Raw genomic sequence first — 137,776 nt, forward strand, 5'->3', positions numbered from 1 at the left:
AAATAACAGATGAGTTTGCATTCATTTTATGGTTTTTGGTAGTATTTTTCAATATTTTTGTCAAAAAGTCTGAAAACACACCCTGTGGACGTTTCACCTTTGTCACCAGCACAATGCTCTCTTACTAACCTGAGCACGGATAGTTTAGTCCTGGAAAATCCCAGAGGAAATTTTGTTGGTTTTCTTCTGAATATCATACACAGTTGTGGCACATTAATTCTGGATTAGACCAATAGTGACCATTTGCTGTGCTGACTTTACTTAAAATATTTCCAGCCATCTTCTGGAAGAATAAGACCACACTACTATGATGATCCAGAGGGCCAGGAGTCAAGCCATACATATTAGCACACTGTGGAAACACTGTTATTTATCCACACAAACGTAGTCATTGTGGGACTCCTCTACAGCAGAATTTCATTTTTACTTTAAATAGCTTCACAAACTTTGACAGTAATTTCTTCTTCTCATGAGATGTGCAGAGGCACACCTTTGCTCATGTTTCATATTACCTACTCAGTGTGAGAACATACAATTTTCCTGTCAGTGCAACCATTAGAAATGGTTAGTGGGGCTGTGAATGCAGTTACAGAAGAGGTTTCTGTTCTACAATCTCTCTAGAAATCCCACTCCTTATTTCCTGCTCTTGGTTCTTTGCACACATTATTTTAAAAGCAATTGTGCAAATCTTTGTTGTCTCACAAGACCTTCTTGCATGAGCTTTCTGAGCAGTAAGTGTAGCTCACAATAGCCCATGTTTGTCATAAATCTGTGCCTACTACCAGGTGTTGTGTAAACCCATGTCCTGTTTTACAGCATGCTCTGATTTCATATAGTGTGTCTTAAGCCTACACTGGAGCCCAAAATCTGATTATTAATTTAATTCATTAATAATTTACTAGATTTATAAAATTGGTAAAGAGGTGACAGCAGCAACAGACTCTACATAACTGCTGTGTGAAACCCCAAAATTAAAATATATCTGTTCAAATCTGCACAAAATAAGTCAAACTAATCCTACAACAATGGACAAACAGCCAAAAGAAAAATCCTTGTATTGGCATGTCAGAAACTTGATTTATTGTAGTTTCTCTTAAATTTATGTTCAGGCTATTGAGTGTGGAGAGAGAGAGAGAAATCTTTTCAGTGGTAACAGGGACTCTTCAGTGACACGACACCAAATATAGTAACTGTTTCTTCAAACAGTTTCTTGTAGGTTTGAAAAGTCATCACATTTTTCCATATAACCCCCAATGAAGATCAGTCATCATTAAATTCTCACGATATGAGTGGCTATTTGCAATAGAAAACCAAATTCAGTTATGAGTGTATTACAATCATTAATAGAGAGCTACCCTTTCTTCTTAACTGGGGTGACAGTATATTCATTCAAATTTCAGAAATTCCAATATTTTATAAAAGGTCCACATAGCTAAGTGTGTTCAGTGGCATATTTATAAATGTCACAGGGCTTGACAGTTGAAATTAAAGACAGTGACATTTACACCTCGTAATGAAAAGTAGCTGTTCATAAATACCCTTGATTGCTGTAGTTCTACCACCAGCCTTCAGGAGTGTCAGTGAAACACTGAACTCTGCCAAATAAGCATCTTAAATACTTGAAATCTTATTTGTTATAGATTTTAATGTTTGTGATGACTATATTAGAGCAGAGTGGCTGAAAAGCTGACTCGGTGCTCAGGGCATTTCTGGCCTCTCTTCCTGATCAGTTTTGCTGCCCTGCTTTGGCCTGAAAGAGCAGTTGCACCATAGAGCATAATTGCTCAAATTCCTGGAGCTAGCAACACATGTTATATGCTGTTGGAAAGTGTGAAATCCACACTTTCCAGTGCTAATAGCTATTTGTTTATTTTTAATTTCCTGGTTCATGAAGTGCAACTCCCCCTCAGACTGTACTGCTGCCTGCTTGCTGTGGCCCACGGTTGTCCAGATTTCTAATTGTCTTCTCTTACTTTGAGGAAAAACTCAAGGGGAAATGTTTCAAAAGTACTGATTTTGATGCCGCCATTTCCATTTTTGAATTTTTCCTTTCATTTTATTTGTAAGTTGCTAGTTAGAAACATAAGAGGATGTCACATTATTGAAAAAAAGGAAAATTAGGTGGATTCCCTTTGAGAGTCTTTCATTCTTAGTTAATGCCCAGGTAAAGACTCATCTTGTTTTCATACAGAATATGATCTAACCATTTTTTTTTCCTTCAGTTAATCTGCCTTTCCATTAGCTCCTTAGAGTAAAACAGTAACACACTAATATTCTTTTGGCCTCATGGCCAAATATGGGTATTTCTCCAGGCTCATTCATTACCATTCATCTAATAGCTGCTTTAAGGTTTATGAGGAAAAGTAAAACCTACCATAGGGATAATCTCAAATATGGCAAGCAGCTTTTGCCAAATGGCTCACAGCAGCCGTGCAATTATCTCATTGCTTTATTTCTCAGAAGGGAAACACTCTTTCCTCAAGCTCTTGCTGTAAAAACTGCGGAACTCTAAAAAAAATGACTTCTATTTTAAAGGTCTGATTTCACATGAAAATTATATGCATTGCAAATGTTTTCTTGGCAATTTACTTGTCATAAATGCCTATTGTACTGAAAAACTCTACAGGGAATTGGATGTATTTATTCTGCATGTGCTTAGGAATTTGTAAAAAAGACACAATGACAATAAAAATAGAAATATTATGACTCTGAAAACCCCAGATACAGAGATTGTTTTCAGCTCAAATATAGCTTTCTGAGGTCTGAGTGTAAAGCAGGTTTCCTAGCAGGGATTAGGTGCATGCTATTATACTTTCATAATGAGGAGAGCTTTGAACCAAACAAAAATATGGTGCAGTATTGACAGAAGACATTCAGAGCTGATGCACATAAAATAATGCAGCAAATAACACATAAGGCTCAAAAAACCGCTGTGTTTGGGCCATTATTACTCTGAAAGCAAAGCTTAGTTTTGTTGCTTAAAAAGTATTCCAAAAAGAGTTGCAATGGCCCAAGCTCTGCTCCAGTTCAAAGCTTGCACCCAGAGAGAGGTCCTTGGAAAGTCCTTCCTAGCTTTTGTAGGGAAATGTGCCCAAGGGGCAGTGGCTCTAGCATAAAATCTGAAATAACTTGATTTTCACATTTTTGCTGAAGTGAGCCTGAATCCAGCCCTCAGCTGTGCTAATCAGTCAGTATTTCCATTTGCCTGGGGGAAGCATAGCAGGCTTTGAAGTGGATGAGAGTCCTTCCAAGCACTAGCAGGACAGAGATACAAATATTTTCACCCAGGTTGGTGAAGACTCTTCCAATGGATTTCTTTTGCAGCTGTCTGTCATTGAAAGATTCTTAGTTTTTTAATTGTAAAATTATTAGCTGGGTGGAATGGGCTGCCTGGGAAGGTGGTGAGGTCAACATCCCTGGCAGTATTTAAATGACATGTAGATGTGATCCTTACTGGCAGGGTTCACTGGTGGACTTGGCAGTGCTGGGTTAATGGTTGGATTTGATGATCTTAAAGGTTTTTCAACCTAAATGAGTCTGTGATTTCACTTTGATGCAGTTGCTCATAACAGACTGCATTGCTGTGGGGGGGATGCAGTGTGGGGGTGGTTGCATGTGCAGTCACAGGAGCACACTGGTTTCTGGTGTGTTTCCTTTTCCAAATGCTAAAAATTGGGGGTTTGTCCTCCCTATAATCTTGGGAGCATTCAATTTACTTGGGAGCCAGCAAAGGCGCACAAATGGAGTTCAGAAGTAGTATTACTATTATTTGGTTAAAATTGCTTGGGAATTTTTAAGAAAAAAATGCTAGAAGCTGTTTTTTCACTGAAACTAATAATGTTTCTTCAGAAAACCATCCTCTGGGAAATATATTGTAATAAATTATTTCATTTAAATGTATAATTCTGATGTTTCCTGTGTGGAATGTACTAAGAGGTTTAAGGTTAAAATTAAACTTTCAGTTAGGAAGTAATTTTGAGTCTTTTGTCTGTTTAGGCTTTTTGGAATTGTGGATTTCTTCTTTCAACACAAAAACATCTAGGACTGGAAAACCTTTACCTGTCAGACCTTATTTGCTGCGTATTGTTGGACAGAAAGAAAATTTAATTAGAAGCAAATAGTTTGAGATGTTCCTTCCCCAAGAGTTCTATGCTACACATACAGTGAAAGAAGCCTACTTTCATTAAAACTCTAGCAAGGAGAGGATTATATTATGGCCAGCGTTGTTGAAGCAATCCTTCATGGCATCAGAAAGTACCCCCAGGTATTGCTGGTACATCAGAGCTGTCGTGTCATCCCTGGTAGGTAGTGCCTGAGCTCTGTCAGCTGGGGACTCTGGTTTGTTCTCTCACATGCAGTATCATTAGAGAACTTCTTGGAAAAACTTTGGTGTATGCAGGGTAGCTCCTGGAGTCAGGAGAGACAGAGGGAAACTCTGCACACCTGGGTGCTGGGGTCAGTGGGCTGCCTGAGGTCCTGTGTGAGCTCTTGCAGAGCTGGGACCCTGCAGGGGCCTGTGGGCTCTCAGGGCAGGAAGGCTCTGCTGAGGCTGCCTTGGGGAATGGAGACTTCTTGGGGAACTGCCTCTAGTGCTGGAAGAGCCCTCAAATAAGAAAGGACTAGATCAACATCTTGCTGGCTCAGGAGCTGTGCTCTGCTATGGGCCTGAATTTTGCTTCCTGAACGTGAGGATCAAATATGAGTTATTTCCTCTTCAACCCTGGGCAGCAGCACTTGCTGGGAGAACTGAGCCAGGTGCTGGATGGATGTGAGCTGTGCAGCTTCCCCGCACTTTTCAGCATGAGTGCCATGGGATTTATCTGCTTACACTGAGGGATGGTCTGAGTAAAAGCAGTAGAAAACCCAGGCTTGCCAATATCTGCAGTGGGATCGCACCTGGGTTGGTTTTTGTTACAGTAGGAGGGAATGCCCAGCTATATGAAGGATTCTGTTATTAACAGATTTGCCATAAAAATCTTCCAATAATTGGATGATACAGGATGACTTGAGTAAAGCTCCCACAGAGTTAAAGGAGTGATGAGTTCAAGGTGGCTCTGGATTGGTCTCTAATTATTTTTACCACTTGGCAGCTGAGGCCACTGCTCAGCCCCCTTCTCCTGAGTTCTGATGCTGTACCAGCAGTCCTGAGACAAGGCACAAAACCACTTGCTCCAGTAGATAGCACCAGAGAGACTTCTTAGCCCCTGTATTTGGCAAGCTCGAAACAACTGAGCTGGCAATGGGTCTGCTCTGTATTCATCTCTGCTTAAACAGGCTTGAGTGAAGCAATACCTGGATCTCATAAACCATGTCAATGTCATTCCTGTGAAGGCTCTTTCCAGAAAGAGATGATGTGCAGTGCCATGTGGCAGGCTCGTGCCTAAGCCTCATGGAGGAGACCCAAATTAAATCGTATCTCCAGAAGCTGTTGTTCCTTAGAATTTATCTAAAGATAAGTTCTCTTCATACATCAAAAGTAGAGTACATCAAATGTTGCAAGAAGGAAAAAAATAGTAGCTGTAGGGATGGTTTCAGAAATTTCAGAGTGTGTAGAGGAAACCCAGGGCTGTTAGCATATTTTTTTTTACCTTTTTGACAGCGAGTAAATGTTCTGTGGCAGACAAATCTGCAGGAAATAAAATTTTATGATGTGCTGTAACCATACTGGTTATATATCTATACACTACTGGCAGGCTATCAAAAGACGCACATTTTCAGCATTTCTGAATGTGACTTGAAAGCAGCTTGACTTCTGTAATCATAAACACTGACAAGTGTACTCTGCCTACATGGACCAGATGATGTCTCTCTTCATATTAGCATGGTGGTGTTGTACAAGCAGTCCAGTGAGATCAAAATTAACTGAGAAGCAAAGGGAATTTTCTGTCTTGCCTAAATATTGGTTATAAACCATTTCATTTATAAAAGGAAACTGCAGCTCATTCTGTCTTCTATCCTATTAAGTTACTGCTCAAAATAACAGTAACAAGTACTGGCAATTATTCCTTTTTCAATCTGTGCATCTCACGAATATGGAACCAAACTCTCTTTTCCTTTATCCTAAGATAATCCCTAGTGGAGGGGTTCTACTGACCATGAAAGCAATAATAGCTAATTGCAGACATAAAATACATTTCCTCATGTGTGTACATTTTATGTTCGTAAGAGCTCTGGTGAATCTATCTCTGGTGAATCTGGTGAATCTAGCACAGCTGTACTGTATTCTCTCCAGGCAGTACTGTCACACACAAGCACATAAACCAGGTGTAAGCATATTCTTCAAAAACACTTCCCCTTTCCAGCTCCTATTCCTACCTTCCAGAAATTACGCATGTGGTTTCTAGCTCAACTGAAAACCAGGAGTAATTAATGCTTTCATTATCTTTTTTTATGGAAAGGCAGTACAACCAGGTAGAAGGTACCATAAAGAGTGCATGATGAAAAATCACAAACAAGCATACCAACTTAACAAAACCCAGTTGTATTTGTGGGCTCTGTTCTTTTACAAAGGTACACGTACACATTGGTGTATGTGTACCTAATTACCACACTGAAGAACAGAATTGAAAACAGGTGAAAGTAAATGTAAACAATTTGGCTCTAATGTTGTTGTTGGGACCTTCATCATTATTGTGAAATGGCCTTGTTCTGGCTGCTGCCACCTGGTCTGATGAAAAACTGTTCTGTCGGTGTCACATGCATAAATTTCTCTGTGTAGCAACCTGGGGGTCATTGATAAAAGAAGATGGAAAAAGCAATAGGTAGCTGAAAAATTAATAATGGTATTGAAAATATGCTTTATACTATACAAGGCTGAGGCAGAACAAAATTAAATCCCCAGGGAAAAGCCACAGAGTACAGTAATATGGAGTAAATTAAAGGAAAATACACAACTTAATGGAAATGACCACTCAGTTAAAGGATTTGACAGTGGTCCATGGTTCTGGTGTTTTACTTTCAGGCATTTGGACTTCCACATTTTTAGTCTATGCTCTTTATTTTGCTCTTAGTGTAAAAATGTGTTAGGTAATCCTCTCTAATGTTTGCAAATTAAGGAAAGTTTTGAAGATTAAAGTAGAGTCTTCCCGGGTAGCTTTTGTCTAAGTGTTCTTAGCTATAATATACTGCTCATGAGCCAAAAAGAATAATTTCACTACAACCAGAGGAAAGACTTGTTATTTAACAGGCAACAAATAATGGATGATGCGGAAAATATTGAACGTTAAATGCCCTCTTGCTGCTGCCTTACAGAATGCTTTAAACCTAGATGTTTGTTAGTACTAAAACGAAGAAAAAAGGATCAGGAGGATATTCCAAAGTTAAGGAAAGAATAGGCTGCAGGATAATTTTAGAGAAATCAGAGGTATTAAAGTCAACAACAAAAAAAGTGAAACTGCAGCAGAGCCCTCAAGGAACTAGCTGAGGTATCTTGAGGGGCAAAAGAGACAAAGTAAAGAAAAGCAGATCTAGTATCTATATTTAAAATTAATTGACTACTTTCTTGTATTGTGCAGCTTGTCACCTGGCTTGAATATCTAAAAAGATATCAAAATATTAAATAACAGCTTTGCATGCCTCAGGAGACTTACAAAATTGTGGGAACACCCTAGAGTGAGGCCAGATAGGATAAGCCCAGTCTAATTTGCAAGCAAACTGGTTTGATAATTTTCTGTCTTTTCTTTTATACCCTTTTTATAGCTTTTTATAACTTCTGTATACTTAGTGCTTTTTGCCTACATTCTTGGACTTGTTTGTTCAGCTACGAGACCAAACATTTTAGAAGCTTTGTAGTTAGGGATCAGACTGCCCCAGACCCCAAGGAACTCTCCAGAACACATACTGTAAACTAAGATAGAACCATCCAGGGGAAAATTCCTTGGGGAGGGGGGCTCACTTGAGCCTCTCATTGGGGAAACTTTGCTAGATATGCTAATTAGTAAGACCTATGATGTTATACCCAATCCATCATGTGTGTGCATTGCGGTGGGCATTTCGGGGCATTCCCTCTGGACATGTGCACCTAAGGACCCTTAAAATAAATACAGAGGTAAATCCCCTTTTCCCTTCTAACCGTGTTTGAATCTTGATTTTAAGACCAGGAAAAAGCATCAGTGGAAGGCATCAGATGAGACATATCTTGATACTGCCCCAAACTTAGGGAAAGTAAACTAACAAAGCTAATACAAATCAGATGTGTTCAGCTGTCATCCCCAAAAAATGTTGTACTGCAGCCCAGATGTCTTAGAGGGGTCAGCATGCTAAGAAAGGTTCTTTCCTCCTGCTGGCCAGAGTGACAACACTGCATACTGACTGAACACAGATCTGTTGGCTGGTTTTGCAGGTACATAATCCACTCCCTCAGATTTTCCCTCCAGCTCCCCATTTCAGGATCTTGGCCGTGTCAGACTCGCCATGGGCAGAGTTTGCAGGAAGCAGTGGGCTCTCCTAAGATCACTGGTCTAGAGCCTGGTACAGAGGCCACCAGAGCAAAAGCCAAACTTAGGATTGTATCACGCTCCCTGTGGCACATCCCCAGTGGCATGGGCAGGGTCTGTGGGCTCCTGTGGCTGTGGGAATGAAGCCTGCCCCAGTGAAAAGCCTGATCTCCATAGTGGGTACCTAGGGAAGGGCTTGTTGGGATCATTACTGGAAAATTCCTCTGCCACTGATACTGAAAACACTATTTCACATTCGGTGAAATAAACACAATGCTTTTCAGAGAGAAAAATATAGAGTGCACTAAAACATTCAGTGTACCAATTTTTAGCATACTTTCTGCATAATTAGCACACTATTAGAAAAAATAACTAGAAGGCACATTTAGAGATCTTTTCTGCTTGGGGCTCTTCAGTATACAAAACTGAAACACCATGACAGATTTTAAACAGCAACTGCTATTTATACTGGTACTAAAAAACCTCCTGAAGTGAATTTTTCTTTAAGCTTCTCAGCTTAAACCTCAGCTACACATTCTCCCTGTGATATACCTGTGGATGCCTAGCATTAACTTAGTCAGGAATGCTGTGTTTAGCCTTTCCTCAAAGTCAAGTCAAAATCTACCATGAAAAGCTCTCTGCAGTTGAATGCATTTGTATTCCGTAGGTGACGTCAGTATATACCTGTACACTGACTTCTATTTTGAATCAATTTTATAGCCTTAAATGATTAGTGCCTGAAATAAATGATTGAATATGGCTTGAGAGAAAATGTGTGATGAATAAAAAGATGACAAAAGCTATTTTGTACCAAGACCTGGAGCAGATTTATCTTGTTAAAAAAGTTGCTAGAGTGATGATGAGGTAAAAATCTGAATTTTTATTTTCAATTAACAGATTTGCTAAGACAGAATTTTCCTGGAATGTTTAAAATCTTTTCTAGCATAGTGCTGTATCTCGTACCTCCTGTCCACTGCTCCTTTTATCTGTAAAAAGTTGCACATGTACAATGTAGCTGCTCACTGTTAATAAAAACTTAAGACAACTTCCTGTTCCCTGTTGAAAAGGGACTACGTTGACTTATCCGTGGCCAACTCTTACACTGTAAAATCATTCCACTCACCTGTGATTTGAAAAGATGACCTAGGAATGAATCTGAAATCCTTAGGAGTGCTATTAGATAATGTGTATGCGGCAGGACATCCCCTCAAACCCAGCACTGGTTTTAAGCACGTTTTTCTTGTGAGACCTCAGCAATACTGTATAATTAACACATACAGCAATTTCTCTCCTAACTCTGTGGGAAATAATACCCTTTAACTGGAAAAAGATCACCTTTTTGGACCTGCTGACCAGAACCTGAGACTACCAGCATCTCGTGCCCCCTTTGGAACTGAAAGTATTCCTACCTTTTGTTGGTAAGAGTCTTTATTTGTCTGGACCTTCATATGATTAAGTATATTGCTGAAAAAGCACAGGCCTTACATGATCTTCATGCAGGGGAACATAAAAGTGTCCAAGCACTTTACAGTGCTGCTGCAATAGCATTAGACAGCTTTCCTACTCCTGACAAGCTGACCCAGTGATTCCAAGCCTTGTGTGTAGTTTTACTTTCCAGACAGATGGAAAAGGCAATTTCAAAGAAATTAAATAAACAAAAACTACTATTATGGGAGGACTTCTTTAAAAAAAAAAAGTGTTACCTGATTAACAGTAGAACCCTCCTTACTGCTTTCTGCAAAATTGACACCCTATTAAAGAAAACAACCAGCAGTCACTGTTACAAACATTGGATCCTTCTCTGTGGGGGCCTTATGATTTTATTTGCCAGGGATTCAGACCAGTGCAGTTTATTAAAGACAGATTGTTCCCATGGAGGGTGAATCTCCTTGAATTCAGCATTGTGTCAGTAAAAGTGGGGCATTTCCATAGGCTTTCATGGCTGATGTGCTGCTGACCCAGCCCCTGCAGCACAGGCACCACAGCATTGTGCTTCCTGCCCTATAGTACAGCAGCTGGGACAAAAGCAGACTTTGTATTTTTGTCAAGACCATAACAGGCACAGACCATATTTGGAAGGTGCACATGCCAAGGCCCAGAGCAATAGGGACACCAGCAGAAGGCATGCATGTCTGACAAATGCTGCAAGATGTAGCCTTGAATGCAAAAAACAGATCTCCCATCTGTAATTTCCCTTAAAAATCACATTGATGAGCTGAAGCTCATCCTCTCTCTTTCTTAGTAAAGGAGGTGTTTTTTTGTAAAACACAAATTAATTCACTTCTTATTAGTAATTTTCAAAGGACTTTGCCTTTTCCCGTAAAAGAAAATCCTATACTTTATCCACTTAGGCTACTATGATACTTGCAGCCTTTTCCATATGCTGTTAGCTGCTCATTTATCTTGCACTAGTGATAGTCTTTTTAGCTGACCTGTGGTGTGACTTTAGCTGAATAGAATGTAAAACAGGAGCTGATAAAGAGCATTTTTACATCTGAAGGTCATAAATATTGAGCAGATTCCCTGTCACGCTTGTAAAGAAGAGTGTCACGCCTCTTTTGCTCTTTTGATTTTGCAGTCAGTCTTTGAAAAGCAAAGGCCTAGCAGGAGTACTGGGGTATATATAGAATACTTCTTCACACTTCCAAAGGAGTACAGAACCACTTCTAGAAATTTAATAATAAATACAAACAGTTTGTGCTTCAAAATGATACATTAATGCAGTGCTAGCACTGTAATATTAGACATTCAAAATCAGAATATTTTACAAGGTTGGGCTGTTCCAATTGTAATGTGGCTAAGCTGCATATCCCAAATTATATATGGCATATTTTAATAGTAAGAATGTATTAAAACTTACATTTTAAAATCCAGTTTCTTTTTCAATATGCAAAGCTTATGTCAATGAGGAGCAAGTGACAAAGGCAGATTTGAAGGTGATCTCTTCAGTGGTTAGAAAGTTTTAAACTCCACAGTTTCACTTGTCCATTTTTGACCATCAGGTTTTTCATTTCAAAGGCATGCTGGCTGAAATAACCAGTTCTCTCCTCAGAGGAAATTGGTTTACTGTTTAAATAATCTCAAACTGGACTGTAGTTTTTTTATTTTTCCAAATAAGGTCAAATATATAGGGTTTGCATATTTTTTTAAAACAGACACACTTAGAGAATTTAGAGAGCATGAGCCAACGCCACAGAATTCCTTGTCACAGTGCCCACTGGGAAATAGAAAAAGCTGAGGGATAATTCATACTTTTTCATTGAGACTAACACTGAAAATTCCATGTCAAATTGATTTGTTTCATGGGTGCTTTGCTGTTATCAGTTTGCAGTTTGTTGTCTGGACTTATTAAAATGTGTGAGGTGTCTTTACTTCTCTCTCTTCACACAAAAAAACAGCATAAGTGAGCCCTTCAGTCCTATTTTGAGGAGCTGTGCATCAGACAGCATTTCATGATCCTGATGTGGTCTTTAAACAACGTGCTATGGTGGGGATTAACCTTGACACCCAATTTCAGAAACCAAATTGAGTCTTCACACTGACCGAGTGTGGGCTTTCACTCTGGCTGCATTTGAAGGAAGTTCCCTGGGAAGATGTAGGCATGGGAGAGATCTGACTGAGTACAGACATTTCGTCCCTGGGTGTCCACTGTGCTGCCATCAGGCCCAGCCCTTTTGAGACCTCCCCTGAGCCCACAAGGATTGGCATGGGGAACGTGGCACCCCTGCCCCACAGCTCACCCTAAGACTCTGATTTGTTGTCTTCACTAAGTGCCTTAAACCTTTCTTTTAATCTGTAAATATAATTTGTATCTCTTTTGAAGAATGAATTCAGCACAATTTTAAGGATAGTATTTGTCTTAACTACTACTTACTGCACTATCTGAATAAGTACATCATGTTGAGATTTCACTTTTTAAGAAGTGCATGCTTTGTTGTAGATGGAAAAGTGGAAAAGTTGGAGACTGTTGAACTCCTATCTGTTTCATCTGCTAAAGAGCTTTAATTAAAATGGGGATCTCATTAGCAGAGGCATTAATCTATAATTTATTGTTTCGTTTTTCCAAATTATTCCTAAAGCATAAGAAGTTATCATGTAACATGTCCAAACAATTGATAAAACCAGTCTGCAGTCTGACTCAGGTTGAGTTTTTTAATATACTTATCAAAAGTCTTTGACATTTTAAAAAATTTCTGCCTGTTAGAAAGAGTAATGTTCTTCCCCATTAGAGTGACTTTTTCATCAATGGCAATGATTGATAGAGAGAGTCTATTCCTGCTAGAAAATAACCCCATTCACAATCTGAATCTAAATAAGACACTGGAGTCTTAGTTGTACGGATGTATGTCTTTGCCCACTGTGCACAGACAAGGCAGCACAGAAAGTGGTGATCCACAGCCATGGAAGATTGCTTGCTCTGCCTGTCTGAGCCCCAGCACACTGTCTGCCTCCACACAGTTTGCATTCCTGAATTTTAGGCAGCCACTTTGCACATTGAGTGTTGCATTTGAGTAGTCATATAAATTTAAAAGCGACCAAAATCTCTCTCATATCTCTATAAGGGTGTGCTGTACCTTGGCCTCAGACTGTTCATCAGTTAGGGGTTGTTTGTTTTTTTTTTTTCCTGCTATGGAAATCAGTTGTTCCACTCCCCAAATCCCCAAACATCCAGGCAAATATGGACTTTCTCATTCTTGAAGCTTGCAGAAGAAATAAGCGATGGAAATAAAACTGAATTTATAAGTGCTCCTCTTTTTTTTTCCCTATCAGGAGCAAATTCAGCAATATAAATGGGCTATAAAAACATATTTTGTTATTCAGTGAACAACAAACTTCAGTTTAGTTACCTGGACCAGACTGTCCCAAGTTGCACATCTTGTCCAATGTCATCTAAGCCTCCTGGAGCTAAAGGGTCGCTGCTCTTGAGGCTTTATTTGCTGAACAATACACCACCAAGCAAAACCATAAGCCCTTTTTTTTTCTGAGACAAAGGGAAGTGTTTGAGGGTCCTGAGACAAAAGGAAAATCGGAGCCACAACGATGTGGTTAGACTTGAGGAGTCGTGAAGACCTGGAAAATACTGTGGGGCCACGGCTTTTAGTAGGCTACCCCTCAGCTGGCAAAATACACAGGGCTTGTCAGGACTCTAGGGCAATTTTCCAGCAGCAGGGTTTCAAACTTGTACCCCAGATGGAATGTGTATGACACAGGAGATTTTTCTTGTCAGAATTTCTGAATTGAGCTCCCTGCTTCCCAGCTTCTCATGTTTTGTGCCCATGGCTGAGCCCTCAAAGGCAATGTCTGCTACTGACCCCAGCAGGTTGAGGAAGATGTTCCTCACATATTTTGTGTCTGGGTGCCAGCCTGAAAGGGTAAACCATGAGGGCTGGCCTGAAAGTTTCACTCAGCTGTTGTTGCACGAAAAAAACCTTGCCTTAATATATACTAAGGGGTTAAGAGGGAGGTGAAAATATTCTTTCAGTAAAGGGAAATGGCTGAACAGTTTTAGCTGAAACCTGCTAAGAACCATTTGCCCCTGGGCTGCCACAAAGCAGGAAAATATCACCAGAGACGGAGAAGGTTTCAAAAAGTTATCTGAATGAAAGGAACAGAAAGTTTAATGGCTCCCCTGACTTAACCTTACCAGCTACTGCTACTGGAGCTTACTATAATATTGTATCTTATCTGACCCAAAGCCTAAGCCAAATAGTTTTGTTCTCTGTTCCTTTCTATTTTGCTGCTGGCTACAGATAAAATTGAGCATGTTTCATTCAAAGAATATTAGTGTCTAGATACCAATTGTTCATCCACTCATAGATACAGAAGAAATAGTAAAGGGTATTTGCTTCAACATAATGACTTCATTAAACAAATGGAACACAAGTAACTCAGTATTGTAGAAGCAAAGAGAGTTCTCATAAACTGAAGAACAGGAGGACAGGGATGGCTATTCCACTTTCATGGAACAAAACTGGTGATTCCTTTGATAAAGAGCATCATAAAACAAAGCTGGGTCTTATTAGAATGTGTCCTGTCTCTGTAATTTTGTAAAAGATGGTGTGAATCTTTGGAGCTATTTTGCTTATATCCTTCAAAATAAAAGGACTCTTAATCCATAATTTATAAGCATAGCCCCTCTAGTGAGTGTGCCTGCAAGCTACTCTGACTACTTCAGCAGCCACCAGAGAATGCTAAGCAGAAACAGCAGTGACCCTTCTGGTCATAAATAGGCTTTTTCTCATATCACTTGATAATTTTTTTCTTTGGACTGTTAAGTCCTTTGTCCTCTGCTACACAGGATGTTAGCTGGTCATCTCCACACTGTTGTAAAGATGAAAAGAGTGGAAATAACACCTAGACATCTTCACTGCTCCGTGCTGACAGGGCAGAGGCAGCCTGTATTGATCGTCACGTCTAACTGGTAATAAGAATGTAAACTCAGCCTTGTGCTGCTTTCCATCAAAGCAGTGCAAGTCAAGCTTTCCTTTTGCACAGGCCTGCATTCATTTCTCCAGTTGTCAATATGTCCTGATAGAGCTTTTAGAGACTTATCAATATTTAACTGCACTTCTATTGACTCAGCAATTACACGGTAATTGATTTAAGATTGATTATCATCATGTTAACGTTTTAATGGTCAAAGAGTAATAGAACTAACTGAACATGATATTATTTTAGGCTTTTACTACCTATGTCCATGTGTATTATTGTTCCTTGCCACCAGATTTTAAGTTTTACTTAATATTGTATTGTTCACCAAAAATAACTGAGAATATTGTTTATAGATTTATTCTTTTCCAGAATTAATTCCTATTTTTACAGCATAATGTTTTTTATTATAATTAAAACATTCAAGTGGATCTCTTCAGAATATCTTGTTACTAGTTAAAACATATGAAAAGTGTGAGTACTGGCAAACAATCAATTAATCCCCTGTGCCACACATGAGGCAGTTAGCTAAAGGATAAGACAACTAAGTTATTTTATCAACTGCAGTGCTGTATCCAAGAGCTAGGTTTGATGAATGATGCTTTTCATTAATCAGTTTTATTGATTTCTTGCATGGGGAGCTCTGAGACATAGCTGGAGCTACAGCAGGTTTGAGCTCTGCCAGCTGTGGAGATATAAATATCAGCCAAGAAAAATATTCAAAAAGTAAAACCAGGAATGCGGAAAGATAGAATTTTTTTCCCCAGTGCAGCAGTGATTAATTAATTCCTATTGGCAGTGCTAACTCTTGGGTTCTCTTGGTATGTGAGGTGCAGTGGAGGTTGTGTGATCTGTTGTGTGAAAGAGCAGAGGGATGGGAGGGCAAGACCAGCTCAGCCAGGACCAGGTTGGGATTTTACCTGTTAGACAGGAGACAAAATCACAAATACAGGGCTACTTTTTTTTTTTTTTTTTTTTTTTTTTGTAACAGCAAGCTAAATAAAGGGAAGTAAAATAGAAAAATGAGAAGAGAAATTAGATTACAGGCATTCAGAGACTGTCACTATAAACCATCCACCCAGTCTTTTCTGAGACGATCAGAGATTAATTCAAGAAAATCTAACACTATATTTTTAGCTGGTTTTTTGTCATGACTTACCTTGCTGGGGCACTTTCCAAGAACCCACTTCTGAAGTTTTTCTCAAGATACAGAGGCCATTTGCTCTCACAAATAGACCTTGGAAGACTAAGTGTTAGATCTGGGCCTTAATCAAAGGGAAAGAAGAGCAAAGGAATCTTCAAAGAATTCCTCACTATGCAAACGAAGAGGTCTGTGAGCTTTTTCATTGCAGAGCCAACTTTTTCACTGGTAACAACTGAAAAATGGTATTTTTTGCAATGAAGTGGACAGGTTTGAGGTTTTTGAAAGTTTGTGAATCCTGCTTAAAAAATCTATCAGAAAACTGCCACTTGCTGGGCTGGTATGTCAAAGATGGCAAACCTTGCTCTTCAGCACTGTCATTGCAGGATCTGGTCAGACCTGTGACTATTTATGGGCGTATACTTGTGACTTCTTTTCCTGTTCCTTATTAACCCTTGGAAGTTTTGTAACTTTCAGGCAGGAGCAGTCCTGCAGACATCTTTTCACAGAATCACAGAACTGTTAGGGGTGGAGGGACCTCTGGATATCATGCAGTCCAATCCACCTGCCAGGGCAGGTTCACCTGGAGCAGGTGACAGAGGAACATGTCCATGTAGAATTTGAATGTCTGCAGAGAGGGAGACTCCATGACTTCCCTGGGCAGCTGTTGCAGGGCTGTGCCACCCTCAGTGGAAAGAAATTCTTCTTCATGTTGAGGCGAAACTTCTCGTGTTTTACTTTATGATCGTGACCACTAGTAGGAATTTTGTTTTATCACTGTTAGAAGGTATGGAAGCTCTTCTAATGAAAAGAAATTTAAAGTGTATTCCTTTTTTTCTTCTCTCCTTCCTTTTAGCTATTCCCTCCTTCTTCCCAAAGCTGAGGTTCAATCTGATATAGTATGTAGGGTGGCATGGGCAAAAAATAAAAAATAGAAGGAAGTCCTTTAATATCAATACAGGTAGTTTATTTGGCATGTAGTGAGAAAAATAAATCATCAGAGCCTTCACTAAATACTAAGATTGCTTCTATTGTGTACAAAGGTTCCTCGAGATACGTGGTTTCAACATACCCATCTTGTAGTGTCATTTCAGCACAGCAGCTCAGACTAAGCATGGTAATTAACATTTGCCATAAGAGACAGTAATATGGCAAATGTGGCTTCAGGATTCCTACTGCCATATACAGTGTCCAGCATGAAAGGTTTTGTGTGTTAATTTCTCATCAATCAGTGAATGCCAGAACATGCAGCCTCTGCCAGTTGCAGAATGGGATCTGATCCAAAACAATCTGGTGGTCTTTGTGATCTTGCCCAGATTTGTATTAAGAACTGTAGTACTGCATCTTAACTTGAGCCAAAGGACAAAACACCCTCATTATCAAATAATCTGAGAGGTTGCATGAGTGCAGGGAACCTTGAGAATCAACAGTAAGCTTTCTTGAAGAGTCCAGGGAATTATTCCTGAAGGTTTGATAAATCTATTTTTTTTCAAAGATATTGGTTGAATTACTCTAGAAAGAGCCTTATACTAAGGCTGTATTTTGTAAAAAAGGAAAAACAAACCATAGATATTCTTACAGGACTGAAAAAAAAGGTCCTCCTCCACCAGAAATAATCACTCTTAAGAAGCTACTTTTGAAATTAATTTCATTTCTGTCTTGCATCTAGACTGATATTAGATGTGCGTAAACACCCAGGAAACACGTTTGTTTTAACCTTGTTGCAATTTTCAACTACTTTGCACAGTTTGTACATGACTAAACCACGCCTGGGCCTGCAGAGGATCATTTGACTCCCCTCATTCACTGGAACTAAATTAGGACAGTCAGAAAAAGTTGGTGTGCTGCTTCAGAAAAAGCAGGGGCTTCTGTGCTCAGGATTCCTCTGCATTCAGTCAATTTGGAGAAGGAATATCAGGGGAAAAAGTTGATTCCCACTCAGTCAGAGTACTGATGGTGAAATGAATAAAACATTTTAAAAGGACAAGACAGTCCACATGTCTACACTTAATTTTAGAACTTCATGCTTTATTTAAAATTCTTATACATAGGTAGAAAGTACTGAATTTCACATTAAATACTTCATTTTAATTAAACTATAATAGGCAGGGGAAAAATCTCAAACAAACACACTGCCTCTAAAAGAAAAAGAAAATAAACCAAGCCAAAACCTGACATGACAGGGTTGTAACACAATTTTTAGAGTGTCCTTTTCTAACTGTATTGCAAAAACTAAGGAGCTGAATTTTTAGAGCTACTGGGTGTCACAGTTTTATTTGAAAGTAGAAGAGGCTGCAGCTGCCTCACATTCCTCAAAACTATGTCTGAGGTACTTCAAAATGCATATGTGAGAGAACTTGTCCCTGAGAAAGAATTGGTGCTTAAATTCTGTCTCCTTGCTTGCTGTATGCATCCAGAGGCTCTTTGCTTCTCCCCCAACATCCACAGAAGGCCTCAAGGAATCCATTTTATTTATGTGTTTGCTTCTTTGCTTGTTTGTTTCTCATGAGCTTTGGTTGACATTTAGGTATAGCTATGCTCTCCTTGGCTGACAGTCAGAGCCCAAAAGTAGCCATGCTGAGCTTCCATAGTTCTCAACTTCTCTCCTACATCTGCACAGCCCAGGCAGGGATTCTGTCCAGCCTTTGATCCACCTCTTCTCGTGCTGCTTCTTCCCACCTGTCATAGCTTAGCAAGGATAGTCCCAGAAGGGATGTCCTTGCTAAGGGGTGCTTACAGCTTCCTCTGGGACCTGATAGAACCTATCAGCTGGCCAGTTTGAATATGGACAATTCTTTAAGCCACTTAAAGTTGTGACCGCCTCTGTGATCCACACTTAAGAACAGACAAACTCCCCCCCAAACTCTCTCTCGTTTCTGGCGCTGGCACAGGTGGCTGCAGGCCCTGTGCAGGGGCCAGCAGGCCTGGCCAGGCCCTGCTTGGGCCAGGCCGGGCCGGGCCACGGCCATCCTGGAGCCATGGGCCTGTTCCAGCCATGGAACCCCCCCCACTGCCTTGCCGTGGGCAGCCAGAGAGGCTCGGAACCCCCCCCCCTCCACTGCGGCCGAGATTCAGCAAAGCGGCACCTCTGTCCGGCAGAGGTCAGGTGACCAACTGCGATAAGCCACATTCCAGCTGCAAGGCCGAGGTGAGATTAACCCTTTTATTGCTGTGAAGAGCTGAAAACCTGAGGGAAGAGAGAGAGAGGAGATGCTTAAAGCTGAAAGTCTGTTGTGAAGCTATGATACATCAGAGTATCCCGTTGTAATTTCATGAAGATATGGGGGGTGGAGTGTTCAACTCATAAGCAATAGGCAGATGCTGCCGCAGCTGTAATTTCATGAGAAGTTTGGACAGAGAGAGATGAACCAGATGAACCAGATGAGGACTTTTGCTCCAAATGGGAAAGGAGAAAAACCTCAACTCCTAGAGATGCTCCCAGAGATAGTCTTAAAGATGAAGATGAGGAAGACCCTTTGCTCCCAGGGAAGGAGAAGGGCCTCTGTTTTTTTTGTTTCTGAACGGCTCAACCTTAACAATTGTACCCCAAAAGACTTCAAGAGTGGACCCTCGAAAGCAGTTGCGGGAAAAGCTGCAAGTCGGGGGAAGGGACTCACACGCGAGCAGAGAGACTCCTCTTCCTAAATGGACTGAACAATATTTGGAAGTGGGTGGCTGTCTTGGTGTGATACTGTTTTCATAGCACGAGCAAAAAGAGACTTCTCTTTCTAAATGGACTGAACAAGGTTATTATGGAAGTGGTAAACAGACTGAACATCTTAAGGGTTGTCTTTTTACATTGTCAGTGGGAGAAGGGAGGAAGGTGGGGGGGAGGAGGAGAGTTCTGAAGGTGGTATAATTTTTTTTTTTTTTTTTTCTTCTTTTAGGTCTGTTAATAAACTTCTTTATATTCTTTCAAGTTTGGTGCCTGCTTTGCATTTCTCCTAATTCTTATCTCACAGAAGATAAACAGTAATGAGTATTTTGGACCAAACCACTACACTAAATTGGTGTTTCCGCCCGGTTACAAACCCAACCCGCGACACCACCTTTGTGCAAAATCTAGGTGGATTCCTAAATGGATTCTGTGATTATTAGCTGCTGCCAGAGATGGCAATAATATTTAATACTTCCCTTTCATGGAGGGTTTTAACAAGGTTAGTGTTTGAACTAATGAAATTCTGATATATGATACATCTTTCATCGTGGCTACAGTTCTGCGCATTATATATTTTTTAAATGATCAGTGCTTTGTTTCTGTTTAGGCTCTTTAGAACAACTTTTTAAGCTAAAAAACCAAAATCCTTTAAATATAAAGGTAGCACTGCAAACAGGTTATCTGTTCAAGTTGGTCAAGAGAAACTTGGACCTGCAGCTACGAGAACACCTGTGTCAGACTGAGTCTTAAATACAAAACTTATTTTAATGTGGCTCTGTGGAGATAATAGTATTCAAAAAGCTCAAGAGAGAAGGCAGTAAGAGCAGGACTGAACTTTTACAATGCCTCTTCTACTTTAGCTTCATCTATTTTGGGCCAATATTAAAAGAAAAATGAAAAAACCCTTAGATGTCATTTATTGTATGTCGACATTCCCTGGCTCCAAATGTAGCCCAAACCAAATTCCTTCACTTCTGTGTAACTGAAGGTCCAGAAACAGTTATTTGCATGACAAATTACACCACTACAGCCACTCTTGTAATTGGTATGGAAGGTAGATATGGTAGATTTAGGGGAAAAAAATCTACAAAAGATTAATTGCAGTCTATTAAAATTCTAAATTCATCATCACTGGAAATTTTTATCATTTGATGCCAGAGTGGAAGAATTCCAATGCATTCATGAAATGAATCCACTATGTGCTAATCTGCCATGCCAACCTCATTCAAACTTGAGGGCCCAAACGTATTATAAAGCATAATTACTCCAGAGCTAAAATCTTAAGAAAGGCTTTGAGTGCAGTGTCTGTGAAACACAAATTGAAACTGCCATGGTTCATGTATAAACAGAGAACTTAATCCAGTAGAACCCATAAAAGCAAGACCTTCTTAAATTGCCCCAGGTATCAAAACAGAAGAACCGTTATTAGAATGTCCATAATGGTTTTGAACACTGCTCGTTTTAAAAGGGATTTAAAGACCTCCAAAGCAGTGAAGATTTCTATATGTTTTAAATTAAGCCTTTTTAATGTCTTTTATATTGGCTCGCAATTGCCACAGTAGAATTATTTTTTTAACATAATTACGTCCACAAACATGCAGTGTTTAGGTAGATTATTATGAGTCTGTGTATCTCTTTTTTTTTTTTCTGTTAAGTTTGGTTGTATCATAGACTATAAAAGATTTTTAGTAATGTATTGTCAGTCACTGAAGTTTCATAGAAGAGGAGATGGTCTTTCTTCATTAGCCTGTTTCAAGATAGCAGTGTAACTTCTGAGAATACCACTCAGGGCCTTTTAAATCAGCACATCATTTCTTTCTTTAAGGTAATCATAAAAGTCTTCTTTCAAAAAGTAACCTAATGAAGACAAGTGGGGTCAAAGCTGACAGAAACAAATTATTCTTCACTACTGAAAATCCCATTTGGTAATGAAAAGTTCAGTTCAAACCAGGATTTCTTTTCTGAGCTTTGAGAAACTTGTATTTGCTTAGTACAAGTGAAGAGAGGTTAAGTGCAAAACCTCTTCTGCCCTTCTTGTCTGACTGCAACATGCAAAAAAAAAAAAAAAGGAAACAGGAAATCCCTGGTACTAGCACTTCTTTACTTTCCCACAATATCCATAGCTTAATTCATCCTGAAATTATTATGGCTTGATGATCAGCTAACTAGCAACACTCATCACAATTTTTGCTGGCTGTTTGCAAAACATTATATCTGGGTAATTCAATGCAAGTTACTTTTGTGAACACTTGCTTAAAATAAAACACACAGACAACATAAGCAGATGAGAGATCTCATTGTGTGATAGGGCTGGAAAGAGCACTTTGTATCTGAGTATGTAACTGCTTAGGAACAAACTCAAATCACAGGAAATGCATAATGGAGTCCTAATGTTCTAAAACACGTTATCTTTGTTTCTGTATAAATTGTTCCCTCTCAGTAAACCTTTCCCCACAATTTTCCCTGCTGGGATAGATGATGGTTGAAGTATTTCCTTCTATTTCATATGCATAAAATTACATGAGTCATTTTTTTATAAGCTTAAGTTTACTGCTGGTGTTTGCCCTGTGTGACTCATGACCTAATGGGCCTTATGTGCATTTAAGAAATGAGTGGAAAGTATTAAATGTCCTGAAATCATTAGAAAGCCTTTGCTATCTGTTTCAGTGTAGATGCTGTCCAGCCATCTAATAATGACAAACATTTTAGAGATGAAATGGCTGAAAAATGGGGATGTCTTTGCCATTGCCTGGGGAGTGACTCACATCCACAATAATACCCCAGAAAGCACTTTGATCTTTAGCTTTCATAGCTGGCCACAGCCATTAGGGCACAGTATTTCTTTCCTTCTAATGCCATTCCTTCTACCTCAGTTCTGGATCAGAGTTCATTTCTCCAACTCTGTCTTCTCTGATATCCTGAACTCCTTCTCCACTGCTCTCTAACTGGTAATTCACAGTGTCCCCATTCTAACTTTGGAAGTAAAACAACATTCATTGCTTGCATTCACATTCCATCTGCCCCCCTAAGGGCTGAAGTTGCCCAAGGGATGGCTTCTGGACACAAGGCTCCTCTGTAAACTGATGGTGACTAGAGATGGGCAGAAAGGGAAAAAAGAAGAGGCCAGCAATGTCATAAAGAGGTAAGGGAATATTGAGAGAAGGACAAGAAAGGGGGAATGAAAGAGAAGAGTGCTTAGTGGGCAGAAGCTGTAGAAGAGGGGCCAAAAAGGTGAGGGAGATGGTGGAGAGAGACTAGGTAATTTTTTTTTTTTCTTAATGTATAGAATGAAAAAGCATATCAAGATGCAACTTTAAAGTAAAGGTTTATTATCAGCATTTGAACAAATATGACTGAAAATAAAAGAACAACTCTTTACAACAGGGACTATTTTTGGTACTGTAGAGCTCAAAACAAGCTGCAGGTGCTATAATATTAAACAAAATGAAACAAAAAAAATCACTGTTACTCAAATAGGTTATAAGGGCATACTGAATGTTCATCATTTCTACACTGAGTTCATTGTTCTGTACATTTGATTTTTATGTCTGTATGAAAAAAATTCCTGAAATTTTTGGTTTGCAAAGTGAGAATTTGATCAATTCAGAAGAAACAGATGCTGGTGTATGGGAAACTGAGGTGGTAAACACAGATTTAAAGGACTTGTGAGAATTCTAAGTAGAAATATCTTTTGATCTTTGAAGTTTTGCTGCTCTGTCAACATCATCCACAACTTTGATGGTCTTTTCTATTCTAAAACAGCTGGCTAAGTCATAAAAATAAATAATAGAGATATTGTCCAAAGGTTACTTTAATCATGGATATTGACCCAACACGAAAATGAGGATGGAAAGATTTCTTAGGAGTATATTTATAATCTCAGGGTTTTCCTTCTCACAGTAGCCAAAGGATTTGCTACAGGAAAAGGCATTCAGCAGATTACTCTGCCTTGGAGAGGCTGTAACCAAACCAGCCAAGAGTTGCGTTGATTCACATCTGTATAGTTTTATTTCTTATTATTATCTGAGGCTGCAGTGAAAAAAACAGATACTCTTTTCCTTCAAAGGCTAGTAAGAAAGGCAACATTTTTCCCAGGCAAATTTGAGAGGCTAGTTCTGTCATCACTGTCCACTGACCCTTCCATTCAAAGCTCTCTGCATTTGCACTCCATTTTTGCATTGTCTAAACTCATCCCAGTGAAGTGAAAGTGGTTCAAGGGAGCTAAAAGTCAAGTATTGTTTGCATTAATTTTTTGCATGAGAAAATCTTGACCAGCAGATGTTTAAAATGATCATGTGGATCTTTACATTTACAGAGCAAAATAATGAAAGATTGTAAGTGATGGAAAAGAACTTGTAGAGGCATTTAATTCCAAACCTATTCAGTCTCTGAGCGGTTTTCTGTGATAGTCAAATAGGCCCTCAAACTACCTTCCTAAAATTATGCCTTATCACAAATGTTTTAATGTTTATACAGGAACTCGCTCTACAAGTCAAAAGAACTCAGTCCCCAGGTGTTTATCCGATGTTTGCATTTCTTCCCCAATGCTTATCTTATGATAAATAGTACCTTTCCTAAAGCAGTGCTTATTTCCTTCAAGTATTTGTAGGCAGCTGTCATCTACCCACTGAGTTTCTGCATAGTTGATCTCCTGTGCATTTATATTATCCTTCTAAACATTCTTCAAAAGTCAAATAACATCATTTCCCTTTCCTGCTGTGTTTGGCAGTGCTTCCTTGTGCCTGATAGTGAATGTAATGTTCTCTGTGTGATCAGTCAGAGGCCGAGGGAGGTAGCCCTGCACAGAGACAGGAGCTGAAGGAGCAATGCCTCCACCCAGCACTTTGAGAAGGGAGTACCCAACAGAGGAAAATAGAGAAGACTGGCAAGACTGGTATGATTTTGTCTCCACTCACCAAAGAGAGTTAGTACTTCAACCCTGAATGACCCCTAACTATGACCCCTTTTGTGGAACTGGTCAGTAAATTAAGCTGCGATGTACTCAGAAGGGACTAGTGGCAATAATTCTGCTCCTTTCTTTGAGCCTTTAATCCTAGCAATGAGAGCATTCAGCAGGTCTTCTTCCAACAGACCAGATTTCACATTTCCCTTTATAGTCCCCTGAAGACCATGCATAGGCAGTAGCACTGTTCCTAAATCCTTAGGGAAGCTGATACTTAGAGTCAAGTGCAGCTAGAGCATGATTATATAAATCGTGTAAGAATAGGCTTTAATTCTTTGGAAGAAAAAATAGACAGTCTTTAATTACTTTTGCTTGCTTTTCTTCACTTTAGATTTGCTATAAATGGTGAATTGCAGATATGATAATGTTATCCTCCTTAGAAAATGATTGTTAGAATCGTAGAAGCAGGGACATGGCTGCTCTTTTGAAATTCTGCCCTTAGGATAGAGAAAAATTTTGGGCTGACTCAGAAATTGTCAGTTTTAGTGTGTTTAATTTTTATCTCAAAGGTGAATTCTTGTTAAATTCTAGGTTCAAGTACAAGAGCTGAAAATCTGTGACTACAATATGTGAGCTACAGGTACAATCTAGAACTGAAGACAGAAGGAAAAGACAGAAGTCTCAGGATGAAGCAAAATAATTGCTAAAATTGACAGTCTAACAAAAAGTAAAAAACCCCCAAATCTGTGGTTTTTTTATCATTTCACTAATAAGAATGATTGTTGTCTAAACAGATGTCATAATGACTGAATTAATATGTGGAGGATTAATGCCAGGTAGATTGAGTATGGTGTAGAAACAAGTATTATCTGACACATGAAGTACAAGCTTTCCAGAACAGTAAATGTCCTTTATATGTGTCTGCTCAGGGTCTGGCTGTGGCTCATGGGACTGGGCTCAGCTGAATTAAGTAAATAACTACAGCAAACAAAACAAGGAGCAGTAAAAAGTTGGCTAAGAGTAGCACAGGTTACACTCATCACTCCAACAGAGGAACCTCCCAGCACAACCCAGCTCTGGGAGTAAACACTGATTTGATTTGCCTCTTGGGCTGCCTCAGAGCCCAGGTATCCTGTTCAAATAGGGTGTCCTGGTTCCCACTGGAAGCCACAGATCTTGTGCTCTAACTGCACTGTGGTGCCTGGCTCTGTTTCTCCTTAATTCCAAAATACTTTTGGCAGCAATTTCCTTTTTTTTGTTTTGTTTTGTTTTGTTTTGTTTTTGGAGAAAAATAGAAAATGGCAGAAGTGCTCGGATATGGAGCTGCACTTAATCATAAGTTTCATGTTTGATGCTTGAAATTGCCTTCTTTCATATTAATCTAGGACAAAGTTTTTAAGAAAGTGACAGAGATTCTGTAATTTTATGTAGAATATTAAAGCAATTGCTGCTTGCATTTTAAATCAATTCACTGTCTAAAAAGCTACGATACATTTCAGTGTCATAGTTTTCAGCTACAACATTTTAAAACACAAAAATTCCCTTTTTCAGGTCAGTGCAGAATGCACTGAGTAAGAATCTGCCAATTTCCTTTCATGTTTGATCTTTGCTTCCTTGATCATTTCTGTAATCTCTATCACTTTGGCTGTCTATGCCTCCACTTGTAGCATTAACCTTGATGTTCCGTAATAGATGTCTCATATGGCCTTTGCTCTTTCCTGTTCTCTCCCTTAATTTCCTTGGCTATCCACACTAGTGGTTTTCTTCTTTTATAGCCTATTTATTTCCCAGTGTTACTTTCTTTCCTTGGACTCCCATTTAATTAAAGCTATACTGTCAACTTGAAAATCACATTTCTATCTGAAAATGTTGTGTCTTCTCTTGTTACATGAAGCCCTTGAGATGACTCTGGCTAAAAGGCAGAGCAGATGGGGGGTAGAGGGGTGTGTGCCTTGCCTTTTGTCATTTCACTTAACTTGTGTAACATTCCAGCATTATTTTAGTGTCTGGCATTTCTGCTACCTTAGACAGTTCTGCCACTGGCTGTTTGCAGGAGGAGGAGAGAAATAACCCTTCCAACCTCCCATCATTTCCCCTGTGGCCTTACAGGAATATGTGAGCCAAGATCAAGTCAGTACTGAATGAATTAAGGTGTATTACTGAGCTGCCCTAAAAGAAAATTAAACTCAAGACCTCTTGCTCCCCCAGTTGTTAGGGAAGGACCAGGATGTGTATGGGCAGTTCTGGAATGTTTTCATTAGTGCTTTCATGACTTCTGAAAATACAGCCACCTCTGTTTGTTCTCTATTTTCCCCTGCTCTATTACATACCAATCACAGAGCAAAAATGGCCCTCTCAAATAAACCAAATGTCAAATAAAGAAAAGCTCTTTTTGTTCCTAAGTACCCTCCATTAGGAGAGAAATAACTCCTACTGCACCAAAACTCTGTATTCTGGGACAGTATTTACTTTTTAATTTCTAATTTTGAAACCTCACCCAAAACAGTTTTATAATAATATTGTCATCCCTTACTTCAGCACCCACACTCGCATCATACACAAGACAACTTCAAACCCATTCAAAAATAGACACTGAAAATAGTAACAGTAGCCTCTATGAATTATAAATATGGAGATATTTATGTGTTAGTGTAAAACAGAGAGATAACACACAGAAGAGAATTAGGAAATGTGGTGGTGATTTATATCTTTGAGTAAGTTATGGCCTTCATAAATTAGGTGGCTGGAAAGGCTGACCACAGTAACACTAAAATTGAGCTGCCCAGGTTCACAAGGACTTTTTTTTTTAAGTACTTTGCAGTATTGCTGGTGGTGAATGTAGAATGTTTGAGTTGTGATAGTTAAGATCACTTTGCAAGGGTAAGACAGGGAAGGAGTACAGAATAAGGGGTCATCTATGTGTATGAAAGGAAAAATAAATTTTTTTTAATAGAATTATTGGGGGTTTCTTAAAGGTTTTGTACTACTCGTGATTTCATCATTTTCTTGCTAATGGGCTCAGTCATGTAATTTCCTCTCTCTTTTACCCAAAGCTAATGAACTTTAAAGATTTTTGCACAAGAGGGAAAGAGGGTTTCTGAGAACCCAGGGCACTAAAAACCCTGTACTTCACAGCCATCTTACCCACTGGGTTATCCCATGAAAGGGAAATTTCTTCACACTAATATTATGATTTAAATTGCCTACATCTTTCAGTGAGTATTTAGTCAATTCAAGCCATGTTTATCAACATTTTCTGAGTAACTGCAAAAGACCTTTTATCAAAGGAACTTACACAGTTGCTTCAATATAGAAGGTTTTATTCTTTCTGGTAAAAGAATAAATGATGTCTGGCCAGATCTCAGTGCTTTCTCAGTTTGTTATACTCTATATTGAAAAATATTACAGTAAATAGATGTGAATTTACTAAGCTCTGGGAAGCAATGGCTTGCTCAGTGTGTGGGTGAATTTCTTAATAAAGGTACTTGGTCAGGGTTAGATGTCTGTTTACCAGAGAGGGTTATCAGTGCTTTGCCTCATGCATTGTCACAGACCCCAGCTTTAGATCAGGGTGTTATTGCCTGGCAGGATTTCTGTTCCTACTCTGAAAGTGCTCAGTCTCAAACATAAGGGAAAAAGAAGTACAAGCTTTTTTCTTGTTTAGTTTAAACATTTTTATTTTCTATAAATCTGATGAGTAAAATTCAATTTTCATATTCATTAAAAAAATTATTCCTGAAATCCACAATCCAGATCAACATATTAGGTTACCCTCTTGTTCCATGGAGGGAGCCCTTTGAGGGCATCCACAGTATCCCAAATCCAGGAACAAATGCTTATGGGAGAACTGTGACTGAACAAAGGCTCCAGTGACTGCAGTGAATGTGTAATTCAGGCACCAGATGGAGTTTTCTTCCATCAGGTAAATGGAAACATTGGATACCCTCATGAGTGGGAAAAGAGTCCGATTTTAGTTTATGGACCAATGTATACAAATACTGTATTTTAACACATTATTTTTTACATAAATATATGAGCTGTTCCTCTGATTAAAATGAAAGATGTTCAATTACCTTAAATTAGCTGTTGGGAGAAACACGGTGAGGGCTTTTAAGCCTTGGAAATGGCAACAGTGGCTGAAGAGCTGATTTAAGAAAATGTCAGGATTAGAAATTATGTCTTTTCACATCCTAAAAGTCCCTGCATTTTATTCTAAAGATTAAAAGAAAAGGATTTTATTCCTGAGGGACTTTCAGAGCACTCTGATGTCCTCCACAGTCCTGACACTACTTGACTTCCTGCAACTTCTCGGAAAGGAGTTAGAGAGCAAACGTTTCATTAGTTGTTTCAAAATCTCTGGGACAGATCTTTGCTACCAGTATTTCCTGAGACTAAGGAAAAATGATATTTTGAGAATGCTAAAGATTTTTAATGTTTAAATTCTTAGTAAAACCCCATCCAACACTGGTGTTAAAATTCTGATTTTCTTTGCCCTGCTGGTAAGAACTCAGACAGCTGGGAATTGAAACAACTGGGGCAGATAAGAATAATTCCTTTTAAGAAAATAACTATCTGAACAAAGAGCATATCATTTTCCTAATAAAGCTCATAGTCAAAGTGTCTTTTTGGCTATTCATCTGCTTCTGGATGGTATCACAAAGATGCCAAAAGCACTTTTTCCACCTGCAGTTGCCAAAGGGTTTGTGCCCTTTTCTGTCCAAGTCCCTCAGAATGGTTATCCATGGCTTTTTGTTCCCAGCTTAAATTACACTGAGCATCCTGTAAGGTTTATTTTCCATCTTCAGTTCAGCAGCATTGGAGGCACAGAGCCATTATCATGTGTTAGATAGATTTTATGTACTGTTTCTGTATTCAATGCAGGTTCTTGGTTTCAGTCTCTTCTTTGGATCTTTCAAATCTGTTCCTCTTGTCATGCTCTGCCCTTGTAACTGAGATGAGCTGAGGCATTTGAGATAACCCTCTGCAGGTATTTTGGCAGTTGCAAGAAAGACAGTGTCATTGGCAGGGTATAATTCAGCATTTTCTTTCACTCCTGATCCTTGAAGATTATTAACCTGCAGAATATATAGCTCAGCCTATTAAATATATTTTTTAGTTGCTTTCACAGTGCACTTGAGGAGATCGGAAGGTATGAAGGCAGGATTATGATTTTGCCCTCAGTCAAATTAAGTGAAATTTAAATTAGGGGAAACTTCACAATTAAAGATGGCTTGCACAAGGATCAGGTTTGTCCGAGTGCACTAATAGGATTTTAATTTTTGATTGATCTGATTCTCCTTTCACACAATATGGATGAAAGGAATTTCAGTGAACTCATTGGACCTGCACAATTGCAAAAAAAAAAAAAAAGGCTATTTTCTGACTCTGTAACTTAGCTTTTTTAACACTAACTGCTGGGTAACAGATGCACATGCACACACTCAATGGCATATGTTCAATTTTTCCATTTCTCGTGATAATGTAGGAATAGGTTATGTGCTCTCTCTCAAATGCCTGCTACTTAATGTGCAAGATAGAGCAAAGTAAAATGGGTCTTATTCCTCTTTCATTTCACAAGAAAATTAATTTTGACTGTTGCTTTATATAGATTTGCAAGATGGTAATTTAGGTTAGATAGACTTCTCAGCTTTTCTGTCCAAATTTATGATGGGAACAATTCCTTGTAACAATTCCTCATTATCATAATAAAATCCCATTACAATATGCTGGGGGGGAAAAACCCCAAACAGAAACATTTACAACATTTACATGCAAGTCTGCTTTAGTGATTGGCATCTTTATGATACCCAGGTGCTCTGCATGCTTCTTTATGAGAATTGAATTACATGACCTGGAAGTTCAGAGTAAATGTCTAAGCTTTACTAGTCCTTGAAAAGCAGTAAGGAGGAGAAGATGTTGCAATACTTGTTAGTGAAACTATTTGGAAATTGAATTACAGATGCTCTCAGGGCTGCATCCCATCCTTATATAATTTACAGAAGCAAGTTATCTCCCTGACCCTCAAACCTCCTGTACAACTGCTTCCTTGCTAAATAAAAACAACTAGATCATCTACTCTGACAAGCCAAAGCTGGGAATCAATTTTTAAAGCCCAAGTCTAGCAAACCATGTCCCTTGCTCAGAATTGCAGGATGTCCCTTCCTTCTGCAGCTGGAGGTGCTCAGTACTCCCTGGATGATGCTTGCAGCACGTGTGGGCAGTGCCTTCAAGGGTTTGGTCTGTTTAGTGGTGGTTAACTCTCTCCAAAAACTTCAAAATGCAAAATTTCACTTTGAAATGGGTCATTTTGCACAAAGTTTCCTTGTTACCCTTTCTGTAGTCCCTGACTTTGAAGAAATTTTAGTCAGTGTTCTCTAAGGGCCAGCTTACACAGGCACTGCATCCTGCCCTTGAACTCCATGGCTGGGGAGGGGACAGGTTGTACTGCAAGCTCACACTGATACAGCCGTGCTGCCAATGTGCAGAGCAGATGTGAAATGTGCTGATAAAAGCATTTTTCTGTAGGTGCAGATAGACTATTTCATTGAAAAGCACAAAGTAAATGGGCAAAAAACAATATTTTGTCAGGATACTTCCCTATCAAAATGCACCTGAAGAGGTCTCCTACCTGTCAGGTTGTGACTCTACAAAGTTGCATCCATTAACTTATTAGCTCATTCAATGAGGTGTTTACCTAAAATTCCAGATATTTTGTGCTACTGGAAGTAACAATAAGAAAATGGGATGGCATGAAGAACAATATTAATAACAAATTAAAAGAAAATGTCAAAATACATAATACAGTGGTACAATAAGGGTTTTACCAGATTTCCTTCATTATTTAAATATAGAAGAGTTCTGATGTGTCAATAGACACTTAGTTGGGCAAGTGAAAAATAACACTCCTGAGCAAATATGATATTATAGTAATTACATTATGTTATAATAATTTGTGTCATTGTTTCTAATATGTGGTGTAGATGGAAATTTGTAGCACTTTAATACAGGCTATCACAACTAATCCCAAAAGTGTTGGACAGTACAGTTTGTTTCCTAGGGGAGAATATTTATACTCTAAATAACATTTTGTAGGCAAAAAAAGAAAATTCATAAGTGCTAGAACTCGTAGATAGATTATAAAAATGTGAACTGGATTACAGTAAAATAACATTTCATTAAATTGTAGTAGACTATCCTCACTCTGGAATTTATTCCAGCCTCATTGATAGAGGGCTCATTATTTGAATGCCATCATGACTGGTTCAGTTAACTACTCTATCTTGCAAAAATGCCAGAAAAATACAGTTGTACTGGGGAAGTTAAACATGCCAGTCGTGCATAGGTTACCTGGACACCTCATCTCAAAAGCTTCCAAGATAGAAGTAATCCTCTAATCTTCTGAGTGAGTCTCAAGGCTCTCTTTTTTAATGCTGTACTGCATTTTCATCTGCTTTTTTTTACTTTTCTGAACCTCCTTGCTAAATCTATTCTGTGTTTATTAGGTGCTAGAGATGTCCCTTCAACCTTACTGACAGCAAAGGCTCTGGTGAAGCATTTTTTATATAAAAAGATGATTTCCCAGGGTATGCAAAGGGTCATTACTAATGGCAAGGAAAAGATTTTGAACCTGATCTTGGCTGAATGACAGAACAGATCAGTGAAAAAAAACATAAGGATGTCACAGAAAATGGGACATAGGATAGTAGAATGGAAATACATATTGGCTGAATGCAAACCTTTTGTATATTGGAGCTAATTTCTCATTCAGATAATTTAATTAAATGCAATGATGTTTATTTATTACCTTCTGGTAAGTGATGAAGGTTTTGTATATTTTATTCTGCCTCTTTCACATTAGCAGCACTGCTTGTCTTGCACCACAGAATGGCAGCTAGTGAGGAACACTCACATGCATCGCTGAATTTGGCCAAGGAGCAACTGATGAGCCTTTACTGTGTTTGAGAAGCTGTGCAATTTCTAGACCAGGGCTGGTGAGATTGAGATGGTGCAGCATCATAAGCAGTCCCAGTGATGATAACATATCAGTAACAATAACAGGAGGTCTTATGTCTCCTTGGCAAAACTGCAATTTTGAACCTCAGACAATAAATGTTAAGTATAACCCATGGACTCTGTTCACCCCATCAGCTCAGTCACTGCCCTTACCTGTGCTTGACTCCTGATTCATGGACCCTCCAAACCCATGGGACTCCCTTTCTTTTTCCTTATATAGTGACTGTTTTGGATGATAGTGTCCAAATGCCTGGAATTAGGCTGTAGTTTATTCTGCCTTCCAGTATAATGTAGCATAATGTAGCAAATCAAAACCGGGAAATTTCCTAATTATAATCACCTGCTTCAGATATGTTTGACTTTTGTCACTTCTTCCTTATTTTTGATGCAAGACCTACTTCTGAGTTGTTTTCAGTATAGGGTCCAACAGAGGAAGAATAATGGCAATTTGTACAATGTCTTTCCACCGCCTTTTCCTTTGAACATTATTTTAAATATATTCTGTCAGATGAATCATCAAATATCCTTGTGATTTCCTTGAAAATGTATTCTTTCTTTCTATAATGCTAATGAAGTGTCTGGTGAAAGCAATGGACAAGCAATGCTGGGCAAATTCATCTTGGCCTGAGGCTTGTCTTATCGTCAAGCTGACTCCAAAATCTGTGGTTTGAAGGGCCATAGGAGTAGAAGTACTAAATCAGTAGAAAGCTTAAAGAAGATAGCAATAGTTCATTTTATCATCTAATGTAAAGAGGAAAAGATAGCAGAAATAAGTAATATAGCTAAGTATGAATTGTGCAAATTAGGATGCTTTGCACAATTTAAAAAGTTTCAAAAACTAGGAAGGGTTTGGTACAGAATACATCCATTACAAGAAGTTGTAAAAATACCTCAGGTGGGAATTATTGAAACAATAATATCTGACTTTTCTCCAAATAATTTTATCTGAAAAGTCCTATAATTTTTTTTATTTGCAGATAATTAAAAAATCACACTTGGTATGTGAGATCAAAATGCTGTCTCATCATCTCCTATGAGGAAGCTCAGCATAGCATTCCCATGCTTTTTGTTTGTTTTTAGTTATATTTTCCTATCAATTATTGAACCTTTCCTGCTTTCTATTGTATTAGTTATTCTGAAATTTTAAAATTTGCATATGTAAGTTTTATTCAGCTACGTGTAATTTTAGAAAGCTAGTTTACACCTTCATGAAAATTATCTATAAAAATTCTATCAGCATCGAGAATGAAAGGAGTGTCATGTCAGTGAGTCACTAATTGGATGGAGCTTTCTAGATTTGACTGCAATTTCTGGTGCCATCCTGTGTCAGCCTGAACATAGGCCTAGATTTTTACTTAGGGAATTAGATATATAAATAACTCAGAGAGGTCTGGGTCTCAAAAACAACATTCCTCATTTCCCTTATCTGTAAACTGGTGCTGTTTCTCACCTTGCATCTCCTTATTTCTTTAATTCCGTGTGCAACAGTATTTTATTTATGCAGTTGATTTTCCAGGACAGGTGCAAAATTGTTTTCCAGAACTATACAAAAGTCATCATAAAGATGGGGGGGAAAAAAAAGTTATTTTACACACATGTAAAATAAAACATACCTTTTTCTTTATCCTTTATGAGAAGAAGGGGTTGAAGCCTTTTCTAAGTTGACACAACACAAATAAAGAATGCATGCTTTAAAGGGGAAAAAATGAAACTAGGAATGTTCAGTTTACTGTAGGTTGGAGATAATATAATTATTGATGAGCTCAAATTACTAAGTAGAGGTCACTGGCTATTTTTGGGATTATGAACTCAGGACTCCTCCTAATCAGTTAAAAAAAACCCAAACCACTTTTTTGTACCACAATTCATGTCTACAAGAGACTAATTTTTTCTGTCATTCACATCCATTTCACCTTGTCTCTATTAGAAGTTTAATATATAGGTAGGTTAAGAGCAATATTCTGCAGTACATGAGGACATTTTTTTAATGCTTTCCATGCACTCACCTAGAGTGGCTATTACAGGAGGTATCCTTTTACATATGCATTTTTAAGAGGGCTTAAGTGATGAAAAAAAAAAGCAAAGTACAGTTAATACAATTTTGACTTTTTATTACTTGGGGTTAGTCAGCTGGAAAACTGGCTATCTTGCCTTAAACTGTTTTGCTATTTAAATCTATCAGCATCTGAAAAATCTCTGTGGCATGTAGCTTTTATTCAACTGAAAAGGCATCATTGCTGACCTCTGACTGAGAACTGTCATATTGGTTAGTAATTAATCTTCAGAGGTGCAGTTTCCAAGTTCACTGACAGTAAAAGGCAGCATCTGGGCCAGCAAAAAGAAGAGGTGCTGGAGGTTGGTGCTGCCTGCTATGAGATCCTGGTAATATTTCCCATCCCTAGAACGTGGGGAGTATTGGAGGATGGGAGAACTTTGCAGAGATTTTTCTCAATAGCAAATATAATTGCCTTTGAGACACTGGCCTAACTATGTGCTAATATATCTGCAGGGATTGCCAGGGGGATTTCATGACTGACAGAGACAGCATTTGGGGAGGTGATTCAAACTGCTCTAATGCCCAGTGCCTTAATTGCTGGCATTGGCTGAAGAAACCAACACCCCCTGAAAGCACTCGAGGTTAATGTTGTGGTACCAGTGGAGATTGTGTTTGGTGAGGAGTACAATGGATGCAACCATCAAACTCAGAGTCTTTGCTCAATGAGTACAACTCTCCATAGCAGAGAAAAAAGGTTGTAAATTCACTGGCTCGTGTCACACAGGGACATGGAGATGGCATCTGCCTCCTCTCTACCTCTGTGACAAAGCAGAGCTTGAACCACTCTGGAACTCGGGGACTGTTTCTCATAGTAACTGTGAAGGCAGGTACTGATGTAAATCCATCTGGCTTGATTCCATCTGAATATTGACCTGCATGAAAGTACACTGCAAAGATTACCTCAGGATAAGAGCAGGACATAGTCATGTCCCTGCTCTGCTATTACTGTTCTTTTTTCTCCTTTTTGATTTTGGCTGCTTAGAAAGAGAGGGAAGTAGCTTGCTTTTCCCCTGTTGCATCTTATATGGTCAATTGGACTTTTGCTGAGGTGATGCCCAAATTCCCCATAAATGATCACTTTTTACTTGGAAAAGGTCTCACTGTGGGCATCTAGGGATCCACATTTAACCGGAAAAGAAAATCTCTCATCTGCAGTGGAAATTCTGTGGTGCAGCCCTTCAGCCTAGGATTAAAAATGTCTTGTGTAGGAAGCAAATTAAACAAGTTTTTATTCCCTCACTTTGATTTGGTGAAACCCCACTACTTTGTATCACATAAGGCCTATTGACAGACTCTGAGGGTCCCCAAGGTCTTTTCCCAGAACTTCTCACAAAGACTTAAGGTCCACATTGAGTGTGTGCTGTGTCACATCCTAGGCAGGGCAATGTTCTGCCTCCTTTGCTCTGTGGCTGATTTCTTAGAAAGGCTGCTATAAAATATGAGTGGGTAATAGCAATATCACCTATGGCTACCTCAGGAGGTCAGCTACTTTATTCATGAGTCTTTGTGCCTGAAGGAGGATGCTGAACCAGAAATAAAATAGTGAACTGTAAGACAAGAAAATGGAGTTATTCCTGGTTTATTCTGTCAGGAATAAGGAAAAATAAAGAAGACCAAAAAAAAACCCCAAACTCAACCCAGTGATTTTCATCTAAAACTACTTGTGCAGAGTATCTTTTAAAGAGAATGTGTATTTCTATTCAGCACTGTTGCCAGGTCAAATGCTGCTGTTTTCACACTTGACTGTAGAGGTACTCCTCAACTCTTAGCCATACATTGTCCTTTAAAGAAAGAAATGTATCTGGAGGCAGTCTTTTTTAAGAACAAAATTCTCCTTGATCTGTCATTGCAGGTGGGGTTAGGAAAAAGCTCAGCTTTATTGAGTGCTGTGAGAAAACCTTTGTCCCTCACAAGATTTAGACCGTACATGTGCAATTCCTTTGTATGCTTCTAAATGTATTTAAACAGGAAATAAATTAAAAATCTAAATGCTAAACTTCATATCATTTTTCCCCAGCCAAAAAAAAAATTAAATAGCAGGTTACATCAACAAAATATTATCTGTGTTGGTGAGACTTCATTAACAGATGCTGTTATAATATAGATCATGCATGAAAACTGAAAGAGTGAAATGTGTGTGATAGCTGTCCATTAACAGATAATTTAAGCTGACTCCAGAAAACACTCAGATTCAGTCTTCTGTGGATATCTTCTTTTACTGGCAGTTTTGCCTGTGTTTTCATTGCTTGCAATGGCCATTTAAGTGAAGAAATGCAACTCCCAGCATGAAAGGATTATTTTGCTAATCTTCCTTAAAGCTTCCCCCCCGAGTATTCTATCAATATGAGGTTGTTGGTAGGAGACAACTTAAACCTAATATAAATCCTGTTTTTTGGAGCTGTGATTTGAAGTTGCATGGCATTCCACAGTCATGTGGACGGGTATTTAGCAGAACGCTTGTTATTCATTCTTTCATTCTGCTGTCCCTTAAATCTAAGACCCAATAGGAATAATGTTTTCCTGTAGCTGCCCTGGCAAATATGGCTTTTATTACAGGAGATTCACACAATTTTGAAATCCAATTAGACTCATGCCACCCTGCTGAGGCATACATCAAAATTTAGCAAATGAATCTTATGGGATGACCTGCTTCTTCTGCCATAGTATTTCTTCCTTTTAATAAAAGATTTTTCAACCCAAATTTAATTTTTTCTGTTTTTCTACAGTGGGTTCTTTTAGTAAAAGGAAAATATGGAAACACAGAAAATGTATTCAGAGGAGGTGCTGTAAATGGGACAGTATGTTCCATCTGAGATAATAGGGATGACCCGCTGGTTAATAAAAGATAAAACCATTTCCAGGGCCCTGAACTAACTGTGAGAAAACCCAAAAGGAAAAGAATTTTTCCTGTGTAGGCTTTTTAGAAAAGCAAAATGAAACAAAAAAACCCAGCACCCTTCCACCTCAATCCTACACGTGCATTGGAAATATGTCTCATTAACTAGATGAATCTTCTGTCCCAAAGGTACATTGCAATGTGATTTCACCAAGAAAAAAGATTTACTGAGATTCTCCTTAGTGAAAGAGATCCTGGCAAAACCACAGATCATTACAGCCAGAGTCAGACCTGACAGATTCTTGCTGTTTGACTGACCCTTAATTTTGTTAGGTGTGAGAAAATTTTGTCTAGCACATCAGAATATGAACTAACACACTAAATATTTTATTCTGTGCTAAATTAAGTATTACAGGTTTTAATTCATCTTCATCAAGCATCCTTATTGAAAATAAAATAGGCACAACTCAGCAGAGTAGGAGAGGAGAGGCATAATAATTAAAGCACAAATAATCAGAGCATGTGACTCTATTAAAATTTATTATTAAGCCATTCTTTGCAAAATGTGTCACAGCTTTAGTGATGCTTTGCCTTGATGAAGTGTTCTAGCCAAGGCCCTGGGGTTTTGGATCCCTTAATCCTGCAAAGCCAGTCCTGGTATGTGGAAGGAGCTGTGTGGCAGCATGAAGCCTCTTGGTACTTCATTTCCCATCACGTGAAGAGCAAACTGCCCTAGGCCATAGATCAGGGCAGCCTGCACCACTCTGCACCTGTGGCATCCCCTCCCAGATCCCTCCCTGGAGCAGCAGCGAGTGCCTTCTCTGGGAGCTGTAGGGAAAGGCCAGACCTGTTGGAGGACAAAGAGGTGCTGGAGATAGTGGTGCTCAGTGATTCCCTGAGGGTGGGCACTGGATACAAGCCCTGTGCCTGCACAGTGTTGTGCCTGGGACTGATCGTTCAAGTGCCAACTCTGGGATTAGGAAGCTCAGCACCACCTTTGCCTCTGCGCTTCCCTGCGCCAAGCGTGAGTGCCGTGTCTCTGAGGCTTGGACATGGCTGCTTTGTTCATCAGATCTAGGCTTGCAGACTGAAATCCCACCAGATCTAAGAAGGGCCAAAAGTCTTTGCTTTGGACACTCTGATAAAGATTTTTCCATTTGCAGCAAAACTTTCTGGATGGCAAATTGTTTTTTCTTTGTTTATCTATTATATGTTATTTTCACTCCTCTATTTATATATAATTTTAATTCATTTTCTCTTGTGTTATTCTGAGATTCTTATACTGAGACCATCCTGTTCATGAATGCACTTAATTTGTCCCTGCAGCTGCAGTCTGAAAATCTTTTCTAGTGCTGGCTGTGTCAAATGACTAATCTGCTCACACGGTTGCTCATGAATGTATTGTGTCATGTTTGCTTTAGTGAATGATCTGGTGTCGGAGTATACAGGAAGTCTTTCTGCCATTTGTGTTATGATTTCTTTTGTGACCATGGAGTCTGAATGCACAGGCTTAAGACTGTGCTTTTCTGCCTTGTTACCTTGTGATACTGTGGTTCCTATTACAACTTTGTCAATTCTTCATTGAGTCTATTCAATTTCCAACAGGATATGCCTGGAGATAATCACCCTTTTTCCCCTCTGCAATACTTGTACTTTCTTGTCAGTGATTCACTCAGACACTGTTCTTTTCCTGAACATGCAGTTTTAATAGAAATGCCAAAGGTAGTGAGCCCGTTTTAATGACTAAGTGCATTGAATGTCACAGAGTGGATGCATTAAAAAAGGAATTGAGACATTGAGACATTCCCCCAAAAAAGTTTTGAAACCCAGTAAGAAATATGGCTAATCTTTAAGAGCAAGATTGTGACTGTGGTCTCATGTGATAGGATCCCATTTCATGCCCTGAGGGAGCTAGTTTGTATCTCTTTTCCAGAGCAGGGACAGTATCAGGGAATCTGCCAGTTTACACCTTCTGTGAGGCAGTGGGTGGGAGGGAAGAGCAGGCAGGAAATGGCTACAGACTTATTTTCATCTCCTTCCCTCCTAAATGGCCTTTGTTTCTGGTTTGGAAGGATAACAATCTACTGTTCACTTTTGCTTAGGGATGGACATGAAGGCAAAATCACCCTTCTGTCAGAAATTACATGAACTACTTGGTTTTTAAGCCATCAATTCATCAATGGCATTTTTTCTAGTCAAAATAATGGTACTCCAACTAATGGTACTCCAACTGCTCTCCAGTTCTTGTTTAGGCTTTATTTATATCAGCCCATTTCCAGAGCCAACTGGAGCCATTGTTAGCAAGAGATTCTTTTCCTCGTTCAAGTTGGAGACCTGGGTAAAGCTCCAGGCTGTTACCTAGGTGTAAGAACCAGCAGGGTGTCCACAGCCAGGCTCCCAGCTTCCTCTGCACAGGGCAGTCCCTCAGGAAGCAGGGCTCTCCACACAAAACACTCCTCCTGAATTCAGTTATTGCCAAAGAAAGGAGTGATCTGACCCATAAATATTAGAGTAGAAAAGACCTCTGGGGTCACCAGCTCCAGCCTCTGTGAACGATGTAGGTTGACGTGATCCTCCGGGATGAATGTTTGCCTTGAAATCAGTGACCCTCTCTGCCAGATTACCTCCCTTGTCTCTCATTTAGTCCTATTTAATCTACATTTTCCCCTTCAGTAATTCTGAGCTATTACTATACTTCTACCTGCTTTCCCCATGCTGCCAACAGTCCTCCCACACCACCCTCCACCTTCTTGTTGTTAATTCTTCTTAAGTACTCACAGCCTGTTATCATTTCATCTTTTCTTTAGACAGGGCAAATTCAGCAGTTGGTTTTCTTGCCAAACTACTCTTAATACAATAGCTGCTGTCTTCTGAACTTTGAGGATTTTTTTTGTTTGCTGCCTGCCCTATTTAAGTGTTCTTTTTTCTTTAAATCTAACATGATTTCCTAGTAGAGAATGCTCAGAGCAGTGCAGATGTAGCCTTACCAGCCAGGACTGTGTAAAACATTTCAATTCCGTGTATAATATCTTACTGCATGTAGCCACAAAGACAGTAATCAATGGGATTGCAGAAAACACTGAATTTTGCAGAAATCAAAGGAAAAATTATCAAGCCCTGTGAAAGATTAACTAGGACAGAAGGATTAAGAAATTTATAGAAGCACGTCTTCTTGTAATCCAAAGATAGATATCTGTAGAGTTAGGTTTATTTTTTTATTTTTTTAGAAAATTCTATAAAAACTTTAAAAAAAAATATATATATATATATATATATATTTTAAATCCTTATTTCTTCTGTTCTGCAGAAAACGCTTTGGGCCAAGCTTCTTTATTGATTATTAGCCCATGCTGAGTGCACACAGCACTTTGCCCTTGGTCTGCAGGGCACCCCAGTCCTGCTATCACACAGCACAACACCCAGAACGCTGCCTCTTCTTGCCTGGCTGATGCATCACATTCTAAATCACAGCATGTACTGAGTGCAGGTAAAATAACTTAGCATAAAGACAAGGTCTGGTTTGAAAGAATCAGCCCCAGTCTGGGTTTGGAGTTAAGAGCATATTGGTAGTAATACTGTGAAAAGGAACATGTAGCCTATCTCTTTTAAAATTGCTTTTAAATTGAGGGCAGGGAAGGGTTGGCTTCTTATATAAGGTTTATATTTTTTTATTATTAAAATTATGGCTTATATATTATATATTTGCTTTAATTTTAATTGCAAATAATTCTGCATAACGCATGTTCAAGATTGTCTGAAACACGTATAGGATACCTCATCATATTTCTCTCTCAACACATTGTGAAAAAATAATGGGGGAGAAGAATATTCACTTAAAAACATAAAATCTTTAATTAAAGGTATCTATATGGGAAGCTTCTTTCTTCAGAACATTATTAAATATTGCCACCTTCAGGCGAAAGTATATCTAAACATTTAAGGAGACTTTTTCACACATACTCTTAAAATTTTCCATCTTAACTATTTTAAACCATGTTTATGCTTTTTCTTCTGACAGTTGAGCACAGGAGGGCAGATAGGGGTGATGTGCTGAATTTGGGGAAATTAAATTCCTTGGATTTGAGGAAAGCAAAGTAGAGTGGAAGAAAGCACCACAGTTAATACATTAAGCCCAAATAGTGTGTGGTTTCCTTGAACAAATCGTCCCAGAGAATTCGAATCCTGCAGTTTATTTTTATGTGGCTTCATCTCTTGCAAAACTTCTCCCAAGTTCTCCCTTTCTAATATGGAAGAATAAAGATGATTTTTAAAGTGGATAGAATTGGCTTGGTTGAAATCCAGATCAAAGTTAAGCTTAAATTTATAAGAGAAATTCCCTAAATTAAGGAGAGACAACTAATTCTGCTGGAAAAGAAAGGAAATCTATGATTAATTAAACAGTGATATTAATCTATAGCAAAATTCTCAAGGCTGTTTGAATGTACCAAACATTTCAATCTGTCTTTAAGTGTTTAGTGAAAAAACAATTATAAAAGTACCCCTACTGGAGCAGGCACTCACATTAAGTAATGTTCACTTTGTTCATGGGTTTGCCTCTGCTGGTTTCTTCCAGTGCTAAGTAGGGAGATTGGTCCATGGCAGTGAGTTATTGATTAACCGATGGCAGGATCCCATTTCCTGTGTATCTAAAGTCAAATCCTTTTAAAACATGGCATTACACAAACAGTGCCTTCCACCCCGAGAAAAATGTCATGCTGTTCAGTAATAGCAATGGCAAACACTCCCTTTGGACTGAGCATAACGCTCCACTTCCCACTTAAATGGTTTTGCACTGTTGCACTAAAGAGCTGGCACATTACTTCCCACAGGTGGCTTCATTTCAGCGGCTGGGTGAAGAGAGTCTCTATTTCATCTTTCAGCTGTAGTGAGTACTAAACATTACATGGGCCTCTTCTATTTCCACAGGCTATTAACCTTCCAAAATATTTATCTCTGAGGCTAAACTTTCTGGGACTTCACCTTCAATTCCAGGAAATGTCTCTATTCAAAAACAATGCATTGAGAGTGAATTAAGTCCCCTTGCAACAAATAGTAACCATATGCCAGAGCTGAACATGGGCTTAAACAGCTTTCTGAATTTATTCCTTCTCAAAAGTAACATTTTTATTTCGGCAAGTTTGAGCAAAACTTCTTCATCCATTTTTGAATAATAAGTGAGTGGCAATAAGACACATAACCTTACTGAACTTCTGTTTGTAAAAGCATTTTAAAATCTTGTACTTTATAAATAGTATTTTCACAGCATTTACAAAACACAGCAAAAGGTCAGAAGAACTAAAAGCTGACACCTCCAAATCAAAATCTGCAAGACTTGGCATTAAAAAGCCCCTAGCTTTCTTCTGGGGAAATACATCCAGCAGATAAACACAACCTCCTAAACAAGTAGTTTAAATTCCGTGTGAGCTGAAGGTGGTATTTACTTAACAGAGCGGATGGGAAGGGTGGTTCTCAATGGGCCAGCTTAACCACAGGAACTGCAGCAGCATCAGTGTGAGTACTGTCCCAAATGAACTTGGAGGGAAACACTTTATCAAGGAAAGGAATGCATGCCTCTTACAGCTGGACCGAGGTAACAGTGTGCTCCCCCCACCCCAGCCTGGCCTTTATTTCCATAACCCTGTTGAAGTAGAAACCACCAGTGGCAGTCATACTGGATGTGCTGGTCGTGAGGGCTCCAACCAGCTCAAAGTAGATTCAGGGGAGACTGGAAACAGCTCAATAGCCAAGGGCTAGTTTGAGCAATACACCCACCTAACCACAGCACTGCTCAGTCCAATTCAAGCCAAATTTGGAAGAAATTAACATCTGTACTTGGAATGCAATTCTGATTCTATGATCTTACTCCATAAAGAGTGGACAGCCCACAGCCCTCTGAGGCCTCCTGCTCAGTGGTGGGCTGCACACCAGGATCTCCCCTGGAGTAGGGGTGCCTATCAAGGTTCCTACTATTCAAGTTTGAGAAAATCCTTATCACATCAGATACTTGGTAAGTGAATCAGGAATAGACACACTGAAATTCTGAAATCTTAGCTAAGTGATATAAAGGCTGGATGGTGAGTATATAATCCTTTGGACATAAGCCATTGACCAAATCTGGGGCTTTCTGGATTCAGCTGCACCTGAGCTCCCCTCTGAGATATTTACAGTGCAAGGGGGTTCTTTATGCACCTCATGGTCTTCCTGACATTTTTGTCTGACCCTGTTCTTCACGCAGCAAATTCTTGTGTGCCTTGCCATCAAATATTGTTAAACAATGTTGTTAACTCCCTGTCTTTTCTCAATCAAATATGTTGTTGCTTCTCTCTCATGAGTGAATGCATCACTCCATCCACAACAACTAAACAAGATGCTGCATATGCCATGTATATAAAGTATTGCACAACTCTTGCAGAGAAAGGTAGTAGCTAAGCATTCAATACCTCATTTTCATTCCCACTGTCGTTTAGAAAATGTGGCTGAAGATGAGATATTCTCTGTGTTTATAAAATGGATGATTATAACAAAAAATGAAGGGGTGTTAAAGAGGATGGTTAGTCAGAAATACTTTCTGCAGTAGAAAGAGGAAATAAAACTGAAATTAGGTACTAAAGGGAGGAAAACACATCCAACAGTAATTGCAGCATTCAGTCACTGGGAAAAGGAGCTTAGCAGTCCAAGTAAGAGATTCTGAAATATTTAATCTGCAGGATCTGTGGAATTATGTATAGGAAGAGATGTTTTGGCTGTTTTATCAAATTAAATTGATTGAAGTCTTTGCATTTTATTATATGGATTCATTCTGATTAGTTCAAAGGTTAAAAGTCTTTCTTCCAAAGGGAGATTCAGAAACTCAAAAAACTTGTTTTGTTTTGGGGGGTTGGTTGGTTGGTTGGGTTTTTTTGGTTTGCTTGGTTTGGGGGGGGGGGGAGGGGGTTTGGTTTTTTGGTTTTGTTTTTGGTTTGGGGTTTCTTTTTGGGGGGGGGGGGTGTTTTGTTTTTTGTTTTTTTTCTTTTTTTAGAATGTCATGGGTTTATCTCAGAAACACTGCAGCATTATTCCTGCATCCATGGTAGAAAAACTACTGTGGATCAGTGTGGCTAGATGGGGTAGTTATGATACAGTCACCACAGTGGTATCAGAACACTATAATCTCTGAAGTGCTTGAGGATGAATGGCTTATATAAATGTAAAATATTATTACTGTGTATTCAGTTGGGCCATACTGAATAGGGTTAGCTGCTTTATTGGGTCTGTCTCCTTGGAAACTGGTGACAGTCTAGAGTATTGACTACTAGTTAATCAAGAGAGTATTGGCATGTGCTCTGCTTAAGAGGTCTGACTTAGTTTCTGCAAAATAAAGTGCCCTTTAGCCAGGTGACAAATAGGTGTGAAATTCTGAACCGGTTGTTAAATGCACGAGTTCCAAATAAAGATAAAGTCACACATTTTCCTAGTCCCTTGGGTAGCTCAGACAGGAGTACAGTGGTGCTGGCTGGGGGTAGGAGCAGTGTGCCAGCATCTCACCAAATCTCTCTTGGTCGAGGCACTGCCAGACCACTGGCAGCACTAATTCTTGCCTGGCATTTCTGTAGTTCATGACAAGCGAGCGTGTGCCGTGCACCCCATAAACAGACCCACCCCAGACACTGTCACACTGCCCAGCAAGGGGCCTGGCCACTCCCAGACAAACCCATGTGTGCAGCAGCTTCTTCCCAGGTTTCCACAGGGCAAGACAGCAGAGCTTTTGGAGTGTGTGAGGAGACGTATTCCACAAGACATCTGCCATTTAACTTCCTTGCCATCTTCAAGCATGCCTGGGCCAGAGTGGACCTTTTCATGTGATTTTGGGGAAGTATCCTGGGACTGTGGATCTGTGAAGTACAAAGCAGGAGTTCTGCTAAATTAAACAGCTGTCTGTGGAAGAATCAATCCAGTTTTTAGTCTTGAGAGGCACTGGGGTTTGGTGGACTCAGCATATAGAGAAGGGCCACAGCTTTATCTTCTCAGCCTTAAGCTATTTGCTTCACTGTACTATAACAATATAGGAGTCCACAGTTTTTTCCATAAGAATGCTGATTTTCTCTTACTCTTTGCAGGTAAAAAAAAAAAATATCCCAAAACACAAAGTCTTTGATTTCTCTGTTAGAAAGATAATCATGCTAGTAAACACTGCAAATCATTATGGTCTTCATGATGGGGCATTAAAATAAAAAGCCCACAGATGCTCTGTCATGATTTACAGCCTTGCTGGTAAACACCTTGGGCTGTTTTATTTTACCATGGAACCAAAGATAATTTACCATTTCTCTTGTATTGAAAAACCCTGGAGATACTGATAAGCCTTTTCCAAGTAAAAATTAGTAGTCACCATGAAACCAGTCAATAGTCTTGGTAAGTATTTAAGCAGTGTTTTCAAAATTATTGTTTGATACATAAAATAGTGGTTTCCATATTGAAAATACTTTTGAATATTCTGTGCAGTGAACCAGGTGACTTCTGGAAGCTGTGTCTTATTATAGCTGCTTGAAAGTTACATCGTAAACTTAAAATAATTCAAAGTGCACTCTCCTTCAGAGTTTCCATTAAAATTCAGTGTTACTATGGTTCTCTTTTTATACTGTCAACAATTTCTGGACTCTGGGAAGCTTTTTGTTTGCTTCTTATTCTTAACTGAAAGACAAAACAAGAGCTGAGAACCCTATGATGTTATATTCTTCACTTCTAACATGAACTACAAGCCTGTTGTTTGGCTGTAAGCTGTGATGTCTTGTGTGCTATACTGCATCTATTTCTTGAAAGCTCAGCAGCTGAAACCATGTCCACAATTAGTCTCATCTTGCTTATGCTATCTGAAGATTAAAGCATCTGTTTTCAACTGGTTTCCTTTTCTGTGAGCAGCCTGTTTGGTGGAGTTCCGGGACAAGGTGAGGTGTGAGTCTCTTTCTGGAGAAGCTTGTCTCTCTCCTTCACTAACAGAAAGGGACTTTGGCTTAGCCTAAACATTACCTTTTCCCTTTCTGAAACTCTGGGCTCCTTATCAGAAAACTTATGTAACTCTTTGCATACTTTCTGTTGTCGATCTTTAAGCAGAATAGTACCTTGCTTATTGTTTATTTTTGCAGCTTGTTTACTATTAGCACACTATTAAATATGCCTTCTATTCTTTATTTTTCCATTTATTTCACATTTAAGTGAAAGGGAGGTGGTGAAAAGTCTGTCTCCAGTGCTCTGTACACCTCACAGGTACTGGGGCTCTCACCTGCCTCCTGGGTGAACAAGGTTACTCAGTTTCTTCAGTGCAGAGGCTCTCTGTGGGACCAAGAAAAACTTAGGGGTATGTCCTCAAGGAAATGCCCAGAAAAGTTCATAGGGCAGGCCCTAAAGTATGTCAGACTCAAATAGCCTATCACAATTACAGCTGTATAATCTAGAAGAGTATCTTCTCATTTAGAGGTGTGAGAACAAAATGCAACCCTATTAACTTAGCTGTTCCTAGGCTGTGAGAACATCAATTACGGATAGTTTTGCCCTGGATAATTAGACAACAAATATTTTTAAGTGCTGTACAAGTTAATTCTTTATGTGCTCTTAATTTATTGCATTTCACAGAGAAGATGAATCAGTCTTGTAATTAGTTTTGTTCTCTATAAGCCTTTTCAAGACATTGGATGAAATAAAATTATGATCAAGACTAATGATGGACATGGATCAAGATGTCTTCTCTCTGTCATTAAATGGAATGTTATGAAAAGGTTTCATTCCATTATTAGTTTAGAAAAGAAGAATTACTTCAAAAAACAGGATAGAAAATGAAGGAGAAGGTAAAGTCAGCAGTAGGCAGAGAAAGACTGCTTTATCTCTTCCCAGTTTGCTAGATAATGCCTTTCCATCTCTCAGCATCACCTTTTGTTCCCCCTACTTACAGATTATGTTAAAATATTTACTGAGGTTGGTCTTTAAACCCACAGCAGCTGAACTGCTTTAGCATGGGGTGAATTTATAACAAGTTTCTTAAAATTTGTGCCCAGGGACTGGAAAGAACCGTGCATCATTATGCAAGTGTCATGCGTAACAGTCAGGCTAAATGGTGAAACAAAAAGGAAAAGAAAGGAAATCACTCATGGACATGCCTGGGAACTAACACAATAGTTTTCTCTGAAGCAATTCAGTATTCATATTGTGAAAAGATATGCTTGGACCATTTTAAAACTTTTTTTTCCTCAATAGGCTGTAACAGCTCTGAAGCTTACTGCAGTGTTTATTCAATAGACCAGCTCTGTATTTTTGGTCTATCGTGTCAAAATGCATTCGAGCAATTACAAAAGGGCACTTTTTACTCCGTGTACCATAGTGGCTCCTCTGGAGCCTGTTATGTTTACAGCATTTTGTAGTATGTGCAGTTCCAATATTAATGCAGGCAGACTCATGGTGTGCTCTTTCAGAAAGATCTAAGGACTGACTCCCTTCTAACCACTCAGGTACCTGCATGGACAGGGAGATTGCTCCAAGCAGCATTATATTATGCCAAGATTCTGCCTCTCTCCTTAAAATGAGAGACTTGCCTTCTAGATGTCAGCAGGTCAGTGGGATTTAATGCTACAATCCAAATTTTACTGGAGGATTGTATAGCTAAACAAACATGAAAAAAAACCAAAACTTCCTCTAGTCCTCTGGTAAGCCCAGTATGCTTGCTTGAAAAATCTCCATTTTTCTGGTGCATCTGTGAATATCTCCTTGACATTATCTTTAGCCCACAAATTTAGTGGTTTTTAAATAACACACACTTGTCTTTGTTTTGCATCAATTCTTGTCAGTGTTCCCCTGCAGAGGAGTTATGTATGTTTGTGGTGATCCAAAACGGAAGGTGAAGCAGCAAGACATGGAGTGTGCTGGGAAAGCCTGAGGTGCAGGGCTTTACTTCTCAAACCAGAAGCACCTCTCCAGGCTGCATGAGGGAGGAGCACTTCTGTAAATAGCAGTCTGCCAAGACTACAAGTGTTTTCACCTATGCCTGGCTTTCCCACAGCATGAAAACCCTGCTCCTGAGTTATTTACCTCAGGCCCTTTTACAGGATAAGGACTCTGTACTAGCTATAAAAACACCTCCATAGTTAAAACATGGTCCAGAATCGCAGTTACTTCATGCTTGCTTTATGACTGGAAATATTTAATATTATCTTCTCTGTATTCCCTTACTTTTGTGAAACAAAATTGATTAATTGTTGGATATTTTTGATTTCTGCCTTTTATTGTTTTCTTAGTTCCTTCAAAGCTGCGGGCATTGCTGAGGCATTAACACCACTAAGAGGGGAGTTTGCATATGCAAATTTTACTCCCTTAATTAAAAGCAGGAGCACTTGATTACACTGCTGTGCCCCAGAGCTGCAAATATGTAAACAAAGGTTACATGCTCAGAAAGGAAAATTGAGCACTAAATCACAGTTTTGTGATAGATTTCTCTTAGTTTTTAGGCTGTTGTTAACATGAATCCCAGTGCCAAATTTAATTCCTTATTCCTAGGTTGAAGGGTATGCTCTTTCAGGAGCACACTTTGTGTTTCTTTTCTTTGGGTTTGAGATTGTTTTCTTCTTATTTTGTATTTGCTCCTCTGACTTGGAATGCCCTTGTTTCCTGGCTGGTAGCAATTAAGCAATTAAGAGCAGGTGTAGCTTGAAGAATATGATGCAGCATCTAGAAAAAGTGATTAACAGGACAAATAAGGCACAGGCTTTAATTTGTTTAATTGTCATCCAGGTGTGGCCTTAGTCGTTCAAAATCCTGAGGCTGCTGGGCTTCTGCTGACTCCAGGAGTCACAAGGACTGACTGCTGGACCTGAGAATACAACTTGGTGAGACTTTGTCTCTTGTAGTAACCACCTTTCTCAAAATTGCCTCTTCCTGTCTTTTGCACAGTGGTCTTTAGTCCCCTCAGTCATCCTGATACGACTGTCTGTGGTAAATTGGGTCGTTCAAATCACCTGGCCACAAGAAAAACAAAAAGGCAAGCAGAGCACCCTGATACTGCGTGCTTTCTCTAAAGCAGCTGATTGCAATCATCTAATTCTTTGCACAGTTCCACACAGAGTGCTGGCGTGACTTAGAGCCCTGGGGTGAAGCAGGGGGAAAAGGGCTGGCGACTGATATGTTGAGGAGCCGGAGTTTCTTAGACTGGATATACCAGTGCCCTGTTTTGTAGACAGACCCTCTCTGACAAGGCCAGTAGTGTCATATTTTAGTTTTTTAAGCATTAAACAGTGTAGCAATGCAGGAGATTAAGTCTAACTGAGCTGACAAGTTCCCTTTTTGATCAGTCACTTCTCTCCCAATCTTAACAAGTAAGACCAGTCCTGAAACAGATATGGGAATGAAAGGGACACAAGATACTTTACGCTGGTGTAGTTCTGACACATCCACACTTCCCTGGCTGTTTCCTTAGCAAGTCATGTGTGCGGTGCCAAGTAGGGGTGATACTCTCTGCTCTTTCATGCTTCTACAGTGGCTCTGCAGGGCACAGGTGGCTCTACATGCTGCTAGCCAGCAGATAACAAGACCTGGTTTTGGTAAGGAGCTCTGGGATTTTCTGAGGTTATAGTGTGGTGTGCCCTGTTAACATTTTTAAAAATCAATATTGCAGGGAACTATTTTTTTTGACAGTGACCTTAAAATAAATATTTTGATGTCTTGTCTGTTCATTGTCTATCTATGGGCTTTTGCTGATGTGAAAGATATGTAGCAAATTTCAGTATCTGCACAAATGATCCCCAGAAACAGCAAAGGCTGTAGCCCATATGTGAGATTTTCAGTTTGTAAATTCCACTAACTCCTTTCACTGAAGGGTGCAATTCATGCCCCCTCTCCACACCTCCACTCCTCTAATTGATTAGAGGCAACTAACTACAAAAGAAGATTTGTAAAATAAGTTGCCACAAACTTCACAGGCCCAATGAAAGCATAGCTGGCAGGACCCAAGTTCCAGGCAGATCACAGCTGCACAAGTACTGATCAGAGTCCAGCCTTGGGTGAGATTTATTATTATTAAGAAAGACAATTTTGATCAAATACCATTGAATCAAAGCATGTATTCACCAACTCCATATACTGACCCCAGCATAAATACTGAAATTTCTCTTCTCTGGTCTGTGACATAGAGACTTCACATGGTCTGGAAAATGAACTTCTGCATTTTGCCTTATTTGGTATGGAGCTTAGACCACAGCATAATACACAAACTGGATTATTAACAGAAAGCAATGCATTTCCTCAAGATGAACTAGAACACAAACACCAAGGGCAAGTTCCTGTCATCAAGGTAAAGTATATTATTTTGTCAGTTCCTGCATACATCCTATTAACACTGACAGCAGTTTCAGCCACATGCATGTGTATCTTTCATTAACACTAATGGGCAATACATGCACAGAGATCTCAGGCTAATACTGGTGGGAATTACATATACGTGCAACACTCATTAGCATTAATGAGGGTTCTCCTGTGGATATCTAATGATCATTAATGGGAGTTACATGCATGTGTGTTTCTCATTAACATTAGTGGCATGTGCATCTCTCATCAATAGTGATGGGAAGTGCAGGAAGCCATATCTCCCATTACTATCAGGAGGAAAGATGCACTCACTGCAAGGAGAAAGCCATTCCTGACATATCCTCAGTGAGGAAGTTTGAGCTGTTGTTAATTCTATTAACAACAACTTCAGTTTGTGCTGTCTTTCAGTGAATTATCCCAGTCTCCATGACCTTGGCCACAAGGCATAGGTTTTGTTCCCACATAAATGAAGTAGTTCTGCAAGAGCCCAAACATTCTTTTCTGTGGCACCAGACAGCATGTCATCTCTCTGGGTTTTTTTAAGCAAACGTATTTCTGAATTGCTGCTATTTCAAAGAAAAGTCTGCATATGCTTTTCCCAGCATAGGGTGGCACACACCAGCTGCTGAGTTATTGCCCTAGGCACACCAAATTTATTATAAGTTCTTGTCATCATAACTCCATTTTACATCGTGCACTAATGCAGTATTGTGTTAAACTCTGACATGGCTCCTGATGAATGTAGTAGAGACTACAGGCCACAGCCTCCCCTCAGAGTAAAAAACAGTCTGAATTTACTACAGGACTGAGCTTTTTATCCTTCCAGTTACAAAGGCATTAAACTTCAGTAACCCTTTCAAAAATATGTTCTCACGCCTGCCAAATGGTTTCCATTGGCTTTTCTGTAGTTTGAGTCTCCTTTAGAACACGTGCCAGCACTGTTGGCTAGTGTCAGTGCAGAGCTCAGGGCTCCACGTGGTGGAGCAGCCAAGGGCTTTGCTGCTGGGGAGGATTTCCCTTCTCTCTCCTCCAAGAGCCGTCACTGCTTGGGTGGGTGCTGAAGAACAAGGCTGTCCATGTGGTGTTAGCAGTGGTGACCAGACAGGGCTAAGGAAGAACACTGATCTCCCCATCCATCATGTATATGGAGATACGGGAAGGTGATTGCATCAATTCCTGAACAGGGAATCAAGTGATTTGCTATCAGTTCTCACCTTCATATCTTAAAATATCATATTTCTAGGACAAATTCTACTTTTTCTGTTCTTTGGTATACCTATCACCTTGTACAAAGGAATTATAACCTGAAACAGGATCTCTAGATGCCACTGTAAGGGCTTGGCTACAGTTAATACAAACAAAAACAACCCCATCCGATATAAGCTATTTGAAACAGAGAGCAATATATTTAGTTTTAAAAGTGCCCTTTGGTAAGATAGTCTTATTGCTTTTCTCATTACTGTGCAGAATTAGAATAACCATTGCCCATGCAAATTAGTTACAAGAAACAATATTTGCAAATAGCAGATGAAAATTAAAGGATTATATTTGGCAAACACAACTGCTAGATCAGATTCCCTAAGGCTGGGGGAGGTATAGATCACACCTTCCCTGCTGCACAGCAGTACCTCAGGGCAGGGAAAGGCAGGCTGTCCACTGCAGCTGTTGGGCCATTCCAGGAGCCTTCTGGAGAGAGGCAGCAAGAGTGTGAGAGCAGTTCCAACTCTCACAAGAGCTGTGCAGACAAAGTGCCCAGTATGAGCCTTTCACCTGCCCTAGCTCTGCCCCTTTGGCAGCATGTGTTGTGCACTCCGCTATCTCATATTGGTTCCACATCAGCACAGGGATGTAAGAGGTGGTGTTGCTTTCTTTACAAGCAGATGTTTTATTGCTGGGCTCCTTGACCCCAGCCCCTGTATGGGCTCTGTATGTAACCAACTTCAATTCACATGAAATCAACAACCAATTCAGAGAGAGCATGTATAATGCATAAAACTCTTTACAAGCCCAGACATACAGACTTGGACATACGCTTGCATAAGGTACACACACACACATTTATCCACACTCATATTCCCTCATCCTGGAAAGTACAATGCAGGAAAGGTGATTCTAGTGTTAATCTAGTCTAGGACGACAGATGTTAGAAGACATCAAGGAAAATCACAAAAATAATAGTATTCTGTCTGGCTACAGCGGCATTAAAGATTCTAATCTGTAACTACAGCTTTCACTTATAATTCAGACATTAGCTGCTAAACAAACTAAATAATTTATCAAGTACAATATGTTCTAACTCTGCAGCTTGCAAAAACTGCAGCCATACATTTGTTTCAAAGAGTCACCAAATGGTGGAAATGTCAAGCTCTTCCTTAAAGTGCATCTTCTTCAATTCCCTTGGTAGATAGCACTGATTTTTTTTTTTTTTCCTGAAGATGTTTTATTGTTTTTCTACTTTTCATCAGGGTGGGGTTGCCATGGAAATAAAGTAGGATGTCTTGCTGGATTTCACCTTTGCTGTCTTGCTTCATATGGTTCTCTCTCCTCAGAGCAAACATGGTGGACGCAATGCACATACAGATGTCTGATTTCAGATTTCTTTCTCAAGTGTGCTTGGCAGCTGCCCTCCTGAGACAGGCAAAGCAGGACTTCGCAAGCAGCACTTCACTTTACATTCATCTTTCCACTCTCTAGTGGCCACCATCACGTCTCCCTTGCTTTGTGAGCTCTCTTTTAAGATGGACAAAGCTTTTCATGAAAGACTTGCTTCCAGTGTAAACAAAAACCTTCGCTTAAGCATTTCAATTAACCAAGTGACCAAATCAATTCTCCTCTCAAAGTTAGTGGAAGTAAAATGGTGAAATATGCTGCAATAGATATGAGAAACACACATTTCATATCCTAGCAATCTGTCTAGAGTTACCCCAGTTACTGGATTTAAAAGGCTGAGTTTAGGTTGTGACACTGTGCCAGGGAACTGGGTCTCTCCTTTCCTCTGTCAGTGTTTATTGCCATACCAATTTTTGCATTTAGATTTCTCCCTGGAAGACAAAGTTCAAAAATTATATCACTCACTGGGTTGAAAAGTTTTCATTTTATATATCTTTCCTGCATCTTTCAAAAATAGATTATAAATCTGTTATCTAGATCTGAATTTCACAGTGGTAGAATCTCAGAAATCCAGATGAAAAGGATGGTAAATACAGACTTACGTCATAGTCTTTCAGTCTGAATGTTGCAGATCAGCTCTTCTCTCCTTGTGGAGTACCATCAGTGGAAACAGCTGAAATTTCAGGATACATAAATGAAAAATGCATCCCATGCCACAAAAGTCTCACTAATATCACAAGTATTTAAAACTCCATATCCAGTACTTATATGTCACAAAAGAATTTTTAAAAAATGTGGCATTTTTAATATGATGCAGATTTTTTCACTTTGGTGTTTGGATTCCTCTGCAATTCTACCGAAGTAAAATAGGGGTTTACTACATGAACTCCTGTGGATTAGCCATGATGCCTTTCTTTGTCACTTTTTAATACTCTGCTTGTAATGGCCAAGCTGAGAAAATGTTTCCCAGTTTCCAGGTCAAGGGCTTATCCTCTGCTTTCCATCTTTCAGTCCTACTCACTAGAATTGCATTAAGTTTCCCTCTGATTTTACTAGCATTGTCTTGGCAGAACATCAGTGTCATTTTAAAGTATCATTACAATACTTGTTCTTCTAACTTCATTGGTTTCCAACTGCCAGCCCCAGTTTTTTTCTTGGAAAGATACTATTGGTATAACTATTATTCAAACTTTATAGCACCCCAGAGACATGGGCATTGTCTAACTTTTCAGCTTAGTTAATGCCATAGGAAAGTTACAATCTGAGTAGAAGACAAAAAATAACGTGTATATCAAGACAGATAAGAAGAGTGCTTCGAGGCTACATGACTGTGCATGCCAAGCAGCAGTGATGCTAAGCAGCAGCTCTCTGACTCTCTGACTCTTACTTTTGGTGCATTATAATAGAAGAGATTGAAGAGGAACCTCCAGAGCCATCAGATGACTGCAGCTGTTCTTTCAGAAGCTCTTTCATAGGATGGAGTGTGGCAAAGAGCATGAAGTTGCTTCTCTGAAAGTCTTGTGGTTGGTGTAAGACATTGGCTTGTCAGATGAATGGGTGGTAGGAATTGATTTCTTAGCAAAGTCACTCGGAAGAGTGGAGAAAATCTTCTGTGATGTGAGAAGGTTTAGTGCACATTATTTTGCTGAACTGGAACATCTGTTTTTAACCTGATAGTAGTGGTCTGCTAATAACAGGCTCAATGCTGCTATTGTGGCAACAACTCTCTGTATTTTAGAAGACAGACTCTACTATGTCTGCCCCAAACTAATACTTCTGAGCATGACACGTCACAGCTACAGTGATAATCATGGTTGTAGAGCAAGCTGTGCCTCAGCTGCTTCTCTCCAGGTTATTTCTCAGGCCAAAGGCCAGACTTCCTGCTACTTCTTTGGACAGGACCAGGCCATCTTGTGCCTTTTAAACCAAACCTCAGCACAGGTTATTAATGCACGCAGCCCAACTTCAGCTGGCACCAGTAAGCCTTTCCTCAGACTGGATATGTCAGTGCCTGATTATCATGACTTAAAAGCAGGTTCTGCACAAAAAAACTCCAGTGTTCATTCTGTCACCTGAAATGTGCAGCATGTGTAGGTCCCTCGTCCTGGAAAGCTGTGCTACATCTGCTGACTCGCTGCTATTTTAGGAATGCACCAAACCCCAGGAAATACGTGAAAATAAAAAAAATCAGAATGTTTTTAAAGGTATTTGCATTTCTTAGCATTTTTTATCAGGAAGATTTCAAAGTATTTTGTGTGAATATTGCTATTATCCCCAGATTATAGCTGGTAGAACCCAGATAACATACAGATCAGCTATTTCCTCAAATCCATGGGAGAGGTGAGTGATGAAATTAGGAATGGGATCCCCCACCTTGGCTTTCCATTAAATGTTGTAACTATCACATATCTTCATGTCATGTACATTTCTGGTATTTACAATTTAACTCAGCTGCACTCCCTGCCATTTAATTCAGTGACAATATGTGCATTTGCAGGAGTGGGGTGGGAAGGCCAATTTTTTGGGCAGGCCATGTGTGCTCTGTAGTCTAAAAAGCATGTAGTATGAAAATCTGATGGATCTTGAAAATATATTCCTGGACATTTTGCTGAGCCTGCCAAGAAAACTGGTAATTAACCAAAGTAATCTTTTGTGACAGGAACAAAAAGGCTGGCCATATGCTTTGCTTATAGTCCTATACCATTTTTCTGGAAGAAAAATGGAACTTCAGCATTGGGAAGCATTAGAACTGAAAATAGAGTTCATTACTTACCATATTTACCTTGAATAAAAATAGAATTTAGTTTTTATATCCAACTGCATTATTAGAAATATCTAAACATTTGATTAACAAGCTTTTCTAGGCCCAAGAACGTCTGCCTGAGCTGAGGTGCTGAAGTGTGTTATGGTGTGGTATGGCCCTGTGTCAGCGTATGAGCTCCACCCATAGTTGACTCAAATAATGTACAAAAATAAATAACTGCCTCAGATTTTCTTATTCAGGAGGAAAAAATCAGCTGAGGATGATTCCTAACTGCTGCTGAGAGAAAAAAAAGTTTCATAGGCTTCACTGCTGTAGAATCAAGCCAATGCAATGCAACAGTGCCACTGCAGAAAGGATGGTTTACATAGAGGTGTTTGATAGGTATGCGTGTACATTTCTGAAAAATATTTTATTGTAGCCCTTCAAAAAGTCTTGCAGGCCAGTGAAATGTCTTAGCTTTTCATATTTAATATTTCAATAATAGCAATGCTAATGGAAGATTGGCACATATAGTCGCTTCTCTGTGTTAAGAAGGCAAAGTTATTCACAACTTTCACCTAAACAGCAGGTTTCTTTAAGCACTATATATATTCACTATATTTTTACTTGGTAACAGGAATGCAAACAACTCTTGTCTAGGGTAGGGGAATGCCAATACTTGGTCACCCTTTAACTCCCTCTCTGACCCTTCTGCTGAGATGCCCAGTAAGTCTGTTCATTGGTAGTGGTCACTTGTGGCAAGAGCAGCAGTAGCCTGGGAAGCAGAGCAAGCCCTGTGACCTCCTTTTTCCAGCTGCTACAAACAACTGTCTATTTAGGAGGATAATTCCAGCTTCTTTCTGCTGACCTGTGCTGGATTCAAATTACTGTCCTAAAAGGAAAAGCCTGGCAAGGGTCATGAAAAACTTTAAATGCATTTATTTTTGGGACACTTCAAGCAGAGGGCAAGCAGAGATGAGTAAGACTTTGAATAACAGATCACCACTCTTCAAACACACAGTGACTATCTGACCTATAACTGAAGAGAGCTCATGGCATCTTATTTCTTGTGTGTATTATAGTACCTACATGTAGTCAAAGAGGCACAGGAATTATGATATCAGCACAATTCACGTGATGATGAGCCAGAGCTCTTTCAGGTAAGAACTGAGGTACATTTTGTCTACATGTTGTGCAACTGGATGACAACCATTGCAGCACACATTATTGCTGTTCTTCAGCTGTGTGATGTCTTTTATATTAACCATTGTCTTTATTTCTCTGTGTGAGTAGTTCCCTGAAAAGGAATACGATATTAATAATCTTGAAGAGTTGAGAAATTTCTGATATGAACATGCTTTAATTACCTTGGCAAACAGAATCAATAAAGAAATATCTGTTGTCTTGAAAACGGTTCAGATAAATTGAAGAGAGGAGAGTATTCATACGTGTTTATCAAACAGTCCAGATCTGAATACCCTTGTTTTCAGAAATTGGATGGAATGTGGCTTAAAACAGCAAGAAAAAAATTCCTTTCTGAATAAAGAATGCTGTGAAGGGGAGGTCAGCCGCTGATTTCAATGGTCATTTTAGAAACACTCAGTGTGAATACACCAGTAATACAATTCTGAAGGATTTAAGTCTTGTTTAGGGTGACACAAACCCACAGTTCTTAACAACCACACTGCTCAACCTGAGAGAGAGCAGGATTTTATTGCCACTTTCAGAAAAGTCAGAAGCTCGCTCTCAAACAGGAACCAGTTAGTGTCATGGCAGCAGACACCGAGATATCAGTCAGGGCTGTAACTTCAGCCAAGCATCTCAGAGCAAAATCAGACAAACACTTTAGTGAAAAAGATTCAGCATTAGTGCAAAAGCTTCTGGTTATAAAATAGTGAGGGGGGAAAAAAGACATGCTGTATAGGTGAAATCTCAGTAGACTGATTCAGTTTTTTTCCATGAAGCATTAGCAAGGTTTTAAATAGCTGCAACCTGCATATTAAAAATGCCCATGTGTATAATACATGAATAAGGGCACCTTGGCTGAATACATTATGGAACAGAACTGTCATCTTTACCCCCTTCACGACCACACTTTTGCTTGCTTATGTGAATAGTCAAAAATAGTGATGAGCACTTATCAAAAGTTAAATTAGGCAATGAATCACTGGATTAAGACCCTTTTTAAAAAAAAAATAAGCATTCCTCCACCAATTCCTTTCTCTCCACCACTTTCTAAAATCAGGCCATTTCTCTGCAGCTCTTTATTTAGACAAAAAGCCTGGAAAGTGATCATGGTTTATCTACAGACTGACTGAGGCTTTTTTGTGATTCAGTCACCTGCTGTTCCAGTAAAGACATAATCCCATCTTCATTTATATACCTAAGAGACAATTCAGGTAGAGGAAAGAATGTCTGCTACCAAAAGGAGTCTGTTACATCTGCTGTGCTTGATATATATGAAGTGTGGCAAAAATCTCTCTGCAGCTGTTTGTCTTTGTATTTAGCACGAGACAATGTAATAATGCACTTGTAGGGCAGGAGTGATTCGCTGAATATTTCAACAAGATATGTAGATTTTATGGTGTGCTATTCAAAGAAAAGAAATATTGATTTTGACTAGCCATATATGTTCCTGGCTCATAAGCCCATGTCAAGAAGCAGAGGCACAGAATTTTTTGATCAAAGTATTTTGACTTTCTCCCTTTAAGTGTTGTTTCCCTGTGTAACCATTCTGTTGCAGCTCTCTGTAGAAGGACAAACAATTCTGCTTTTTAATGATGCACTCTCCTTAATGATGAGGGCAAAAAAAGAGTGCAAGTTTTCTGGTCGAGGTAGCTCTTGTCTGTGACACTGGTTTTTAGCTCTCAAATGAGTGGAACAATGTATAGCTCCAAGTGATGAAGCTTCTGAATTGCTGTTATCAGTGAGAGCTTGCTGAGAAAATGAAGCGCATGCCTACACTTCTATTTCATAGTCCATGGAAATTAATGCCATTTTAGGCCCTGCATGCAGGCCTTTACAGATATCTGGAATGTATTTTTTCCTTCTGATTCATGTCTCTGTGAGTTATTTATGGGGCTTTTATATGCAAAGGTATTTTTTAGGTTATTTATGATGCTTCTTTGAGTATATTTAAGCCCTCCGTTTTAACAAGGGCTCAACACACAGGGAAAAGAAGTTTCTTCTGGACAACAATTTACAATTACAGAAATTACAATAATGTTCAGAAAATGGAAATCCTTTCCTATTGTAACCACAAACAATTTCTGATCGCAGACTCTTATTTACTACATAAGTAAGGAAATCTGGCTTTCCCCTTCTTGTGTGACCTGAACAAATCATTTAATCTTGGCAACCTTCAGCATTCCCAGGGCCCCAGAGCTGCACAAGAGTCCAGGATGAAGCAGGGGCAGGGCAGAGCCCTCAGCCCTTTGCAGGCAGTGCCACACTGGGTGTGGGAGCTGGCAGGAGGGCAGAGCCACAGAGGTCACCAGCAAGCCCAGAGACAGAACCTTGGCAATCTACCCTGTACCTGGGGACAAACATCAGTACTGCAGGGAAAAAACAAAAGATGCAAGAGCATTAAAATGGCAAAGCTACTGTCTTTGCTGAAAGAAAAAACAAAAGCAGCAAAGGCATTGGCAAATAAAGGACTCGGGGTTTATTGTTACCTCTATTGGAGATTGCACTGTTCTTGTGTTGTGCATCATCTTATTACACTAAGAGCATGAAATTATATTTCCTTTCTTCTCCAAGACTGTTTGCAAGCTGCTCCCACATCAACATGTACTCCTTGAAAACAGCTGCCAAGCTTTGATGATGATAAAACAAAGTGATCAATTCCTGTTTAAAATGATCAGATAATAGTTAGCAAAAAAAATTCTTTCTGTCTGCCTTTTCAAACCCCTATTGAGATAAAAGGAGTTTGTGTGTGAAAAAATCTGAAACCTCCAAGACACAGCACTTTTGTGGGAAGGTTGGAATGGTCTTTTCAGGGCTTTCTCTTTATTTTGAAAATTTTTAGAAATATAGATTTGAACAGACCAAAGAAAGGGATGAGACACCCTAAAAGGAAAGTATGAAACAATATTTAAATGATGTGTGATTTCATTCTTGCCTGAGGGCATGCTGAATTCATAAAGAGAGTCCCCCAGGATATTTCACAGTGTGCTGGTACACGGGCTGCTTCCCTGACAGGTCATTACTGCTCATCATGCTGGGATCCAGTACACAGCATGCTGGTGGCTGCTTTACCTGCCTTGGTCTCAGTGTAGTCCCTGTAAACATAGGTCAAGGACTCTGTCTTTGGCATCCCAGATGTCCACGCAGACTCACAAGACAAGTGATTGATTTTCACTACAGGACAGAGCTGTCGGGAAAAGTTATCTCCAATTCAGAAGGTTTATAGACAGGCTCCCTGAAAAACTGAGGTGCATAACACAGCCAGCTGTGTGGGGTTGGCTTCTTGAAGAACTCCTTTCTGACTTCATGTACAGCAGCAGCCTCTGAGTGACTGAAATGAATTCATTAAAAAGCAGGAGAGAGTACAACAACAAGTATAGAACGATAGGAGAACTGAATGTAAGATACATGTTAGAGCTTCATTAGAATGAATGAAATTGCAAGGAAAAAATACCTCGTTAGTGGGTGCAGTGCAGGCACATCTCAGCCAGCAGAAGAACTGCCCTTCTGTGTTGCATGGTGTATCTCAGGTGAAAAAATCTAAGCTTGGTATGAGAGTTTTATGTGGCTGTTTTGAAACCTCGGCTGGCTCCTCTGGACTTGCAGGAGGTGTCAGTGCACTGATGGCCCTGGAGAAGGAGGATGTCCCCTCCCAAGCAATCTTCCTCTGGCAAGAAATTATCACCTGACCTTGGCCCACATTCTGCCCAGTCAAGAAGTAAAGCAATAATAGAGTAAAAAACACGAGTACTTGAAGATAAATTGGGCTGAGTTTGGTGATCCAAGACCTTCATCTAATTAGGCTTTCAGAAGTTTGCATTGCCTCTGAAAACTGTTAGTGAATAAAAGCTTTTTAGTAGTAGCTGATGTTTATAATGATTTAGAGGTCAAATCAGCCAAATTTTCTGCTTTATAAATAGTGCAGCTGTGAAAGTTTCAGGGATACATGGAAAATGGGAAATACAGTGTTACTTCTGTCCAGCAAAATAGCCAGTATTCTGAAGGCAGGCAAAATATTAGGGTTTTCAGACATGCAGGTTATTTAGGTCTGTTTGTATTTAGATTCAGAACCTGAAAAATTAGTTTCCTGGCAGTATTATTCCCCTCCTAAAACTAAAATACCAGTTTGTAATAATAACAGATACACACTCAGGGCATGGCCATGCAATGAGAAAAAACCTTAAATATTCAATTTTTATGCTAGATTAAAAGAATGTGACTTTTGGCCAGTTAAAATAATTTTTCAAATCCACTGTGTTCTTCCTACAACTTTCCTGATTACTTGAACACTGAAATACAGTATTTTGAAATACAGTAAGAGAAACCATCTACTTAGCATTAGAGTGGGAAGTGTAATCCGTATTGTTCTTATTTTAAATCTGAATTAACGTTTCTTATTAAAGTGGAATAGAAAAATGTGTGAATCAATAAATAGTGTTTCGGCACTAGCTAGCAGAATTGAGGAAGTGCAGCTGGGGATAGAAAACAGCTAGAGGCTGCTTTGTAGTTTTTACTAATCTACCTTGTGAAATCTTCACCTATGTACTTTGTCTTTCTTCCTTTCTTCTTTCTTAGAAATAACTTCAGTCAGTTTATTGATTTGTTTTTACCCCAGATTTTTAAATTGTAAAAGTCGTTGTGACTCATGGAGTCACCAGATACCTGTCACCTTGACAGCACTTGCAGGCTTGAATCATAGCTACCTTCCACGTTTGGAAAAGTCCTTATTTTATGAAGGCCCTGCCAGATCATTGGACAGGAACATCAGAAATCAAGGCTGTGTTACTGCACTTTTTTGCAACGCAAATGTGAGGTTTAGTAAGAGCTTCTTGTTTGAGCACTAGTGTTTTTAAGCCAAAAACATAATAATATGACAAATAGAAGACAGGGTGTGGAGGACATGTAGACATGATTCATCAATGCATACTCATTCTCTGTTTGATCTGCATTACAGAATTTAATCCTGCTTCTTTGTGGATACAGATGGCTCCTTTGCACTGCAGCCAGCCTTGGTTTTTCCACACGAAGACAGAAAACAGTGGATGGCCACATGGGAGTACATGGGTAATGTACTGCAAAAAGCTAAATGTCTTCACTTGCTCACATGGCAGTAAAATAATGGAGGTAAATAGATGAAAGACTAATAATTCTACAATAGAGATAAATTTAATGCTATACACACAAAAAGCAACCAGTAAATATAAATGTTCAGTCATGTCATGGCTGGAAATGAGGCTTCTCTGCCTCAGCTTCCCCATCTATAAGTGGAGTTGGTCCACAGATTTTCTTTTTATACCCAGTCTGGAGATCAGGCAACTTTTCTTACAGGAGACTGTTCCTAATTAAAAATGGCTTCTAGTCAGGCCACTTTCCTTTATGCCCCTCTGCTTTTGTAATGTCCCATTTGTTGGGGAAGATGAAACAGGAAAGCCTTATAAATATGATTGCCTGACAAAAGATTTTGGGACTATGAAAACTATAAGTGACATCGAAATGAAGGCCACCTTTGAGATATAAAGTCTTAGTTACTGAACAACTGGAAAACAATGGTATAGCCGGCTGAAGGTAATCCCCTCTTGATTAGACAATACCCTCTGCTTGCAGACAGGTCCAAGGGTCAGAGCAGACCCTACTAGCTCAGCAGAAGGGGTCCAAGGAGTAGTTTTTAGAAGTTAAAATGTAACACTCTATGGTAATGTAATAACTCTTATAGGCTGTATGTAAATGCTATAGGATTTGTACCTTGTATTAGATTGGCTAATGAGAATTAGAATATTCAGTACAGAAGATGATTTATTGTATTGTAACAAGGACCTCGCTCTCTTAATTCGTCTCTCTTACGTTCTTAACGCTCTTACCTTCTTAGCTCTTAGCTCTTCTCCTTTACTTACACTCTTGGTCTTGCTCTCTCTCTTACACCTTGGGCCTGCTTGGAGCTGCAGCTGGCAGCTCTAAGCAGTGCCCTTGTACCCCCGCCCTTTGCAATAAACAGCGTGCACCAAGATCTGCTTATAGAGATCTCTTGTCTCCGTCCGCCCGTCGCCGTCAGAGCCCTCACGAACAGTTTCTACACCATTATTTCTAATTTCTGCATTGCATTATTCTGCCAGCCCACTCTCTGAAGTTCCTCTCCCAACTCCGTTAGAGTTACCGTGCCACCCTTGCTCAATGTTCAGCTACATTACCTGATTCTCATACATGTTCCCCATCAGTCAAATTGTTCTGTGCTCAAACATTGCCATTGCTTCTTGAGTTTTTGTTCCTAAGCTCAGTGTCTCACCGTCTATCATTGCCTTTCTTTCATAGCTTGTCAGACAGTTTAAAATCCATGGACAATGTTCATTTCTAACCCAACTGAATACAATTTCTTAGGTATTGCATCTGCTGTCTACTGATACTGGATACAAGACCCAAAATTGCTCAGAGTTACAAATTTGTGACTCCCCACCATAGTCAGCCTGGGCTCCAACACGTATGTCTGGGATCATAATTTCATTTATTGCTGTTTATTGCGCATGTTTATGCTGTCAGCTGCTTACTTCCCTTTAAAAAAAACCCCAAAATCTCACTTCTGTTATTTTCCTAGGGAATGTAATGTGATTTACCAGGTGATAATTTCCATGATTACTCTTTATTCATCTTCTAAAGTTCAGTGCCATCCAGCCATCTGGTGTATCATTAGCTTTGCAAAAGCCCTAACCTACAAAGAAAAAAAAAACTCACATGGCTAATTTTAAGTATGTGAATCCTAATGATGCAAAGAAGACTGCTCATATTTTTTTGAGAGAGGCATGTAGATAACTCTTGCAGAACCAGGCCATAATATACTTTCAAAAGATTTCTGTTGTTAATCATATAAAGTAATTAGCATGAATGCTGCAATGTACTTCACAAAGAAGTGCTAATAGGCCTGTATTAAGGTTTTCTATGCAATTCTTTACTAGCCCTTTATCAATCACCTGGGCATCAGATTTGTGACAATATGAAGAGAATTGTAAGTATTCACCTGAAACATGCTGATGTATGTATGCTTGCAAGACATTTGGAATCAGATGCAAAGTGTTTATCATTTCTTAATTAGCCTTTTTGCTTTCTCTCTTCCTCATTGCTGCTAGATATCCACATATGAGTACATTCAGTTTAGAATCAGCATGATCTTTTTTTAGTCTTCTTCCTTAAACAGCAGATTTTCTCCCTTAAACTACTTGTCCTCTGTGTAAAACCCCATCTTATTTGTTTTGTATTCTGCAATGAGAATTCATTTTTTTCTGTCTAGAGAGATGTTACTGCAAAGGAGCAGCTTTTTTCATACCCTCTTTCTATATCTGAGACTATATCTGAGAAACACCTTTCAGTGTGTTAATGCATTGCTTAGTTAAAAAACATCTGCCCTGTACCAATTTTTTGAGTGCCATTATTTAGGTGTAAACCATTTTGTGAAAGGCAGCTTGTTACAGCTTTGTATCATAAATATCCTTTAAACACCTACTCTTTGAACTTCTGACTCATCACTCTGGCATCTGAAATTCCCTTCTATTAATTACAAAATACTGATCTTGCTCATTACCACCATAACAATAGCATCTAGTTAGGCATAGAATGCTGCTTCTCCTGGCAAACTGCAATGTCTCATGTTTCAGTGCTTTCTGCCACTTAGCTTATTAAATCAGTTTGCACACAGCCAGCTTTCCACATGCCTCTGCAAAATCCTGAATGTTCTTTTGCAGGCTTCTGCATTCAGACAGAGTGATGCGGAATGTGCAGGATGAAGGTCTCTTGTTACCATTAACTTATAGAGCTTACCACAGCCCAAAAATGCATTGTTGTGCATTTTGCTAAGCTACAGAGGAGATTATGTATTTTATCTTTTTGAGTATGGATCAGTAAAACAAGGAGAAATCAAGTATGTTTTCCCAGGACCTGTAGTAACTCTGCAGTTGAATTTCCTGAAAGCCAGTACTTGGCTTAACTGCAACATTGCTCCTTCTGAAAAGGTAAGGCCTCCAAGCCAGCCATAAACTGCTAGAAAATATTAATCAGATAAGGTAAAGGCAAATTCACCTGCCTACCTCTAACTGATTTGACACAGCAAGGACTATTTAGGGTTACTTTATTTGCTTTTGTATCATTTATTTGTTATGTGCATTTTCATAGAAGAATTTTCATCAGCCTGGGAGAAAGGAACATCCTGAAGATAACTTGACTGGGAGAAACAGATAGACTGGCCAAACTCTGGAGCTGGACTATGCACAGATGTAAATAATCAACAAATACCTCTTCCCCTAAAACAAATCCACAAAATACCCCCAGTAGGTGCTTTCAGATTACAAGATTTAAATTCCCACTATATTCTTATGTAATCACAGTCCAGATGAGAAATTATTGATAACAATAAGCAAGGGTTTGATTGACATACCAGTATTAAACTCTCACCTGGAAAGTTACATAGGTAATAAGTAAGTTTGAATACATACTACAATGTGCTTCCTGACCTTCACAAGTCAGGAAAAAAATGTATATGTAAACATCCTGATACACAAGAAAGCCACTTTCAGAAAGCCTTTAGATTAAAAGCATTGTGAATTCATTCCAGGCATAGTATAACAGTCCTGATGGACCAGGATGTTCTCTGGGATAAGCAAACATGGCACCTCCAGAAAGAAGAAACTTCAGCAGAGCTGAGTCAGTTCAGGATCATTTAATGCAAAACCTCCATGCAATTTCCTTTTATTTAAACCATTATTAAGAAATATCCTTCAGCTTATCACATGTGAAGCATAAGCTTCCTTTGGTATTAACTTTGATACTTGGGGGATTATATTAATATAGGTGATAGTACCTGTTAGTGAGCATTTGATTGCCCTTAATGCAGAAGGATTTACTCTTGTTATTGATTTGTTGGCTAATATATTGTTTGGAAATCCCCTGGTATTGCTGGCAGCTGCGTATTCTAAATTTTATTGGATTTGTGGGCAATTTTCTTCTGTCTTTAAACTTATGATCACTTTATAAAAAGAAGAACCCAAGAGTAAGCTGAAAAACAATCCATGTTTTTATTTTGCTGAAAAGGAAAGCTATCTTGTTTAGCTTTGTTCCTGGTTGTTGATTGTCTTTGTCTGGCTTTTGTCATGGTTACTCTTGAGACAGGCAACAAACAGAATACACTGCCAGAGAAGCCAGCAAGAGAGGAGCCATTACCTCTAATGGGCAAAGGGTCACCTGGGCAAATTTTATTTCATGCAGAGGATAGAAATCAAACCCACATACCCTTCAGTTGCCACGAGTGTATGGGCTGTTGTGACTTCTTTTATAGCACTATTTTCCCTCCTAATCATTTCCCTCAGTCCTTCAGGCAGGAGTTGATGGAAGCCAAGGATAAACCAGCCTGACCCCTGAGGGCAGTGTCGTGGGTGTGCAGGCAGCCCCTGCCCACTGACACAGCCCACGGCAGGACCCGGGGGTGTGCGGGGCTCTGTCCCCTCCCCTGCGGGCGGGACACAGCCAAGGAGCAGCTCCTGCATCCCAGGGCTGTGCGGGGCTCTGTCCCCTCCCTGCAGGCGGGACACAGCCAGGGAGCAGCTCCTGCATCCCAGGGGTGTGCGGGGCTCTGTCCCCTCCCCTGCGGGCGGGACACAGCCAGGGAGCAGCTCCGGCATCCCAGGGCTGTGCGGGGCTCTGTCCCCTCCCCTGCGGGCGGGACACAGCCAGGGAGCAGCTCCTGCATCCCAGGGCTGTGCGGGGCTCTGTCCCCTCGCTGCAGGCGGGACACAGCCAGGGAGCAGCTCCGGCATCCCAGGGCTGTGCGGGGCTCTGTCCCCTCCCCTGCAGCTCCTGCATCCTGGGAGCATGTGGTGGTGACAGCAGTGTATGGCTTCCCCATTCCCGTTCTGAGCCTTGCTCTGTGCTCCAGTAATCAGTATATTCTTAGTCTTTGTTATTTGATCCCCAGGAGAGGTAAATTGATTTATCTGGTTTTTGGCTAGGCCTAATTCCTCTGTCCTTACCCACTAAAATTTCTGGTAGGATACCGTAGAAGTACCACAAATAATAAATGCAGAATGGGGCCTCTAGGACACAAAATGTCTCCTCTTTAGTTTTCTATAAGACTGATTCATAAAACTTGATCAGAATTAACAACAACAACGAAAAAGAGAGTTTAATTAAACCCATATTGGGAAATGTCTAAAGAAATAAAGTGTTTCATTATGTTCTCTTAATAGATCCTACAATATTCATCCAATTAAGGTTGGCACTCAAGTTATTTTTAAGACGTGGCATGAATAAGATAACCTAAGATATCATATGATTGCTCCAGCTGAGACATAATAGTGGAAAGTCATTTTTTCCAATAAAAATAACAGTGAACAGTGCTATTAATTCATTGTAATGATGCTACTGGGAGAAGTGTATGACTTCCACTGCTGAATAATCAACAAAAGTAAATTAGCTTTAAGCAACAAAATGTGTGTGTATGTGTATGTCTTTAAGTGTAAATGACCTTGAGAATGAAGAATTGAGAAAAGCAAGTTAAATACAGTTTTAACCATCATAAGAATTTCTTTAATTATGCATTTTGAAATATAGTTCATGTAAATTCAATACTCTGCAAGGCAAAATTCATTGTCAGTCTCTTCTTACATATTATAAATAAAATTCACAGATGTGTACTTTTACCTAAAACTTTTCCAAATTTCAGCTTTATCCCGTGAAGAAATATGGTCCCTGGTGCATTTCATTTTTGTTTCTAATCAAGAAATTTAGGAGTGAAAGTATTAAATTTAATAAATCTGCAGTTTCTTACTATTTGGCTCTCAGTCCTCACCGTCTCTTTCAAGTGGGCTGTATTTAAAGAGAAAGCATTTCTCCATTGTGGATATTTTTGATCAGCCTTTTCAAGCTGGTTTAAAACATTCAACTCCTTAACACAGGAAATTCTTTTTTAGCTGTATTTATCTATTAATTTGGGCTCTTTCTTTCTTCTTCTCTTTCCTTCTTTCTTTTGAAGACTACATGTTTTTCAGTTTGGAGTGCTTCATAGCTGGAAAATTAGAAATACTGGATTAAGTGTTGATTATTTAATTTAATAATATCCCCAATGGCTCTTTATTATTTGTTTGTTTTAAGATGGTTCTTTTCCTATGAAAATGTAGATAGAGATATATAAAGCAGAGTCAAACACTTAATGAAATATTGATTTTTATCTTGTCTTGAAAGGAACTCAGCACATACTTCCACAATGTCTCTGCTGCAAATGTTCTGTGCAAGAATATATATAAACAGAGCACTTTTGAACATAACCTCAGAGTGACCATTGCAAAATTGTTATATTGGTTTGGCGTACAACTGTTACCAACAGTTTTTGTCAAGCAGAATTTAGTACAGCTTTCTAGCAGAAATATGCACATTAAGGGACATGTGAATTCTATAGCATTTCTACGGCCTAAAAGTGCAACCTGAATGATGATAAATGTATGAGACATAATTAGAAGCAAATTAGAGATGGATTAGTATGGTCATTCTAGCCACAATTGATTTCAAGACACTGAAATCTTACAGTACTAATGTACTTCAGCCCATCAAAATTTCAGGCAAATACTCATGTGCCCTTGTGTTGCTTTAGAGTCAAAAATCAACTCTCAGTAATCAGTTATAATATTCTAATTTATTTTGATGATAAATCATCTGAAATAAATATTGTGACATTCATATGTATCTGTTATACGGTATTATTGACTAAAATATGTAAATGATTTTTAATAAGTATGATACATATGGTGGACATATTTGTGACTGTGCTGAATGACCATGGCTGAGTAGACAAATTATGCCTTTCATTGATTAGAATATATGCCTTAGATTTTTATTGTCTGGAATTATCTAAAACTACAAAACTGCAATTAAGCCTGTTCCAGTGCCTGACCAACTGCTCAGGAAAGAAATGCTTCCCAGAGTCCAGACTAAACTTTGCTAGATTCACATCTAATTCGTAGGCTTGGTCAATGACTCACAACCTTTTCCTCTGACCTATTAAGACTCTGGTGAGAGGGAATGTTCCCCCCAGCCTGCACGTTGTAGCTGTTGGTGTGCACAGCTCCCTTTGCTAGGCAGAAAGGCAGATTCTAGATTCTGTGGCTGTGAGAGGTAGGAAAGACAATGATTACTCAGTGTGGTCAGTGTCTCACAGAGCCTCTTGCTTCATGCAGTGTGTGTGTGCCTGTGGGCACAGAGGGACTGCTGGGGCTTTCCCATCTTTATGTGTAAGTGATGTTTCTATTCAGGTATTTGAAGTCTAATCACTCTTTGGAATTTTTTTTAATGCACTGTCAATCTGAGAGGAAGTGGTAATACACTTGGGCTATGTCATTGCTCTGCTTTGCTTTTTATAGCACCTTGTGAAATAAAATGCTTGATTAAATTTTATAAAGGCTAAAAATCTGAGGCTCTAAGGTTCCTGAAAGGTTGACTGAAAAAAATCCTTTATGAGATTTTCTCCAAAGTCTATTGGTATTGGCAGTTGCATAGTAACAATGAGGACGTGCAGTGTGTTTTGGCTCTGTCCCAGGAAGACTCTGGCTGAAACAGTGACTCAGAGACTTTCCATGGACTACTGGGGTGATGGAAATATGTGTTAAAGTGTACATCAGACATCAGAGCCCTAAAGACCTACACAGCTGAAAACAAAATATTGTTGTCCCTAAATTCAAGCCACCATGAGCTTTTAACAATGGTTTGCAGCTTGCTAGATAAATCTAGATGTAAAAACCCAGATTTGGAGGATCAGTTTTGGCACCCAAACTGATATCCTAGGTTTGCCTGAATCCATAGGAACTAAGATGCAAGAACAATTCTAAATGGGAAAGCAAAAGCTTGCTTTTCAAATTGCCCTTTAAACCTATGAAATAGCACATAGAGTAAAAAACTCATTCACAGAAGTTATTTTTTTTTTTAGTAAAAAGCTGCAGAACCTTTAAAACAAGTGACTCTTCCATCCTTATCTAATGTGGGGGGGTTTAATATAAACTGACTTTAGTGATTTGCACTTTGGCCTTGCCTATTAAAAGTATACTAAAGAAGAAACTAGAAGAAACAGTTATAAATAATGGATAATTTCATTATTATAATGTAGTTTCAATTGCATTTTTTGTCAGGAAAGTCCTTATAGGGGAATGAAAGGACATTTATGCAGATATGCTACATAACTTGCTTCACCTACTCATTTTGAGTTCTAACAGAAGGTTTTGAGGACCTGAGCAGAGAAAGTCTTCCTAAGCAAATAAAACTATAATAGTGATCTAACATATTCCTTCAACCATCTGTGCTTTGCTGGCTTATAAAATTTCTATGAGAGCTTGTTTTGATGATGTAAGCAGCATTTTCTCATGCTTTCTATGCATGAGAAAACAAACAAATGCAGGGATATTGCACTGCCATTCCATAAATGAAATATTATCAGTATCCAGTTTTCTGTAGGAAGCAGTGCTATAATGGCACTCCATATCCTCTCCACTACTTATAAAACAATAGGCCCAAGCCTTATGGAAAAAAAAAAATTAAAAATAACCTTCTCTATAGATTGCTATTTTCCACACATGTTTTCTGTTGTTCATCTAGCAAAAGCTAGAAAAAATTTAGAGAGCTCATCTCTCATAGGACAGGAAGAAATCAATACTGTGATTAACGTGAATTTCTAGAACTAAAACTTTCTCCTGGAAGGAGACAGCATGTTCCTTTTAAAGAAAAGTAAGAGGACTCTAATATTACATTTTTTTGATGGTTTAAACATTCTAAGTCTATTTAAAGCTATTTGTCTTAGGGTAAATAGAAGTGATGAAATTTTGGTTCTATTAAACTGAGTAGTAAAATTATCATAGCAGATTCCTCTAGTTCCATAAAGTTTCCAGGTAAATCACTGAGATTGAGCTTAAAAGTGTCCATGTTCTTGAGAAACTTTCTGATAAATACTGATAATACTTACAAACACAAAAGTAGCCCCCAGAGAGCTCTGTCTGAATTGTTCTCTGGACTATGCACTTTGAAAACGTGCATTAAACTTTTGAAGTTGGCATATCTTTTAGGGCTGTTCAGTGTAAGCACTGGGTGTTCAAAGAGCTGGGAAATGTGTTCACTTACTCATCTGGCTTTTACTCTTCGGGTCAGTATTTCAGTAACATGTTGAGAAGCTAAATCTACAATGCCGTACTTCCTTTTAGAAAATTCGAATTTCCTTACTGGATCTCTTTACATGCAAAAATGTTGAAAATATCATATAACTGTCTTTGGGCTTTTTAATAGATATGACGGAAATATAATAATTTTTGGCATCCTCAAGTGTGCTGATGTTAAATTTTCAGCTGAACCCTTGTTTTACTATTTTTAAGTCTCTGTGGGTTTTGAAAATTCATCTCTCCTGTTGCTGGTTTCTTAGCTTTATGTGCTATCCAGAGTTCGGTGAAAAATTTATCATGTCTTCCTGCTCATTATCAATTACTCTTCCTCTTTCTAGCAGTACTATATTAGCCTGATTCTGTGGGGGGATAAACCCAAAACACTACTGATACAAGTATTTAAATACTCTGGAGTAGAAGGAGATAAGCTGGGGAGATATTCCAAATATTTCAATAACAACAAATTTAAACCAAGAATAATTTTAACAGGACATTGGAAGGAGACTGTTGAATTTGGAGCAGAATGGTGACTCCATGCTCAGGTTGAATGCAGCCAGAAAAGTACATTTGACTTGTACACAGTGTTAACTTTTATTTTGCTAGGAAAACTTTAAAAAATTTAGTCACCTTTGAAAAGCAAAAAATAGATTCAGCTACCAGGGGAAAGAATATAAAGCCTTGCAGAGTTTTTGCAGTCTCATAGAAAAGATGTAAAAAGTATGTACAAAGAAATCTAGAGATGTAGATGATATTCAGCCAGGTTTTGCTGAAGTGACTGGGGTAAACAAGACCACAGAAACATGTCCAGAAGCCATCTTTTAGCAGACAATATTTCAGCTGTACACCACTCACTGTGAGCTGTTCAGGTTGCTGATGGTTGTCTCCACAAACTTTCAGTGTCATAACGTGTTGGTTTTCACCTGTTAGAGCTGGTCTCCATAGGAAGTTACTGCAAGGTAAACATAAAGCTGTGATATTGCAGGGGGCTTTCCTCTATGGATTGCTTCACAGCATACCTGCAGACAAAACACACAAGGTAAGCAATCCCACTTCCAGTGCCAGCCCACAAGGAGCAGCTGCTGCTTGCTAAATGCCCTATTCCATACCCTAGTCTGTGTCACCTTCTGTAACTCTAGACCTGTCCTGTGGCCATAGCATTATTCTAATGTTCTGCTGGTGTCTTTTGTTGACAAGTGCCTTCTGCCACCTCTCAAACACAAAAATAAAACTTCAGCTCCTTGCTTCTGTGGCAGCATTATTGCTCTTTAATAGCAAATAAAAATGGTAACAAAATGTTTGTTGCTGTAGAAAAGATTCTTTAACCTGAAAACATTGTGGAAGAACGATCTGATTATATTTAAGATAGAATAAAGAAATGTAAAGGCTAGAAAGCTTGGTGCTTTGTGCTTTATTTTATTTAACTGAGCAGTTCCTCACATCTAAAGACGCTATCCCATAATATTCCCTTACATCCTTTTCTTGCACTTGCTATAGAATCTGACCATTTTCAATGACAGAATATTGGACAGGATATGTAGGGCTTGTGCTCTGGCACAGCAGATCCAATGCTCAAATTCAAGGTGACTTACAGCACAGCTGTTGTCCTTTGTCCTGGAGCCTGTTCCCGGTGTCATCCACTGATAAGGTGTGGCAAAGTGACAAGTTACCTGGATGTATTTAATGTGAAATGAAATATGTTGCCTTTTTTTTGCTTCTGTTTATTAATTTTTTATTTTAATGGCATGTCATCTTAAAATATATACTTGAAAACACTCCTGAACTAGGGAGTGTATTAGTCTACAGGTCACTTTATTATTTATTTATGCTTCCTTCCAGACTGTCATGCTATCAAAAATGCAGCAAAGAGATTCTGAGTTTTAGGAGAGCTAGGTAATGTCACAGTGCAGAGTGAATAAAATAATCCACAATATCAATTATGATTACTTTTTTGTGTGTGTCTCATGCTGCTTTTGAAGATACTCACACACACATATATATATATATACATATGCACAGTCTGACCCACAACGTGTTTCCATGTTTGCACAGGGAAATACCAAAATTTCTGCTAAATCCTTTCCTGTTCTGACCTTCCAGATCTCCACTGCTTCAGTGGACCCTTCTGCATCCTGACCTGTAGCAGGTTTGGCTTGTTATGATAAATCATGGAAGGTTGTTTTTAAGGACCAGCATCCCATACACTTGACACTAAAAGCTGTATGTTCTCAGCCTGCTGCACACATATCCTTTGCCCCTATTTCACTCCATACAAGTTGAGAATTTGAGTTGGAAGGTAGCTAAGAGAGCTCTCTGCCTAATCACCTGTAAAGGCAGAGCCCTCCCATGGGACACTCAAACATGTAATTTACAAACATGTAAATGCTGGAGATATAGGAGAAAATTCAATTTCTAATACTTGTGTGGAGAACGGTTACTTTTTCTCAGGAAAACTCGAATTATGACAGAGAAGTTTCACTGAGATCAATGTGAAGTTTTTGCTTCCATAAAGAGTGGATATTAATAGCTACTGATGATAATTATGCAGCAAAATCTCGGTTGAAAATCATGCCTGAGTTGTATGTCCACAATGCCTGGATGTCCAGGCAAGCAATGAGTGGAAAATGTGTGTTCATCTGGCACTTGGTATCATCTCCTTGAAAAGAATTCTATCTGCAAGAGCGAGACTATGCAATTCAAGATATTGGACAGGTAAGACCTACAGAATAAAGTACAGTGAGATATTTGCTGTTGCTTATTTTGAAATTAGTTGTGTGCAATGCAATAAGCATCTCATTGTCAAATAAAGTTTTGGTTCTAATTGTTTGGTTTAAAACATATTCTTAAGAGTTGCTATTTTCTGGAAATTCTGTAAAACTTTTCCATGAGAATTGAGCTCAGTTCCATATCCAATAGAAAGGGGCATACCTAGGGCTAAGAACTGCACTCTTAAATGAATGTCAATAGCAGCTGTGCGTGAGCATCCAAGGACAGGCTTTTTTTTCTCAGGGTATGTTCTACTTTGATGTTCCTAGAGTCTATAACCTTTTAAAGTTAATGGGAGTTACATGCTACAGTATACATCAAGGAAAAAAGATACACCCTGCAGTTAAGTATAATAACATTCCTCTTCATAGAGCATTACTGGGTACTGCGTTCACATTGCTGAAAAACATGCCTTGAATGAGGCTCTGTACTAGTGATTTATGGAGTTATTTGCATCTGCCACTGCAAACAGAAATAGATATGTTGGCTTGTCATGGCAATGGGCTAAGACTAACAAGCTCTTACTACACCATGACAAATCTTTAGTGTGGCAAATCAGCAGCTCTATGGCTGCAACTGCCAGCTCCCAGCAGTGCTGCCTGACACAGGGACTAAAGCAGCAAGGGCTGACCTGCTGTGAGTGATTTCCCTCATGATTCTGGAGGCATGCATGTGTCTAGGACTCCTCTGGCCACTAGTGGGGAGCCAAGACTAGATTTTCTGGGTTTACATCATGTATGTTCCTGGAATAGAATTTCTTTATAGTTCTCTATCATTCATTTCAGCATTGTAAAAGCTTGCATGTGTGTGTGTGTGTGTCCATGAGTTCCTCTGCCTCTGAGGAACCCTTTCACCTGGCTGTGACACCGCCCAGTTTTCACTCCCATGTTGGAAGCTCCCCACCTGTCTTCAAGCTGCTGCTGCAGAAACACGGCACTGAGATTGTTTTAAGAGACAATAGCAATAACTATTTAATAACATAACCAGGCAGTGCCTCAGAAAAGGGAATATGATGTTTACCCTTGAGTATACAGTAACATTTTATCTGCTTGCTCTGAATGACACCTTTTGCATGCAGCACTTTTTATATTGATGAAGCAATGCCACAGTAGCTTCCTGCATCTGCTCTCACTGCTGCCTGAAAGTGGCTGTAATTATTAATGTGATAGCTAATCAACAAGAATAGCTGCCAGACATTATTTAATGGCCTCAAATTTCCCTTCTCCAGAAACTGAGGACATGCAAGAAAAAATGAGTTTGCAATATGTTCATCGATTGCAATATGTTCATTCTTATCTCTACACATTTTGTGTTGAAATCAAGTAACGTTGTTTCACTGGAGTCTGAGCCACAATATGGAAAAAGAACCTGTTCTACAGTACTTCTTAAATGAAAGATTAAAACAAACCCTGCAGATATCACTAACTTGTGATTATCTTCCTTAAAAATATCCATCTTACGCTGTGGTTGTAAACAAGTGGTGTGAGTACTATCTGCTATGGATGATCATAACACTATTGTTTCAGTTGAGTAAGCTTGATATTTTAAACAGTATTGCCATCTTGTGGTATGACAAATTTTATCATTTTGTCTCTTTTTGCAACTTTTTGACCTTAATTTATTGGCAAGAATTCCTGAAATGCTGTAGCACATGCAACAGAATAAGTATTGCCCCAGTTATAAAAGATTCACAGAAAGAAAAAAAGCCTAAATCTGAATGTCATAATATATCTGAATGTTCATCAGTCCCTTAACATCATAATTTTATCTTCTTCCACTGAAAGGAAGGGATTTGGGTCATTGTGAGACACCTGATTGTACAGGCTGCCTTATTAATTATTGCCTGCTTTTGAAATTACTTTGATCTGGACTCATACCCTCCAGCAAGTGTCTGAACTCCTCATGTGTGCTGAGTAACACCTGGTGTTACATGGTCCCACTGAAAGAAAGAGGCTAGGACTTCTGCTGCACATGAGGAGACAGGCAAGACTACTTCTCTCTTTTCTAAGAAAAATGTCAAGCTACTTATTTTCTGCTCAGGTAGCAAGTCTTAGAACAACTTCTTGGCTGACCCCAAGAGAGTATTATTATCTGACACACACCCAGAGCCAGGGCTTTCCATATCTGAAGTAAGGCCCAGTAAGCAAGCAATGGTTTCCCTGGATCTTTGCTCTTTCAGACTCATCTTGGAAATGTTCCACCCGCTATAAAATCAGTGGTTTTCAATATTATGGATTTGAGATCCTGTAGAAAATATCACCTATGTGAAACATGGTATAATGTACATGAACTCATAAACTAGACCTTTTTCTTTCAGGACACTGAGGTTGAGCCTATGAAGAAGGATTTCCTGGTTTGGAGGTAAAGTCCAGGGACACCACATTGTTAGCGAAGGAATTTTATTGGCAAATAACTTTTCTTGATAAACCAAGGATTCCTGACAAACTTTCTCCATATTAGAGCTTTTCAAAGCTGTTCATGTGAGTGAAGTACTCTGTTTTAACTTTCCTGACTACTAATTGAAAAAGTTGAGTTTGTGATAGTACTGTCTTCAGCCTGGAAAGTCCACAAGTGAGTCGCCTACTAAGGGGAATATGTTAAACACAAAACCCAGGATCTGTATTTACATATGAGTTTCAGGACTGAGTTATAATACTTACTGACATCCAAGTTTTTTGCTTGAGCACTGAGAACTGCTGGAAGATCTGTGCTACATTGTTCCTGTTTTTACTCCTAAGATGAATAACCTATCCCAAAAATACCATTTTGACTGGTAAGAAACTTTTCTTCTATAAGAAACCAGAAAGCAAAACATATGAAAATAAATAAAGATTTTAACAATCTTTATGTCTTCTGATGAATAAAAGTAAAATACATCATTCTTTCACTGTAGTGATACTAGAAAATGTAGTGTTGTGGTGGTTCAAGTGTCAGAACACACTACTGCACATCCTTTGCACCTAGAACCTGACTGAGACAAAAGATGAGGATTAAATTTATTTATGCATGAATGTAGTGAACAGCTGACAAAATATTTCTAGTTATTTTAATTCTCCCTTTCAACAAAGTTGACCATCTGCTCTGTCATCAGCAAAGATCTTGTTCTGAGAGCTAAATCAAAAGATACCCTGTCTTGTGTACCTTGTTCTCGCTTAACAGAAACAACATTTTAATGGTATCCATCTGTAGGTGTGATGGTGACCTGCAGCAGGTACACACTCAGGCAGTCAAAATTAGCAGTTGGAGCTGTAGAAAGCAGAATGACAGTTAAAATATTTAGGCTCTATCAATGACTAAAAGGCATCAAATAAGGTGTACCAGTTAAAACAGTCATTCTGTGTAATTGTAATACAGAATTTTCAGGCACCTATAAAACCCAATGACACAGAAATTAAAATATACACACATTTCTTGAGGTGATACTAAAGTCTACAATGAAACCATTGAACTTTTATCTTTATAATTCTGTGTACACAATAATGCAGAAAGGTTCTATCACTGCATAAATATAAAATGTAATACAATAATACATAAATTGACAATGTAGTGTTTAATATGAGAAACTGAGGTTTTTATGTTCTGATTTTAACACAATTGCTTAAACTGCAGAATAGTACATTCCATTTTATGAGGGAAAGTAAGAGGCAGATGTTAGAACCTTTACACTACTTCAGTGCTCAATAACAGAAAAGTGTTAGAGAACAGGATATTATTAGATCATTTGACTTAATGGGTTTCTGTATTGCTTTCACAGCCATCACTGGCCTTGCAGAATTGTATTGCCTTTGTTTTAACAATAAGAATGTGGAAGTTTTGAGGATTGTAAAGACTTCAACAAGGTGTTAACTTCCCCAGGGAAGGAAGTGTTCCAGGACCAGTGATGTTCTGGGCCTGGCTCCCCTGGCTCGGGCTGCCTGAGGAGAGCTGCTCCAGCAAGAAACGCCGTGTGTGTGTTCCTGCAGCCCTAGCCAGCTGGCCTGGGCTTCCAAACCGCTACCAACACTTCCAGTGTTTTGCTACAGTTGCCAAAACTCGAAGTTTTCTCTAATTGAGGCTTCTGGTAACAGTACATTGTGGATGCTTAGCACTTAGCAGAAGGCACCATTTATGCTTTGTGCTTATTTGCAGTTCAGTAGAACTCTTTCATCCAGCATTGGAGGGAACTGGTTTCTGTGTGCTGTGTGTAGTACTGTCAGCAAAAATTACATGACTTCATCGTTTCCTATCAATACCAATTAGTGGTTATTTTCCAGAACAGTCCAATTTAGATGAAGCTAAGCTATTAACATTATTAGTATTTACATTACCCTGATGATCATGATCCAGCTTCTTTAATTAGGGACATCAGTATGTCTGGGTAAGAGTGCACTTCTGTAGACAGTCTTTTTAATTTTTTTTTGTTGTTGTTAGAGACTCATTACTGACATATCACTTTGTGTTCCCAGAAACATGCAGCAATTGGGCCTTATCTTTGAATTACACATGATCTTTTTGAAATATTTTTAAATTGGAAAATCATAGGGTGGCATTCAAGGAGAAGAGATGATTTGAAATTTTTAAAAAAATCTAGTAATGCTTCCCTTCACTACACAGCTTCACAGCAACTGGGACTTCCCAGGCTCAGCCTGTCCCCCTCAGCCTCCTGTCACTGCAGTTCAACTGCTTGGGCTGGGCAAACTGAGGGAAAAGAGCCTCTGATATTTCATATAGACTTGATGCATTTTTTCCTCCATAGAGAGTGGCCTGTTTCAATATGTTGGATGTTCAAATAGATGACATTAGCATACTATCTCTGCACAAAGCACTTTCCTCTGCACTAAAGTTGTCCAGGTAATGGTAAAAAGTAATTCTGAAGGTTGATATTAAGTATAATTGAATGCATTCAGGGCACAACTGCAAATCTCTTGAAAATGTCATAAACTGTGCAAAGCTACTTCCTTGGTGACAGTTTGTTGAGCATAAAAATGGAATCTGAAGAGCCTAAGCTATTTATTTCAATTCAGTGAGATACTCAGCAAAGCTTACAATTCTGCTACATTCCATAGAAATGCAGTGTCTCTTAAACACACACATGATGTTATCTATATTAGAAATATAGATCCAACACTGCCTTTTTATGTATCTCTGTGTGTATATGCAACATAAACACACCAGTATCTAGAGTAAGAATATATTTACTTTGCACAATTTAAATACTTTCAAAATTAGAGAGCAACAGAATTTTAGTTTTATACATTCTTTATTTTTGGCTTAATGCATAGTGTTTCTAAAGTAAATAGCAGCACAGTTTAAAATAGCAAAATTTTGTCCATGACTTCAATGGCAGCATGGACAGTTTCTTTAGAATCTTTAGATATTTGTTTCAGAAAATTTGTACATTCACACATATTAACAGTTTGGAAAGTCCTCAGTTTTGCTGATATAAGCATTTGTGGAGTTGTGTAGTATGGCTCCAAGCTAAAAATAGCTAAAGGATGTCATGAATGCAGAGAATATCTTAAAAAGTATTACATAGCTGTGAAGAAAATAGTTTTCTAATGACACGACACAAGGAGTTGTGTTTTCTTGATGGTTTGTTTTTTTGAGAGCAGAATGGCTTTTATTTTTCAAGAATGATAGAAAAATGCATGGAGCCATGGACTGGTGTTGCCAAGGTGCTCTACAGCACTACCTTCCTGAAAGTCCAAAGTAATTTTAATTAGTAGCAGCACAAATGTATTTAGAACAGCTGAGCAAGTAATTATTTCATTCTGTATGTGACTTCCTTCTAATGAGACATCAAACAGACCTGCCAACTCTCCTGCTTTCTTTATGAGACTCTTCCACATGAAAAGAGAGAAAAATTGTCTGTTCTCTTTTCCTTCTTCCAAATCTGAAGTCACCACCCACCACAGTAAATATTTCAAGAGGCCATGTAGAAACAGAATGTATTCCTGAAAAATAGTGAAGGGAGAAGGACAGACAGCAGGTTTGCTTTTAAATAAAAACCATGAAGACAAGTTTGAAAAAGAACTGCCATTTCTGAGGAATAGAAGGAGTAGGAAGAGTTTAGACTGCAGATACTTTACTGTGTAAAGGGTGTGGGGATTCACTATTCCCTCATTTGTTAGGATAAGGGTGAATTAAAATTCCATCTTACTGCAAAATCATACAAGCATCTTTAAAGATGTTCTAATCTCAGTTAGAACTCAATAAAAAATAAGACTCAATATTTCACACATTCTAAAATAAATATGCATAAACAAAACAAGTTTACTGTATCTGATCAGTCTCAGTGCTAATTTTTTTCCCATAGTGATTTCTACTTGATCTCAATGAAAATTTTGGGTACACGAGAAATGTGATATTGCACCACTGATTATTCAAGAAATAAAAATTTATTTGCTAATTCAGATTCCTAAAAAGTTATTTGCAGAAATTGAGCATAAAGCGATCCATAAATATATCATTTAATTTCCAGCCAAGTGCCTAAGGCATATCCTGCAAGCATAAGGAATGAAAAAAAACCCAACACATAGATGTAGATGTGTGCATATGTGTGTGTATGGATATACACACATGTCTATACACACATAATTACATGCTACTGGATTTTACACAAGACCACTTGTTTCTTATTACATTCAGAGCAGATAGATACATTGAAACAAGGTTATTTATACCTGCAATTATTATGGGTTAACTAATATAAGTGTGTAAGTATCAGATCATCTGAGGCCAAAATTCTACTGAAAAATCCTGTTACTAGATTTTTGTGTCTACCTAGATAAAAAACAAGACGGGAAAAATGAAAGTGGGTTTCAGTTTGTGGCAGTTGATTTAATTCTTGTTAATCTACACTACACTGACATTCAACACACAGTTTCTTGGCTATTGATAGGAAATACTGTTGGGGAAAGAAAATGTGGTTTTTTTGAGGTGATTAAAGAGTGATGAACTATAATATGAGAATGTAAATTTTATCTTACTCATAAAAAGAAATCTACCCACAAAGTCCATTAGGCAGTAGAGTAGCACTTCAAAAGAAGTCACAGATGGATCAACAAAGTCATGTTCAAAGTAGACCAGATAAAACATTTAAGAGGTGTGTTGAGAGGATCATCTTGTAATTATAGTGCAACTGAAATGACCCCAATGGTCTTATCCAACCTTCTGATCTCTAAGTGTGGGATACACAGAACATGGCATTTGAGTGTGAAGATCAAATGAACAGAAAGCCACCTGTGTCTCTAAAAGATGAGTGTTTTTCCAAAGTTAGCAGACATGTAAGAGGGCAATTGTATTTCATCCATAACAAATAAGGATAGTGAATCAGGGCTGAATTATGGGATGCTTCCTTCTTTTACAAAAAAACCCACAGCCCTCCACAGTGAAGTTACATTCTTTCTCTAGTTTCTCAGCTTTGTAAATATGCTGTAGACTTGTTAAGACAAACCTTGTCCAGTCTCATCTGAGGTGAAAAAATAACTTGGCCTGGTAGTACAATGAGGTTTTGATACCCACATGGTGCCACAAGGAATATCAGCAGAGATAATATGTGGCTTTCTTCCTGAAGAGTTATAGAAAGCGTTTTCCCACAATGTAAAAAAATCATGAAAATGGGTTTTTATTGCAGCTATTTTGGCTGCTGTTTTGGCAGTTTTTACATGTGTAAGTGGTTTTTTTGTAGAACTGCCACATTCACTCTCCTTGGCAAGCAGTGGGGTATTTATGTGGAGACCACACCTTAATTTATGATATTAAGGTTGGCAATGAATGTGGTAGCTATTATATGTAAAAGATGGCTACCTTTAAACATCTGTAGGAGAGATACTGAAATGGATTCCAAAGAACAGTAAAAAACTAGATCCAAATCCATTGCTCAAATTTTTCTGGCACATTTCCTTCTCTCTACTATCATCTGAGCTCTCTTAAAAAGAGGTTTTAACATCCTATTCTTCTTATATAGCTTACAAGCCTGACACCAAAATATGGCAATTTATTTGTCAGCACAAGGTCTTTATTTTTATCATAAAGTAAATAGACAATTTTCTACAGGTTACAGCATCATAAAGTTCTATCATCCACAGCTGCTCTAAGATATAATTTCTTTTCCCAGTTAAAGCATGAATGTCCTATCTACAAGACATAAACACAGTGCCTGTTGAACCACCAGTTTTAGTCCTGTTTTTGTTGTTTCAATCTTCAATTTCTACTCATGAATTTGGTCCCCTAGACAAGTTATCCAGGACTTCACCTATTCTCTGTTTGTGTTCTATCTTGTTCTAGCTATCATTTGTGTTTGCCAATATTGTTATTCATTCTAGCTTGTCACCTATCTAATTGTTCTGCCCTGCTGTCTGTCCAACAGTGCTTCAACTGCTCTGTCCTGTCCCTGTCACCACTGCATGTATCAGCTGCCCTTTCCTAACTGCACTGTCTAGAAAAAGGTAGATTCAAGGACTATTTGAGGCAGAAATGTGCACAGAACCCAGATTGAGAAACCTCATGTTATTAGCCTTTGTTGCACTAGTTACTGTTCTACTCCATCATCTGTCTTAACAAGGTTCAGAGGAACTTGTCTGAGATGCAATGATACCAGTTCATGGAAATCCACATTCACTCCATTCGCTCCGTTCAGACATCCCAGGGTCGATCTCAACAAGGTTCTGATATGTTGTTGATCCCAATATGATCTTGCTGCAGATTTAATGGTATATCGTCCTGCCATTTTCTACCAGACCATGTGAATTACATATGTTTAAATACAATCAAAAGGGTGACTACAAAAGCCGAAGAGAAGGAGTGTAAACAAGTGAAGAGAGATTTAGATGTCTGTAGAGGTGTGGATATATGTTTGTGAAGCTACCCTCATCTCCAAGAAACTTCCATTTAGAGAAATGCTATTCTTGGAATTGTATTGCTTTGTGAGAAGCATTAGTAGGTCTGCAGACCAAGGCTGCTGCTGTTGCATCTATTGTGCTTTTAACAGTGGGATGCCACCCCATGACTTCTTAACAAATGCTTGTTAACCTCAGATTTCTTGCTAACCAGGGGTATAATACAGGCTTTTTCCATTCACTTCAGTTTTAGTACCAGACAAGAAGACATGGGGAAAAAACAAGAAAACACCCGGGGGGAAAAAAAATTACCCTTTTCACCCTGGTGGCAATCTGTCCAACTAAGTGTTCCTTTCCTCTTCTTTTTACTGTTGCTAAACATTACAACTGGTGAGATTCAACTTAATTGGTATCTAAATGACCAAAATTCAGTCCATAGCTATTCTATAACTGACTTTTTTTTTATTCTGTGAGCTCAGGCAGGAATTATTTGAGCTTAGTCCTGACAATTTCCAAGGCACAAATATGCTTACCAAACCATAAAGACAGAAGAGTTTGGAAAATAATGGCGTAACAAATGGCACATTTCAAATACCAATTCCAATACTTGAAATCTACCATGAGGTCCTGTAAGATAATGAATCAACATTTTAGATACTACTTCCCACACACATTGTGAGGGAACAGCTCAGGAATAATACCAATATAAATTAGGCCAAAATTTGAATGTTAATTCTTATAAATAAAATGAGTCCCATGTAGTCACCTTGCCCAAATCCTAAAGGTTTTCTTCAAGGGTCTCCTGACTGTGTTCATGCTCAGAAGTTTGCAGAAATTAGCATACACAATTATTATCATTTGTCACATACAAACACACAGAAAGTGCTAAGATTCCAAGGGCTTTCTTCCCCACTGAAATGAAAAATAAAATATGATGGCATATTTACAGTGACATCACACTTTTTTCTTTTTGTGGGGGAAAAAAACCTCAAACAAAAAAAAAAAAAACATCCCAGTCACATAAATCTTGAAATAATAGGAAAGTATAATGCAGTTAATTAAGCTGGATACTTCTCAGTCTTGTTATCTGGATAACGCAATCTAATTATTAGTTTAGGACCAAGGAAGACAATGGAATTTCATTCTCTGACAAATGTTTGGTATTTCCATTTTCAACTCAGAAGTGCCACAGCACAGCTCACACTTTACTGCACTCCTACACGGAGTAAGTCAATTTCTTAATCCTACACTAAATGCTTTGGCTATTTATCTCCACCCTGAGTTCTTCAGTGTGCCAGCTGGGTGAAAATCCAAGCACTCACTCTCACTTTGACTCTAGTGACTGGAGATAATTGACCGCTGTCATCTCAAACAGTGTCATCAGCATTCATTCTTACAACCATGCCGATTTAACATTAAGGCAAAATTAAAATAGCCACAGCATGAAAACACTTGCAAAGGAAATAGCTGTATATTGTTCAGAATACCTTGTGCAATGAGACTAATACACTAAGACTTTAAAAACACAGATTGCAGATAAACACATGATCAGCAATTTAAAAGTTAGCGTTGTGTGTTGAGTTTTTCATTTGTTTCCCCTTAAAAGAAAATAACTTGAATAAAAATTTTACAGTCTCTATAAAATAGACAATAGACTGTTAGTTTCCCTTTACAGCACTCCTTCTCTTAGAAAAATAACAGTGATTCAGGGAAATAATAAGCTGACACAAAGGCATGCAGAGCTGAACAAAAGTTTCCATATTTGCTGTTGCACTGAGCTGAGAAAATAAATTTCCATGAATAATTCAGTAAACGACTTTCTGGTCCACTCATACACAGTAAACTAGGAGTTCATGGTTTTTCTAATCTCACTGTTTATTTCCCCTTACCTGACAAATATAAAATTTTAGCTCTGGATTAAACCCATTAGACAGATAAATCATTAAACTTAGAGTTTCTTTTTTCTGATTGGACAAATGTGAAAGTGTTTACTGCCTGAATGTGTCTATATATATAAACTTAAATATGAGCAGTGAGCAGTTGTACCTACTAGCAGCTATTCACTTTGCTTTACTGTGCATCATTTCCTTTATATTCTGATCACTATTACGCTGAAAGCTCCATTTGGAGACAGAACTAAGACCAAAAAAAAAAAAAAAAAAAGAAAAAGAAAAAAATAAAAAAAAATAAAAATAAAAAGATGGAAAAAAGGAAAAAAAATTAAAATTTGTAAATTTATCATGCATTTATAGAATCAGAGGTTAGTTACACAGCTAAGCTCACTGTTTGGCCAATGAAAGTGAGCACTACTTGTAACAGAAACTGAAATATTGCATTGTGCCACAAAATTCTAAAATTTTACACTTCAGCAGATCTGTTGTACCATCCTGTTGTGCCCCAGCAAATATCTTACTTTAAATTTGATAAATTTCATAACATAATTTCAATTTTTCATTGATTGCTGGTATAAAAAATTCAAGGCCTTAGTGTCATCACTTTACACACAAAAGAGTAGCAATGGAAATTATAAAAAAAAAGATAAACATTTCCTAGTACTAACATTTTTTTGAAAACTTAGAGATAAGCAGTAATGTTGATTGTAACATTTAGTTTAGTGTTTTAGTGTTTAGTGAGTTATCTCTAGGACCTGATGTTGCTCTGGATGACACTGTTGTTTTCTTCACTGTCTTTGTGCTCAAATTATAAGGCAATGTGCCAAAATCCTGAAGGAAAAGGAACAAAAAACAAGGTCTGAATGCATGTTAGGTCCTTTCAAAGCAGTGAACATTTGGCCCACAGAGTTTTATTTACACCTAAAGCAAGTATTTCAAGATTTCTTTTTCTCTATGTTCTATTTAATGCCACTGTGAAATGAAGAGCTATGTGAATCTACATTAAGCAAAGCACTCATTGCACTCCAACATCCTTGGAAAATGGATCTACATATGTTCACAGGCACAGACAATCTTCTCCATATTCAGCACCGCCTGTTGATTTATGGACACCTCAGATCAGTGTGTGTTGTTTCAATTATTTGCCACAAAAGCTGTGGGGCTTGGGGGAGGATTTGCAATCTGAAGTGTGAACTGATTATTCCACTTGGGATTGGGCAATGTCTGAATAACAGCTAGTATGGAATCCCAGTTTCTGAGGGTTAGAGCTGAATTCAGGGCTTAAGACAGTGCCTATCAACTTCAGAGGGGCCTGAGGGGCCTGCACCTTCCCCTGTGGGCAAATAACAGGTTTGCAAAGGCTATGAACACCCTCCAGATCTTTGGCACCTCTCCACTGGGTGGATCCAGAGGCTGAGACGATGGATCCAGGAAGTGCTGGCCACAGCCAGCAAGGGAGACAGATGGGAGGTCCAGTGCTGGGCCAGGGAGACTCTTCCCACACCATGACTGCCCTGACAGACACTCGGAGCTCTTGGGCACACTGAGAGCCAGTATCTGCCCCCAACACCACAAAAGGGAAATAGCCCTTAAAAGTACACCTTGACCTCAAATTGGAGCAACCTCCTTCCATTTTTCCCTCCAGACCAGGATGCAGTCAGGACTTTTGGCCTAGCAGAGACTCTGACATAAAGCAAGGCCCACACAATCGCTTTTACCTCAGCATTTTCTCACAGCTGACAAGAGATTTGGGTAAGCTGCCAAACCTGTGCTCAGTTTTTATCTTTGAGATATTACAGAATAAGGGAGCCTACCACAGCAGGGGCAGGATTCTGCCATGCCTCAGCCAGTGGCACAAGGTGCAAGCAATGCCTGGATACACAGTGTGTTCTCAGGCACCTGCAGCACCCGCACAGGGAGCGTTCGCTTGCCTCAAACCACCGGGGCAAGCGACACAAGACATGCAGTTTTGGTTTGTCCCGGCACAAGCTGGCTGTGAACCAGGTAACCTGCTGGTTTCACTGATGCCACAGGCTGGAATAACTGATTGGCACAGCCCAGCTTCCTTCAGTGACCCAGAGCCCAGGCTTGGTTTGTCATAAGAAAGGTGTTGGGGTCCCTCACCCTGCCATGGGGCCCTGGGGGAGGGGCCCTGGGGGGGAGAGACACGGGGTTTCCCTGCCCCTGGTCAGCCTCGTTCCCCATTGGTTGGTTTGTGTTCCCCGGGATGAGCAAAGGTCCCGGGGTCCCGTGACTGCGGGGTTCCTGAGCAGAGCCCCGGCCATGCGGCTGGAGAAATAAACATCTCTGAAACATCTATCAAGAATCTGTCCATATATATTTCTTTTTCCACGGGACTCCTGGTTTGATATATGCGTGTTACAGTAATCCCCGCTGTAACAACTGGTGGAAGAATGCGGGCAAGACACCGATCCCTGAGGAAATTCGTGAGTAAAAAACAACTCTAGGCCTCTCTCTTCTCATCTTGGTTTGGATATTCTCTCTGGACTATGGAAGAATCGTGGGAAATGGGGCTCTCTGAGCCACAAAAAAAAATGTATCTAGAAGTAAAAGGAATCCTTGAACAACAAAACAAAAAAGTAATGCAACCGGGAGATGTAGAACACTTCTTTATGTGGCTTTTCAAAAGGTTCCCCTATATTTCCCGAGACTTACTTTTTGATATCGAACCTCCTGAATCTTGTGAGGGGTGTTTCTGGAACGAGATCTGGGATAAGGTATGGGATCAAAGCGAAGCTTTCCGTGCATATCTTATAATCAGGGACGCTCTTGAAGAGCATTTGTATGGTCCCATTACCCCTAAAGCAGAAGATCATACTTCTCCCGTGGCCGAGACCGCGTGGCGGCCACCCCAGGAGCGCATGACTGCAGCCGTGCCAGCGGAGGTGCCTGTGCTGGATGGGCCCGGCCCCCTCGGGAGCGCGCGCCTTACTGCGGACCCCATCCCTGTCTCGGGGTCCCCGGCCACCCGGCCGCGAGTGAGGGAGCGATGCCGCAGGCGCCATGGGTGCCGTGGGCCACGAGCAGCCAGGAACCGGGGCTCGGCGTGGCAGGCCGCTCTGAGCGACTGGCTCGGAGAGCCCTGTGGAGGGGGAAGCGGCGGTTTCCACAGCGACACGAGAAGCCGCGCAGCGCAGCACCGAGCCGAAACGAGGCCGCTCTCAAAGCAGCGTGGAGTTTGCGGAGCGGAACCGCTCACAGGGCACGGAGCCAGCGGCGATGGCAGCGCGGGGCCGCGCAGAGCCCAGACAGGCGCTGGAGCGGGGCCGTGCAGAGAGCGCAGAGCGGCCGCGGCGCGGGGGCCTGACCGAGACGTCGGAGTCGGCGAGGCGGCGGCCACGCGGGACCGGCACCCACGACAGACACGCAAGCACGTGATAGAAGACGTTGTAGCCACGAAAGTCACAGGAACTGTGAAATGGTACAATGTAAAAAACAACTATGGATTTATAACACGAGATGATACAGGGGAAGACTTATTCATCCATAGAACTGCCATTAAAAGGAATAACCCTAAAAATTACCTGCAAAGTGTAGGAGATGGGGAAGTTGTTCAATTTGATATAGTGCAAGGAAAGAAGGGTTTACAAGCAGCGAATGTTACTGGGCCTGGGGGTATTCCTGTCAAAGGCAGCCGTTATGCACAAAATTATAAACAATATCCATCCCAGCAATTTCCCTACCCGCAGCCTAATTTCCCCTTTTACCCTATACCCAATATGAACCCTTTCCTAAGTTTACCCTATCCCCAGTTTATTCCTAATCCGTTTTTCACCCCATGGCTTCCTTATACAGTTCCATTTCCTTACAATTCCTCTTCGATGCCGATGGGGGGATGAAAAGGGGGAGGGAAGAAATCAAGCCCTCTCCTGCCTCAGTTTCCCCACAAAGCATGCTCAGAAAGTTCTGTCTCCCTTCTGTCAGCCATAAGATGTTCCAGAGAATCTGTTTGGACATTTAAAGACTCAGGAGAGTGGCTTGTTTTGTTTTGAAACTGTTCTTGTTATGTTTATCCAGTTGTTTTCATTCTCATTTTATTAAAATAAAAGGGGGGAGATGTTGGGGTCCCTCACCCTGCCATGGGGCCCTGGGGGAGGGGCCCTGGGGGGGAGAGACACGGGGTTTCCCTGCCCCTGCTCAGCCTCGTTCCCCATGGGTTGGTTTGTGTTCCCCTGCGCGGGCAAAGCAGCTCGGGTCCTGTGACTGTGGCAGAGTCTCTCGGCAGAGCCCGGCCATGCGGCTGGAGAAATAAACATCTCTGAAACATCTATCAAGAATCTGTCCATATATATTTCTTTTTCCACGGGACTCCTGGTTTGATATATGCGTGTTACAGTAATCCCCACTGTAACAGAAAGGGATAAACTCTGTATGTAGGCACTGCTCGTTGCTGACAGCCCACAAAGTGGCCACTCTGGGATACAAGTGTGTGTGCATGGATCAGCCCTGGAAATACTGTATTTTATCTCAGCCAGGTGCTGGCTTGGATTCTTCTTTTCTATTTTCTCCAGTGTTTTTGTTGCATGGGAACTGGAGTGCTGCATTGTCTTAAAACCTACCACTGCATTGCCACTAGTTATGAGGGGATAAAGTTACATCTAATTCATTAAGGGAAAAACATTACTCTTCAATTTGAATGTCATTTATTATTGTCTAGATAGAGAATGCTCAAAAATCAAACAGAGGAGGACATTTCTCCCGAATTACAATTTGGCATCAACATGAATTGCAATAAATGGATCTTCAGCATCGGTATTAATCTGGAAATTAGCCGTTCCATCCTCAGAAACAAAAACCTGCTTTCCAGTACATACGTTGTTCTCCTTTTGTCCAGAAATAACATCACAGTAGGTACCAGCAGGCAGTCCAGTTTGCACATTGACATTCATATTCCTATGAGAAATAAACACCATGTATGCGTTGTTTTCAAAACAGGTATTTCAAATTGTGTGTAAGATTTTTGAACCTGATGTTACTCGCCTATTTGAAGGGCATTGTAAAGCATGAGCTTTCTGATCCTACCCCTCCCACACTCCCATTTTAGCTCTCTGGATCCAGCATGCACTCCAATAGCTCATGTTGGATTGCTCATGAGGGATGCTATTGTTCTCTCTGGGAACACTTTCTGCCACTGACTTACCAGTCATCATTATTGAAGATGATGAAGCCCTTACTACCGCGGCCAAAAGCTACTTGATTGCTGCCATTGTCCCACCAGTTGGAGAAAGGCTCACCATCCACCACATTACGGAAGATAACCATGTTCCTGGAAACACAAGGAATGCCTGGCACTGCACCTGCAACAGCTCTAAAGCCCCATGGAGCAGGAAGCAAAAGCAACTGCTTTTACTTCTTGTTTCTCCCCAGTGCCCTACTTTATCTGACGCCAGCGATGCTCACAAACCCAGTCGTTGCCACAGGTTGTGTCTGCGTTGATTGTAACGGGCTTTATGGAGCCATCCGAGTTACTTGGGGGTCCAACCCAGTCATTGATGTCCTGTCATTAAGAAGACATGTTTATAACTTCTGACTGAAAATGCAGAGAGACCATCTGGAGAGCAAAGCTAGAGGGAGCATCAAAGTTTCACCAGCTAGGTCCAACGGGGGACAGGGAAATCCCTTAACAAGCTGAGATGCACTGGACTGCTTCTCTGGCTCTGGTCTGACTCTTCATCTCCATGGATGGATCTGCAGCATTACAAGCTCACCTTTCCATTTTCAAAATATCTTGGCCAGCGAAAACTTGACATCACACGTGTGAACCCATACGGATGAGCAAGCATGAAACCAACTGCCATTTTATAGAGCCTGTTTGTTGGACAAACAAAGAATGAGACATGGAAGGAGGAACCTGCCAGAGAACAGACAGACAAACCAGCAAAAGCAGGAAGTATCACCCAGACAAGGCAATCCCTTACCTGGCATCCCAGAAGGTCAGAATAGAAGTTCCGCCGGCCCCGTGCCCTCTCTGGTTGTCGTGATTATCCACAAAGACCAGGGCTTTGTCGGAAGGCACAAAGCCCCAGCCTTCTCCCCAGTTCCTAGACAAAAACACAGACTTGAAGCTACCCTGTCAATTGTTGTAGCCACTGAATCCTGCATAAGTTGCAGCATCTTCATCCTTACTTTAAGTAGGCCATCTTTTCTCCGTTCCACTTGCGGATCACTGTCCCCAGTTTGGCACTGTATTTGAATTCTGTCACTCGGCCATTTCCAAAGTACTCGCTGCCTGTGATGGGCTCTCCACCCAAGTCAATTACCTGGTACAAGAAAGAAAACCTGCATCCCTTCTTGTCTCACAAAGACCATAAATGCCATGTACCGTACTCAACACAAGTTCTTGCTTTACATGGAGAAAAAAGTATTTAAGTATTTGTGCTGTGCAGATCACCACAAAGTCAGTACAAGACGTGAGAGATACATGTAAAAACATTACTGACAGAAGGAAAGGTAAATTTGACGGACGATCTGTTTTGGAGGCATTTTTAAAAATCAAAACTACCTATGTCTGCAGGGCTGCTCTAAGTAAATTGTGAGCTCCTTCTGGGGTAAACTGGATGAAAATTTATTGTTGTTCCTCTGAAGAAGGAGGCAAAAGAGACACAAAAGACAAAGACAAACATAAAGGAGAAAACATGGATATTACCTCCTGGAAAATGAAAGGTTTTGTTCCTTCAGGAAACCATTGAGTATTTAGATCTTTCAGCTTGTCCAGAAATGCTCTTATGTCCCCAGGCCACATGTGCTTGGCAGCATCAATCCGGAATCCTGCGACGCCAATGTCAATGAGATAGTTCATGTACTCTGCAACCTTGGTGCGCACATAGTCCTTCTCCAGGGCCAGATCCAGAAGGCTGACCAGGCGGCAGTCCCGGACCTGGGCACAGAAAAGAAAAAAATATCTGTGTATTACACCAAAGGAGGGGTGGAGGTGGGGTGGTGGTTAATGAGGTTGTATTGGATTGGGAAGAAGGAAGGGAGTGATATCCAGAGTGAAGATGTTTGTCTTCACAAGTCACCACTGCACATGATAAAGCCCTACTGTCCTGGAGACAGCTGAACACTTGCCTTCCAAGAGGAAGTGGTGAATAAATTCCTTGTTTCACTTTGTGTGTGTGGCTTTCTCTTTACCCATTAAACTGTCTTTATCTCAACCCACGAGTTTTCTCAGTATTACTCTTCCAGTTCTCTGTCCCATCCCACTGTAAGCAGGAGGCTGAGTGGTGTTTAGCCGCTGGCTGAGTTAAACCACAAGTCCTCTTTGGTGCCCAACATGGGACTCAAAGGGTTCAAATTAACAACAGCTACAATTAACGTGCTAGATGGAATTTAGAGCTGTTACTGCTGTTTGGCTAATAACTGGCAGGCTCCTGTGATTGCCACGGGGCTCACTCGCCTCCCTGTGCATTAGAGTCTAGGGCTCGTTAGTGGCTGCTTTTTGCTTTGCTGCAGCCTGTGCTGCTGATCCCCTCCCTCTGGGACATTCTGATCCCGGCACTGGCGATGGCCTGGGCTGGCACCTGGCCGGGGCAGCGCTGCTGTTCCTGTGCTGCTGCACCTCCAGTGTGGACTCGAGCCAGAGGGACTCTGACCTGTGGGTGATGAGTCCACAGTGGAACAGGTACATCTGGAAGTGTTTGTGGCCATGGGGAAGTCCACACCACAGCAGGTACATCTCCAAGTGTCTGTGGCCGTGGCCGTGCCGGTGCCACAGCAGGTGCACCCCTGAAGGCGCCGGGCCCAAGGACAGGCCCGTGCTGCAGCAGGCACGCCCTGATGCACCTGTGGCTGTTCACGAGGCCCTGCTGGAGCGCCTCAGAGCGTGTGGCCATGGATAAACCCACAGCAGAGCAGGAACACCCTGCAGGGCCTGCAGCCAGAGGCGAGGCCGTGTTGGGCAGGTTTGCTTTCTGGGGGGATGGTGGCTGTGGGTGAGGCCGTGCTGGAGTGGATCTGTTTCTGAGGGCACTGAGGCCCATGGACAGGGCCGTGCTGGAACAGCTGCCCCTCAGAGCCACTGTGGCTGTGGATAAATCCAGCAGCAGGTGTGCCCTGAAGGGCCTGTGGCTCACAGAAATGGCTGCACTTGGGGAAGGTACCACCCTGAGGGACTGCAGTCTCCAGGTAAGTCCAAGCCAGAGCAGGGGTACGGAGAGCAGTTCAGTGCAATGTTAAACATAGTGGTCTAGTCCAAAGGAACTAGGAGTGGAGACTGCAATGGAAATACCTTTAACCTGTTGTAATCCAGGATTTGAGATGTGTATTACAGGGATTACCATAGCAGGAGCCACCTAAACCAATGAAGGACAACCTCACATGAAACAGTGCAAGTGCAGAAACATCATGATGTGTTGTTGCACAGTGGCTGAAGGAAGAGCTTGAGAAAGAACTGCTACATATTCTAACTACAAAAACCAGTAATTTGTGCAACCAGGACACCACCTTGCACTGCTGTCAATTTTCCAAGGCAGCTCCTTACCATGATCAGCTGAGTTTATAAGCGATAAAAATGAGCTCACAGGCTGAGCTGAGTACTCTGGGCTCAGTTCAGGAGCAAACATCTGCACATAGGTTCTTGATTCCTCAGTACTTAGAATATTTTGCACCACTTGTACCTACGGTTACTACCTCATTCACTTGTCAAGTGACTACGCACAGGTTTTGTGAGGCACTACACCATCTGAATTATGTAGGGTTTACAGAACATGTCAAAAAAAAAAAAGGAAAATTTTGAAAATTTTGCCAGAGGAAGTTACCTGATATATATCACCATAATTTTCAATTTCTCCACTTCCACTGTTACATTTGCCATCATTGAAATCCCAGGCAGAGTATGGTACAGCTGGAAATTCTCTGTTTCCGGCATTAAAATAGCTTCCGCAGGTAGAATGTGTGCCTGAGCCACTTGCAGCCCCACACATGTGGTTGACGACAGCATCCACATAGATACGAACCTGGAACAGCAATATGTGCATTTCAGTATGTCTTCTAGTGAGTGTGAAGTGATAGCCAGGGCTTTACCACATCACTATGAAGTTGATTTTTTTCCCTTTCAGTTTCTTCTCAGTTTACACCTCCTTTGAGGATAGCAGCACCTTCCCTCAGCTGATACAGCACTTTCCCTCAGCTGATACAGCACTTCTTGCTGTATCAGACACAGATTTTCAAGGCACTTACCCCAACATCGTTGCATCTGGTTACCATATCTCTGAATTCCTGTTCATTTCCTGATCGAGTGCAGAGTTTGTAGCTAATGGGCTGGTATCTTTCCCACCAGGGTCTGTTCGGGTTAGTAACGACAAGATTTTCATTTGGAGGTGAAACCTGCAGATGAAATTATGTACTTTGATAAGAAATCAAATGGTCTTATTTCAACATTTTAAGGGCAAAATTGGCACTCAGGACCTCTGCCCTCAGAGACAGGTTAGTGCCCAACCCAGTCTCTGTCCCTCAGCAGAAGCTCAGGTCTGTGAGATGTCTGTCTTGTACGCTGGCAAGAAAGACATTTTGGTTTGTTCCCATGGGTTGCCTGGACACAGCATGGGCCTGCTTTCAAGGACAGGTGCACAGAAAGGCTGAAGCCACAGGAATTATTTTTACCTGTAATAATGACAACCTTAGGAATGCCAAACCTCAATGCTCACATACATCCTTCAGAACAAGGTAAAGAGCTTTACTTTCTACTTAGCTTTCAGAGGAAGCCTTTCAGAGGAAAGCATGCTACTTTCTAACTGATCTGCTAGAGATACACCATCATTCATTGGTCCTGCAGGGTTAGGATTACTTCTAAAAGCAGTCACTGCTTCCAACGCTCCCTCCTCAGCAGCAAAGTTACTCGGAGCTGACTGTCTCCAACTCAGGCATTTTATTTAATAATCATATATCACAGTGCCATTCTCCTACTACTCAAACAACTGTGAGGAAACAACTCACCTGGACTCCTCCAAATCCATTAGGAGCTAAGTAGCGTTCACACTCCAGAGCAATATCCTGCCAGCGCCATTCAAAGAGATGCACAATAGATGTTCTCTTAGCCACAGTGTTGGGGTCGTACTGCCCCCAGCAAAGCCCTGCAGCTGCAAGGAGGAGGAGAAGGACTTCCATCGTGCCTTCAGTGTAAGGCTGTGGTCTCTCTGCTGGCTATTTATGTGCCTGCAAGATGACAAAGCTCCTATAGCAGGTGTCAAAATTCACATCAGTGCTAACAGTTATTATTTAGATAGCTAGCTCAGTATCATTCCTTTGGTTTGTTTTTCCACCTGGATTACCCAACAGCTGATAATAAAATACCTTTTCTCAATGATTATACACCATGATAAACCAAGTGGTCTGTGAGCATTGCACCCAAATCCAGAACTGCTCTCTTTCCAATCATGCAAACAAAGAGACTTTATATCAAAAGTATTCCAAAACATAATACATAGACCCTCAAAGGTGTCTCTGGAAGGCAAATGAGTGGGAGGTGATTGATTCAAAGATGACTGGAAATCTAACAGCATTAGGAGAATGAATGAGTTTGCCAGCAGTCAGAGGCATCTTGCTCTCAAGGTACCTGACCAACCATGCTTAATCAGTAACAGATTTATCACACAAGACATTGTAGGTCTTCACCAGGTGAATCCCAATGGTGACTAGAAACTGACACCTTTTCACACCTGATGTTTCTCTGGTGTCATTGCCCAGTCCCTGCTAGGAACTATTATGGTTTTCTTAACACAGTCGTGCAGAGCAGCTGTGGCTCTACCTGATGGAAAGTGATCAGAGCTGCATTCGCCTCTCCAGCAGAAACTTTGCATAAGGTTTCATCTCATTTAAAATGACCAATGATTCATCTGAGTCGAGGAACAAAACCCAACATCAAATGCAAATGATAGTGCAGATGAGTTTTAGCTGCCTGACATACAACTAAATTTGAAAGCTAGAGCTGTTGTCCAAATCCTTTCTTACTTTTCCTACAGTTTTCTCCTTCAAAAAAGACTTTTGATTTTTCTTTATGAAATCATTTCAGGTCTTCACTTGGAACTGACTTGTAAGATCAAGGTCTCAGCAACAATCCTCCATGAATAAACTTGAGTCATACCAACAATAAAACAATACTCCAAGAGAATACAAAAACCAGAAAATCACTGCCATTTGATGAATACCTGTGAAGAAAAAAAAATTCAAAAAAAAGTGCCAGCTACTCCAGGAGAAAAGAAACATCAGTACACTTTGTACCTGAACTGTGTGTTCTTTCGGAAACTAGCCATGCCAATACATCACATGCACCCATCTGTTCCCCAGATTTAGTCTTCAAGGACAAAACACACAAGCAGGTCCCATTTCTCCACCTATTCATTTTCAAATCACAGACCTTATTGAAGGCCTCTTTTCCCACTGCTGCAGTGAAATAGTAAATTACTGTGAACGACCTTGCCTACTCACTAACAGCAAGGAACCAGTGAGTGATTGCACCTTGTGATTACCAATTCAGTGAAAAGAGACCCCCTCACTCTTCAATATAACTGAGAGCAACCAAATATGCCTGAGATTAATTTTTACATCACCATTCCCCATGGAGTGCCACTGAGGTGATCGAATGTCACTGCATGACTTTCAGCTTCCAATGGCATGTATCCTCCAGTGAAAAATACACTGCTGTCAGCCAAGAATAGGGATGGACTCATCCTCAATAGCCCAATGCAATGGATGGCAAAGCCACTGGCAAAGGGGACTGGGAGCTCTCCCACGACAGGCTATGCAGGCTGTGACTGTTCAAGCAGGTTGCAAAAAAATGCTCACTTGAATTCAGCACAAAGGGCTGGTAGGTGGCCTTTATTTCAGATAAACAACTGTGGCACTTGAGTGCATCACCAGAGGGTGTCAAAGGGGTGTGAATGCCTCCTTGGTTTAGCCAGAACAGCGTGGGGAGGAGAGTACACATTGCTCAGCACGAAAGACTATACAAAATTAACAACTAACCAAAGTTTTCTGAAGCTAGCAATGGGCTTCGGCTGGTTTCAACACACATATTCCTTTCCTACAACTGGGAGTGCCCACCATCCTAATGGTGAGCACATTATAGGCATCAGCAATGGAGATCAAGCCAGTACTGGGGTAACAATGGAAGATGTGTAGGTTTGATTTGTACAGGCAGAAGCTGACTGTGAACCAGGCAACACACAGGCTTGAATGATGCCACAGGCTGGAATAACTGACTGGCACGGACCAGCTTTCTCTGACCCAGGCCCCATGTTCGGTTCCTCACAAAAATGCGATAAACTTGATTTGAATGCCATTTTTTATTCACCACATAGAGAGAAGCTACAGACTGACAGAAGAAACACATTTTTAACTGAGTTATAACTTGGTATCAACTGGAATTGTGCCATGTTTCAGCACAAAGGGATCTTTTCTTGGTTTTTGGACATCCTGTTAATTCCCAGTCCTGCTTGCCCCTAAAGAGAACTACATTACCACTCATGCACAGAGCAACACATTTTTAAATTAAATTATGTCAATCTTCTCCTTTAATTTTTTATTAGTACCTTAACTGACTAAAGTGCACTTACAAATGCACGCAGGTGTATAGCACCACTCCCAGATCTGCACTGGCACCACCAGCTCCCATCTCTGTACAGCAGCTGCTCACTATTTCATTAGTATTAGAGCTAACACACTTTACTCTGTCTCGGTTCATGCAGTCCTGAGAGCCAGGACATTCTGCACATCTGTTTGCTGTTAGCAAAGATACATGGGAGAAAGAACAACACATGCACAACACATCTGGTTACAATTTAGCATCAACGTGAATGGCAATGAATGGGTCTTCGTCTTCATTCCCAATCAGGAAATTAGCCATGCCATCAGCAGCAACGTGAACTTCAACTGCTGTACAGAAGTCACCTTCCTTTTGCCCAGAAATGACATCGCAGTAAGTGCCAGCAGGCAGACCAGTCTGCAGAGATACATTCAAGGACCTTTGGAAAAGAATGAAGTGCAGTAAGGATCATGAGGACTCTAAAACGCTCTGCAAATCATATTGGAGATCCTCTCAAACATTAAGTTGTTCTGGAGTTATCCTCTAGCACTTCTCTAGACACTGCAGAATCTATCCAATCACTACATCCTTCAAACTGCTCATCACCGCAACCTACTTCTAATTATTACAGACCTGACATACTCCCGTTCTCTTATCATCTCATTCTTGTGTAAAAGATAGCAATACAGTAAAAAAACTGTCACATTTGGAACATTTTCCCAAGTTTACAATTTCCCTCACTTCTAAAAGTTCAGACTTTGCTGGCTGACCAGGCTCCGTGACACAGCCAACTCAAGAACTTCAGAATTTCAGGGAAATAGCAAGACCACGGTACAAGGCCTAACTGCCAAGAGTGAAGAGTCTCTATGGTAGAATGGAAAATGCTAAGTTTAAATTGTCAACAACTGAGGCATACATTACAAATATCTATTCGACCTAGCAACACCTTAAAAGGTTTCACTACTAACTAGATTATTTTAATACATAGATAATAATTTATTTATAATCATAATAAATTATAATTTATTTCCCACTGACTTACCAGTCATCATTATTGAAGATGATGAAGCCCTTACTACCGCGGCCAAAAGCTACTTGATTGCTGCCATTGTCCCACCAGTTGGAGAAAGGCTCACCATCCACCACATTACGGAAGATAACCATGTTCCTGGAAACACAAGGAATGCCTGGCACTGCACCTGCAACAGCTCTAAAGCCCCATGGAGCAGGAAGCAAAAGCAACTGCTTTTACTTCTTGTTTCTCCCCAGTGCCCTACTTTATCTGACGCCAGCGATGCTCACAAACCCAGTCGTTGCCACAGGTTGTGTCTGCGTTGATTGTAACGGGCTTTATGGAGCCATCCGAGTTACTTGGGGGTCCAACCCAGTCATTGATGTCCTGTCATTAAGAAGACATGTTTATAACTTCTGACTGAAAATGCAGAGAGACCATCTGGAGAGCAAAGCTAGAGGGAGCATCAAAGTTTCACCAGCTAGGTCCAACGTGGGACAGGGAAATCCCTTAACAAACTGAGATGCACTGGACTGCTTCTCTGGCTCTGGTCTGACTCTTCATCTCCATGGATGGATCTGCAGCATTACAAGCTCACCTTTCCATTTTCAAAATATCTTGGCCAGCGAAAACTTGACATCACACGTGTGAACCCATACGGATGAGCAAGCATGAAACCAACTGCCATTTTATAGAGCCTGTTTGTTGGACAAACAAAGAATGAGACATGGAAGGAGGAACCTGCCAGAGAACAGACAGACAAACCAGCAAAAGCAGGAAGTATCACCCAGACAAGGCAATCCCTTACCTGGCATCCCAGAAGGTCAGAATAGAAGTTCCGCCGGCCCCGTGCCCTCTCTGGTTGTCGTGATTATCCACAAAGACCAGGGCTTTGTCGGAAGGCACAAAGCCCCAGCCTTCTCCCCAGTTCCTAGACAAAAACACAGACTTGAAGCTACCCTGTCAATTGTTGTAGCCACTGAATCCTGCATAAGTTGCAGCATCTTCATCCTTACTTTAAGTAGGCCATCTTTTCTCCGTTCCACTTGCGGATCACTGTCCCCAGTTTGGCACTGTATTTGAATTCTGTCACTCGGCCATTTCCAAAGTACTCGCTGCCTGTGATGGGCTCTCCACCCAAGTCAATTACCTGGTACAAGAAAGAGAGAGTATTTCTTTCTACACATAAGTCAAACAAATAAAACACATTGCTTTACACATTGGTTAATCAAGGAGACAGTACTTGATCTAATTACGTTTTCTGGCTTTCTTGCAAAATTGTATGTAGGGTATTTTTTCTTCTTAGCTCAGCCCAGCTGTGAACCTCTTTTCCATCTCCATCCTGTATCTCCTTACCCCAGTTAATCACTCACCCATCATTAAGGCTTGGGCTGTACAAACTTTACACTTTGTATGGTCATCAACGCCTCTGCTTCCAGCAGCTGGGCTGCCCCATTTCACTATGGAGCTAAAGAATGTTTCTATTCTCCTAGACTTTTCAGGCAAGATACTAATTTAATAAAATGTGTGCAGCAAGTTTAGCTTCTGCTGACTGACATCAATGATTACCTGCTTATTCCAAATTGTTATTTAAATGTAGAACAAATCTGGAATATCAAGTAACAGTTGTTATGCCATTGGAAAATAAATTTCCAGACCAAAATCAACATTTATGTATTCTACTGCAATTTGTTATCCAGAATTTAAAATTCAGGAAATGAAATCTCTTTTTTAAACCAATAAAATTTTTCCACTAACTCCAATGTAGTCAATTTAATCTCAATAAAATTTCCAGGTCCAAAACAAGTGGGACATTTTGAACATCAATTACCATTTATGGGCAGATTAGATATTTGTAGATTATGGTTATTAAATCTTCTATAGATCTGCTTGGGCTCAGCCCATTGCCTTCCATGTGTGACTGAGCCTATACTGGGCCTGAAAGAAGTATGTTTGTGAAGTAAAATTTAAAAAAATAAAGATTACCTCCTGGTAAATGAAAGGTTTAGTTCCTTCAGGAAACCATTGAGTATTTAGATCTTTCAGCTTGTCTAAAATCGCCTTGACATCCCCAGGCCACATGTGCTTGGCAGCATCAATCCGGAATCCTGCGACGCCAATGTCAATGAGATGGTTCATGTACTCGGCAATCCTGGAGCGCACAAAGTCCTTCTCCAGGGCCAGGTCCAGCAGGCTGACCAGGCGGCAGTCCCGGACCTGGGCAAAAATTCTGAAATGAAACATTTTTCACCTAATAGACTTAATATAGTGTTCTACATACATTTTGAATGTTCTTGCCTGCATTCAAATGCCAAATAAAACCTTCAGTAGCCTTTGTTCCCCATACATATTTTTGCCTTGGAGAGTCATTTACACAGCAGCTGCATTAACAAATGGCATTTACCCCTCTTTTCTGAAACTGAGACCAAAGAAAAATTCCAAATTACAGTTAAAGGCAAATAACTTCTACCTTTTTTTATCACACTAAATAGATTTATTGAGCTGTAAATTGTCTTTATTAAGTACTTAAGAACACTTATCTAAATCTGATATTGAGCCATTGTCTCAAGTACAGCTATCCCTTTAAGAAGTGGTGTTCCTGACAGCAACACTAACCTCTGTTATTAATTTGGGTGGTTTTTTATCAGGTTTTTTTTTTCTTTTTAAAAAATGTCTCACAGTAAATGAGAGCAAAGAAACCACAGCACAGGAACAGATGTACATGAAAGCTATAGTTATAGGTTTACCTGAGATATATCATGATAATTCTCAATGTTTCCACTTCTAGATTTACATTTATGATCATTAAAGTCCCAGCCAGAATAGGGCACAGCTGGGAAATCTTCAGTCTTTGCATTGAAATAGCTTCCACAAGTAGCATGGTCACCAGCCCCAGCATTAGCTCCGCACATATGGTTGATCACTGCATCCACATAAATGTGCACCTAGAGAACAGTATTCACATAATTTGAAAAAGCTACTTCCCACAGCACCACTAATTGATGCTCTCTGTCCCATACCTCCTGCCCTATCCCCCTATTTCTGTTTGCTTGCTTCACCCAGCATTTTATTCAGGTTTTTTTTTATTAGCATACAGCAACCGTGATCAAACAGGCAGCCCAACCGACAAGCAGATAACACTGTATCCATTTTTGAAAATGGTAGAATCACTGCCTGTCTATATCCCTGTATTGTAAACACCAGAAGGTTTTAAAAGTCCTTACTCCAACATTGTTGCACCTGGTCACCATGTCTCTAAATTCAGTTTCATTTCCAGATCTTGTGCACAGCTTGTAGCTAACAGGTTGGTATCTTTCCCACCATGGTTGCTGGGGGTCAGTAACAATAACATTTTCATTTGGAGGTGAAATCTGTGAATAAAACAATGGTACTTGGTAACAGGATACTGATAATGGTTAATTTGTTTGCCCACTATTTTTAGAGAAAGAACATAACCCACTTAGATCCTCAGTATCCTCTGCTTACACTGTAGTAGGCTGGAAATAAAAGACTTAAGCTTGGCCTTCAGAAGGTAGAAATATACTAAAAATTAGGTCAATGGACAGAGCATCCTAATTATCTTTATGAGCAACTGCAGGCCTCAAAGACACATCTGAAATTGAACAACTAGGTCAGCAGAGGAAGGAAGTGACTGCATAACAACTGACGTAACATCCTGCCTTTAAAACTGATCCAACTTCCCATTTTTGTAATGTTTTGGATAAATGCATTCTTGACCTAATTCTTTTAAGTTTCAAGGTGAATCACATCTCTTCCTTTTACAGACTTTTCAGGATACTTTTTAGGCAACAAGCTTTTGCTGCTACCTCCAAGCCTCTGGGCATAACAACCTGATCCCACCACTTCTCAGAAAGATCCCTACATCCTCTTAGATGCCACACCTTCCTGATCAGCTCAGCAAGCCATCATCTGAAAAAAACTTCCTGAGACCCTGCCACTGAATGGATTAAAAAGATATAGATGCATATACCACAGTCTGAGAAGTCAGTTTAAAACCAATCTCGTCTGTGTGCCTGGAAAGAAGGTAGCAAAGAAAGTATGTATTATTTGAAAATTATGCAGAAGTTCTCACTCAGGCCAGCTTGCAATCTCTTGGGCTACAAGAGACAGGCAGACTTCACACCAATTTTTCCTAAGCAATCTGACAGGCAAACTGAAATAGTTTAATAGGTGGCTGTTATCCTGCCATGCCACCCCACCCAAGTGCCAGTACTGGTTCCACAGGAACATGTCTCTGTTGTTCAGACAGACCTGTCTCACACAGGGACACTTTCACTAGAACCTGTGTTCAGTTCACTTCCACCAGCTCACACCAGGTTCCTGCAAACAAGGGTCTCCTCAAACAAGTGGTTTACTGTGACACCATGCTTTACAGAAAGAAACTTGCCAGTTTGGGTGAACACAATTAGCAGCCTTTTGTACTTAATTATTTAAACCTTCAGCATTTTTTGTTCTCTGGATGCCCTTTGTTCAGTCATAGTTTCATTTTACATTTATCTAGCTCTTCAGAGCTTCCCTTGATTTAAATAATATCAAGCAGATAAACATAGGTTACTCTTCACAGCAGTAAAAAAAAAGATTTAGCAAGCGATGTGCAATTCTAATTCATCTAAATGTAATAGCACAGAGTGCAAAACATGCACTTTGGAGCAATGAAATAAATTCCTGCTTACTTGATGATAGCTGAAAAACATATTTGTCAGCATTTACTACTTCCATTACCAATTTCTATTTTTCTTTCTCAATGTCTGTCCTTTGCCAAACTGAACAATTTCTGTGAAAAACAAATTATCATCTATGCAGCAATTTTACTACCTACTGATAGGAACAGACGTACCTGAACTCCTCCAAATCCATTAGGAGCTAAGTAGCGTTCACACTCCAGAGCAATATCCTGCCAGCGCCATTCAAAGAGATGCACAATAGATGTTCTCTTAGGCAGAGTGTTGGGGTTGTACTGCCCCCAGCAAAGCCCTACAATTAACAGCAGAAAATAGATACCCATCCAGTGCTCTGTGATCAGTTGTGCTCTTCTTACTAACTGTCAACGTTCCTGCAAGAGGGTAAAGTACACATTAGAAAATACACATTTAAAGGTAAACACCCATCTCTGACATCATATTTATTTACTTGTTATTTTGTATGAGAACTGGATTTTATCTAAACTATATAAAACTCCCATACGAACAGTAACTTTGTTTTCACGCAGTTAAAATTCAGATGTTGTCTAATGCAGGCTGCCTCCAGAGTGCAAAGTTGTGTTTTTATTAGTATAAAGCAAAAAACTACCCCAAAAGGCAAAGGAATACTTACACAGACTGAAATGGACATTTTGTTTCTTATTTTAATGTATATTATTTTACTTTCCTATTTATCCTTGAGAGGCATCTTTTTTTTCAAACTGGTGTTGCTACAACTTGAACATATTTGGACAAGATCTTGCAGAGGCAGCGTATTTCTTACTGTGATTTGTTACGAAACCCCAGATATTGTGGAGTTCTAACATACACAAGTCTGTCATTCATGATATGCATGACATCTCTCATTCAAACAACAGCCTGAAAGTTGGAAGATCTCTCAGATACAGAAATGATTACAGTGACTCGAACCCAGAAATGCTAAATGTCTGATGCACACCTGTACAATTTGTGTGGAGATATTCTCCTTCTAAGAACATGAGCAATGGCATGCAGACATTAAAAGTGCTGTGAAGCTCCATAACCAAGAAATCTCCTTCTCAGTGCCCAAGTACAGAGTTCTGCAAAAGGAGCTTTCCAGAAGACTGAAACCAGCTGCATTCCCTTCTGATGAGCTAGGCTAAGAGCTGTATTTCCCAATGCATATCCTATTTGTATTTACTTGTGGACAAACACAGATGACAATCCTTGTATTAAAACTGCCTCTCTTTTTCCTTACCTAGAGGGGTATAACCATGTATGACAAACCAGAAACTAAACAACTACCAAGGTTTACCTTACTCTATTGAGAGCCTTATTTTGCACTCTTCACATTTAGAAGTTGATTTAGAGAGTCTGAGGTAAAAAGAAGTCCTCCAATAAGAACTTCTGCAAACAATAAGCTAAAGTAATACTTCCCTTAAATAACAGAATACAGAATCTTGTTACTTTCCTCTAAGTATCTATTCTTTATAAAAAGCTATCTTTCAGAAACAACAGAGTGCAAAGAGAGATTCCTGTCATAGGGGAAACCAAACACTTCAGTAAAGGTTTAAGTATGAACACAAGGGCCTTCAGGTTTGCAACATGAAGGAAACCAGTGCTTTTCCTGATTTCATACACACTCGGGAATGCACTGCCAAAAACTCCAACCTGCTATGATACAGCTACTCAGATATAAGTTTATATAAAATCCTACACGACTTCTACAAAACAGCCCTCATTTTTGCTTCAAGAAAAGGATGATCCGTATCTCTCAGGCAGTGGAACTGCACTCTTTGGAGCAAATTTAGGCACAAAATATACCAGTTTGTAAAGTGTAGAACCTGCCACCCATTGCTATCAGCTATCACTGTTCTTCACAAGCAGGCAGTTACTTAAAAGTAAGCATATGGTATACTTAGCTTGCTTTTCTGCTTGTGAACAAAATAACTTTAATATAATTATGTACTTGTAGATGTTCAGTATACAGATAAATTTCACCCACAAGCAGTTGCTCTGTGTGCTTCCACTTTCATGAGGGAATGCTTTTTTGCCCTGATAGGAAGAACATACATTACGAGAAAATGAGCTAAAAAAAAAAAAAAAAAAAACGGTCTTCTCTGATGAGCGAAGCCATCTATCAGATTGGCAAGTTTCACTTCCAGCAGTAAATACACAAAGCACTAAATTACACAAAGCAGTAAGACCTTGACCTAACTAGCTCCAAGGCCTAGTGCTTAAAGAGAAGACTCAATGCAGATTTTCGTTGCCCTGAAATGGGTTTATGCCTGTTCTGCCTTCAATATAAGCAATAATAAGAGAATGGGGATGTTGAAATCCTCGCTGCATTCTGAAGGCTCGAGCTTCAGAATGCTTTGGAAACATGGAAAAATTTTAAGAGGCCATGTGGAAGAAAGCAACATTGATTGCAATGAAGGGAACTTGGGAGCAAAGTCTCTCTGCAGAGCCCTACTGATGTCTTGGCCAACAGGGGACTCGGGTCACCTTGTCTTCTGCTGGGTTACACCCTGAGCTGTGAAGCCCAGCCGCCATCTCCAACACACCTGCAACAGTTTATAAATCTGCGGGACGTCTGACGCAGCTGCTGAAGCTGCAGCTACTAAAGGCTGTCACAGGGAAGCATAGCAGTGGCCCTGTCCCTTGGAGCGGCTCCCCACAGAACCCCGCTCGGCAGCCCCATGGTTCGTGCAGGCGAAGCAACCCCGCTTCGGCCGCTCCCGCAGAGCCCCCGGCACGGCCCGCGGAGCGAGCGCGGTACGTACGTGCCGGGGCCGCGCAGGGCCCGCGGAGCGAGCGCGGTACGTACGTGCCGGGGCCGCCCCGCCGCGCTCCGCCCTTTCCGCCGGGGCCGCGCCGCCGCCCGGGGCACAGCGGGCCCCGCCCCGCCGCAGGGCCAGCGCGGGACAGGGCCAGCGCGGGACAGGGCCAGCGCGGGACAGGGCCAGCGCGGGACAGGGCCAGCGCCGGACAGGGACACCGCCGCTGCTCTTTAAAGTTTCACATTACACACGATTACCTTGATTCAATAGAAAATTTCGTTCTGGAATATATTGTTCTCGAGATTTGAGAATGGAAAGCTCTCTGAACATACACTTCCCGCACTTTTTAAAAAAGTATTCTTCTCCTTGAGCACAGCACCACCTTGCTGTTACCCTACTTCGGCGCTTTCAAAATTCACTTGTGGGCCTTTCTTTCTGTACGCATAGCTCAACACGGGTGTTAGGACATATCACTGTAGAACCATAGAAGCATTTAAGTTGAAAAAGCCCTCTAGGATCGAAGGAACAATTACACCGTCCCCATGGGAATGCAGCAAATAAGCTTTAAGAATAATTCCAGTAAAAGCATTTTAAAGTAACCTACTAAGCCAGTTCATATTGGAAAAAACCCAGCAAAGATACACTTACTTTGGTCCAGCCATCAATATTAGTGATTTAGACTGTTTGCAGCTGGAATAATCACAAAACAAATCTTTTACACCAGCCAGCTCCCACACCATCAACTATGTAACTTTTTAAGTCCACTGGACTGGAATCTCTTGTCAATTAAATGTCATTGTAATGTTTCCCACATGGTTTTTCACTAACCAGCCCAATATGTAGCAAATCCTACTATGCGACCACTGTTACTATCACCCTTCAACAGGGCAAGAACCACATCTATACTATACAGTTTTAACTGCTACTCTGGTTTTAATGACTTCAGTCTCACTAGTAACAGTTTCCAAGTTGCAGATAAACAATACAAGTTAATTACTGAGGAAAAAACAGTGCCCAGTTTCACAGTAGAAATTCAGGCCAATGCACCAGTCCTCCTGCTTGGTCTCCAAGACAAGAAGATCCATCCCACTCAAAACCCCAAAAATAAAAGTCAAAATGAAGAGAAGACAGCAAAATGAACAGGAAGGGAATAATTTATTAGACTTCACAAGCAATCTAAACATACATTTATGAGGCAAGTCTTGTGATACTTAAGAGATATATGTAATCTTTAAGACAAGAAAATTTATTCTCTGCCTTACATACTTTAGAAATGCTACTACGCACAGTTCAAGAGTCCTGATGATTACACTGCTTCTTCCCCAGCTTGTGAATACTTGAAAGAGATGGAACACAAAAGGGACCTGGAACATCACAAAGGCATGTTAAAAGTAAGAACTACTAGAAAACAGCAGTGTTATACTGGCTTTTGACAACTAAATTGAAAGATGCTTATTATTTTAAAAGGTGCTTAATGTCTGTAAAAATACATCTTAATAGGTGCAGGCTGTATTAATTTTATATTATAGAAAGTTAAACAGTAATGTAGTATGAAACCCACAAGAAACATGTAAGTCACTAGCAACAACACTACCTCAGTGCAGAGAGCAATCTAACAAAACCCAAACAACCAACAAAAAGGTAGCAGTGATTAATAGTTGATTATTAGTCCAGCTCCAAATACTTAATTGCAAGATATTGTTAATTTTCTTCTTTACTCAAAAAAGATGAAGTAAGGAATGTATAAACTAGATCAACTCCAGATTGTTTCTCATAAACCAGGACAACAGTAATCATCAAATGATCTAAAATACTGGTCAACCCCTTAATATTAAGACTGCTCTGCAACATATTTTAGCCAACATATTATTATATTAATATGTATTTAAAGAAAAACAAGGTAACTTGGTCAGTGTGAGCTCAGCACAGCTTCACACAGATCAGCTGGTATGAGCTAGAACTGTTCCACTAAGGAATGGGACCACAAATTAGTACAGTATATGACCTCTGAGGAAGAAGGTGAAGGCCACCTTTTGAGACTAGGAATCTTCATTGTGTCTATTCACAACACAGACAACTCATTGGTTTCTTTTTACCCCCTGAAAAAGTTTGCTTTTTAAAATTACTAGATTAGCTCAAGGTAAAACACGTTAACTCCTCCCACACACCTACTCTACATGAAAACTTAAGATGCAGTTGAGTGCTACAGGAAACATTGCACAAAAAAGGATACAACAAGAAAGGATACACTCTGCATGACAGTATTACTGCAGTATTTACGCAGGAATGTTTCTAAAGAAGAACAGCAGAATGTGGTTTAATTTTACTTGATTCTCAGTATTGCACATACATAAGTTTATGCTACCTAGCAAAACCAAATATGCCTCCTCGATAAAAAACAGTTCTAACCCTTAGGAGATTTAAAGAAGGCTAATGAGTCCATCAACACTAAACTTCATATTCAAAAGTAAATGCGTTTTTTGATAACTTGAACTATTAGGACACCAGCAGATTTTTCCATCTCCTTCAAGCCATTTTTCAGATTCACTTTATTTCCATCAGGTCCAAAACCCAATCATGTTTCCCTTTAATGCCAGCTTTTAAACCACTTCTTCCCTATGAGGAAGCTGGAGACCTCTCAACATCAGTTTCTTCCACATAACTTTTCTCCCCAAAAAGTTGTATTTTAGCTACAGGAAAAAATCACTCTAAGTGAACTTGTTTGCCATTCCATCAAGAAAAAGACATTTCAGCCAGCAAGGAGTTAAATAGTATTTTTATAAACCATATGTATTATTTTCTCAAAAAAAAAAAAAAAGGATAAAATCTTTGTAGAGAAATAAAAAAAAAAAAACCAAAAAAAATTTAAAAAAAACCCCAATCAATCAACCCTAGACTCAAGTTTTTATAATGCAATTTTGTATCATAAATCAGCATCCATCAGAATATTCCAGCAGGAACAGAACAATAGTCATGTCACAATAGGGTTCAGCTTAACCATTAGTTGGGAAATGAAACAAGTATTTTTAATTAAACCTCATTGATCCCTAGAAATCTGTGTAACTCCATGGCACACTGTATGATTGCAACATATAAACAGTCACGGTAAGGGAGAAGTTCTGCCCATGGACAGAACACCAGTGACATTTGTAAGATGGTAACTCATGTAAGACTTCCAGGTGCACATAGAAGTATGGCTTTGCTCACTCTGGAAAAAGCTTCTGAGCTGACCATCAACATAGTAACAAATAAGCACCTTGTCATTTTCTTTATGTAATTCAAGTATTTAACATTTTTAATGAATTCAGAATGAATGTACAAAATTAATTAAAAAGACATGGAATTCCTGGAAAGAATAAAAGTGCTCAGGCTTTATCTATCAGGCTCTCCATTAGCTAAAATACTTCAATTTTTTTAAAATAAAAAAACCCTTAGTAATCTTATTAGACACTAGATAACATAAATAGAAGGTTTTTTCTAACAAGAAAGGAGTGAGAAACAAGACTGAAATATTCTCATAATACTTGATCCTAATAGAATACTTATTTCTCTCTTTTCAATGACCAGTATGGAAGAATGCCTATAAAAAAGTGATCTTTAATTTGACAAAATACAGATTTTGCAAACCAAAATCATTAACACAAAATAGTAACTAAGACCAAACAGCATCTCAGCTATGAGGGAAACAAGTTTAAATGCAATCTGATTTAAGAAATCCTTAGACAATGGACAGAATGAAGAACCTGCAATTAAACTAGCTGTTAGAAATACTACCATCACAACAGCCACACTGTGGGCTATACAACCAATTAGTAAAAATCAAAAACAACTGTTCACATCCTTTATTTCAAACTCAGGTTTTCTTCAGAGTAGCAAGGATCAAGCTCCAGATGAAAAACACACCATGGATTAAGTAGAAGGATTCATAAGCATTCAGCCTAAGATTTCAGTTAATTTTGTTTTAAGCAGAGGCATAACCAGTGATCTCCAACTGTAACCAGAAATTAAGTTCAGTGCCATATAAATTTGAGCTAGCTCATGTATCAGAGGGTGCAGATTGAGAAATAATGCTTTTTATTCTTGTACCAGTTACTTCATATGGTCATTTGAGAGTACACTATGCAAATGTTTTCAGGCCATGAAACCACTCAGTTCAATCAGAGCTGGTTTTGCTTGAGTTACTCTCACATAAATGAAATACTCAGAGAAGGTACCAGTGAGGTAAAGCTACACGGTAAGAAATAAAGTTAAGTAACAATTAACTTTCTGCTAGAAGCTACTTTCCCCTCATGTTTAAATAATGCCAAAAATCAGGACCTACACATTCCACAACAAAGAAGCCTTGATCAACGCAACATCAAGCAGCGCTTTCTGACAAAATATCCTTCACTAATTCAGGCCAAGTTTAAAGGATGCTGCAACAGCACTCATTTTCCAAAGTTAGCAAAGATCCTTTACAGCTAGCAGAAGTGTATTGCTGGAACCAGTTCTTCAGGATCACTTTACAATGTCAGGAATGGAAGGGAAGGAGTTCAGAGGCAACACTTTTCAATACTAAAACCCTGGAAGATTACTGAAAGGTAAGTGGTCCAATTCTACAGAACTATTCTCTTTAGCTTCCCAGAATAAGGATTAGAGAACCTGACAAGTACCCTACAATACCAGGATTACAAAAAGATCAGTCTCTGAGTTTTTTAACAGAGAAAAAACCAAAGTTTTAAACTTAAACCAACTATACACTTTGCACTGTTTTTCTGATATAAGCACACATTTATGAAAAGAAATTTGTATGGAACATTTCCTCTCCATCATCAGTATTCCTAAAGAAGCCATTAAAGAGACAGTAAATAAAAACAAACAAACACTAACAAAAAAACCCCAGCCCAATTCTCTATTTTTACTTTCAGGCAGAGAGTCCATACCTTGTGCAGTGTTTTACTTTTTTCTTTTCCCTTCGTTGGCATCCTGTTTTGGTCTAGCTGAACGAGCAAATTGCTGAGATTCTGTTGAGGACTACAAGTGTCTGACAAGTAGAAGTCAACCAAGAAAGAAAAAAATGATTACTTCTACACAGAAATCTAGAAAGTGACCTTTACCTCAATCAATTCTACTACAGTAGGAAGTATTATTATAACAATAGTGTCTATCAGTCAAGATCAGGACCTCACTGATACACACTACAGAAGTTATTAGAGAGCCTGTCCAAGAGCTTGCAATGATAAGTAAATAAGGAGGACTAACTGGGAATGGGTTAGATGCAAATGGAGTAACTACAGTAGGATAAATGCTTGATATTTACAAATGTCCAACCCAGCACGTTAATTCATAACTTTGATGTCTCAGTATTTGGGAGGAAAAACAGTAAAAACAGCAGATGCTGTGCTTAATGTGAGTGTAAATAAACGGTGAAATATTGAAGTGAAAAATAAGAAAGGACTCTCACACAAAAAAGCAGTGCTATGCAATCAAAAAGTGACAGTTCCAGCTGAAAAACCAGTCTAGAGACCATTTACTCTAACAGGAACATTTCTTATGTTCTTGATTCTGTAAACACAGACCTAGCCAAGTCTAAAACCTTGTATTTAGTTTAAATATAGTGGTCATACAAGCTAAATTATCTTTCGTATTGTCTTTGCAGGATCAAAGAGGTAAGACCAGCGAAATTCATTTTAAAATAAAGCACTTTTACTGTCCTGTTTTAGGAGAGGTGCCTCTATGTTATTTTCAGCTACCATAAAACTAACAATACTACACTGTGTTATGCTGACTGATTCTCTTAAGGCATTTTCTATTTTGTAGAGCACTATGACAGCAAAACTAGAGATTGGCAGCAAGTACAAAGAATATAAGGTAAATGCTTGAAGAAAAGGATACAACCACCATGGGTTTTTCAAATAAGACATAGCCATTTGCTTCTTTCAGTGCTTTAGCAGCTGCTTTTTCATTGGGAAGACCAATGAAAGCTTGTCCCTTCATACGGCCTTCTTTCATCAAACGGATATCAAACCTAGGGGCACAATGGAGAAGTGGCAATTACTCATTTTTAACAAACCTTGCAGATTTCACAGTACAAATGTATTCTCATGCTTCAAGCTGGAGAAGAAACAAAAACAGAAGCAAAGCCTACAAGGAGGAATGATGTCCTTGGAGACCATTTTGCCTGGGGAAACCATTTACTAAAAAGTAATAGACTGCAGGATGGCAAATTGATGTGCAGTACTATTAAATAGGACATATGCAAAATGATCAGATACACACAATCACCTACACAGTTCATTCTGTGTCACACAGCCAAGAAAAGCAAACCTGAGAATGAAAATATAATAAAAAATACAATAAAAATATAAATAATATAAATATATATAATAATGAAAATAATAGGATCTTCAGTCACTGTTCATAAAATAATTCTATTTCTTTACTTGTTATAAATGAAGATTTTCAGGTCTAACCCTATTTTTTTAATGCAGAAACACAAAAAATGTAAATATGACTATTTTTAAAATCACAGTTTTCAGCAGTGCCATAGAAATTAACTTAAAAGGCTTAATTTCAACCAAGTACCAAACGAACTCACATATTGCGTTCCACCTCCGACTGGAAGTCAACATATCTTCCAAATATGAACTTCAGATCCTGAAATTAAAGTGTAGGGTGAAGAGAAATGCTAAGAAAAAGCCCTTTTGATAGATATTTAATTTCCTTGTTTACCTACCTTTTCTTGAACTTGTTTAGCCAGATTCTTCACATATATCCTGCAATTTGGATCACCTGGCTCATAGTTTTTGAAAACAGAAAATTTTTCCATTTCTTGAAGACAAAAAAAATAAACCATACTTTAGGTCATTTACTTTGCACATTTGCTCACATATACCTAAGTATAAAATAATTTAATATACAATCAATTAAGAAAAGAAACATTTAAGCTGTTTGTTGCAACAAATCAAAAAGCTATTACTAGATAATCTATTCTCATAGTTATACCTTCTCTGGAAAGTCTGTTTTTTTCTAGATCCTTTCTAGAAATAAATTCTGATGGTATTTCATCATCCTCCTCTTCAGTTTCCATTTTATCATTTGAGCTTGGAGCTGGGAAAATCCTTCCAAAGCCTGTATTATTGATTTCTTCTGTGCTTGCATAAAGGTCTGAAATTTCAACAAATTACGTAAATGGTTTGTCCATTATTCACAACAAGATCAAGAGCGAGCAAGAAAACCATACTCTTTCCAGCAACATTTTAATAGAGCAGACTTTGTAAGGCAATTTGAATACATCCCTAAAAGTGACTCTTAATCCCTAGTTTGACAAAACCACCTGCTCTGTACAGTCCTCTACAACCCCATGTAGCCATGGCACACATTAGTTAGCATAAAACTTGCCTTGCTGTTTAAGCCTGTATCCATTGCAATACTTTCCTTTAAAGAAACTGGATGTTACTGTAAAGTACCAAGAATCACAGATTGACCATAACCCTCTAAAAAGCCATCACGCCTCATTTTTATCATTGCCCAGCATTTCTATGGCAGATAATCAGTGTACCACAGAGAAAGGGCTGGCAATCACTTGGATGCTGCTCTCTAAGAGCTGGAAAAGGAAAATCTGAAATTAGCCTGACAGATTCATTTACACCATAAAATACTGAGAATGCATTTGTAACATTTCCATCCTAACATACAGAAGACAGTCCAATTCACCATAAAACCATAGAGCACATAGCAGAGAGACCTTTAAAATCCTCTGGATCCTTTCCAAAGCTTGTAACACAGGAAAAACAGCAAATGCAAACATGATGCAACTTGGTGTTGAAAGTTCCAATATAATAGAAAATAAAATAATTTCCTGGCATAAATTTCAGCACCCTTCTACCCACTGAAGCCATGTGATTTTAACATTAAATACATTTGAAGTACAAACTCTCTTACCATTTTTTTCTTCTTTTTCTGAGTTTATCTGAAGAACAGCTGGGATCTCAGTACTAATATGAAACTCTATTTTTTTATGACCTACATGCTGTGGCTGCTCAAAGACATCTGAAGGTGACAGTGCAGGGTGCAAGTTACTGTTTAAAACAACAATACATTAATTAAAGATTCAGACACTAATGAATGCATGGTCAAATACAAGATTTCTTCCAGTTAGATTTTATGCTGTTGTTTACCACAAACACATGTTCTCCATTTCATACATTTCACCCAATAGAGTTCCAGGTGATTAGAACACTGCAAATACAGTAGGTATGTCTGGCATGGGAGCAAAACCAAGAATCACATACCACAGTACAAAACACACAGGCATTTATTAAAAACTTCATCAGTAACTTAAGCATGAAAAATAACTGGCCTTGCTGCTGTTCTCACCTAGTGTATTATATAATATTTATTATATATATTTAACTATTGTATATTAAAAAATATATAGCAAATCACTTGGAGGAAGCAGGCAGCTGTTAGTAAAAATAAATTCACAATCATTCATCACAACATAGAAATACTGCACTGCTGTCTACTGTGGCATACAACTACAGTTTCAAAACCCAAACTTATTTTAAACCAAGTCAGTTTCCATTCTTCCAGTATCATACTTTTAACCTTTTGTTTTAAGAAGCAGCCCAAACACTAAATCTAAATTTCTTCTGTCAGAGCTGTGATGTCAAACTAGCTATCTTTTTATGGAAAGGAATTTCTATTAGCTTGACAGGAAGAGAAACAGAGCTTGAATCAGGCACGCTTTAAGGTTGTTGAGCAGACTTCAGTTCAAATTAGAGGAAAATTTTGACTTTTAGAGCAATAAAACCAATAGGATAAGTGCAAAAAACCACAAACCTGTGGGAAGTACACACAGGAACATTCAACATGTCTTTAATTCTTTGCTTTTTTCTAACGCCACGTTTCTTTGTGTTTATTGGTCTTTTAGGCTGAAGGGTTGCTAATTCCATCAACTTGGTCATTCTATTTTACACAAAAACAAAACAAAGTGGTTTACAGTTTATTTGAAAATACTCATTTTGAAAACCCTCCCCCTTTCCTTAAAGCCCTTGACATAGAACTTTTCATAATATAGTTATAAAACTAGCTACCTTAAAACTGACACTGTAACACACAGCAAATCAATACACACAGAGCACTTAAAGGACTGACCAAAATTCTAACAGGTTAGTGATGCCCTTCCTTCCCCAAGCATGCTCCTTACTGGGACACTGAAGCTGTGAGAGAAGCTGTGATGCCCCAAGCTGAACCTGATTTTATAACACTCAACAGGGGTAGCTTTTTCCAAATGATGCATTTTTCCAAATACGGCATAGGGACTTCCTGATTTACTTCTCAGTTTAGACAGCAAAGAAAAAAGCTGCTTTTTAATTTAGTGTTAGTTTAAAAATTGAAAAACAAAAATACAGCTATGATGTAATTCAGTTGCAAAACTGAAAGAGAATCCTCAGCACAAAAAGCATCACCCCCAGCAATACCCGCTGATGCACAAAGAACATTTTGGAAGTTGGTGTGCACATATGATTCAGGCTGAGTAGTCAGTTTAGTAAAGATGGGGAGAAAAGAAGACTTCAGAAAATGAACTCATTTCTGCTTCCTTACATCTGCACTCTTCAACCTGAGCTTTTGTTTAGTTGGGTTTTTTTGGACATGGGAACAAATGATAATTTGCACACCAATAGGCCACTTTCCTTTTCTTACTGCATTTAAACCAGCACTGTCCTTCTGTACTCTGGAGTTTCTCTAAGCATCTGGAAAGATTTCTACATGCTCTCTCTAGTAGATACTACAGCAATATTCTGCAAACATTTACATTTGCTGAACTACAAGATAGAAAAGTAAAACCACCACTCTAAGCAAGCCCAAAAGCTTGCAAACAACTGTAAAATGCATACCTCTCCTTTTCCTCATCATTATCACTTTCATATTCTGATTCATCCCCACTAGACAGTTGCTCTTCTTCCTCTTCAGGCAAAGGAGGCTCTTCAGGAGGCAGAGGTGGGATTGGAGGGGGTGGCACAGGCACTGGTAAATACTCTTCATACTAATTATGGGAAAAAGTTTAAAAAAAATAAACTTTTTAAAGAAAAAACCCAAATGTATCTTGTTTACTTAATAAAAACAGTCAAAGCAATAAATGAAAATTTAACAAGAAGTATTTTCTCAAAGCATGCTTATAGGGATCTAGATGCCATTTTGGTAAACTACATTACTAAAGAAGAACTTTCCACAAGCAAAAGAAAATTATCTGCTTTCTGATGCATAACAGTGAATGTTTTCCTTCTTTGAAGTTGAGGTGATAAAAAACATACATCAACCACGATCCTGGATTTTCACTTTGCACTCAGTTTCAAGGACTTTCCCAAGAAGAATAAGGTCAAAACATATGGGTGGAGGCTTAAGCTCCAAAGCCATCTCAGTTTCAATAGTGAACCAACATTTTGAAACATTCCAGTGCTGCTGCCATAGATGTGTATTTCTTTGTTCTAAGTCCAGTCAAAAGAATTTCATCAGAAGATGAACATGCACATTGTACCCAGTGAAATGCAGCAGGATTTGCAATCCCCTAGAGACTCCTCCAACTTTTAGAACTTAGATCTCCTACCATGCTGCTAACATTTTAAATTGTGAATCAATTCTACAGTACTGAAAACATATATTTAAAAAGTTACCATGGGAGGGCGAGCAGTAATTGGTCCAAAAGGTGGAGGAAGATTCATTTTATTCATTAGATGAAGTACCTGAAATTATTCAAAATAAGTAAGGCTGCCTTTAAATAAGTAAGTGATATCAGTTCCTTGCAAGGTAAAAATAACGAATCACTCTTGGCAGGTGTAAATCAGCAGTTTTAATGCTCATGAACAATGTGAAACCTCTACTTGAGATCCAACACTAATGGTCAATATAAGCAACACCCTAACAAGGCTAATAAAAAAAGTACAGCATCTCCTCAGAATGAAATTCCAGGTGCTCAAATCACATCTAATGAGGAAGAACATATCCAGACAAGTCTTCAGTGTCAATTAAGTAAGCTACCTCTGGTTAATAAAATCTCATTACCTCAACATAGCAAAAAACTAAGATTGGTTAACACTATCACAAAAAAACCAACTTAATATTTACTATGACAAAAGAATTACTTTTGTGGATAATTAAAAGAGGGAAAAATAGATGGTTTTAATTTTATACTATTTTTTTTCTGTTTTTTACTTACCTGGACATAAAATTTGGGCACACTTGCCAAGGCATTTGCTATATTTGCTAGAATTGCACTTGAAGGTGGTGGATACAAATATTTGAGGCAAGAATTGATGGGAAAGGTGAGGCTGAGGAAAAAAGATTAAAAACAAGACACCTTAACATTACCACCACTTAATTACTGGTAACAATTAGTGATTACTAGAGGCTTAACTATTGATTACATCTGAAGTAACACTGAAATATTATTATTTCCCCTAGAATAGTTTTGGGCCACTTACAATGCCTTTAACATCAAGGAGTAGTCCCCAATGCATGACAGATTTACTGGGCAGAAGCCTAAAGCAAACAGAAACAATCAACATGTCCAAAACTAAAAGCACAGCATAGCAGGCTGTACAAATATCATAAACTCAATGCTCAAAGGGCTGTATTAGCTTCCAAAAATTTACTTCTTCCTGTATGCAAAAATGAAAATGGCGGGGGGGGGGGGGAAGGAAGAAACGTCTGGAAAGACAAGTGAATGGAATTCTGCCGTTAACACCAGGACAACCTCAGCCCTCTGATGCCCGAGAAAGCAATGCCCAGTGCTAGAAGGCTGTTCTGCAATCCACAACCTCACAGCTCAGAGCACCAGTCACCACCCAACTGTGAGGATTCTAAACTTGAGGAACTGAAACTTCATCTTAATGACACCTCCCACAGCTTTGCCTGTGGAACATATGAGAAAACTAAACTCTTGTTCCACAGAACATAACACATTTCAAAATAATCTGTAACAAAATAAAATAATAAAGACAAAAATCCCCCACACTAACCCATGGTTTGGTGCAATTCCATTCTCTACTTTAACACAGTTCGGTTCTATCTTCTCTTCTTCTTTCACTGGTTCTTCTGAACTGAAAATTAATTTAGTCTTAATTAAAACAGAGCAAAATTTAAGTATGCCTTATGTAATATATAAAATATGCATCCTCTATTAATAAATATAAAAAATAAGTTAGCACAGGTATTTTTAACATCTTTTACCAATTGTACTACTACAGCTGTTATCAATTCTTCATAATTAACACATGTGGATAATTACAATAGTGACAGTCTTCTCAAATAAATACTTATATAGATTTAAGTAAGTCTTCCTATATTCAAACACTCCTGACTTAAATCCACTCACAGTAAAAGAACTGAAATTATTGGTCATGTACTCTTGTTCAGAGACCATAAATTCAAAGGTATTAAATTATTGATTTGTTCCTATTTAGAAAGTGGAATAAATAACGTGAAACCTCTACTACAGTACTTTTAGTTACACACTATTACATAGCTTTTATCAGTTATTTACACATTCCACAGGTAATGACACAGTTCTACTGGGAGGAATGCAGTCACTCGCCTACAGATCTGAACCTGTTTGTTAAGACTCCCAAGTGGTTACAATTTATCCTTTGAGTTAGAAGTACCACCAAAGTGCCATGAATCCAGAATCGCCTTTCCCTGACCACAAACATAACAAGGAAATTACTCTTCACATACCTTTTGCACTTGTCTGAGACAGAAGGCTGGCTAAGTACCTGTGCACTCTCCTGCTCCTTCGCAAACTCAACTACTAACGTGTGACCTAAAAGTTTCAGCTGATGCAGTCTTGATAAAGCCTTCAAGTAATTACAGAGAAGGAAAGAAAGGGAAGAGGACAAACATGAGATTTATTTCAAAGCATAACTGTTTTTCCTTTGATTGGTAAACTGGCCATAGGATGCAGTCCCAGCTGCTTTAAGCTAAGTCTGTGCTACTGTGGACACGAGAGTTCTGCATGGTTTGTGTCTCCACAGCCCTGCTTTTCGCAGCATTTCCTGCTGGCAGGAAGGAAAGGGACAAGGCTGCACAGCCAGAACCACTGCAGAGTTCTGTCACCTGAACACAGCAGCAGCCTTAACAGTCAAGACTTTTCACACAGCCTAGTAAAGCTCTGGGATTTCAAGTAACCAGTCTTTTGTTCCTGAAGTACAAACATGGTAAACTCTCTCAGTAACAGCTGGGAATTTTAAAATCAAGATTCCTAGGAAGATCCAGCTTTCTTCAAGTCCAGAACCCAACAGGCTGCAAACCACTGACACAAGCAACTAATTCACCCCTGCTGACCTCACACAGTCGTTAACTTTTTGAGTAGTCCTATAAAGTGTGGTCTAAAAAAAAATAGAAGTAATGCAAAAAAAACAAACCCAAGGTATAACGGGGAAGATCTGGACCCAGGCTTTTTAACCAGAGTAGTATTTAAACAGCATTAGTATTACCTTTTTGGCATCCATATCCCCTATAAATATGGTAGTTTTCTTATCAAAGTTGGGCATTCATGGCAGACATGAATTGTCAGTATCACTAGGGCTGACTTTTATGGCAAATACACAATTATGCAGGAAACAGGAAACTCTATTTGGTTTATAGTTTGTATATAAATGCACACACATCCTAAACAGGGCTCTGATCAGCCTTGGCTTCTGTAAGCCAGGCTCTATGTGACAGGTTGGATCAGATGACTTCCACAAACCCCCTTCAACCCACCTTTCTTGGGATTCTACAAAAAATGTTCAGAAATTTCATCAAGTCCTGCAAGCAAATCCTGAAACAGAACTCTAGTACTACATTGTACTGCTTTGTTTTTTCTTAGCACTAAGTACCAGATAATGTGTAAAACATATCAGAGCACTGGCAATTCAGAAAAGCACTTTGCTAAAACATTCAGTAAACTCAATACAAACCTTTGCAGCTGCATTTTCACTGGGAAAGGTAGCAAAAGCAGTGTGTTTCTAGAAAACAAACAAAAAAAAAGTTATAATATATTTGAATCAAAAAGGTAAGAGATTGCATGTGAAACACTGAGCCACAAGCACTTTACTAGGTCAAGTTTACATATTTGAAAGCTTCCAGAGGGCAGTCCTCTAACTCCCATTTGGGGCAAACATGAAGGACTAGAAAACACTTTTCTTATGAATTTAGGAAAAGTACCTCCTGCAGTCAAAATTAAGACAGGAACTCAGCAGTCTAAGGACTACAGGACAAGTGTTTCTTTTCTAGTGAGCAAAAACCATCCTAAACTGCAAGAAAGCATATAAGGATAAAGAGGTCTAATCCTCTTCCAAACCAGAAAATTTATTTGAGCACTTCACAAAATATTTTCATCAAAGTAACTCCTAAAAGTAATACTATTCCTGCTACAAAAGTTACAACTATTGTGCTCTGAGCGTTTGAACGGTTTCTAGCTTCTCCCCCTAGTTTTCAGGTTTTAAAAGAACATTAGCTTTCCAAATTAAATCAAATCCTCACAGAATACACCCCTCAAAATTAAAATTGTTTTAGCAAACTTCATTACTTCATCTTGCCACTACATGATTCCGTACCCAAAATCATTGTAACAAAGTCAGTATATGTGATATCCTATAAAGAAAGCACGACCCTGATAAAATACGCAGACATCATCTATCTGTAGTTCTGCAGAATATAAAGCTCCTTATGAACAGTATTTGTCACCAAATACATCCATGTTTCCGTAATTTGGAGGAAGAAAAAAGCAAAACAAGAGTTTCAAGAGACACGCTTGTGAAACTGCATCCCTAGACGTGACAAGCGGCCCTTCGGCACTGCTCTACCACAGCCCCGCTGCTGGCAGCAAGAGGCCAAGCCGGGCACAGGGCTTGCGGCGGGCGGGGACAGGAGCCCGGAGCCAGCCGCTGTCCCGACCGCCCCGCGGGGCTCCCCGGGAGCGGGACCCCCGCGCCGGCCCCGGCCCCAGGCTCAGCCCTGCCTGCGGCCCGCCCCGGCCCGGCGCTCACCAGCCGCCCGTGGTCCGACAGGACGCGCACAGACACGGCCCCGAAGTGCTGCAGCAGATCCTCCTTCTCCGCCGCCGTCAGCTCGGCGGGCAGGTGCCGCACCAGCAGCGTGCGCCCGCGCCGCCGCGAGACACCGGGGTGCGGCGGGACGGCGCCCAGCCCCGGGCCCAGGCCCGGGCCCAGCCCCAGCCCCGGCCCCGGCCCCGGCCCCGGCCCCGGGCCGCCCGCGGGCCCCGTCCCGCCCGCCCGCAGCTCCTCAGAGCCCGGCGCCGCCATCGCCGGGCCGGGCAGGGGAACCGCCGCGCGCCGCCAGAACCAGGGCGCAAATCGCGCGAGAACCGAGGCGAGAGCCGCTGCCTCAGGTCTCGCGAGACTGGCGCCCTGGGGAAAACGGCGGGACGCGCGCTGAGGCGGGAGCGGCCGCTCTGCACAGGGTCTGCTTTGGGAAACGCGCAGTGATGCTCCCAAGGGAGACGGGACCCTCCCCTTCCCCTTTAACGCTTAGGAGCTTGTCTTCAGACCAAATCCTAATAAGTGTTGCTTTCCAAAGTGCCCTCTCCTCAGCCTTTAGCTGAAGAGACTTCTCCCTCCCTCACCTGAATAGCGAGGCGCTGTGCCGTGGCTGGCACAGGCATTAACCTGCCGCCTCGGGGCAGCAGCTCTGCCTGGCCAGGGGAAACACAGCCATAATTACAACCTGCAACGAGATGATGCAGCGTCAGCAGTGAGGATGGACAGATTCCTGCCACCTACCACTGCAGCCACCCAGGCGGCTGCAAAGCCTGCCTTGTTCTGAAGGACGTAGGCTGTGATCTCAAAAGAGGGTGAAATCCCCAGCCTTGCCTGATGAAATCTCAGTGCTTACCACACCTAATTAGCTGTTTGCTGGCTGGCAAAGCCATGCCTGCCTGTGTCACTATTGCCACTGGCTGTGGGCTCCACAGAGCCACAGCGCCTGATGCTGCAGTGCAGAGCCTGGAGGACTTGCCCTGGCTCTGAGTCGCTGGAGCACACAGGGACACCCAGGATCTGGCACTGGGCTGGGGTGCGCTGGAGCCAACCACAGAGAAAACATGCTTGGTACCTGGTGAGTAGGGATGGGTGTTTCTCACAGCTCTCCACAGAAAAATCAAGGCCTTCAGTCCATAAAGTTTTCAAGGCCCCTTCAATTTTCCTGAAGGGTCATGACAGACCTGGCACTGTGTGCACAGTGCACCTCAAGGGTCTTAGGCCATGCATATTTGGTGACTGAACAAGGACAGTCTGGCCATTGTGGGTGGTCATAGTGGTCTCATTAGGTCGATCAGATGACAATCCAAATTCATCCAAATGAGTTTTGGAAGGAGCTGGGTAAAAAAGGATCTTCTAAAGGGATCTATGAGAAAACCAGAAATTTAGGAGCAATGTCTTACAGGGTCTGTTACTGCATTTTTGTTGCTGCCATAAGTGTAAGCTAGGAAATACCTATGAACAGGGAAGGTGGAATAATTGACACGATGTGCAAATAGAACAGTGTATTTTCTCTCTTGATAACACCAGCAGTACTGGTTTTTTTTCTGAGGCTGTTGAAACCTTAAAAGTAACACTGGCCAGCCTAGCCAGTTCTGTGTGTGGCTTGTGGTTTGTATACAGTCCAGAAGATTTTCTGGGATATGCTGGTCAACATGCAATTGTAGCAGATGGGAAGATAACAATTGTAAAAGCAAGCCTGTGGTGGCTGTGCTGCTGCATTCTGTTTAAATTGGCCTGACTTGCACTTCACTCCTGGGTCATGACTTCAGAGAACTTTTTATGCAGCAGATCTGTGAAACTTGTAGGCAAAGCAAACCTGTTTCCCTCTTAGTGCTCTAGTACATTACAGTTATTAATCTGTACATCATTCACCAGATGGTGAAATAATGATATAACTTCAAGTATGTTTTCTCCTCAGAAGAAACACTGTTCCCAGTTGTGGTCAGAGAAGGCTGAAGAAAATATGTACTCTTTAATTACACTGAACAATTGACAAGAACTGCTTCATGTGAAATAACTAGTATCTCATGGCTCTTCATCCCACCTGTTCCTCCTACCACAGAATCCCCCTCAAAAAAAGAGAAAAACTCTTTTGAAGTCCCTTCACCCTGTTAAACCATACTGCTGAAGCTGAACATCTCTAGAGCAGAGGTTTAACATAGTAACCAAGCAAGTCAAGCTGATAAAAAATGTGCATGTGTTTTTTCTAAGACACCAAATGTAAAAAAAGTTCACTTTCTCTCGCCGTCATGCCTACAGACAAAATATACGAACAATATGTTATCTTTTTTACTTTCCAAGATGTTAAACTTGTAGAGTCTTGAACAGTAGAGTTCCTCAACACCGATGCATCATGTTTTGGTGTTGAAATCCACCTCTTGGGAGTTCTTTTCTTATACAGAGATTGATGCAAGCGGTTTAGCGCGACGCTGTCTGTGACAAGGCCGGAGGCTGGCAGGCGTCACCGCAAGCAGCCCTTGGTGGGCAGCTTTCAGCAGGGAAGGACGTGCCCCTCAGCCCTAAGGAGTGAGCCCCAGGTTAGATGGCAAGTGTGTCAGCAGAGGTGGAAGAGGGGGGGGGGGGGGGTTCTCCAGATGGATTCCAGAGGTCTGAGTTTCTTCCAGCACAGTGAAGAGCCCAGGGACGAAGAACAAGAAACACAGCAGGGTCCAGGGATTTTATACTCAAAGGAGTAGGGGTGGGGATAAAGCCGACAACCAATAGGGAAGAGTGAGGAGGGAGGGGTCCACAGGGAATTAACCAGTGAGGAGTGCTCATAGGAGGGGTAACAGGGAACAACCAATGGGGCATCGAATAACGCAGAACTTTCCAGAACCAATACATCATCAGCTAAGGAGATAAATATTCATGCACTTATACATAAAACCAGGAGGGGAGAACAGTAGCCAATCAACTTGTAACTAGCAAATCAAGGAAACAAAGGATCATGGGGACTTGCCCTCACCACGGAGTTTATCTTAAACGCCAGTGCCCGACCACCAGGCTTTGGATTCTCTTGTTCCCTCTGGGGTCACGGTGGCTGCAGTCACCCGCACTGCCACAGTTTAGTACTACCAGTACGAGTCAGAACTACAGACTCATTTGGGTCAGAAAGCAGGGAGATCCTTTTGCAGCAATCTCTAGTCCCGTCTCCTACTCAAAGCATGGTCAATACTGAAATCCAACCACATCATTCAGAACTTTCTCCAGCCCGGTGTCAAAAGGCCCTAAGGGTGAAGATTCCACAGCTTGCACAGACAAGCTTTTCCACACCTTGATTAACCTCCTAGTGATTTTTTTCCCCCTTTTTGAAAGTGACTATATTTGTATAAGTGTGTGTAACTTCATGAAGGCAAAAATTCAAATTCCAGTTAAAATTTATTGAGTTGGTAAGAACAACAGTCCGATCTGTAACTATACAAACAGTGACTTGCAGAACTGTAAACTGTACAGCCAGAGCTGTTTGAGTGGTTCTCCGAGTGGAGTCTGCTTTTACTTTTCCTTAATAGAATCAAAATGCAGGTTCCAAATGCTGTGTAGCACTCCGGTTTCTGCAAAGCTTCTAAGCTACTCTTGTATGTTTGCATGCATGTGTGTCTCCATATACATCATTGATTCCAGGGTCTCTGCTGTCATACTAGGCCTGTATTTCTGCATTAGTGATAAATATTTCATTCTTCACAGAATGACTACTTGTTACTACAGCTTAGATCAAATCTGGTTTTCAGCGCAGAGGTAAAAAGTAAATGAAATTTGGCATAGCTAGCTCATAAGAAAAATTGATGCTATATCTAAACAAGTTAAGACAGAGTTCCAGACAAGCCTAGATGAGTTCAAGCAAAACAAATCTGACATCGCTCAGTCCGGAGGCTTTGAAAGCCTGTGGCTCTTTATTAATAATGGCAACACTGTATTTACTGGCCTGCAGGCCAACATCCAATATTACCAGGTCATTGTTGCAGTAACAACTCTGTAGATCAAAAATATTTGAGTTATAGGCAATATTGAATGTTATTCAAACTCAGTTCCCAAAGGATATTTTTCCTGCCTAATTGCTTGTGAGCTACACAAGCTTAGCAAGGTGTTTGTTTGTTAAGAGTTTTGGAAGCCTCAGGCCAAAATGTTTTGATTACTAAGGTAGAAAAGAAAACCAGCAGAGCAGTTTTAAGACACAAATACCAACATTACTGGGTAAAATTTGATTTTCATGGTGGCAGTTCAGTAACTGTCTTCATATTCATATCAATAGTGTGGTGTAACAAAGTAGCATTAGAACCAAGGCAGCAAAAGACCCCGGTAAGGCTGGCAGGATACTGTCTGTTACTGCTGGAGTGATGTCCAGTCCACGTTACAGAGACTCCAGGCGTGGGCGAGCTGTATTTTGTCAGGTCCTATTGCACAGACTTTGTGTGGCAAGATTTTGGTAACAAGGGGGTTATAGGGGTGGCTTCTGTGAGAAGCTGCTGGAAGTTTCCCCTTCTAGAAGAGGCAGTGCCAGCTGGCCCCAAGATGGACTCCACCAGTTTTTCCCAAGACAGTTGCTCCCCATCCATATCTCAGCCCATGAGCCTTTTGTTACATTTCCTGTTCCCCGTCCAGCTGAGGAGGGCAGGGAGAGAGGAGCTTTGGTGGGCACCTGGCACCCAGACAAGGCCAACCCACCACAACTACCTAAGCATGCCCACAACCTCAGAGATCGCAAAATGATTTTTTGCTAGAAGAGAAAGTTGATATTTAAAGAAGGCTTTAAATCAGGTGAGTGCTTTCCTGAGCATAAGCAGCCATTTTCCTTATGCTTTTAATTTCTCTGTCTGAATAAAATAAAAGCCAATGTATAATCCACTAAGAATTCTCCTTTGCATACTTGACCACTAGATGATGCTGTGACTCTTAACTGCAAATGATACTGTACTGTTAACATTTTGGTTTATTTTATAGAAGTGTGCAACATTTTTATATATGAAAACTTGGTGTTTTCTTTTTCTTACATGCATTGGAGCTGTAAGCACATATAGATTGGTTAGTTTCTATACAAATCCATACAGATCAGACATCTCAGCAATAGCTCTTTCTGACAACATGGGGAATTTCACGTAATTTTTGAAGCTGTTCTTATATGTTCTCCCTAGATGCAGATGTGGACTGCTTTGAGTAAAGACTTGCAAAAAAGAGAAGGTATACTGAGAAGAGATTTGAGATACCTAATTCAGGTTTATATTTGTATTTCTTTCTGTTTATCTGTCCTACACAGTCAGTTAGAATGGTGGGTTTAGTTTCAGTTTTGGAATTTATTTTTCTATGCTGTAAGAGCATCTGGAATTAAGGAGGACATTTCTATTTAGAAATTATTGCTAAAAAATTAGGTGATCTTACTTATTTCCATAGGCATTATTTCTGGTTTGTGTTTCCATAAGTCATTTCCCACTTTTATATTTAGAAGTGCAGTGGTTTGATCCACACTGTTGGGTGTCTTAGCCAAGAGCTCTGTAAGACTTTCCCACATGACACCTTTTACTGATGATCTTCTCAAAGTGATTTCAAGACAACAGCATTCTTTCATGGGAGGTAATTGTTTCTCACCATTTGCCATTTCTATGAAGTCCTACAAACACTTTCTAGTTTCTGCAGCAGTTCTTCCATCTTCCTATCAGAAATGTTCATACTATGAGGCTAAATTGATTGCAGCAGACAAAGCAAACACACTCAACTTGCTACCTTCTGTACAGAAGTGCTAGAGGTACAGCTCCATTCAGGTGATCCCCATATGTCAAAACCAGAGAAGGAATGAAAACAGGTTATACAATTCAAAACAGCTTGCAAGCTAGGTCAGGGCCAGGCAGTTCCAGCAGAAGAGAACTTTGGAACTAGCTTAACATCAGCCTTTCCCACTTTCAGACATTCATGTAGCTTACTTCTGCCAGTCAGAGATCTGGATCTTATTTTCAATATGTAAGCAAGGAAATTACACTCTCTGAGAGGTAAGGAGTACATAAAGCCTGTTTTTCCCTCACTGAAATGGCATCTGCCACTCACACTGGGGTCTGATCAGGAAATGCCTACATGGCACTGCAATTCCAACTTCACTGGGACATTGTTCTATCCACAGCAGGCTCTGAGGTGAGGGATAATTCACATTCATTTTAAAAGTAAGCTTTATTTTTGCAAACTCATTAACAATTATACTGAAACTGAGCTCCTGCCACATAACTGTGCTGACTCTCATTTTAAACGTTTCCACTAATTTCCTTTGAGGCAGGCTTGTATAAAAACACCAGGTTGCAATAGTTTTGCTGAATACATAGGATAATACTCATTTTAGTTCCAGGTGTAAGCTTCTTGTCACCTTCAAAAACACCTAATACTGCCTTCCAATAAAAGACAATGTATACTTATATAGGCAACAAGTACCTGAAGTTTAAAATGCCCTTAAAAGTTGTTGAAAATGCTGTGCTACTGGGATGCCAGTGCTAGGGACCCCAAATGTTTGGCACATGCTTACACAGCTGCAGTGTCCCTGCAGTAACACATTCTAATGGGGCAGCACAACAGAAGATCTTCTGGCTTTCTTCAGATGTAACCAGAGGCCAGCCTTGGCTTCCAAGAGACTCACAGCAAAGCCACTTGTTTTTCTTCTTCTACCCCATGACCAGGCAGTTTAGACCCTTGTCTCACCAACAGTCCCACTGATATCCAGGCACTGCGTATTTATTCCATATTGGTAAGATCAGCAGTAAGAATATCTACTTGGACTTATTTTGCTCTTAAAACTACGTGTACACAACTGTAAAGACTAAGGTTGATACAAGAGGCTTCATCACCATAATTTCCATTTATATAAAGCTATGTATTTCCCAAACTCTGAGGAGTTGTATGTTGTAACAGACTCCTGTTTTATTTGAGTGGCTTTTTTTTCTTCTTTCTCTGTGTTTCAACTCTATCTTTTAATGCTAGTCTCCATCTACATCTACATCTACATCTACTTCTCCTCTGGCAGAATTTCATAGGTGGGAAGAAGCTTCTCTCCTGCAAAAAGAATTTTCTTTGATAACTTTAAACAAGTCTTCTGGAGATTTATTGACTTGAATTACAGCAGCTCACTTATCACTAAGGCTTTGTGTAAATCACAGAAGAGGATAACCAATTTCATATGGGAATGAAGTGGACTTCACACTCTAAATAGAAGAGCTCAAACAATCATTAATATCTGATGTGTACATCTACACTTAATATATTGTGCCAAGGTCAGCCTAGAGACTGGAGTCAGGTCTTATTTAAAAGGAGAAGGATAAGAGAATGAGAGGACACTACTTTAAGCCAAACAGCAAAACATAAGGCTATTTACTAGTGGCTAAATTCTTTCCAGTGCAGAGTGTCTATAAAATTTACTTTGCAGCTCTGCTTCATTTAAGACACAACTATAAATGGCTTTATTTTCCCCTAGGACCTGCTTGTTGTACCCTAATTAGAGTTTTTATCTAGCGTGTTATTATTCTGGTTCCACTGAATAAGAGCATGTCTGCTTTGAAAGGCTTTCAAGTGCACGCTCTCATAAGTCCACTTATTTTTTCCCTAGCTTTTATAAAACAAATTATTTTTATATTTATATTATGATATTTAAATATTAGTTAACCCCTCAAGACAAACATTCTTTTTCTAGCTAAAAAAAATGCGGGGCTAACAAAGTTGTTTGTACATTTAGAGTGGTTATTTTTGTAGCGCAGTTTTAATAAAATCTACACGGTGAAGCATGGCATTGTCTTCATCTGTGTGCTTCCAGAATGATCAGAAAGAGGTGTGTAAGTGAAATATCATCATCTTAGTAAAACTTTTTTTCCTATAAATACTTGTCAGACCAGGCTACCTTAGGCAAGGCCACTCCGTGCAGTTTCACAGAATCCCAGTAGCTGCAGTGAGTGTTGCATACAAACTGCTCCCTTTGCCAAAAGCTTCCATGGGCCTGAGGCTGAGCACTCTGCCTCAAGCAGAGCCCTTCAGGAGCAAGCTGGAAGCTTCCCATTGATTACTGGCTGGATTGAAGTCTAAGCATTCAGTATAGTTCAGATCAGTAAGCCACCAGGAAAGCTGCAATTTAAATTTACTGTACATCAAAGGAGAATGCGCAGATGGCATACTCTGTCTAGGGGATCACTGGAATTTCCTACTCTTACTTCCTTAATTTAGGAGGAAGAAATACTGCCTTTTTAATTACTAAAGTAGCCTTTGCATCTGCTATAGGGATATAGCAGCGAAATGAAATGGTGAAACAAATGGAAACAAGGCACTGTTGAACACAGCCTTGGGAACATGGCAGTCAGAAGGCCATAAAAAGCTTTTAACAATCAGAATGACAAAAGGAAGATTTGGAAATGTAAAAACATTGGCTGCTGTGGTTTGATTCCTGTCATAGAAGAATTTGTACTGAACCAGTACCTGACACTCTCAATTGCTTCACCTAGTGGGAAAAAAAACCCAAACAAACCCCAGTCTCAGGTTCAGCAAAACACTTGCACCAGAAAGATGCAAAAATGAATAAATTATTTTCTTTATGAGAGAGCTGCTGCTTGCCAGTCTAACAGGAATAAGAGGAAGCTGGTTTGTTGCTACTTTCAAGAACTGTGCTGAGGCACAGCCCCACTGTCCCTGTGTGGCAGTAGTCAAGTGCTGTTGGGGGATTTGGTTTGCAGTGTTTGTTTTCCTGTTGGTGTAATGTTTTTTTTCCTTTTGCCTCATTTTTTCGTGTTGGTTTTTGTGAGTTGTTTTTATTATTTTGATTGATTGTTTGGTTTTGTGGGGTTTATTTTTCTGTTTTCCACACCTAGCCCTTTTGTTTGTAAATTGGTTCATCAGTGTGGAAAATACACCACAAAGCCTGCATGGGTTTCATGAAATCTCCTAGTAATGTTTCTGGTTTGTACACCCTGATGGAAGGAACCAAGTAGCAGATCCTTATTTACACTTTGCATAAGCTTTAGTTAGTAGAGGAAACTTCTCATCTGCTCTGAAAGAAGCACATCTGTCAAACACTGCATTTACTGCAGAACTTTCTTCTAACTTACTACTCGTTCCAGAACTTTAGCCCAGAAATAAACCAAACCAAACCAAACCAAACCAAACCAAACCAAACCAAACCAAACCAAACCAAACCAAACCATGCTGGCATTTTCCTTTCTGTTAATTGAGCAATAATTTTGGTAAGAGAAATTTTACATAAATATTTTAAAGAGGAAGAGCTCGGGATTTGTACACCTAAGTTTCAGTTTAAGGGAGGGCTTGGCATTTTATTCCACACCCAACCCCTCACTCTTCCTCAATCCTCTAAGTGCAGTGACCTTTCTTGGATTTCACTAGAGTATATAATAAATTATTACTTCTCTTATAACTCCTGAGATTTTTCTCTCCCTTACACTTTCTGCAAAATTCTTCTGATGTGTTTTGTGAGGAAGCTTCCTGAAGAAGTGCTTGATTTAGGGACAGATCAAGTCATAAATCTTCATTCATCAAGGATAGGCAAGAAGTAGTTCTACTGAAGACAACTGTCATGGATTTCCTAGAGGAAGGAGACGGGGGAATTTGAGAGAGGAGTGAGATCCACAACTAGGAGGTCTAGTAAGAACCTGAGAAGAAGGGTTTGAAAGGAAGGGCAAAATCAACTGGAAGCCTGAAGAGATAAAGGAATAGAAAATCTAGATCAGAAAAATACAAATAAAATCTAATAAATATTAATTACCACTGCATAATGAGAATATAAACTGAAGATTAAGAACAAGCAGAGTAAGCCTCAGTGGCAGCATCTTTGGCCATCAGGAAAGGCAAGCTGGGAGCTGAGCAAAATAGAGCAGCCAGAGCACAGCCCCACAGCACCTGAACAAGGTGAGCAGGAAACCTCCAGAGACAGCCACCACATCCAACTAAGAGTGCACATCACAGGACAAGTTCACTGATGATACAGCTCTGAGATGGAGGGACAGATTCAGCCCACACACACCAGGATCGGTTCCAGGAGCTGCCAGGCAGGTCCATAGCACTGCAATAGTCCCAGGTGAAGTCTGAAGGTCAAGGCCCGAATCAAGGACCACAGTAGCCAAGTGCAGGTATGACCAGCACTAAACTAAACCAGTACTCCTTCCAGGCAACTGAAGGCCAAAGGCCCAGCTTAAAAACAGCTCCTGGGCCAGTGGACAAGGGGTGTGAATGGAGGCTCCAGCTGAGGCTGGTCAGGGCCCTTAAAGCCTATTGGTGCCTTGAGGGCTCTGACACCAAGAGGACATGAGCACAGTGACCTTGGCATCCTGTAATGCCTTTAGAATGTACCATCCACATTCAGGATATGAAAATCCATATTAGAACTAATTTTTACATTTGGTACTAATAAGTACCACACCAGCCAATTTAAAATGAATTTGGTGTGCAGCAAGAATGCTTCAAAGCATCCTAAAAAAATTGAGCATATATTAAATGACACTGACATAAAGATGGCACTAGTAACTGAAACCGCATACAAGTGCAAGTTTTAGTCATCTGTTTTCTTTTGTGGCCTCTTTGTGAACATTACAAGCATACATGTTCTGCTGTGTTCCCTGTGCCAGCTGAGTGTTCCTACTGTCCCACCACATGGGGTTTCTGCTTGCTGGTCTGGCTGCGAGCTAGCCCCACAAGAGCAGGATTCTTTCACTTCCTTTAACATGTGCCTGAGATGCTGCTGTTTCCCTCCCCCAGAAGAGATGTATAACACAGACTACTTTTTAATAGCTTTTTTTCCTGCATTGGCTTTAGGGATCATGAGGTCAGTCTTTGCCAATAATGCCTCAAATAGATATCTATGAACATTAATATTATTGTCATGTTGAATGCAGGGTTTGCAGAGTGCCTAAAGCAGGTGTCTACATGTTAAAATGCAGACAGGGCTGTTCTGAGATAAAAATTATTCCATGCTAATGTCATTTGTCTCTTGGTCGTTGTTTCAGTTTTCCACCAAAGTTGAGCAGATAAATCATATGTTCTACTCATGTTGCAAGCCTTTGCTTCCACTCATGAAGTGATTCTTTGGCCATTAAATGTTAGAAATAACAGGGCATTGTGTGTCAGAACTCTAAATGGCTTGAATGGCTTTTAGATATGGCTGGGTAACCATGGGCAGGCACTTAGGGTATGTGAAAGATTATGTATTTTGTGTCCAATTTGTTTTACATTGAGTAGGCTGCAGGAATAGCAAACCAAAAGTTTCATTAATATTTTTTACTAGAAAGTTCATTATTCTAAGTCTATTATGCCTTTTTTTTTTTTTTTTTTTTAACTTTGGGTAAGCCCTAGAAATGCCAAACTAAGAGTTTCTCTGATATTTTTACCAAAAGCTTTCTATTCTAAGTATGTAAACTTTTTCTCTTCTTTTTCCTTCAACACTAATAAAGGTCATATTGCTGCATGCTGAATCAACTATAAGTATTTCCTGTGAGTTGAATTTTATTTCCAAAGCTGCTGACCTGACTTCTGTGTATGACTGGATCAGAGAACCATCTGGGAGACATCTGTTAAGCTGTAATATCTCCCAGACAGGGAACATATCCCACAGTTCAACTGTAAAAAGCTGAGGTAACCTTCCACTTCTATGAAAGTGTTCTTTAATAAATAGCAAGCGGTAAATAATAAAACACTGAGCAAGTTGCTTGGATTCTGTCCATAACTGTGGATAAGACCCACTTATTAATTTGGTGACCATGTATTTGAATACAATAAATAATAGCTCAACTTTTTTTTGCATATCTGTCTGACTTTTTTACAGTACTATCCCCTTATCATCAATAAAAATAAAAACACCGTTTTTGTTGCAAACTGAGTTGTTTCACTGCTTTTAGCTATCCCCACACGCTTCAAGAGATTAGTAGTTCAGAAAGCAACCCTACAGATTTTAACATTTATTCTAATGTGTTTACTGGTTCTCTAGCTGTATTTTTACAAGTTATAGTAGTCTTAGTTTTATATATATGTGTATATAGATATGTGTATCAGAGCACTGCATACACAATATAAGAAAAAAAAAAAAAACAAAAAACAAATGCCCTCAGTAAAGACAGTCTCCATAAATGCTGAGTTTCAGAAAAGTAGCCAGTGGAAAAAAAGTCTCTGATAATTATATTTTTATACCACAACTCTCTATAGAAAAATCCATTCCATTCTAAATCCATTTATTTGACTTGTATTATTCTAGCATTATAGAAGTGCTCTAGTTGGAAAACCAGAAAAAGTGCTCTACACTGCAGATAGTGTAAGGCCCAGAATAAGTTATAACTTTCAAATCCCAACTCCAGGTTTCAAGTTAAGAAAATGTACTTTTTTTCCTTGAGGAGTTTATATTGTTTATTAACATGGTTTAAAACATAGTTTTTCTGCATTTAAATCCCTCACCTTGAAGATGAGAAATTCCCAGTGAATATCACTGAACTGGAGTAGTCCTCTGGTGAATTATACTGCAAAATGAATTTGTCATTGGCACTTAACACCATGGTTCTAAGGAGCACCAGGAATGGTCTTACTAATTATGGATGTTACCATTGAAGACATAATTTTATTATGTTTGCTTGGGCTATTAAAGATATGGAAATGAGTCACAGGATTTTTTGTAGTAATTCTACTTATGTATGATTAAATAAAAATAAATCCAAAATTAATATCTCTCAAATAGTTTGATATATAAAAGTACTTCTTTTATTACTTATAACTTACATACTGCAAATTCATTCAATGGTGACAGAAATAAAAGTAATTCACAGAAGCCTAATAATAGTGAAGCAAAAATGGTGTTGTTCCCTATTATTTTACAGCTGGTATTACAGTAAATCAGAGTAAGGTAGGAGAAAGCTTTATACTTTGTGTTGGTGCTAGAAAACAGGGGAACAGACAGAATTTGATTTCTACCTTACTGATAATCTCTTCTGCCTCCTGGTTATTACTTAGCTGGAAAGTGTGAGTACAAGAGTGAGAACATGATCAACCTTCAGCCCCAGTGCTGCAATGTCCTGCCCATTTACTAGGCTGACCAAGCTGCAGATCTCCCAGGATTTTCTTAATTATCTTGGACAGCGGTGCTTTCCATGATCATTAGATTGTGCTAAGCCACTCTTCTGTGCAGTGTCTAGTACAGTCTGTACTTGTATAATTTATTTTAAAAACACTCAGAAAACAGCCTCTGCTCCTGTTGTTCAGCAAAATCATGCTACAGCTGACAAGTCACCAGAAGTTTGCCGTAGGTCTTCATCTTGCTTTAATATAGGACTGAATTGCCACTGAACTTTACTGCTTTTGAATCAAAAATCCAGTTAAACAACATTTTCTAGTCCATGCAGGAAAAAAGCTGGCTTTCCCTTCCTTTATGCTGCAGGCATCCAGAATTGACAGGATATTGGGTTTGTGGGCTTGCCTAGAGTAACGTCGTATCTAAGAACAGAGGAAGGCATCAGGAAGCAGTTATCTCAGTGAAACCATACATAAAAGATACCATTTTCTAAAATGTAGCATCAGCTAAAAAGTCTGCTAAGAAAGTTGCATCTTGCTGATGACTCTGTTTTGCTGACCAGGTACATAGCAACAAAGATCAAAAATGTCTCAGCAATCTGGAAAGAGCTGCTGCAAATAAAGCTCATCCATCAAATGCAGTACAGTTTAAGGCAGTTGGCACTGAGACAAGTATCTGCACAAGGTACAAGACAGCAGGAAATCAGTGCCTTAGAGGTGCAAGCCAAGTACACTTCTAACAGGTTCAGTGAGTTTGTGACAGCCACACTGAGTGTGAGCCAATGCCATGGACAGGCAGTGAAGTCTGGTGCTATCACTATTTCTCTTATTTACATATAAACAGGAAAATACCTCTGACCTGTAAGGTCTATTCATACCTAGTCCTTGCATCTTTAGTCTCTTGTCGGACCTTCTCTTCTCCAGCTTGCCAAATTGTGTTACCAGGTCTGAAATGAGGTCATGGTCCCACCATTGGAACAGCACAGGGACAGAGCCCATTTATGGGCTGGGAGACCAAAGCTGCTCAGCTTCATCCACTGTCTGTTGAAGTATAAAAAGTTCCTTCCAATAATTTTAGTGAATTTTTGAAAACTCGTATGTAATTTCAATATGCTGAAACAATACTTCCTTTTACACTGTTTTTGTAGAACCTGTCACAGACAGTTACTGTCTGTGGGAATTGCTTTGAGACAAGTGAGCAGTATCATGTAAAGGAAGCTTCAACTCGAGGCTCCCAATATTGAATATTCACTAGAATGTCCAGTATAATCCACAGATCAAGATAGTATGAATACACTGAATAAAACTTTGGGGAAGTCCTACAAAAAAAAGTTTATTATGAACATTTTTTTCTTTAAATTTTACCTTATCTTTAATAAGCCTACCAATGTGCAGTGTGGTTTCTTATCTCTTTAAAATTAGTTACATAAAAATATTGTAAGCCCAGTGGGAATGTGTATATATATGTATATAATGTATATATGTATGTATATATAATAGTTTGAAAACAAACCAGTGGGGGGCACCAAGTCAGTATAACAATTTAATAGGGAAATTAAAAAAAAAAAATAAAGGCAGAAAACACTGGGTTAAACTGACAGAGTCAGGATACAGCCTGACACCCTGTTAGTCAGGGTGGTGGTAGCAGTCTGATAAGATGGTGGCTGCAGTCCTCCTGAAGTGGTGGATGTGGTTCTGTTGAAGCTGTGATCCTATAGGAGGGTCTGCTCTTCCTCAGAAGGTCCAGTGGTGGCTGTGTAGCTCCTGTCCTCTGGGAATCCAATGGAAAGGGTGTCTGTGATGTTCGGAATCTCATATTATATCCAGGATGAGATGCTTGGTTCCTCCTTCTGGGTGGAGCATCTCACAATGGGATGATGAGTGATGAGGCCAGGCATTGATGGGCTCATTAACAGAAGATAGTCCGGAGGGAGGAGGTAGGGAAACACTGCCCCACCTGGTTTCAACAGCTCGTGAGGATGGCAATAGAATACACTGAGACCCAGGACACTGTGCATGAACTTGCTTTTGTTCAGAATTGAGTGTTTAATCTGTAAAGTGGTAAAGTTACTGCTTTAATGTTTATCCTGATGGCTTTACACCTTTTGAACCAGCAGCTGATGGTAGATGAAGTGAATTACTTTCTGAGAAACTTGGTTTAACTGCTAAGAAACCTGCTCTGTTCAGTGTTTTAATAGTTTAAATGAATTTTGTTGACCCTTTTTGTTACACCCATTTTGTTAAATGCATTCTACCATTGAAAATGAATTGTTTGCATAAAAGAAACAGAATATATTCTAATTTTACTATATGCTATTACAAAAACTGGCAAAGAGTAACTGCTGGAACACCAAAGCATTTCTGATTAATGACACTCCCAGTGTCACCCAGCCTGTGCCAAACACAGGCAAGCAGGACGATGTCCCATAACAGCATCATTGGCTTGTCCTTGCCTGAAAAAAGACCTCTTTGTACCACTGGGGTCTCAGACCCTGCTTACACCAGTTGCTGACACTGCTGGTACATGGCACGAAGTATTAAAAGTCCAAAGGGGAGGAATGCACAGGAAGTGGGAAGAGAATGCCACAGCAGGGTGGTCCAGTTGTGAGATTCCCCAGCGATTTTCTCAGCTAACAGCAGGTCTCCATTCTGCTCAGTGTAGAATCCTGCATTACTTGTTTGACTTCAGTTATTCCTTAAAGTTTATTACCCATCAGTATCTGAGATACAATCTTTACATACACATGAGTCATGCATACAGATGACTCATGTTCGTCCAGATTCACAAAGCTCAGAGCTCTGCAGTTAAAAACTGAGTGGTAAAGTTTTGAGAGAGAAAAGCCATCTGACATTATAAAGATGCGTTTAAAACATCAGCATTTCTGCAATCATCTGAGTGGGTGACATAAAAATGCTTCTCTCTCTCCATTTTGTTTTGTCAAAGAAATAACTGTTACTTCCCATTACGAAGTCTTTTGCTCCATTATAGAGGAGCATACAGCAATGTATGTTGTAATTTGTATATTCCAACTCCCTCTTATTAAGGGTCATATCACGTATGTATGACAGCAGGAGAACAATCAGTCCTGTTAGGGAAAAGTGTAATAATCTTAACATTTTATAATATTTCAGTAGAGAAGGTCTTTGAGAACAAGAGAAAATAATTTTCCTGTCAAAATGACAAAAGAGAAATTATATTTCTTTACCTAGAGTATTTGGACTGACAAACTGTCAGAATTAGTTTTTCTGGTCCTCAGAATATGAAAATAATATTTGTGTTTTCTGATCTTGAATGACCTCCTTATCTGTAATTTTTGGTTATATCAAATCAGGACATAAATGACTGCATTCATTATGATGAACCAAAAGATTTTATTTTTCATTTTAACATATTCTAGGAAATTTATTATAGTCCTAATTTGCATGTTCTAGGAAATTTATTACAGTCCTAATTTTCCTATAATTGGCATGGTTTGAATATCTGATGATATTCAAGTGTGTAGATAAATTTACATTGATAAAATATTCTTATTGTTGGTAAATTATCTATCCCTTTCTTCCACCAAGGAAATATGCTTAGGATTAGGTATATTTCCACTGAAATGCATTGTCTTTACTTTTTTATATCTGCATAACTTCAAGCATTACATGGAAAAGAGGACCAAGGACTTTGGTTATGTAAATAACAAAGACCTAATTTGCATCCCAAGCCCATGTCTTTTTATAGTTTACTCGGCAAAATTACCTCAGGAGGCAGGAAAA

General features: G+C 39.7%; 3 protein-coding genes and 1 long non-coding RNA gene across 6 annotated transcripts; all 4 read right to left on the reverse strand.

Annotated features, from left to right (window-relative positions):
• Positions 1-50,486: 50,486 nt before the first annotated feature.
• LOC138114089 (uncharacterized) lies at positions 50,487-60,912 on the reverse strand. Of its 2 annotated transcripts, XR_011152483.1 has the most exons (4): positions 60,787-60,912; positions 59,822-59,993; positions 54,007-54,077; positions 53,753-53,835 (listed from the first exon to the last, which is right to left on the reverse strand). It is a non-coding gene; the product is annotated as an uncharacterized lncRNA (long non-coding RNA). The 2 variants fall into 2 exon arrangements; XR_011152484.1 differs by lacking the exon at positions 59,822-59,993 and having other exon boundaries at positions 50,487-53,835.
• Positions 60,913-89,677: 28,765 nt separating this feature from the next.
• LOC138113777 (pancreatic alpha-amylase) lies at positions 89,678-95,111 on the reverse strand. Its single transcript, XM_069022531.1, has 10 exons — positions 94,926-95,111; positions 94,170-94,316; positions 93,749-93,946; positions 91,639-91,869; positions 91,119-91,252; positions 90,911-91,033; positions 90,701-90,800; positions 90,368-90,489; positions 90,133-90,258; positions 89,678-89,885 (listed from the first exon to the last, which is right to left on the reverse strand). The coding sequence occupies exons 1-10, from the start codon at positions 95,094-95,096 to the stop codon at positions 89,696-89,698; spliced, it is 1,542 nt and encodes a 513-aa protein (XP_068878632.1). The 5' UTR covers positions 95,097-95,111; the 3' UTR covers positions 89,678-89,695.
• Positions 95,112-97,254: 2,143 nt separating this feature from the next.
• LOC138113778 (pancreatic alpha-amylase-like) lies at positions 97,255-106,039 on the reverse strand. The gene is made up of 11 exons (XM_069022532.1): positions 105,768-106,039; positions 103,383-103,598; positions 101,749-101,895; positions 101,272-101,469; positions 100,511-100,741; positions 99,541-99,674; positions 99,333-99,455; positions 99,123-99,222; positions 98,790-98,911; positions 98,555-98,680; positions 97,255-97,951 (listed from the first exon to the last, which is right to left on the reverse strand). The coding sequence occupies exons 2-11, from the start codon at positions 103,548-103,550 to the stop codon at positions 97,762-97,764; spliced, it is 1,539 nt and encodes a 512-aa protein (XP_068878633.1). The 5' UTR covers positions 103,551-103,598; positions 105,768-106,039; the 3' UTR covers positions 97,255-97,761.
• A 1,080-nt stretch (positions 106,040-107,119) lies between these two features.
• Positions 107,120-121,270, reverse strand: RNPC3 (RNA binding region (RNP1, RRM) containing 3). 2 transcript variants are annotated; one of them, XM_069022717.1, is made up of 15 exons: positions 120,995-121,270; positions 119,924-119,971; positions 118,701-118,819; positions 117,986-118,066; positions 117,184-117,295; positions 116,642-116,710; positions 115,865-116,013; positions 114,807-114,932; positions 113,907-114,043; positions 112,968-113,129; positions 112,699-112,793; positions 112,561-112,619; positions 111,858-111,990; positions 110,906-110,978; positions 107,120-107,347 (listed from the first exon to the last, which is right to left on the reverse strand). In XM_069022717.1, exons 1-14 carry the CDS (start codon positions 121,268-121,270, stop codon positions 110,919-110,921), a joined length of 1,626 nt encoding a protein of 541 aa, XP_068878818.1. In that variant the 3' UTR covers positions 107,120-107,347; positions 110,906-110,918. The 2 variants fall into 2 exon arrangements, with proteins under 2 accessions (XP_068878818.1, XP_068878819.1); XM_069022718.1 differs by having other exon boundaries at positions 107,120-108,275.
• Between the last annotated feature and the right edge of the window lie 16,506 nt (positions 121,271-137,776).

The sequence above is a fragment of the Aphelocoma coerulescens genome, chromosome 8, assembly GCF_041296385.1.
Source record: "Aphelocoma coerulescens isolate FSJ_1873_10779 chromosome 8, UR_Acoe_1.0, whole genome shotgun sequence".
NCBI classification, from domain to species: Eukaryota; Metazoa; Chordata; class Aves; order Passeriformes; family Corvidae; genus Aphelocoma; species Aphelocoma coerulescens.

Coding starts and splice junctions, on each gene's coding strand:
- RNPC3 (XM_069022717.1), bottom strand. CDS start 121,270: ATGGCGGCGCCGGGCTCTGAGGAGCTGCGGGCGGGCGGGACGGGGCCC. Junction 118,820..119,923: donor GTGAAAATGCAGCTGCAAAG/GTTTGTATTGAG, acceptor AATTACTTGAAG/GCTTTATCAAGACTGCATCA. Junction 111,991..112,560: donor TCGGAGGTGGAACGCAATAT/GTGAGTTCGTTT, acceptor TTGTGCCCCTAG/GTTTGATATCCGTTTGATGA.
- LOC138113777 (XM_069022531.1), bottom strand. CDS start 95,096: ATGGAAGTCCTTCTCCTCCTCCTTGCAGCTGCAGGGCTTTGCTGGGGG. Junction 91,253..91,638: donor AACCTTTCATTTTCCAGGAG/GTAATATCCATG, acceptor TTCTTGTACCAG/GTAATTGACTTGGGTGGAGA. Junction 90,259..90,367: donor CATCGCTGGCGTCAGATAAA/GTAGGGCACTGG, acceptor TTGTGTTTCCAG/GAACATGGTTATCTTCCGTA.
- LOC138113778 (XM_069022532.1), bottom strand. CDS start 103,550: ATGGGTATCTATTTTCTGCTGTTAATTGTAGGGCTTTGCTGGGGGCAG. Junction 101,896..103,382: donor ATGGATTTGGAGGAGTTCAG/GTACGTCTGTTC, acceptor TTTTATTCACAG/ATTTCACCTCCAAATGAAAA. Junction 99,223..99,332: donor CTGACCTTCTGGGATGCCAG/GTAAGGGATTGC, acceptor TCCAACAAACAG/GCTCTATAAAATGGCAGTTG.